We start from the raw sequence: 144,179 nt of genomic DNA, 5'->3' as shown, positions 1-144,179 counted from the left end.
TTCTTCTAGTAATTGTGTTTTACTTACTCAAATAAATCCCCGTGACACACTGGGACCCCTTCCTTTTTCATATGAATTTCAATATGTGGCTGCGCAGTAGTACCACAACCTACTTCTGCTGAGGTGGAACTTGAGCTGGATGTAGGACGCTGCCGGGTCTGTGCAAATGTAAAAATGGAAGCTGGAGGTAGTTTTGGTGTGGCCTGTGTTGGAGGTATGCGTGCTACATCCCTACTAGTCGCAGCCATTCTCGATAGGGTTAAAATGTTGATCTCCATGTTCTCAGGCCCAGGAGTAATGCTTGTGATGACTGGGTCTGACTCTGACTCGTCATCACCATCATTATCCGGCTGTTCAACATTGCACTCCATAAGTGTAAGGCTTCCTGGAACCTTCCTTTTCCCTAGCCTGGTCTTCTTGGGATGTCTCTCCCTCTCATGCTCAGATTGTTGTGGCTTCCAATTGAGATCAAGATCATCAGAAGGGATGCTTGGCGAAGAACTCGATGGACTAACCCTCCTTTTCCTTGGTGGAGATTTGGAAAACAATATATCTCCTACATGAGGTGCTTCCTCTTCTTCTTGCTCTGCATCAGGCTCAATTTCCTGAACTGCCCCGACTTCGGGAGGAACAACAACTACTATTGCGGGTGGTGGTTGTTGAACAACAACTATTGCAGGCGGTGGTTGTGGTTGTTTTCGTTGAACATCTACTATTGCGGGCGGTGGTTGTGGAACAACTACTATTGCTGGCAGTGGTTGTGGTTGTTCTTTTCGTTGAGCATCTACTATTGCGGGCGTGGTTGTTGAACAACTACTATTGTGGGTGGTGGCTCAGGTTGAACATCTACTATTGCGAGCGGTGGTTGTGGATGCTGTTTTGGAACATCTACTATTGCGAGCGGTGGTTGTTGTTCACCACTTTTCTGCTGTGTTCCCTCTTACGTGGAATATGTACTACTTTGAGATAGCGATAAGTTCAGGTCAGGCTCAGTATCACTGCTTTCCACCATTAGGCTGGCTACCTCTTCCCCACTCATCTGCTTGGGCCTGGGTTGGTGGCTTGGGTCCACTGATGCGGAGGTGCTGGCCCCAGCTTGGATCCCAGTCACCGCTACTGCAGGCGTACTTTTTTTTCCCGAAAAAGGTTTTCGGGTCAACACCAGACTTAAGTGTCACTTCCTTCTTCTGTTCTTCCTTCTTCTTCTCAGCAACTTTCTTGGTCTTGGAGGACCTGGTACCTGCTTTCTTTGGGCCCATCTTCTTCAGATGTCAGCAGCAGCACTCAGTTGCACAAGTTGCTGAGAATGATGTCTGGTCAGGTGAGTCACACCACACGTGACGTAGTACAGAAAGACGTCCGTCTGACAGTAGAACAGTCTTTTGTGCACCTACAAGCAAAGAAGGCAGAATAACATCAGTCGGATGTGGTTTTTTTTTAGCTTTAATTTTAATTACTACTAGAAGTATTAGTACACTCAGTAAGAGTAAGAATAGCAAAGAACTAAAATGCAAATGTAGTGGAAGTGGAACTTGTTTATCCTTAATTTGTGCATCATTTCGGATGGATGCAGCATCAGTGACCTGCAGCAGATAGCAATGGTGATGTGAACAGTAGTAAGCCAACAGGAACAAAGGCAAGACACAGGCCAATTTATCAAAAACAAAACAGCACACTACTACTACCACCACAGCTCCCAGCCACATGGGCACTCTCATCACAGGTACATGGGTAAAGGCCAGAAAACAATAAACTCAATCAGGCCTATATCCCTATATGGCCAGAAAAAGGAGGATGCCTGTTAAACATCACAGGTTAATGCAAAAAAGAAAATCCCCATGGCTAAAAGGTTTGAAAGTTACACAACAACGCAAACAACAAAGGCATTTACAGTTTTTACACACACCCAAACAGTTAACTATACCCCAAACACCACATTTGGAAATTCAATGCATTGCCACCCATGCCCTAAATGATGTTAAATAAATTCAACAGACAAAATGGAAACCGCTACATCAAGCATCCCCGCTGACTACCTCTAGGACTCTAGGCCTATTGGCAGAAGAAATAACAAGTTTGTAGGCCTGCGACAAAACTAAAGCACGATGGAAGGTCACATAAAATGGCCACCCCCAAATGGCCTGGCCACCCCCAACAACATGAAAAGAAAGAGAAGACAGACAATACATGCCTATGGCAAAAGGACAATGCTTGGCTTCACAAAATGGCCGCCCCGCCACCCACATAGTCAGGCCACCCTCAAACAACAAAGTACATAGAGGACAGAAACAGTAAGTAGTCCATGCTCCAAAAACTACAACCAAATGACAACCTGAGGAGTTTCTTTAGCAAAATGAACAGCATCAACATTTTTGGGAAGGTTTTATGCAACTCGAGACATATTGCTCGCGAGATTGCAAAATCGGCCTGTTCGGCAGCGCGAATTGTACAAAACGTCATTATCGCGTGCCGTTAGCACGCACATTGAGCGCGCGAAGAAGAAAAAAACTGTAAGGTCGCGTTGTCGCACTGTGCAAAGTTACCAAAACTACGCGAGCTGAATTCTAGGCTTAATTAGTGCGCAGAAAAAGCCATATTATTCAACACAAACCAAAACCTGCAATTCAACACCAAAAACACATTTTGCTAATCAATCCAAAGCCATCCATGACCTACATGATGTTACACTTACAACTTAAACACCACAATAGCCGTTGAACAACTTTCATGCACCCATGATGATGACTCTAGTAGTACCCTTGGGCCTACTGGCAGAGTAGGGCACAAGCTTGAAGGCCTATGGCAAAAACACAGTGGCTACTAGTACTAGAAAATGGCCGCCACGACATGGACAGGCGGTCACAATAAAAATAAGAAAAGGAATCAAAAAAATAAGAAAGGAATAAAAAACAGACAAAGCAGGCCTATGGGGAAAGCAAAATGCTTGGCTTCACCAAATGGAAATGGGCCCCAGCCCCATGGTCAGCCCACCAACAAGAAAGTACATACAATTTAAATAGACTCAAGCAGGTCTATCTATAACCCTATATGGCCCGAAAAAGGAGGATGCCTGTTACACATCACAGCTTAATGCAAAAAAAGAAATTCCCCATTGCCATGTTAACATAACATGCGCGCAAAGCAGGCCTTAGGCCATACTACAGGGTATTTGCCTGCAGTGGTTGCCTGACTGCCAAAGAAAGGAGAGAGGAACTTTGTGTACTTTCATCAACTTGTAAGGATCGCCAAGTGCTTGAGAAAAGAGCTTGTCTCCTGCTGAAGTCTCAGGGAAACAAGACTGCAGACCCCAGCTCCCCAAGAGTTCTTTTGAAGTGCCTGCAGTTGTGTGGGACTTTCTGAGGAACTGCATGTCTCAAGCAGCTGGAAGCGCGACACACGTGCAAGAAGCGTGACGCCGAACTGCGGTTTCACAACACGAGAGCATCTCGCATCGCCGGAGAAGAGGATCGACGTCGCAGCAGATGCCGCCGCATCCCTGGGAAGCGTGTCGCAGGGCATGTGGAGGCCATTAAGAACTACAGAGTCACCGCTGAGTTGCAGGGCCAGCCGCGGATCACATAGTTGTTGAAGCACCGTGCATCACCTGAGAAGAGGATAGACGTCACAGCAGACGGCGCCACATTACCGGAAAGCGTTTTGTAGGGCCTGTTGCAGCTCAATTCATTGTCAATGCCCCTTACATCGTCGGAAAAGAAGATCGACATTGCAGCATTTGCCACCGCATCACCGAGAAGCGTGTTGCAGGACCTGTTGTGGTCCGCATCATGTTGCATCAAAAGGAAGACGCCATCTTTGTTTCATCGCACCAGATTGTCATCGCATCACGGCAGTGCGAGCCGCATTGCCACGGAAGCGCAGTAAGAAACCAACGCATCACCGTCCCCTACGCATCAGTAGGGAACCAACGCATCATCTTCCCTACAACACTTTCGTTGTCTTGCGAACTAAGCTAATTCTACCATTTTAAGTACAGTATTGTAGATTTTTGTTGATGTGGTCTTGTATTAAGTCTATATAAAGAATACTTATTTTTAATATACAAATTGTGTGGTGTCCATCTGTAGTGTTGTCACTGGGTTACTGTATGTTTTCACAAATGCTTTACACACTGCCTCTGAGATAAGCCTGTCTGCTTGTGCCAAGCTACCAAGGGAGTGAGCAGGGGTTAATTTGTGAGTGTACCCCCTTACCCTGAGTAGACACAAGGGTCCCTATTTGTCGCAGGTACCTACCTATGCCAACTAGAGACCCCCAAATCTACCATTGTTGGTCAGTGGAGAGGATTTGGGCTTGCATTTGTGACTCTTATACAGTGATTGGTGAACACTACTAGTGAGTGCAGACCAAAACGGGACAACATACTTTTTGGTAGATTGTTTTCCTGGGATTTTCTATTTTTGCCAAGAACTGCCAAGTTTAACCACCATGAGTAAAGCAGGATCCATAGCATTGGTTGATTGTGATTTTGAAGAGGAGAGACTAGAATTCTACAACTTAAGACTGCTTAAGCATTTCTGCAGAAGATTCAAAGTTTCAATGACCGGTCTCGCCAAGAAGGAGGAGTACCAGAAGGCGCTGAGGGCCTGGGTCGAAGCAAGAAATACTTCTGAGGAAGGGGCTGAGAATGCATATGGGCAGCTAGAGGGGCCATTGGGTCCAGAGGGGAGAGAGTACCCTCCCCAGCAGGTAGCCAAGGGCCTGTCCCCAGAGGAACTGGCAGACAGGAAGGAAAACAGGATGCACAAGAGGGAGCTTGCCAAGCTCAAATTGGGTGAGCAACTGGAGTTAGAAAATAGGAGATTGGCCCTAGAGGAAAAGAAAATACAGTTAGAGCATGAGCTGAGAAGGAGGGAGCTTGAGTTAGAGCTCGAGAGGCTTCAGGCCATGAGTGTCTCAGCCCAGAAAAAAAGAAATGTGTGTAGCTTTGCTGAGTTGGAGGTGGAATCCAGCTCAGATGGTGGCAACAAAATTGAGTTATCTAGTGCTGAGGAAGTAGTACACATACCCAGAGATGTGGCGCCTTACTTGAAGGAGGGGGTTAACATACACCAGGAGGTTCAAGAACATGACCTAGCTCCAGTGGTGAGCAGTGACCCTGAGGAGAATGGAGAAACTGATGCAGGGGTTCATGGTCCTAGTGGTGGGAGGGACACTCTACTGACTCTAGATGAGAGGTGCAGGAAGGAGGGTTCCCCATGGTTGAAGTACGGGTGTGTGAGTGTCAAGACCGCCCAGAACAGTGTGGGTTAAGTGACAGAGACAGTGAGATACTGTCTTGCCAATATCAGGAGAGTGGTGTGCGAGACACTGGATGGTGAGGTGAAGGATAGTTTAGTTATCCCTTGTAGGGGGCTGTGTGATCCAATTGTGGGAGAGCATATTGTAAGTCCCTGTTTTCCAGAGCTAGGCCAACACCTGATGGAGAGTGAGTTCTCTGACCCCAGGGAGCTCACATTGGAGGAAGACCTGTTGGTGGATTCCAAAGGTTCTGGAGAGGCATTGGGGAGTGACCCTGAGGAGAGTGGCTCAGGTATCTTCCAACCCAGAGTGTTAGAAGTGGTTCAGAGTAGCCCAGCTAGTTCCCGTTGTAGTGGGAGGGGTGTAGGGACTCACGTCCTATCTCAGTGGAGAAGGGGTGAGTGTGGGGCTGCATGTACCAAGATGCCCGAAACTCAGTCTCAGAGCCTCAATGGTTCTTTAAGGGAACACCCGGTAGGGAGCTGAGGCTGTCCTGATGGGCTACCCATTGAGGGGGATCCCCTAGTGTCTGGTGAACTGAGAGTGACTGTAAGCAGGCCTCCACCAATTCTGGTGTCTAGCATTACCACTCCTAGGTGGCGGGTGCGGAAGTCCAGACTGAGGGGTGAGAGGGGGTCCCCAGTGGAAGAACTAGTGGGTCAAGGCCCAGACATAAGGGCTGCGTCACCAGTGAATGACCATGGTGACACCACTTCTGTCCTGGGGATCTTCCTGCACTGTCAGATGGAAAGGGGTCGGGAGATCTGCGCCAGGCAGAGTATCACACAACACCTGAGTTATGTGTTACCCTCGGGGGGCATATGTGCTCCCAATTAAGTCCTGGTACTCAGGGCAAGTGTTAAACTGCAGGGATTGGTCCCTGGATTGGGCAGCAAGGTTCAGGTGTTGTCTGACCTGGAGGAAGGGGCAACTGTCATCAGTGTCCTGACCAATGGAGCTTCTAGGAGTACCACTCTAGTTGGGAGGGTGCAGTGCTCTGGAAGGGGGTGCAGAGGGAGGGAGTCCTCACCTCTGACTCCAAGACAGCCCAATGGTTTAGACCCTAGGGCTGACCTGGAAACCAAGTTGCAGGATAGAACCCCTGAACTGGTGGGCGAATTGTGCAGGACACCTGCTACAGGTACCCTGACAAATCTGGAAGGGTGTACCACTCCAGGTGGGAGGGTACAGAGCCCCAAGGAAGAGGACCAGGTAGGGGAGCGGCCATCCCAGTCTCTGGTAGAGCCGCCGGGTACAGGTCTGGGGCTGGTGGGTCAGTGTCAGGATGCCATACCTGATCTGACAGGAGGGACAGTTGGCAAAGTGTGCCAAACACCTGGGGTTACTGCCCCCCACTCTCGGACAACACAGAGGTTGGAGAGCCATGAGAGGCATAAGGTCTGGGTCTCATCACTGACTACTGTCAGTGGCCACTGTGGCTTGCTATCTGTCTGTTGCGACACACCTGTGAGCAAGCTAAGGTTAGGTGCTAAACAGATGGTGTCCACAGAGGAGGAGAAGGGTTCCAAATGGTTTAGCTTGGTGGGCCCTGAGAGTATGGACATAGAGATTCCAATAGGTTCAGATTGGCGTAGAACTGGAGTATGCCCTAGCAGTTGCGGGCAAGGTCCAGGTTCTATCGCCCAAAGAAGGGAAGCCCATCAATGTAGTGATTGGTCTACCCTGTGTTTTGATTTGAAGGGGGTTGTGTTAGACTTGGCCCTTTTTGCAGGGTCATCCCTGAACTTTTTGCCTTCCTCCTGTATTTTGTCTGACCTGTGTTTGTTGGTTTTATGACTCTGGGCACTTTTCCACTCGTGATCAGTGCTAAAGTGCATATGCTCTCCCTATTGTAAAAGTGATGTATGGATTAGTGACTCCATGATTAGCTGACTTGGTTTACTTGTCAGACCCTAGTAGTGTACCAGGGGTGTCGAGGGCTGATAAATCCAAATGCTGCTGGTGGGCTTGCAGCACTGGGTGTGCCACCCACAGAAACAGCCTATAAAAGTGTGTCTAAGGCTTGCCATTGCAGAGCCTGTGTGCAGTCTGGTACTGCCATGATGAATGGGCAAGTGTCAGCCCCTTAACCTTCCCTTTTTTTCATATCAGACAACCCTATGGTAGGCCCAAGGGCAGGGTGCATTGTAAGCATAAGGCAGGACATGCCCTGATGTGGGTGGCATGTCCTAACAGTGAATTACAGTCATTTTCATGTTTCACTATTGCAAGGCTACCTATTCCCCATAGGCCAGAATGGGCAGTTTGATTATTACATCTTATAATTTAACTGACTTAGGGAACTAGGTAGAAATTTGAGTTTAGTTGCCTGAATGATAAAAAACATCTTTTAGTGAACTTGGTTTTAACATTCTGTGTTATAAAATACCACTTTTAGAAAGTAAGTATTTTCTTGTCTAACCATCTAGGCCTGCCTCTGCTAGGTTGTGTATGCCTTGTCTGCAGTTTGAGTGACAGGGCTGGGGGATTCCAGGAGACAGGGTGAGTCAGGCAAGTGCTGAATAGAGAGATCTAGATGAGACGGAGTAGTTGCACCTGGAACCTAAATAGGGTTGTACCTTCCCTCCACAATGCTGGCTCCATCTCCTGTGGTGCGTCTGTTGTTTCTGCCCTGCACTGTGAAAGAAAAGAAGGAGTCATGTAAACCGAGTGCTCCAGGACTGACCATAGCTGGTTTGGACTAGGCAAAGGCCCCTCTGCCTTCAGAGAACAAAGAGAAACTGTGTATAAAAGAGGGGACCCAAACCCCAGAACTTTAGATCACTTTTGAACAACAACAAGAAGAAACCTTTACTGAGGAGTTTAACCAGAGAGACTGAGGAGAGACTATTCCTAAGCTGAAGTGCTGCTTGGGGGATTGGCCTGCAGTGGTTGCCAAAGAAAGGAGAGAGAAACTTTGTGTACTTTCATCAACTTGTAAGGATCTCCAAGGGATTGAGAAAAGAGCTTGCCTCCTGCTGAAGTCCCAGGGACAACAGACTTCACCCCCCCCAGCTCCCCTACAGTTCTTTTGAAGTGCCTGCAGTTGTGTGTGACTTTCTGAGGAACTGCGTGTAACAAGGAGCTGGAAGCTTGACTCACAAGCAAGAAGCATGACCCCAAACTGCCGCTTCACAACATGAGAGCACCTCACATCGCCGGAGAAGAGGATCGACGTTGCAGCAGATGCCACCGCATCCCCGGGAAGAGTGTTGCAGGGCCTGTCGTGGCTCGCATCGTTGTTGAAGCACCACACATAGCCAGAGAAGAGGATTGACATCGGAGCAGACACCGCTGTATCACCGGGAAGCGTGTCGCAGGGTCTGTTGCGGCTCACATCATTGTCAACGAGACTCGCATCGTCGGAGTAGAGGATCGACATCGCAGCAGATGCCGCCGCATCACTGAGAAGCATGTCACATGGCCTGTCGTGGTCTGGATTATGTTGCATCAAAAGGAAGACGCCATCTTTTTTTCATCACACTGGATTGTCATCGCATCACAGTGTTGCGAGCAGCATCACCACAGAACCGCAGTAAGAAACTGATACTTCCCGGTCCCCTATGCAGCAGTAGGGAAGGGACACATCACCTTCCCTGCAACACTTTCATTGCCTTGCGTTACACATCTTAAGGTACATTGACTCAAATTGTTGCATTTTAAGATCTAAAGAGAACTAAGCTATTTGTACCATTTTAAGTACACTATTGTGGATTTTTGTGGTTGTAGTCTTTGCAGAGTTCTTGATGTGTTTGGTCATGTCAAGTTTGGGGTTTAGGGGGATGCCTAGTGATTTTATGGAGTTGGCTAGGGTGAGATTACCCTTGGGAGGATCGATTTTTTAAGCCATTCCATGATTTGGGGGTTCTCGTCTTTGTTAGAGATGAGGAGGATTTCGGTTTTTGCATGGTTGAGTTTGAGATGGTTTATGGTCCAGTGTTGGACTTCTTTGAGAGTATTATTGAGTTTCTGAAATTAAACTGCAAGCTTGAGTGAAGGCAATTAACTCGGCAATGTGTGCAGAGAAATCAGATGGAACACAGGAGACTTCTAACACATCATGTTTGGAGCACACAGCATATGCTTCTCTTAATGTGCCTTTATTTCCTGCCCAGACGTAGGTCCCGCACTCACTTTGCCACTGGATTCAAGCTGTCCTGATTGGTGATGGCTGAAACCAAGAAACAGGTCCTGGGATACTTATTTCTGGACCAGGGATGTCCTGGCTTGGCAGTTCAGGCTGGACTGTTCCCATGAGTAAAAGGGTCAAGACTGATTTGCATATGACCAGATCTAAATTGGGGTGGCATGGTGAGCAAAAGAATGATGGACGTAACCCGGATCTCTTGACTGGGGGTGAATGTTTTGATTTGTTCTGCATTTCATCCATTAATTGTGTTTCTTTTTCTTTTTCGCCCTAAGTGTGACCGGTATGCCCAGACATGGGTCCCGGGCCCCCTGTGCCAGTGGATTCAAGCTATCCTGGCTGTTGAGGGGTGAAACTCTGAAACCGGTCATAGGATGCTTGTTTCCAGTCCAGGAGGACCTGGCTTGGCAGTTCAGGCTGGACTGTTGCCATGAGGCACATGGTCAAGGCTGAATTGCATATGACAGGTCTAAACTGTGATGGCACGGTGAACAAAAGAATGATGGATTTAAACCAGATATCTTCAGTGGGGGTTCATGTTTGGAGTTGCTCTGCATTCCGTCCATCAATTGTGTGTCTTTTGCTTTCTCGCCCTAAGTGCGCCCAGTATGCCCAGACGTGGGTACCAGGCTCACTGTGCCACTGGCTACCAGCTCTCCTGGCTGATGAGGGGTGGAACCCGAAAACCAGTCCTAGGATGCTTATTTCCAGCCCAGGGAGGACCTGGCTTGGCAGTTTGGACTGGACTGATACCATGAGGGTTAAGACTGATTTGCATATGGCCAGGTCTAAACTGAGGTGGCATGGTGAGCAAAAGAATGATGGATTCAACCCACATCTCTTTACTGAGAGAGAATGTTTTGATTTGTTCTGCATCCCGTCCATCAATTGTGTGTCTTCTGCTTTATCGCCCTGGGTGTAACCAGTATGCCCAGACGTGGGTCCTGGGCTCACTGTGACACTGGATTGAAGCTTTCCTAGCTGAGGAGTGGTGAAACCGGTCCTAAGATGCTTGTTTCTGGTCTTGGCAGCTCGGGCTGGGCTGCTCTCATGAGGCAGAGTGTCAGGACAGATATCCATATGGCCAGGTCTAAATTGGGGTAGAATGGTGAGTAAAAGAATGATGGATTTAACCCAGATATCTTGAATGGGTGTGAATGTTTTGATTTGTTCTGCATTTCATCCATCTATTGTGTATCTTTTGTTTTCTCACCCTAAGTGCACCCGGTGGTCCCAGACGTAGGTCCCGGGCTCACAGTGCCACTGGATTCAAGCTATCCTTTCTTAATGAGGTATAAAACATTTCTAGGATGTATGTTTTTGGTCCAGGGAGGACCTGGCTTGGCAGTTCGGGCTGGAATGACCCCCATGAGGCACAGGGTCACGACCGATTTGCATATGGCCAGGTCTAAACTGGGGTTGCATGGTGAGCAAAAGAATGATGGATTAAACCTAGTTCTCTTGACTGGGGGTGAATGTTTTGATTTGTTCTGCATTCTGTCCATCAATTGTTTGTATTTTTCTGTCTCGCTCTAAGTGTGCCCGGTATGCCCAGACGTGGGTCCCGGGCTCGCTGTGCCACTGGATTCAAACTATCCTGGCTGTTGAAGGGTGAAACCTCGAAACTGGTCCTAGGATGCTTCTTTATGGTCCAGGGAGGACCTTGCTTGGCAGTTTGGGCTGGACTGTTCCCATGAATCACATGGTCAAGTCTGATTTGAAGATGACCAGGTCTAACCTTGAGACCCTTAGGGGTGATTAGTTAACTCTTTACAAATACTGGGTTTATATAATATCTTGTAAGCTTTTTAATTGGTCACTGGTCTGGTCTTTACCTACAAGTTATAATTCAGAATATATTCCATCTAGCTCATTGCCAAATTGCACGCCCAAAACATACTATGCAACAAAAAAAACAAGACAAACATCTTTTCACCATATATATTCACAATTCTCATTGGAATATATTCTAAAACACAGACACACCTCGGTCACAGGCCTGCACTCTCCCTGGTAGCTCCACTCACTCTGTCGCCACCGCTGAGCTCCCAGCCTGGGTGTTTGAGGCTGCTGTTTGCCCGCCTGTTATATCGCTGTATTTGTATTTGTTGACCTCTGAGTGTACTGTTTTTCTCTTTTTCCCTTTTTTGTGCATTGTTGTCTCGTTCCCTGTGTTTTCTCTCTGCGCAATTACTCATTACTCATTTCTGCTTATTCACTGTACCCACTGCCCCTCTCTCTTCCCTCGCCGTTCCCTTCTCCCTCATTCCTGCCGCTGATGACCCACGGCCCCTCCCCCCTGCCCTCGTCCATTTCCCACCACCCAGCTGAGCATCCCTCCCCTTACCTTCTTAATACAGACCACTGCTGGGAGCGCTTGTAAGAGCTTTACCTCATCTACAGACCTGCACTGTCCCCAGCAACTCAACTCAATCCGTTGCCACCGCTGAGTCCCCAGCCTTGGTGTTCGAGGCTGCTGTTTACCTGCCTGCCGTATTGCAGTATTTGTATTTGTTGACCTCTGAGTGTGCTGTTTTATCTCTTTTTCCCATTTTGTGCATTGTTTTCCCTCTGCACATTACTCATGACTCCTTTCTGCTCATTCACTGTACCCACTGCCCCTATCTCAATCCTCCGCGTTCCCTTCTCCCTGAATCCTACCACTGCTGACCCGAGGCCCGAGGCCCCTGCCCTCGCCCGTTTCCTGCCACCCAGCTGAGCGTCCCTCCCCTACCCTACATTATGCAAACCGCTGCAGGGTCGTGCCTCACCAAAGGCAAGCCTGTCTGCATCCATCCACGATCCAACTACGGCCAGCGCCAGGAACTCTGGCTCCCCGGAGCCCCACCGATATGACGCCGCCACCCTCCTCACTCTCAACCCTGGAAGACACCTAGACTGCCAGAACTCCTCACCGAACACCACCCACTGATCTTTCTCCTACATACACTTCCAACATTCCTGTACCATCTACAGCGCCACCACGACCGCCACAGGCTCACGGGATGCCCGCACCACCGAAGCCCTGACATGCATCCTCCTCAACATGTGCTCCCTTCACAGACACCCCTTGAGATCTGGGACCTGATCCACACCCTTGCTCCCGAAGTCACCTTCTTCACGGAAACCTGGACCAACGCCACTTCCAGTCCCGACATCGCGACCGCAATCCCTGACGGTTACAAGATCCAGAGGAAGGACTGGCCACACTGCCCAGGAGAAGGACTTGCTATCGCATACAAGACCTCTCTTTGACTTTCCACCTCCAGCAAGAGTGACACCCACTTCAACACAGAACACCTCCACTTCCAGGTCCAGACCTCCCCCAGGACCACGCAATGCGGCACCTTTGCCTACAGACCCCTGGGACCCCACCCCTGACCACTACAGCAATCACCAACCTCGTCGAACCCCATGCCATCACCTCCACAGACTACATCCTACTCAGAGACCTAAATTTCCACCTTGACAACCACAGCGACCCCAACTCCATCACCCTCCTCCACAACCTTTCCAACCTTGTACTGAGGCAGCTTGTCAACACCTCCATGCACAGAGCAGGACGCACCCTTGACCCCATCTTCGCAGGAGGGTCAAACGTACCCTTCAGCCACAACACGCAGCCCCCCTGGATCAACCACCACTGCGTACATTTCACATTCAACACCACCACCGCACCTATACCGGCCCGCGTCTGCCATGAAGGAACTGGAGCAAAATCACAGAGAAACACCTAAACTCCACCCTCCTCCTTGACCCTCCCATCACCACCACCGATGCCAATGCCACAGCCAAAGAACTTCACTGACGAATCTCCAAATGCGTGGACAAGATCGCCCCCTCCGCCACCCCACCAAACAACACCCCTGAAGGCCGCCTGGTTCGCCACCGAACTCCAAGTCGCCAGGCACACCTGCAGATGCCTTGAGAAAAAATGACGAAGCCGTAAAACCCCAGAAGACCTAAACAACTTCAGGGGCACCATGAAGGAATATCACTAGCTCATAAGGAACACCAAACGGTCCTACATCAAGAACAATATCGACACCAACACAACCAACACCAAGAAACTCTTCAACATCATACAGCAATTCACCAAACCCCCCAGCGAGGCCATGGACGTCATACCTTCCCAGGAACTCTGAAAAAAGCTCAGCTCCTACTTTCATCAGAAGATCAAGGCCCTCTACGACCACTTCAGCGACCAGATGCTGCTCACAACACCCTCCACCGACCTCCAACAGACCATCACCACCTGGACTCCCGCCACAGTGGAACTCATCACCACGACCATGATGAAAACCCGGTCCAGAGCCCCCACAGACCCCTGCCCACTGCACATCTACCAGAGGGCCGCCATCGCCCCGAACTAGGACAGACAATCAACGCCTCCCTCCAATCTGGCATCTTCCCTGACGACTGGTAGCAGGCAGGAGTCAAGCCCCTCCTTAGGAATCCCACGGCCGACTCAATGGATGTGAAGAATGACCGGCGCATTTCTCTGCTCCCTTTCACCGCCAAAGTCACCAAAAGACTCGTAAATGCCCAGCTGACCACATTCAACGAAGAGAACACTATCCTAGACGCCTCCCAGTCCGCATTCCTTGGCAATCACAGCACTGTGACTGCCCTCTTTGCCACCACTGATGACATTCTCATGCTACTCGACCATGGACACACCGCAGCTCTCATCCTACTATACCTCTCTGCGGCTTTCGACACATCTCACACCACACCCTGGCAGCCATACTGCACAACACCAGGATACAAGGTACTGCCCTCAACTGGACCCGATCCTTTTTTTTCTGGCAGAACTCAGAGGATCAGACTCCCCCCTTTCATCTCTGAACCTAAAGAGATCAACTTTGGAGTATCCCTGGGATTATCGCTCCGCCCCACGCTCTTCAACATCTACATGGCCCCCCTCGCTGCCATCGTCAGACAACATGGGCTCAACATATACTCTTGCACCGATAACACCCAGCTCATCCTCTCCCTCACAAAGGATCCAGAAGACATCAAGCTCAGCTTCCAGGAAGTAATGAAGCACGTCGCGGCCTGGATGAAGGACAGTTGCCTGACGCTCAACACAGAGAAAACAGAGGTCCTCATCCTGGGACCCTCGACCTCCGCCTGAGACTACAAATGGTGGTCCTCCGCCCTCGGAGGTCCTCCCACCCCGTCAGATCATGCTCGGAACCTCAGCATCATCCGCGACTCCTCCCTCACCATGAACCACCAGATTAACGCCATCGCCTCCACCAGCTTCAACAGCCCCCGCATCCTCCGAAAGACCTTCAATTAGATCCCCCGAACACAGAAAAACTGTCACCCATAACCAGCAGACGGGACTACTGAAAAGCCCTCTATGCCGGTGTCAACAGGACCCTCCTACACAAGCTCCAAACCATCCAGAATGATGCGGCCAGGCTCGCCCTTGGGACCCCTCGGCACAAACACATGACTCAACACCTTCGAGACCTATACTGGCTCCCATCGAGCAGATAATAACCTTCAAGATTCTCACCCACACCTACAAATTCCTCTACAACATCGTACCCAAATACCTCAATGAGAGAGTCTGCTTCCACGCACCCAAAAGAAATCTCTGATCCACCAACCTCGCCCAAGCAGAGACCCCCCACATCTACAGAAGCAGAGCAGGAGGAAGAGCCATCTCCTACATGGCAGCCAAGACCTGGAACAAGCCCCCAGTCAGCATCAGATACTCCACTAACCTGCACGCCTTCAGAAAAGACCTCATGACCTTGCTCTTCTACTGAGCTGGAGCTGCCCACCCCCTTCCCCCGGCGCCTTGAGATCCTCATGGGTAAGTAGCACGCTCTATAAAGCCCCTGATTGATTGACACACACAAACACACATGCACACACACACACACACACACACACACATATATATATATATATATAACTTCAACATCAACAGAAACATATACCGTTTAACAACACATGTATGGGATATCCCTCAACCAATAGGAATCCTCTTTCTTAGAAGACAATTTTTAAAAATATAGCTGCTATTTTTCAATTTTATTGGCAATCCATATTAGAGGTTGTCCTTTGCAGCGACATGCATGAGGAAATGTCTTTGCTTCAAAATTGTTCTTGGATGTCTTTCTTAACAAGAAAACTCAAGTTGTATTTATAACAGACTCCTCTTAGAAAAAAAGGTAACATGACTCAGCCCTTGTATTTGGGCCTCTTCAGGACACTGGAAGTAGATGCACCTGCACTTTTTTGTATGTACTTAACATTTAGTATTTGAGGCTATTCTGCTGTCGGTAAAATAAAAAACAACCCATAGCCCGTCTCAAACATCTCTAAATGTCAGTAACATGTTTCAAAGGTATCACAACATTTTGTATGAATAAGTCACCAAAAGAGGGGAAAACATTTTTGGAAAAATAAATAAGGAGAAAACCAAGTGCCTTGGTAAGTTCTCCATGGTATTGTGCCTTAGTGTCGCACCGATCTTGAGTAAATCATACAAATGCATAAAATGTGCCCCAGTCACACGGTGCCCCTCTTCAGTAAGGGAGTCAAGCTAAAACTCAAAAAACAGTATTCATGTAGATCATAATCAGTGTTTAATTGTTTAGTCAGAAAGTCAATGCCAAGCTCTTGTCTGATTACTCAGCACCAAGTTCATACTAATCCACTGTGCCAGGAAGCGCAGTTTGTTACACACCAATCATGTCTGCGACTGTCCTGCTCATGAAAACCATTCTCATAGGGAATGAGGATCAGCTCTAAAAACACAAACAACAGCACTAGATATCACGGCACCATAGAAACCCAAGGGGTGAGGTATTTTGTGACCGCCCGTATGGAACATTACAAATGAATCTAAGGTGCTTACTCAATGTGAAAAATGTGCAACGTTGCAAGTGTCTATCACGGAGGACTCTGTCTAATCTGTATGAAAAACAAATAAATGCAGCACTTGGAACCATGGCTGCTAAAGAAAAGAAAAACTAATATGCATGGCTACATGAGTAATAAAGTAAGCCAGGCAGCGGAATTTACTTACCATCCACATCAGGTAACTCGAACATCTTTTCGCAGGCAGCCGTTTCACTCAAAGCTAGAACGCTGTGTCAGTGGCCGGTTCTTGTTGTATAAACGCATGCACAATGGTCAGTATGAAACAGAGACTCATGCGTGTGTGATTGGTTTAATTAAGGCCATATATTGGGTCTGAGAAAATAGGTTGTACATCTTAAAAGGGTCGAAGGTCTAAATCTCGTGTCTGTGTGATGGGTCTTAACAGCTCTGCTCCTGGAGTTTGTGGAATTCGGGGATTACGCTCTCTGTGGAGGAATGCGGAATTCCTGAATTCTGCCAGTCAGGCATAAAGCAGTTTTTTTTTTCCATTTGTGTGCTCGAGCTTTCATTTGTCTCTCGTGCCACTTGCAAGCATGTGTGAGACTTCTCATATCCTCTAGCGAGCTCCCGTGAGACTTCCTGCTTACTAATATGGCTTCCGGCCACAACGGCACCAATCTAGCATCCTCAGTGTCAATCACAAATGGAGCGGTCAAGCAACTTTTCTGATGGAGAATGCAGATGAGAGACATTTTTAGTGGATTATCTTATCAGACAGGCCGTTGGAGGTTTTTGTGAGCGAGATGCCATATTTGTAAACTTTTTTTTCCAACCAGAAAGAAGTGCCTAGGGACTCCAACTTCCTGTTCCTGTCCAGCAGTCTCCTCCCAGTAAGTTGAAAAGCTGATATAGAAGGGTGTTGTTTTCTTGATTGGGGACATGCAACTGGATTTATTTATAAGTTTATTACATTTTTTTAATTTATTGTGGTGGATGGCCTGCAGTTTTAATGGGGGGTTTAGTCATTTTTTTGCATTTAATTTTTCTCCATTTGTTAAGGAACATGTTGCACAGTTTACTACATTGTTCTCTCCCTTTTTTTCAATAAATGTGCAATATTTATATAATTCACTTTCTGGCCTAGTGTAGTTCTGAAAATTCTGGACTCGTGAATAAAACTTCTTAGTAGCATGATGATTTTTATATCAAAAGACCGAAAATGGCTAGTACACTATGTACAAGCATTTTCGTCATATTCGAGTGAAGATTTCACCTCGAAATCGTCATTTTCGTCTTGAACCTTTGGCTTCCATTTTGTGTACGGCAGCCATTTCGTGGGTTGCCCTGACATAGGCTTATAATACAGCTAAATTCGATATCAAAGGACACGTACACCTTGATTGACTTTTCTCTGACCTGGGCAAGCTGAAACCTTTGCCTCAGGCCGAACCTGTTTGGTCAGTTCCTCTCCCAGTGGCCGAACAAGATAGCATCAAGGCACAACAGGCCATAAACCCTTTTCATCGCACACACACTCCGCCGAATCTTGCTCACACCTGTCCCTCCTCTTTTCTCTCTCACTTGCTTTATGATGGGGAGGTGCCCGTTTTTATATTGGGGGTCCACCGGTATCTGATGGAAATGCTGGGCCTTGCCGGGTAATTTGTTGTGGGCTGGACAAAGTAAATGAGGGCTTGTCATCATGACTCTGCTTTTTCTTTGTAATGGGAACATGTGAATGGTATACTAAAATTCGAAGAATGTTTGCCTAAAGCACAATATTTTGTATAAAAAGAGAAGCCTGGCTTTGTAAGATGGAGCAGTCTCCTGAGAATATACATCACGTGTGTTGTACTTCTAGGACCTGTTACTTGGTTGCAGCCAATAAAATCGATCCTTGACTTCACCTAGAAGACTCTGAGTTTCTGTGGTCTAAATCAGGAAAGTACTCGAGGTCTTTGGGTGTGTACCCTGACACCACTGGGTTACCGGTTCGGTACCGGTTCTGAAAAACCCAGTACCTCAGTTGGCGCCCAACGTGGGGCGATACCAGCGGTACCGGTCCAGCCAGAGGTTCGTGAGGAGCTTTGTGTGAAAATTCTGGAGGAAGGCCAACCACTTCATCGACCCCTGCATGTCGACGTGGTCCGAAAGTCTTTGCTGCGAGGTTCCCGCTTCCCGACGGCTACAAAGGACTGCTGCCCTGGCTATCGCCCTGATTTGGACCCTTGAAGTTTGGTAGAGCGAAACGATAGACGAGTCTTCTGGTGACGTCATCGATATCTCAGTTAAGTATAAGTGGAGCGTCTCCCAGTCCTTAGTTGGTCTTAGTCTTGGGTATCCCTTTGGGATCACTTTGTTTGGAACTTGCAAGTGCCAAAGCCAAAGGACTCGTGTATTCACGAGAATATCGTAATTGATAATCCTTTGAGGTTTGAAGCTAGACTAGAGAGCGAAGATGCCTGGTCTTAGCAGACTTGGAAATTTGTTTTGTCTTGGTTGTAATAATAGGGATTCCCGATTGGAGGACTCGTGTCCGGTTCCTCCGATTGGAACTCCAACTTATAAATTATATGTGAAACATGGAGTAGGCCCCATCACATATAATGAAGTGTGGATCAAATACACCAGAAAAGATGGTGTTTTAAAATGGCCCCAATATGGTAGCTTTGATACAGAAATCTTAGATAACCTCGAAGTTAAACTTTTTAAGAAGAAAGCCCGGCCGGCGATGTTTGACTCTTTCCGCCTATGGCGGAAGGAAGCCAAACAGAAGGAAATTAAATTAGCGAAGAAAAATAAGAGAGAAAGGGGTATTTCGATAATGCAAGCTGCTATGCAGTTTAAAGACAATGAAGAAGAACAGATGAGTGAACAGTTGCACAGGCAACGTAAAATGGTAATAGATAAATGTTATCCAGTTTTGCCGCCTCTTCAGCAAGATGCAGCAAAAGAGCTTGAAAAAGATCCGTTAATGGCGCATTTGTTAAGTTCGCCACCCCCCTATGCGCAAAATGCTACGGCACCTCCGCAACCTTTAGCTGCGCAACCTGTGGTTGCATTGCCTCCTGCTCCTCCACAGCACCCACCAGCTACTCTTCAGCTGGCTCCTGCTCCTCCGGTGCGGCCTCCTCAAGGGCCACCGACTTTGACATCTGCTCTGCCTTTACCTCCTACAACTTTAACTATATCAACCACCACTCCTGGTACATCTCCTGACACTGCCTCTGCATCTGCCTCGTCTCACCCTGCTTTCCCTCTTTTTTTTATCGACTTCTCCTTCTGTTCGTCAGAGAGTGGCTATTACTGTTGCTAATTTTTTGCATCCTGTCTTTGGTGCAACGAGTGTAACTCCTGACACAGAGCGCAAACAGTTGCGTAGTCAACAGCCTGATTCTAGGGAAAAGGAAACGTTGAATTGTTTGGCACATAAATGGGTTGCTGACCCGGAAAAATATGATTTAGAATGTGTTATGGATGTCTTCAACCAGTGGGAAGCATCAAAGCAGAGATACGTTTTTGAGAAAATGTGTGTTTTTCTATGTGAAGATTTAGAGGAAAATGATTTAGACTCTAATCCTCCCGAGTTGAGCCATGTACGGTTTGAGTTTTCAAAAGGCGCAATTGTGGGTTCAGATGTTAAGAAAGCAGTTGTGACGTTGTTGTCGCTTAGGACTGAAGGTGTTTCTAGGTCGTTGTTTGAGTCTGATTCTTCTGGTAAGAAGAAGGTAAGACAATATCCCATGAGAGAAGTTCCTCCAGTATGGAAGGAAGCAGTAGCAGCTGGTCCTGGTAATGTTCCACCACCTGTGCCAGCACATTCTCAGCGTGTATGGGTACATGTTCCTTGGAAGCGAGCTGAAGTTTTGGCCCTTAAGCAAACATTGCCTGATCCCTGTAAAAATCCTGCAGGGTATTACAAGGAGTTGTCACAGACTGCTGGGTCATGTATCATGAATTTAGCGGATATAGACATGTTGTTTGGGAATGTTGTTCCACAGCCTTTGTGGGGAAAGATTCGTCATGCAGATCATGATCAGGAGTTAGGTGACACATGGGCTAATATTGCTGCTGCAGATGACCAACAAGTTGGTGGTGCTAAACCCGAGCCTTTAGTAGCAGACCTCCCTGGTAGGATTATTAATTACATGAAGACTTTAATGCCTGCCATGCGAGTAAATTGGGATAAATTGTCTGCATGTAAGCAAAAGAAAGATGAAACGGTTTCAGATTTCTTCACCAGGTTTGAAGAGACTTTTGTCGACCACAGTGGTCAAGATATGAGCACAGAAGGTGGTCAGCGACTGTTCGTCGATAAATTCGTGCACAACCTGCTTCCAGAGTTGTGTAAAAAGTTAAAAGACTCAGAGAGTTCTTGGGCAGTTTCCTCTTCAGCACAGATATTGGCTACAGCACAATATTATGAAAATCGAGACAAAGACGAGAAAGATAGAGCAGAGAATTAAACTAAAGAGTTGAAAACGAAGGTTTTGTTACAAAAAGCATATCCGCCAAGTGGTGGTCAAAATAGTGGTGCTCAGAGTAACTATCGGAATAATTATCAGCAGCCTCAACAGTATCAGAGGAACTCGCAAAGAGTCGAGTATACTCAACCACGTGTCCCTGTAGGCCCCAATCAGTATTCATATTGTAAGGAAGAAGGTCATTTCAAGTATAGTTGTCCTATTTTATTACAGCGTGCAAATGGTGCTTCTGGTGTAAGAGGCCGAGGTGTTCAACAAGCATCTAGAGGTAGAGGACGTGGAAATTTCCCCCAGAACACACAGTCTCTTCCACCTCAAAATTCTATGAATAGGTTTGATCAGCAGAATAACACGTCTTGTAGGACAGCTCAGTACTATACTGATGATTACTATGCAGAAGATGAGAATATGGACGGTAATGATTGCTAGGACAGCCATAGACAAAGAGAGGGAGTTGTTTCAGTTCCAGTAGATCAGAGTGGACCATACGTTGAGGTGATTACATCAGGTGTGTCAGAGCCTTTTCTGTTGGATACTGGTGCTACAAAGAGTTCTATTATGCACTCCAAACTCCCTGGCGCACCTTTGTCTGGCGAAATGAATGTTTCTGTAGGTTTTTCTGGCGCCCCAGTTAGAAATCCAATTTCTGACCCTTTGTCCCTTTCTGTTGGACCTTGTGAATTCGAAGCACCCCTTATTCTGACAACGGGTTGTGGTGAAAACTTGCTAGGATTAGATTTGCTGAATAGATTGTATGCGACTTTGTACTGTTCTCCTTCTGGAGTACAACTTACACTGGGTAAGAAAGTGGTTTCTCCAATGTATTTGTCGAGGGATAAACTTCCAACAGAATTGTCATCTCTCCCTAATATTCTTTGGGCTACTGGTCCTAATGATGTGGGTCTTTTGGAAATACCACCATATGTTGTAACATTGAAAGCCAATGTTAAAATGCCACGAATTCCCCAATACAAAATCTCTAGTGAAGGTGAAAAAGCGTTGTTAGCGATCATTTATGATTTGATTGAAAAAGATGTGATTGAAGAAACTAGAGGCAACGTTTGCAATAGCCCTGTTCTGCTTGTTTTAAAATGAACTGATCCCTCTCAGCCACCTGTGTACAGATTTGTGATTGACCTTAGAGAGGTGAATAAAATAGTTGTGCCACAATTTCCAGTTGTCCCCGACATTACTGCCCTATTGACTATGATTCCAGCTTCTGCCACCTGGTTTTCGGTGATTGTCTTGAAGAATGCTTTCTTCAGCATCGAGATTGCTGAGGAGAGTAGGGATATTTTTGGCTTCAGCTTAGGAGGACGGAGCTTCCGCTTTAAACACGCTCCACAGGGCTACTGTGAAAGTCCATCAATATATAGTCAAGCTTTAAAAACACAGCTTGATACGATTGTTTTACCTGATGGCGCTACCCTCATTCAGTATGTAGATGATTTGCTTGTTGCTGCAGATACTGAGGAAATCTGTAAAGAAGCCACGTTGTCATTGTTGCGTCATTTGTGTGATTTGCACCACAAAGTGTCTCTCTCAAAATTGCAATATTGTCGACAAGAAGTGACCTACTTAGGTCATCTCTTATCGAAGGAGGGAAGGAAACTGACCCCAGAAATAATTCAGGCAATAGCGAAATTGAGTGTGCCAAGAACACAGAGAGAAGTACGTGCCTTCTTGGGCATTACATCATATTGCACGCAATGGATACCAAATTTTTCGTTATTAGCCAAACCTTTGGTGGCATTAACGTGTAAAGATACACCCAATCCCGTTCCTTGGTCTGAAGAGTGTCAGAAAAGTTTTTTTTGAATTGCGCACTGCATTATGTTAGGCTCCTGTGTTGGGTACCCCCAACTACAGTAAGCCCTTTACATTGTATGTCCATGAGAAACAAGGTTGTGCATTGTCAGTTTTGACTCAGTTGTTTGGAGACAAGCAGCGTCCATGTGCATATTTTTTCGTCGACTTTGGATCCGGTAGCTAAAGCATTGCCGAGTTGTTTAAGAGCAACAGAGGCAGCAGCTGTTTCTATTCGACAGTCTGCTGGTTTAGTAATGAATAACACGCTAGTTGTGATGGTCCCACATGCAGTGGACACGTTGTTAAACAGAACCAAGACACAGCACTTAACTAGTGCTCGATTGTCAGGTTACGAATTAACCTTGTTAGCAAGTCATGTGCACATAAAAAGATGCAACACTCTCAACCCAGCTACGTTGTTGCCAAGTGTAGAGGAGTTAGATGATTTAGAACAGCATGATTGTTTTCTTAGAACAGAAGAAGAAACAAAAGGTAGAATAGATCTTAGGGACACTCCTCTTGCAAAGTGTGAAGGTACCTTATGGGTGGATGGTTCATGCTTCAAGCTCCCGAATGGTGACACGACTGCAGCATATGCTGTCACGACTTTGCATACAATTGTTGAAGCTGCATGTATTCCACATAATTCAGCTCAAGCAGCAGAATTGATTGCACTTACAAGAGCATGTGTATTGTCAAAAGGAATGAAAGTGACCATCTACACCGATAGTCAGTATGCATTTGGTGTGGCTCATAGTTTTGGATGATTGTGGAAAGAACGTGGGTTCCTGACTTCGCATGTAGCTAAGATTCAGCATGGTCAGTTGGTGAATGAGCTTCTTGAATCACTGACCTTGCCTCTGCAAGTGGCGATTGTGAAATGTAGTGCTCACAAGAAGGTGACTGATGATGTTGGTCGTGGAAATGCATTTGCTGATGAAATCGCGAAAGAAACTGCAAGGAATGTGATGAACCGAATGTATGTTGGAGGCCCTGCAAGATGGGTTGGTGATGTTGGAATGTGTGAAGACACGATAGAGAGTGTGAAGTCGATTCAAGCTGAAGCTACAGAGAAAGAATTGAGCATGTGGAGAGAAAGTACGGGTAGAATGGATGCAAATGGTTGTTGGATTGAATTGTCAGAGCATCAGAGATGGTTGTTACCCGATGCATATGTGCTTGCAGTGGTTACAATGGCTCATGGAATGGCTCATATCAGCGTGAAAGGGATTTGCAAGTTGTTGGCTCCAGTATGGCAAAATTCAGGAATTCCCAAGTGTGCAGAGAATGTCGTCAAGAATTGCATGGTGTGTCTGAAACACAATCCTGGTAGGGGAACCCCAACTCCAGCTGGTCATTTTGCACCTCCTACGTATCCGTTTGAGGTTTTGCAGCTAGATTTCATCCACATGGAGAGGTGCAACAATTTAAAATACGTACTCGTTGTTGTTTGTGCCTTTTCAAGATGGGTGGAAGCCTACCCCCTAAAAGACAACACTGCCTTATCCACAACTAAAGCCCTTGTGAAAGAGTTCTTCCCCAGATTCGGAATGCCTAGAATGGTCTGGAGTGACAATGGGAGTGAATTTGTGGGTCGTGTGATGAAGAGAGTATGTGAAAGGCTAGGCATTCAGCAAAAGTTCCACGCTGCAAATCACCCTCAATCAGCTGGATTATTAGAATGCTACAACGGCACTTTAAAACTTAAACTGGCCAAAATCCAAGCGAGCTCTGGTCTTAAATGGCCTGACGCTCTCCCTTTAGCACTCCTATCCACCAGAATGACTGTGCATTCGCGAGTGGGACTTAGTCCCTATGAGATAGTTTTTGGCCGCCCGGCCAACACATGGGGAGTGCCAAGGCCCACTAAGTTCAGTGAAATAGAACACCCTGTTTTGCTTGATTATTTGTACGAATTGACGGCTAAATTGCGTGTTTTACACCAACAGGTCCATGACACCCTGCCTCCGGTCTCTGAAACTCCAGGTCATCAGATCGACCCTGGATCTTGGATTCTCGTGAAGAATTTCCAGCGAACCAAGAACGACCAGCCAAGGTGGACCGGACCGCACCTCGTTCTTCTTTCCACAAGATCAGCTGTTCGAGTGGAGGGGAAGAAAAACTGGATCCACGGGATCCACTGCAAGCGGATCCCTCTGCCTCTGCCATATGACCGGTGGGTCCAGGAGGGTGTCGCCGACTCAGAGACTGAAACTGCGCCACGTTTTCTGCCTTTCAGTGATGCACGTGTAAAAGGAACACTTACTGAACAAGAGAGTGATAAAATTGTGCAACCAGCTGTATCACCGTCAATTCGATTGGACACTACAGAGCCTGAACTCCTGTTTCAGGACCAGACAGTACCTGGGGAAAAGCGCTATAATTTGAGGCCGAGACCTATGGACAAATACATTCTTTTTTCCCTACTATTTTTGAAAAGTGCAGCTCTCCCATCTGAGAAACTTGCTTATTTTTGTTTTTCGACCGCCATCCAGGTTCCGCTGCTAGGGCCGCGATTGCCCAAAGTCTTTGGGGTGCAGCTGACGACATTAGGTCGACAGTTCTGGTTGGTCCAAGGGAGTTGCCCTAGACTGACAGAAGCATTCCTTAGCAGAAACAACCTCCCATCGCGGGCAGCACTTTAGAGAGGATGGAGTTTTTCAAGATGGAGAGATCTGCCAAAACTGTGAACTTTAAAAAACGAATACGTAAAATAATGACAAAGAAAAGCTTTTTGATATTGTGCATTTTCATGTTATTCAGTTTTTAATAAGTTATGTTTTATTCTCTTTTCGAGTAACATTTGCACCCACTACATCGCCTATACCTCCTCCTTCCACTGTTTCCTCACATTCTTTTCAATCCCTTCCTGAACACGAATCAGCTAGGAGATTAGAGTTTATTAATAACTCCTTTGTTCAGCTTTGCACCAACACCAACTAGTAATGAACACAACTAACTGTTGGGTGTGTGGTCTTATGCCTCACACAGCTGATAAAGGTATCCCTTATCTGGTCCTGCCTTTCAGCCACAATGGTTCTGTGTGGGCATACAGAACAATGTTCATCTATGCACATGAAGTCTACCCCCTACGTTCTGTGGAAGACAATCCTAAGAATAGTGCTCTAGTCAAGGGTATAGTAGACATGATTAAGGAAGATATTTCCTACGAGACTATCCCTAGAGATGAGACACTAGTATACATAGGATGGAACGTAACCGGATCTGGAGCTACTCTGAGTGAGAAACAGCAAGCTAAGAGATCTTCCCCGATTTGGATTGTACCCCATCAGGGTCACCTGTGTCTGCAAGGTACTGGCAAGAATCCCAGAGCTCAGCTAGGGAAAAGCATCTGCACTGAAACATATGTTTTTGCATCTCAGACTTCCCCTCCGTTCTTAGCAGCTAAGGGTACCTATTTCATCTGCCATGATAGAGCCTATACATGGTTGCCCCCTGACTTTTCGGGCACATGCTTTGTTTCGTTCCTGCTGTCACCCACCTACACAGCGGCGGCAGATTACCACAAGACAAGGATAGTTAGAGGTGTCTTCAGCGAAGAAGACACTGCAGGACAAGAATTTGGGGACTTCGTAAAGGGTTTTCTGCCGTTCTGCGGACCCATGGTTAACAGCAGGAACATAAGGCAATTGACAAGGGTGGTTGAGTCCACTGTAATTGAAACTGCTGGTGCCCTTAGTAACTTGACTGCTGAGCTCCAGTCGGATCGTCTTATGACCCTTCAGAACAGGGTCGCATTAGATGTCATACTTGCAGACCGAGGTGGGGTATGTAGATTGATCCAATCGAGTTGCTGTGTTTTCATTCCAGATAACGCTCCAACAGTGTACCAGGCCATCTCTAAACTGCATAAGATTTCCAAATCTATTCATGTGGATAAAGGAGATTGGTCATTAATGGGATGGTTCTGGGAACTGATATCCGCCTGGGGATGGAAAATTCTGATGGTCATTGGGATGGTCTTAGCCATTCTTTTCCTTTTCTGTCTGTGCGTGCAGTGTGCTCCTGCAATATGTGGCCTCTGTGCTACATCATGTGTAAGGAACCCTGTATCAAGAGACGAGCTAAGTACTAGAATGATGTTACAGCAACATCTCAATGACTTTAGGAATATAGACCTGGACTCAGATTAGCATGATATTAGGTTAAATTGCCTAGGGCAAAAGGAGGGTTTGTAGTTCTGAAAATTCTGGACTCATGAATAAAACTTCGTCGTAGCATGACAATTTTTATATCAAAAGACCGAAAATGGCTAGTACACTATGTACAAGCATTTTCGTCATATTCGAGTGACGATTTCACCTCGAAATCTTCATTTTCGTCTTGAACCCATGGCTTCCATTTTGTGTACGGCAGCCATTTTGTGGATTGCCCTGACATAGGCTTATAATACAGCTAAATTCGATATCAAAGGACACGTACACCTTGATTGACTTTTCTCTGACCTGGGCAAGCTGAAACCTTTGCCTCAGGCCGAACCTGTTTGGTCAGTTCCTCTCCCAGTGGCCGAACAAGATAGCATCAAGGCACAACAGGCCATAAACCCTTTTCATCGCACACACACCCCGCCGAATCTTGCTCATACCTGTCCCTGCTCTTTTCTCTCTCACTTGCTTTATGATGGGGAGGTGCCCGTTTTTATTGGGGGTCCACCGGTATCTGATGGAAATGCTGGGCCTTGCCGAGTAATTTGTTGTGGGCTGGACAAACTAAACGTGGGCTTGTCATCATGACTCTCCTTTTTCTTTGTAATTGGAACATGTGAATGGTATACTAAAATTCGAAGAATGTTTGCCTAAAGCACAATATTTTGTATAAAAAGAGAAGCCTGGCTTTGTAAGATGGAGCAGTCTCCTGAGAATATACGTCACAAGTGTTGTACTTCTAGGACCTGTTACTTGGTTGCAGCCAATAAAATCGATCCTTGACTTCACCTAGAAGACTCTGAGTTTCTGTGGTCTAAATCAGGAAAGTACTCGAGGTCTTTGGGTGTGTACCCTGACACCACTGGGTTACCGGTTCGGTACCGGTTCTGAAAAACCCAGTACCTCAGTAGTCTGCCAATGGGCATTCTAGCCAGTAGGCCCTGTACTATTCATGGGTGCATGATACAACTTTTTGCTGTTGTGTCCTTTGAATTGAAACATAATTTAGGCCATGGATTACATTTGATTAAAATTAAGCATGGGCGTAAAATCCGCTCCGATCGCGGATTTTTCGGATTTTCGGCAAATTCGCAATCCGCGAACTCTCGCGAATTTGTCGAAAATCCGTGAATCCGCTCGCGGCGGATTTTTTGCTTGGTTGCGGCGCGCGACGTGGTGCACGGCGTTCACTTTCCGTCATTTAGCGTTTGCCGAGTTGTTTTTCTTTGCGAGTGCCGCGCCATTTTGGATCTTGCTGCGTGATCCCGCGGGAGTTTGGCGCCCGCGAATACGTAATCGCGGCTTGCCACCTTGCACAGCACACCTCGCGAGAGTTCGCAATTGCAAACACGTAGTTGCGGCGGAAAGGAACAATCTCGCACTCGCGAAATAGAGCTTTTGCAATTCTGCACAAGAAAATCACCAGCAAACAGGATAAACCTTCAGAAAATTATGATTTTTATCAGAATCACTCCTCAGGTTGACATTTGCATGACCTTTTTTTTTGCAAGGAGTCCATTTTTGGGGGGGGAGGAAGGAAGTGCCCCACAGTCTCCAACTTCCTGTTCCTGTCCAGCAGGCTCCTCCCAGTGCTTTGTCCATCTCCTGGTCACTTTCATTTGGATCTGGAGCTGGAAGGATTACTTTTTGTGGGTGCTGCTGGATATTTGGATTTGAGGCCTTTTTGACTGTCTTTGGATCACTTTTGGATTAGAAATCAACTTTCACAAGTAAGTTTGTTTGGGGCATTACAGTTGCTGCAAGTACAATTTTGGAACTTTTTCAGAACATTAAATAAATTATATTGTGGGTAGCCACAGTATCCAGTAGGACCAGGGTTGGTTAGGGGTGCATGATACAACTGTTTTGTTGAATTTAAACACCATTGAGGCCATGGATGGGCTGGGATTGTGCTGATTTTTGTCGTTTTTTTGGGCCTGCTGGTGTGGCCCTTTGCCCAGGGGTGGTGAGTGTTGCATGGGCCTAGTCTTTCTGTGGGGTGTCTTCTTGAATTTAAACATAATTGAGGCCATGGATGGGCTGGGATTGTGCTTATTTTATTGTTTTGTGTCGTTTTTTTGGGGCTGCTGGTGGGGCCCTTTGCCCAGGGGTAGTGGTGCATGGACTGAGTGTGCCTGTAGTGTGGTCTCACTCTCTTTAATGTAAACATCATGGATGGCATTGGATTGTGGTGATTTCTGGCTGTTTTTCTGTTTTTTGGGGGTGTACTGTTGATGTGGACTGGCCATGTGGGTGGTGGTGGTGGCCATCTTGAGTGCTGGCTGGTACAGGCAGCAACATGTGCTTGGGGTGTAAGGGGCCATTTTGAGGAGAGGCAGTGTCTGAGGCCTGCACTTATTTTGCCTACTTTTCATCCATTATGCCCAGGGGTAGTGAGTGTTGCATGGGCCTAGTGTTTCTGAGGGGTGTCTTCTTGAATTTAAACACCATTGAGGCCATGGATGGGCTGGGATTGTGCTGATTTAATTGTTTTCTGTCGTTTTTTTGGGCCTGCTGGTGGGGCCCTTTGCCCAGGGTTGGTGGTGAGGTGAGTGTTGCATGGGCCTAGTCTTTCTGAGGGGTGTCTTCTTGAATTTAAACACCATTGAGGCCATGGATGGGCTGGGCTTGTGCTGATTTTATTGTTTTTGGTCGTTTTTTTGGGCCTGCTGGTGGGGCCCTTTGCCCAGGGGTGGTGAGTGTTGCATGGGCCTAGTCTTTCTGTGGGGTGTCTTCTTGAATTTAAACATAATTGAGGCCATGGATGGGCTGGGATTGTGCTTATTTTCTTGTTTTTTGTAGTTTTTTGGGGGCTATTGGTGGGGCCTTTTGCCCAGGGGTGGTGGTGCATGGACTGAGTGTGCCTGTGGTGTGGTCTCACTCTCTTTAATGTAAACATCATGGATGGCATTGGATTGTGGTGATTTCTGGCAGTTTTTCTGTTTTTTGGGGGTGTACTGTTGATGTGGACTGGCCATGTGGGTGGTGGTGGTGGCCATCTTGAGTGCTGGCTGGTACAGGCAGCAACATGTGCTTGGGGTGTAAGGGGCCATTTTGAGGAGAGGCAGTGTCTGAGGCCTGCACTTATTTTGCCTACTTTTCATCCATTATGCCCAGGGGTAGTGAGTGTTGCATGGGCCTAGTGTTTCTGAGGGGTGTCTTCTTGAATTTAAACACCATTGAGGCCATGGATGGGCTGGGATTGTGCTGATTTTATTGTTTTTTGTCGTTTTTTTGGGCCTGCTGGTGGGGCCCTTTGCCAAGGGGTGGTGAGTGTTGCATGGGCCTAGTCTTTCTGTGGGGTGTCTTCTTGAATTTAAACATAATTGAGGCCATGGATGGGCTGGGATTGTGCTTATTTTATTGTTTTTTGTCGTTTTTGGGGGCTGCTGGTGTGGCCTTTTGCCCAGGGGTGGTGGTGCATGGACTGAGTGTGCCTGTGGTGTGGTCTCACTCTCTTTAATGTAAACATCATGGATGGCATTGGATTGTGGTGATTTCTGGCTGTTTTTCTGTTTTTTGGGGGTGTACTGTTGATGTGGACTGGCCATGTGGGTGGTGGTGGTGGCCATCTTGAGTGCTGGCTGGTACAGGCAACATGTGCTTGGGGTGTAAGGGGCCATTTTGAAGAGAGGCAGTGTCTGAGGCATGCACTTATTTTGCCTACTTTTCATCCATTATGCCCAGGGGTAGTGAGTGTTGCATGGGCCTAGTGTTTCTGAGGGGTGTCTTCGTGAATTTAAACACCATTGAGGCCATGGATGGGCTGGGATTGTGCTGTTTTTATTGTTTTTTGTCGTTTTTTTGGGCCTGCTGGTGGGGCCCTTTGCCCAGGGGTGGTGAGTGTTGCATGGGCCTAGTCTTTCTGTGGGGTGTCTTCTTGAATTTAAACATAATTGAGGCCATGGATGGGCTGGGATTGTGCTTATTTTATTGTTTTTTGTCGTTTTTTGGGGGCTGCTGGTGTGGCCTTTTGCCCAGGGGTGGTGGTGCATGGACTGAGTGTGCCTGTGGTGTGGTCTCACTCTCTTTAATGTAAACATCATGGATGGCATTGGATTGTGGTGATTTCTGGCTGTTTTTCTGTTTTTTGGGGGTGTACTGTTGATGTGGACTGGCCATGTGGGTGGTGGTGGTGGCCATCTTGAGTGCTGGCTGGTACAGGCAACATGTGCTTGGGGTGTAAGGGGCCATTTTGAAGAGAGGCAGTGTCTGAGGCATGCACTTATTTTGCCTACTTTTCATCCATTATGCCCAGGGGTAGTGAGTGTTGCATGGGCCTAGTGTTTCTGAGGGGTGTCTTCTTGAATTTAAACACCATTGAGGCCATGGATGGGCTGGGATTGTGCTGTTTTTATTGTCATTTGTCGTTTTTTTGGGCCTGCTGGTGGGGCCCTTTGCCCAGGGGTGGTGAGTATTGCATGGGCCTAGTCTTTCTGTGGGGTGTCTTCTTGAATTTAAACATAATTGAGGCCATGGATGGGCTGGGAGTGTGCTTATTTTATTGTTTTTTGTCGTTTTTTGGGGGCTGCTGGTGTGGCCTTTTGCCCAGGGGTGGTGGTGCATGGACTGAGTGTGCCTGTGGTGTGGTCTCACTCTCTTTAATGTAAACATCATGGATGGCATTGGATTGTGGTGATTTCTGGCTGTTTTTCTGTTTTTGGGGGTGTACTGTTGATGTGGACTGGCCATGTGGGTGGTGGTGGTGGCCATCTTGAGTGCTGGCTGGTACAGGCAACATGTGCTTGGGGTGTAAGGGGCCATTTTGAAGAGAGGCAGTGTCTGAGGCATGCACTTATTTTGCCTACTTTTCATCCATTATGCCCAGGGGTAGTGAGTGTTGCATACTTGCATGTCCTTAGTCTTTCTGTGGGGTGTCTTCAATGTAAACATCATGGATGGCATGGGATTGTGCTCATTTTTCTGTGTTTTGTCGATTTTTTGGGGTGTATAACTGAACTGATGTTCCTCTGTCTTCCATTGCTTTTAGGTGCACAAGAAGACTCAAGAGAACCACCAGTGCCAGGAAGAAGTCCTGCAGCGGTGTGTGTGTGCAGCATAACGTCACGCGACGTCACGTCTGGACACAGAACCCTCTGCAACTCGTGCAACTGCTGCCTGCTGACCTGCTCTGAAGAAGATGGCCCCAAAAAAAGTAACCCGTAGCTCCTCTAGCAAGAAAGGTGCCAGTAAGGAGCAGAAGAAGCAAGTTACCAAGGACACTGGTGTGCCGCCCGCCCCTTTTTTTGGGAATAAAAAAAGAAGTATGCCTGCAGCAGCAGCGGGATCTGCTGGGGACCAAGCTGGCAGCAGCACCCCCGCTCCATTGGGCTCAGTGCCACCACCACCACCAGGCCAACTTAAGTCCAAGGCCTTGAGTGCTGCAGAGGCAGCCAGTATAGTTCTTCAATCACCATCGACCAGTGATGTTGGCTCATCGCAAGAAAGCAGCAGCAATGTCCCTCAATCAACACAGGTTGTTGTAGCTCATCTGACGAGTGTTGAACAACCACAGCCGCAACAACAATCACATGTGCAAGTACAAGCCCAAGTACATGTGGAAGGAGAGGCAGCGCAAGGAGATGCGCAAGCAGAGGTGCATGGAGGGTCACAAGTGCCCACAATAGTTGTTCCTCCCGAAGTAGGGGCACATCAGGAAATCGACAATCAAGGCGAGGTATCATTTGAGGAAGCCACTCCTCCTGATGATCCTTCATTGTCTTCCACACCCCTAGCAAGGAAGAGATCAAGGGTGGTGTCTACATCTTCTTCAAGCACACCTCCTTCTGATGATACGGATCAAACTTGGGAACCAGCACCACAGCCGTCTGAGAGTGAGGCACACCATGATCCGACAAAGGTAGTTAAGCATAAAAGGAAGCTCGTCCAAAGTCTCAGAGTTATGGAGTGTGATGAGGCTCAACAAGAAGTGGCGGATACTGCTGCTGATGAAGACTCTGCCAACGACGACCCAGTCATCATAAAGGTCACTGCAGCCCCAGCGGGCATGCAGCAAACAGACATTTTGACCCTAGCCCGAAGAGCTGCTGAGCGTGATGATGATGATGATGTTGTCGATGAGGAGGCAGTGGAAACACCACAATCATTGGAGTTAAGTAGTACACCAACTCGTCCCGCTTCCATATTTCTTTCTGGCAAGAAGAGACCTCCATCCACCTCGACCTTAATTAGTGGCGGTGAAAGTGCACAACGTACAAAAGTTGGGCAATCCAGATCCTCCACTTCATCTGGCATTAGCTTCATGACCACCACCACCACTATCGCCGCCTCCTCCAGGTCCCACAGACACTTGAAGTCCCCAGTTTGGGACTTCTTTACTGTTTGTCAAAAAAATCCAAAGTTTGCCATTTGTACCCTTTGTAAGGTTGCAGTTAGTCGTGGTAAGCCAGGTACCAACTATGGTACCGGAGGCCAGAGAGGTCATCTTAGGAGACAGCACACTGTCAAATGGTTTGCGCACCTAGATGCGATCAAGAAAGGCCGAATTCAAGGAAACGTTGATGTTTCATCTGATGATGACGAGGAGGAAGAAGACGTGTCAAACACTTCCCTTACACCCAGTACCCCTGTCAGCAGCACACCCAATGTGAGGCACACTAAGAGTGTTGGAGCGAGTGAGACACCAACGCACAAAAGTTCACCAGCGAGCAAAATTGGGTCAACGAAGTCATTATCAGCCCGTAAATGCTTGGTCCAGGGCAACATTAGAACAATGCTTACTTCAGACGTGCCATATGAACGCAACCACCCACTGACGCGTCTGTATAAAACTAAGCTGGCTAAAATGCTAGCTGTGGACCTTCTCCCTTTTTCTTTTGTAGAAGCGGTAGGTTTTCTAGAATTAGTGGCAACGCTCTGCCCTAAATGGAAGGTTCCTAGCCGGTTCTATTTTGCCAGAGTTGCGGTTCCAGCACTACATGAAGATGTGCTGGAGGCGATTGGGGCAGCTTTGCAGAAGAGTGCTGTTCACACAATACATCTGACAACAGACATGTGGACCAGTGGCGCAGGCGCTGATTACATGTGCATCACTGCACACTGGGTCTCTTTTTCAGGTGTTAAAGCAGAGCTAAACGCAGGTGTTGACCCGGACAAAGTTTTCAAAGCTGCTCGGAAACATGCAACACTAGCCATGTTTGGCTTGGAGAAAAGTCACACAGCAGAAAACATTTTGGAAGAGTTTGACAAAAAGGTCTTGAAAATGCTATCCCCCAAAAAACGCAAGAATGGTTATGGTTATGTTTCCACGGATAATGGCGCCAATGTAGTTAAGGCCATGTTGCAGGGTGGCTATTTCAGAGTGCCATGTTTGGCGCACTGTATCAACCTGGTAGTTCAAAAATTCTTGAGTGATAAAGACAGTGCAGCGTTCGCGGTAATGGCCACCTGCCGCAAAATGTGCAACCATTTCAGCCATTCTTTTAAGGCCCGGAAGCATCTGAGGAGGCTGCTACTTCAAAGTCGAATACCAGTGAAAGCACTCATCCAGGAGGTGGCAACACGTTGGAACTCAACCTTCTACATGCTTGAGCGTCTGTATGAGCAGTATACGGTACTCGATCACTATTTCTTCACAGAGGGTACATCTCAGAAGGAGTTCCTGCGGATGAGTGCGGCGCAATGGGACATAGTTAAAAGCCTGACAGACATGCTTCGTCCTTTTGAGTTCTTCACGCGTGCAGTCAGCCAGGAGGACTGTAATTTGGGAAAAGCTATCCCATTGTTGTGCATGCTGGAGCACCAACTGATGGCGGTGTCTTCTGAGTTTGAAAAAGATGTACAAAAAAAAGACCATTTTATTTTGTCTGAGAAATTATTAGAGCGCCTACGTGGTGATGAACTTCTTCAAAAGATCAAGTCAGAACAGCATTACATTTGTGCTACTATTCTGGATCCACGCTACAAAAAGGCGCTGGCAGGCGAAGCATTCTTTCCTTTTGCTGATGAAGATGTTCAAAATTACAAACATTGGCTAGCCTGGTCAGCCAAGAGGTTTGAAAAAGAACGGCAGGTTATTGAAGGAGAAGGCAGTACATCAGCATCAGCATCAGCAGGCCATCCCCAATCACAAGAATCCACTTCTGCACCTGTGGCTGGGGCACAAGTGACCTCTCAGCCGTTAAAGACACCGGCAAGTGGATCATCTGCACCACACACAACACTAACAGTGGCTGCTGTGGAGGATTGGCTAAGTTTGCTTGGGTATGGTTCTCGAAAAAATGTCACAGGCACTGCAAAAAGTAAGCAAAGTGGAGGAACCGTTGATGACCTTGATTCGATGGTGCAGGACTATCTGAATGACTCAACAGAGGTCTTTCTTAATGATGAGCCATTGCAGTATTGGCATGGCAAAAAACAATTGTGGCCACAGCTCTCCAACCTGGCTATAAACTATTTGTCTTGCCCACTCGCAAGTGTGTCTTCAGAACGTGTTTTCAGTGCTGCTGGTGGCATTGTAACTCCCAAACGGAGCCGCCTCTCGCCCAAAGATGAATCAGCACCTCATACCACCAGATTACAAAGTACGAGAAAGCACGCCGCATGAAGACGAGGAGGACGGCAACGTAGATGAGGGGATTTGTTCTCCGTTCGGTGGCACTGACCTCATCCTGCCTGAATTCGCAGAGTATGATGACGAAATCTTCTTCTTATTCCCTGACACCGAGGCCTGAAAATGAGACAATGAATCAATAACTTTCTTTTTCGTCCTTATTCACTTTTATTCCTGTTTGTCTCTCTTTCTTTGTTTTGCACAGTTAATTTAATTCAAACTTTAATCACCTAATCCCAAAAACAAGACCATCAGCAGAACTGTCTTCACTTGTTTGCTCATTGATTTGAAGGTGCCGCAGTCTACATTCCTCAGGTTCACAAGTTCTGAAGAACATGCTCCTCTATCCTCCTCCTCCAGACTGCGATTTCCCTCAAAGCAGAGTGCTGGATTACGCCCAATGAAGAAAAAATCAGCACTTGTGGGGGTGTTGTACTTCTTTGCGGGTGAGTTGACGGATTTGGGCCCATTGCTGTGAAGCTCTAGTAATGGACAAAAGTGTTTTAGACCAAATATGAGGTGGAAATTTCTTGCCGTTTTTGCTGACTTGCTTGCCTTTGGGGTGCTCTTTGGCGGGGTTCCGGGTGTTTGTGGGTGATTTTTGGTGTCTGGGAGCACTGCTGCGACAGTCTAATCTTGATTGCATTTGCTTTTCAGGAAATCCGTGGTGGAAAACAGGAGTTATGTGATTGATGATGATGACCTAGCTGCACAGCGACGCGTTTGGACCGAAGGCCGAGAGATATTGTAAGTATGAGATTTAGCTTTTTCGCTGTTTGGGGGTGTTGTCGGTGGTTTTTTCCAGGTGGGTTTGCGGGTCTTGCCTGGGGCATTCCTGGGAAGGTCTAATACCGGATAGAAGTGTTTTGGACAAAATCCTTAAGGAACAGCCTTTTTTTTGCTATTTCTTCTGTCATCTTGCTCAATGTTGCGTTTTGGGGGGCTTCCTGCTGTTCGTGGGTGGGTTGCGGCCGGGGTCTCTGTCGAAGCACTGCTGCGACAATCTAATCTTGATTGCATTTGCTTTTCAGGAAATCCGTGGTGGAAAACAGGAGTTATGATGATTGATGATGATGACCTAGCTGCACAGCGGCGCGTTTGGACCGAAGGCCGAGAGATATTGTAAGTATGAGATTTAGCTTTTTCGCTGTTTGGGGGTGTTGTCGGGTGGTTTTTTCCGGGTGGGTTTGCGGGTCTTGCCTGGGGCATTCCTGGGAAGGTCTAATACCGGATAGAAGTGTTTTGGACAAAATCCTTAAGGAACAGCCTTTTTTTTGCTATTTCTTCTGTCATCTTGCTCAATGTTGCGTTTTGGGGGGCTTCCTGCTGTTCGTGGGTGGGTTGCGGCCGGGGTCTCTGTCGAAGCACTGCTGCGACAATCTAATCTTGATTGCATTTGCTTTTCAGGAAATCCGTGGTGGAAAACAGGAGTTATGTGATTGATGATGATGACCTAGCTGCACAGCGACGCGTTTGGACCGAAGGCCGAGAGATATTGTAAGTATGAGATTTAGCTTTTTCGCTGTTTGGGGGTGTTGTCGGTGGTTTTTTCCAGGTGGGTTTGCGGGTCTTGCCTGGGGCATTCCTGGGAAGGTCTAATACCGGATAGAAGTGTTTTGGACAAAATCCTTAAGGAACAGCCTTTTTTTTGCTATTTCTTCTGTCATCTTGCTCAATGTTGCGTTTTGGGGGGCTTCCTGCTGTTCGTGGGTGGGTTGCGGCCGGGGTCTCTGTCGAAGCACTGCTGCGACAATCTAATCTTGATTGCATTTGCTTTTCAGGAAATCCGTGGTGGAAAACAGGAGTTATGATGATTGATGATGATGACCTAGCTGCACAGCGGCGCGTTTAGACCGAAGGCCGAGAGATATTGTAAGTATGAGATTTAGCTTTTTCGCTGTTTGGGGGTGTTGTCGGGTGGTTTTTTCCGGGTGGGTTTGCGGGTCTTGCCTGGGGCATTCCTGGGAAGGTCTAATACCGGATAGAAGTGTTTTGGACAAAATCCTTAAGGAACAGCCTTTTTTTTGCTATTTCTTCTGTCATCTTGCTCAATGTTGCGTTTTGGGGGGCTTCCTGCTGTACGTGGGTGGGTTGCGGCCGGGGTCTCTGTCGAAGCACTGCTGCGACAATCTAATCTTGATTGCATTTGCTTTTCAGGAAATCCGTGGTGGAAAACAGGAGTTATGATGATTGATGATGATGACCTAGCTGCACAGCGGCGCGTTTGGACCGAAGGCCGAGAGATATTGTAAGTATGAGATTTAGCTTTTTCGCTGTTTGGGGGTGTTGTCGGGTGGTTTTTTTCGGGTGGGTTGGCGGGTCTTGCCTGGGGCATTCCTGGGAAGGTCTAATACCGGCTAGAAGTGTTTTGGACAAAATCCATAAGGAAACACCAGTTTTGGCACTTTTTGTAAGTTAGGGTTCGTTAGGGTTAGCCCTAGCAGCAGGATTGCATGTGTTTCGGGGGGTTCTATTGCAACGCAGTTCTGGTGTTGTAGAGCACTGTTGGAGCAATGCTGGCTATGGATACTTTTGCTTGCTTGCAAGTGGTTTGAATACAATCCACGGTCTGTATTTGGGCCTACTGTTACTTTCAAAGTACGTTTTGTAACCATTTTTCTGCTAGGCATCGTTTTTGGAGATCTGATTGGGGTTCTTCTACATTTTTGCGACTGGCTTTAGTAAGGGTCTTGGTGGGAGCATTGCTGGGAAGGTCAAATTTTGTTCTAAAACACAGTTTACAGTACACCTACCTTGAGGGGAAAGATCCGCTATAATATTTTGGCCATACTTATTTATCCTTAAAAAGGTGACTCAGACAGAGCACGCAATTTCAAAAATATTGTACTGTCTATTAGGGAAATCAAAGTGTCACTTTTTGAACCACACAGCGTACATACCTTTTATTTATTTATCAGTGGTATTGTAATAGCACTTCCTGTTTTCCGTTCAATAATTACAGGCCGGGTTTCAGTCAACATCCGTCAGGCAGGCAGTGGACAGGGTATCTTCTGTCAGTGGTCACCAACATTGATGGACGAAGCGTCAACTGGAATGGAGGAGTGCCGCCAATAAGAGGAATTGTTTGCTGCATGCAACTTACTTACCAAATTCAACAGGACAACTCCAACAACATACGCAATACAGATACAGTATCCATTGTTTTATTCTATGAGTGTGACTGCATGTGCTTAGCTTTAGTTTGTAACCAAAGATTGTCTTTATCTTCAATTATTGTTTGTCCATGCTCTGCTTTTTTTTCTTCTCTCAACAAAACCTACCCAAAAAGAAACCCCCATTCCCATCCATTTTACAAACCCTAACCCTCTTCCCCCGGGCTGTGTTGTTTTGCTTGATGTCTGACTAAAATGACATCAATAATTTCACACACTTGCTGGGGAGGATAAGGTCATAGCAACAGGCTGGTGAAGGAATACGAGGATATCTTCTAGACTTACTCAGCTTCAGTACTATATCTTCTAGTAGTAGTAGCCAATGTCAAATAAATTCAACGCAAGTACTAGTTATACTTGCAAGCAAATACTTTACCATTTGTTAGGCTACATTATGGCACTGTTCTAGTGTACTGTCACCTGCTATATTCTCGATCGTACCGTAACCGTTGTAATGCTACAGTAAGGACAAACAAGGTTTTGTTTTCTTTTTTTCCATAGGCATGCAACTGCCACTGTGTCACACCACTAGTACCACCGCAATGAGGAAATGTCACCCGCCCAGGATTGACAACGTTAATCCCCATTTCACGTGGAGCCAGCCCTGGGCCTAGCCCTAATTTCTAACACAAATTACAGGTAAGATAAGCGTTTGGTGGGAGGTAGTATAATGGAGTATTATTTTGGAGTAGACAAGAGATTGACGGTTGTACTACTAAAGTCCTACGACTGTTCAGGAAAACAAAGTTACTGTTACACCCCCGTCCCCCACCCACCAGACTGAAAAGCAGTAAAAAACAGGTATGGTCAGATAAAGTTTAAAAATGTATATTTATGTAGCCCTAACAAAATAATCTCCCTCAAGACCCACCCTAACCCCAACAATTGTCTTTGAAACGTCCCAAAACGATCCCAACTCCCAAATCCCACCCCCCAAAAGTCTATAAAAAAAGGGCAAGGGACACTCCACTACTGGAGGGTGCTGGTGCATTTTGCGGCATGGGCATCATACTCCTTGCGGAGGGTGGCAAGCTCGGAGCGGAGGCCCTTCACCAAGTTCTTATACCTCTGGACCTCCTGCTCCAGGTTGGACATTCGGACTCGTAGGCGGCGTTGGCGTTCCTTGCAGCTCCTGTGGGGGGCAGCTGGTTTTTCTGTTGCTTGGCGGTGGCGGTTGGCTTTGTTAGCCCGGCTCGGTCCCGCTGGAGCACTGCGCATGCTGGCGTCCCGTGGGGTCACGGAGGAGGATGCAGCGGTCCCAGCCGAGGATGTTGTTGTTGCACCGCTCGACTGCGTGTCCTCCTCCTCCTCCAGGGCCACCAGCCGCCGATATTCGGCGACAGTGGCATCCAGCCTCCGTTGCCGGGCCATTCTAGCCTGCTCCCTCCGTGTTGTTGATTTGGAAGGAGCAACTATATGAAGAAAGAAAGACATAGTCTGTAACCAATGCTCCTTAGCATTAATAACACAAAGTGATTGAGCCGAAAGTTGGGTCACAGTACAAGTAGCAAATTGAAAGCACAGTACATAACTATTGAGGACAGTATCTATGTAACCTCCCACTTCTGCATCCTTGCTCTAACATTAGTGGTAGTTTAATGAACAAATTCTACGACCACTATGGACTTCCATTACAGTCGACTATGACAGTACACCAGTCTTATTCTTCTTCTTCTCTCTTGTTTAGGAACATTGGTACGTTATCTCATGCAAGCCAGCAGAACGACATGGACAGCACAGTGAACTTGCACCCGAGAAAAAAAGTTGCACACCATGATGAGTGAGACAGACGTGCGTTACTGTACCGGTCCAGTACATGCAGGTGGTGAAGCTATTACTTTTCTTTTACGGGTGGCACTGAGAATACTCTGTTACAAGGGCTACTGCTTAATTAATTTACCTTTCACCCTACAGTGGAAATGAGTACTAGAAAAGGAAAATGAAGAAGCAAACTAATTTGATTATCTATCACTTCACATGGGACGTATTTGATGACATATGGGATGACTTTAGGTGCTTTGCTTAATATTGAGTGAACAGTGATACACCCACACATGAATGACGTACTACAAGTAAACTAAAGTTATTAAGAGAGGTACGGAGTGTCCCTAATAGCCAGATATATGCTGGGATTGCAGACGCAATACAAAGTACTGCTACTATTCATGGTAGTATTGGACACATTTACAATTTCTTTTCCTTGCCTTCCCTGCACTGGAACGGACGTGTGGGTGCGGTGGTACATGCTCTTCAAGGTAACACTTAGTTCATCCAGCGACCATCTACTCTCTCTAGATACACATGTGCTATCTAAGAGTCAGAGAATACCATGCTCCAGGCATCCATTCAGTCAAAGTATACGCACACATACAGTTTCTGTTTCACCCACCCAGGCTGCTGTCCTTCCACCCATCCTTGCTTCATCATTGACCCAGCCATGCACCATACCATATTCTTTCCTTCCCAGCCACCTCGGGGGCCAAGCAAACACATATCGTTCTTCTTTGCCAGCCATCATACAATTTCGCGTCCCACTTACTTACACCCTTCTTTTGCTTTTCGTTCATCCCATCCATCACGTTCGTCTAAGAACTTATTGGGATTCTTCTCACCAAAAACTTCACAGCTAAGTCAAAGTACATTTCGAGGAGGCTACTACCTGGTTGATTTGTAATACACCCGTGCAGAAAGCACACTATGCAGTCTTCAATCTCAATAAGTAAGGAATATATAGCTTACCTGTTTCCGCCACCACCGTTTGAACCCCCACAGGACCGTCCGCCCGCTCTTGCACCGCCTCCTCCCCAGAGTCCTCCGAGTCCTCGCCCAACACAGCCACCTCCGCGCTGGCCCCATCACCAGATGTTACACCTACAAAGTACATTTAAGAATGTTAGAATACACCACTCACTACTATATAATATTTGGTCTAGGAGAAATGTTAAAAAAACAGAATACAATGTAATAATTTGTGACTGTCTACTCCAAAGTAAAAATGTCCCTTTTTCCAGGGAAGGCTGTTGTCTTGCTGCACTTTTATGCACAACTGATGAATGCTTGCTTTTTATTCTTAACACGCACCACTTTTTCTCCTAACAGACAGAAGCTTGACTCCTAAGAACACGACCAGGATCAAGTTCAAACCAGGTGAGAGCTCGGCTCGACCACAAGAAATGTGTCCAATTAATCGTCAGCACTAACCACTTTTCCGTTTTCAGTTAAATAGTTTTATGACAAAGTAGATTTTAATAAATGTGTTTACTTTTAATAAAGCTTTTAAACTTAAATAGACTCTGTGGTTTTTGGTCCTCCAGACTAGAGTGGATGAGCTAAAGGTTTTGGAATTTTTGCAAGCATGAGTGCCTCTGACACTTCTTGACTGTGCTGTGACTCCGTACTCTCTTGTCCTGCGTACGATAATCTAGAGATCATTGGGGATCAATCATCGGTGACTTCGGGAGCTGAATGACTCTGCCACACTATCTAGTCAGTAAGGAGACAGTGCATAGAGCTATTGCTGAATAGAATGGGAGTCCAATGGAATTGCCAAATGTCCAATCTTAGTTAGCTACACAGACAGACTAATAAGAATAATCTAGTAATACCACAGGGAGTCATATTAGAGCCAGGATAAGAATTTATATCCAGTCTACAAGAAGATCAAAGACGATTTAGAAAAAATCGAATGAGGAACGCTAGGAAAAAATAGGTACTCTTTATTACAATTAAAACTTACTGGGGCCAGCAAAGGAGCCCTCGCCTGCCCGATCCTGGCCTGCATCCTGAACAGCACCCTCCTCCTCCTGTGTCCTCTTGCCCTTGGGGGGAGCTGATGTACAACATGAAAGAAAGAAAGACCAGAAAACATGGATGAGATTTGTCAACCAAATCAACAATTTCAAAAGAACAATAACAACATTTTTTGGAGAAATAGCAAATAGATAGACAACTATTCCACGGGATCTATCTCATGTGGTATACTACGTTATTCGTATTGCCTGATTTGCGGACCGTTGACTTAGAAAGTTCCTATGTAACTCAATAAACAGACTACTAAAGAGGTTTGCCTAGGCCTGGCACTGCAGGCAGCAGTCCGCAGCACGCGAAGTGGCAGACAAAGTCCATCCTGCTTGCAGATCAGTGAATACTCAAACTATCAATCCACCCACCACCACCACTATTTCTTCTTTTTTTTTTTTTTTTTTTGTCCTCATCTTGCGATTACTGTATGATTACAGAGTGTCAGGTGTCTGCCTCTTTGCTCTTTTCCGGCACTGCCCCTTGATCTCTCTTGGCTGGGGAGTATTGACCTCTTGTTTGTTTGAGGAGTTTCCTTCACTCGTTACATATCAAATCTTCTGGCTTTGATCGAGGGGGGGTAGCCACCTTGACAAGTACCATACTTGTCCACCAGAAGATATATCGCATTAATCATAGGACTCAAGTTTGATATTTAATTGGGGTTTAAGAAGGTTTCAAAACTATCCCAAAACTTAAATCTTTTGCTTACATTTCTAAACTTATCAAGTTTGTTGATTCTTATTGCCGAGTTTAGCCATTCTGCGTGAGTTGGGCAAGAGGGTCCTATCCACTTGATACAAATCTCTCTCCTTGCAAGAACTATTAACACAAAGAGGAGATTCTCCTGTTCCTTAGTAAGCCCCCCTTCATTACCTGAGTCTAATATCCCAAAAAGAATAAGAGTAATACTCACAGTTAGTTGTTTGGACAGGATAATGCTCAGGGTCTTACCGACTTGATCCCAAAAATCTTTCAATTGAGGGCAGTTTTTAAACATGTGGATGTCGTCTGATTTTTCCTCTCCACATTTCGGGCATTTCTTTATTCCAGCATTTTTAAATTTCGAGAGTTTTTTTGGTGTCCAGTACGCCCTATGGATTGTATAAAAATGATTTCTCTTCAGAGCCGCGGATTTCAGGTTGGACCAGCATTTATCTACTGATTTTTCCCAAATTAGGTCCAAATCACAAATTGCAATGTCTTTCCCCCATATTTGGGTTTCCATGTTGGCGTTGACATCATTGGGCGTTATCAGAGCCCAGTACCACTTTGCTACTTCTTTTGGTAATCGCATTGTTTTGATCATGTCATCTTCCAGTTTTTCATTACCGTTTATATTGGGCAATGTTCTGGACCAGCTTAGCATCTGATAATATTTAAATTTAGATAGAGCATTGTTAGTCATTTCTTGCAGTTCTGACCATGTTTTTAAGTTTGGACCATTTAGTATTTGACCCCAATATTTGATGTCTGCTCTTTTTAATGCCAGTGCAAGAGTGTCTTTTAAGCATTCTGGGGTTCCCGGAGATTCCCAGATAGGAGCCCATTTGCTATGGTACGATATTTGTAGAATGCCTCTAATTTGTGTCACCACTATTTCTTCTTATAGCCATGTGTCTAAAGGAAGGAGTGGACTTCAGTCTGTTGGGGCTGATTTAGAAGTCCCTTGCGGCTCATTTTCCTCCATTGTTGCGTGACTTTTGTGACGCTGCGGCAGAACAAAAGACTCGCCATGGTGTTGGTGCGGCGTATATATTAAAAAAAAAGAAATTATGGGCGATGCATCACGTTGTAAAGCCCTGCGCCATCAGGGGGCGTTCCGGCGCAAGGGAGGGCGTACCTGCGCAGGGACGAATCCTAAAAGTGGCTGAGGGAAACCTACAAGATGTCAATCAGTCACTTTTAAGACAATGATGCATGAGTCAAACCCTGCGCGCTTGAAGCCGACGTACGGCTTGATGCAGCATTGGGGAGATAGGGTACCCCAGAGCATTGCTGGAGCTGCGCCATCGTTGGCACGCAACTCCAGCAATGCGCCGCCTTTACGGCACAGATGCGTAAGGCTTCTGTGACGTGTTGGGCCAATGGGTGGTGGTGGCATGGCACACAATTACTGCCGCATCCCTGCTACTTTGCAGGGATGCGCCGCTAATTGAAAATATGACCCTTAGTGTCTAGCATTACGCAGTTCTTATCTTTACACTACACTCATACATAATTTCTCAGGCCAATGAAATGAACACAATGTACAAAACAAATAAGCATAGTAGCAAGCAAGGCTCCTGAGAAGGAGAGCAGTGCACCTGAAATGCATAGAAGATTTTGAAATATAATTTACCTACAATGTAATCGGCAGCATTATTGCTCTTGGTAAAGAACAAAGATTTGCAAATAACAGAGCCGGATAAAACAGAGTAGTGATGAATAGCTACTACTACTAGTACTCACCAATCCCGGGGACCTCTACGCCGAGCGCGTCCAGCAAGTCCCGTTCCCGGTCCATGACATCGGTCCAGCGGTGGGTGGCCTGGTTATATGTGCGCCGGACCCCAGAGAGCTTATACATGGCCCGGCACACCTTCTCCCACCGCTTCCGGCGCTCCCGGATGCCATAGCCAGTCGCGATCTTGCCGCCTCCCAGGATCGTCTTGGGGAGGCGGCGCTGGACGTGGAAGATGAGTGCCGCCACTTCCTCCGCGCTGAAGATCTCCCGCGGCACCACTTGCTCCCCCCTCAAACGCCGCACGGGAGACGGGCACGGGGTGCGGGACCCTTCCCCTTCTCAGGGTGCTTCCCGGCTCCCTTTACCATGGTCTGGGCAGAAATAAACTTAAATGATAAAGAAGAAATAGAATAGTGAAGAAGAAAAGAAAAGAGTTTAAAAAAGTAGTTTAAAAGTAACTAAAAGTAGCAGAAAACACAAAAATATACAGCTAGAAAAATAGAGGGATAGATAATAAGTAAAATAGATTAAATAAACTTCAAACAAGCAAAGGATGGCAGAGATTCAGAGAGGATACAGAAAGCAAGCCCAGAACCATAGCAATGAATGAGAAACAAGATGGCCGCGCCCGTTCCCGACCGCGTGGGTAAGTTCGCGCGAGATTTTCCTCGCGAGCACGCGCGAAATTGTACTAGCGAGCAGCACAGTTTGCGAGATTACACATAGCGGCCGGAAACGGAATTACGTCACGCAAACAAGATGGCCGCGCCCGTGTACGACCGCTAGGGTAACTTGGCAAACGTATAGCTACAAGCGCCTCGTGAACACGCGCAAAAGCACGCGAACTTACACGTCGCAAAAAAAAAATACGTGTATTCGCAAGCATTCGCGGCTCCCGAAATCGATCTCGCACGGATTCGCGCCCCAAAAAACGCGCGAAATTGCAGAAAAAACGTTTTTTGCTAAACTGAAAGCAATGAGCAGGTGCAAAAGTTCAAACTTAACATTTGTAACATTCACTGTAGTGCTTCCTGAGGGGCCCCTCCAGAGTTTGCAACTATTCTATGACCCTGCTATGACCCAAACAGCAGGCTCATAGAATAGCTACAAGTAGACCATAAAGGTCCTGAGAAAAAAAAATTTAACTGCAACAGAAAGCAAATTACAGATAAGGAAGGAAGCAGGTGCCAGCCAGACTGGAACTTTCTAAATAACTGACACATTAATCAACCCCCAATTAATTCATGGCAGTTGAAGTAGGGGAGGTGTGCTTGCTTTTTTCACCCCCCATAAACTACAGTGATAAACAAACCTAATGGGTGGCAGTGAGGATGTACCAGAGGGTGGCATGGGTGTCCCAGAGGGTGGCAGTGGTGAAACAGAGGGTGCTGTGAACCTGTGATGATAAACCAGACGTAGAAACAACATAGTCGCGGCCGTTGCGTGCCGAAAAGTAAGTTCGCAATTGCGAAATTGTCCCAAAATCGTCGCGAACGCGCGCCAACACAAAAAACGGGAAAATCCGCAAATCCGCTAGAGTTCGCGTATCTTCGCGGATTGCGAATCCGTAAATCCGCAATTTCGCGTACGCGAGATCCGCTAGATCCGCCCATGCTTAATTAAAATACAAAATGTATTTTTTGTGGTATTTCACTTTTTTACCTGCAAACAGTATATAGGTGGGGTAATGGCTTTGGAGCTTGTGTAAACATTTTAGCCCTGTTAATTGTCATTTCTGTTGCTGAATTAATGCTATGTTCTCTGTGTTACCATGCCTCTTTTGTCTGGCCAGTGTGTGTTGGCCATAGGCCACCTTTTGCCTTTGTTGTTTATTATGCCATATGTTCAGGGGCCATTTTGTATAGTCAATGTCGACCTTAGGCCTGCATGTGCCCTTTGTTTTCCAGACCTCCTGCTTGTTGTTGTGCCTTTGTGGCTGGTGGCCATTTTGTGTAGCCAGCCAGTGTGCGTTTGCCATAGGCCTGCACATCTTCTCTGATTGTGGCCATGCCTCCTTGCTGGTTGTTGTTGTGACCATGTGGTTGTTGGCCATTTTGTGTAGCCAGCCGGTGTGCTTTTGCCATAGGCCTGCATGTCTTCTTTGTTTGTGGCCATGCCTCCTTGCTTGTTGTTGTTGTTGTGACCATGTGGCTGGCGACCATTTTGTGTTCTTTTGCCATAGGCCTGCATGTCTTCTCTGTTTGTGACCATGCCTCCACGTCGGTTGTTGTTGTGACCATGTGTCTGGTGGCCATTTTGTGTAGCCAGCCAGTGTCTAACAAAGACCAAAGTCTAACTTTATTACTTTTCGGTATTCACAAAGTTACTTGAAGACTTTTTGTCTAATTTTATCTCTGTGAATACCAAAAAAGTAGAGATGTTAGACATTTGATCTAAGTTAGCCTTTTGGTCAGACTTTGCCTTTGTGAGTACCTGAAAAGTAGGAAAGTTAGACTTTGGGTTTGTTAGAATTTTGGTCTAACTTTACCTTTGTGAATCAGGCCCCCTATCTATTATTACAGTAACTTTTTTCACAACACTGACTTCAATGACAATTTAGTACATTTAATGCAAACATTGGTACAGTTTGATTATTGAACAAATGTTTTGCTTGTTGTGATGTTTTTCTGACTTCCTTTGGAAGAAGATCAAACTTTGCTTGTAGATCTGATCTCTCACCCCCTTAATCATATTCTCTAGAGTCCAAAAAGTTTGATTATGTAACTAGACGGGGCACTGGAAAGGCCCTGATTTTTAAAGCATAATTAATTTGTTACTGGTATTAGTGGTGTGCATATAACGAACAGGTATGACTTAGGCACAGATTTGCAAAAGATTCTTACAACAAGGGCAGCAACTAATGCACTGTAGCGTGCTCTACCAGTCATTAAAGCCTCACTCCAGCATTAAAGGCACACACAGAAGGCAAGGGCTTTTAACAAGAGAGCAGGTCTTTAATGGCTGCTAGAGCCCGCCAGGAAGGGCACTAAGGCCATTAGAAGATTCCCTTCCAATAGGGCAGAATGTTCTAACTTGAAAAACAAATGCCTCATGGAGCCTGAGGGTATTGAAATACCCTCGGGCTCCATGAGGCCTCTATTCACAGCAACAGCTGGGAACAGACATTGGAATGTTGGACCTCTGGACTTCTACCGGCCATTAGAAGCCCAGAGCACTCTGTTGTTTTCAATGGATCTCCCAACATTCCACTATTCTAAAAAGATGGTGCTGTTTTCCTCTCTGCCTGCACTAGTACACTTTAGGCTGCAATGCGGAAATGCACACACCATTACGCCATAGTGCAAGGAGTTGAGTTTTCTAAAATGGACCATTTCAGTACAAGCACCATTCTTAAATCATTTTCCTGCTTTATGTGTGCGATATGTAATACACTGCAAAGGAGGAAAAACAATGAGAAATTAATAATTTCTACTTGTTACACGTGGCTCGATGAAGCATTATATTGTGTCACTAATCTATGTCTACAAATGTTTGCAGATATAAATTTGCTTCACAACTGATAGGTGGCTGCATGGGGATGCCCAGGTACCCCTCAAGGAATTCATCTTTGACGGAAAATAACACCAAGCAGCGCACAGCTCAACCTTGCATTGTTGTGGAAAGCTATCACATACTAATCTTGGTTTGAGTGTGGATAGTAAATCCCAGCTAACACTTTGCATTGGGTTTGGGTAGCAGACCTAGTGTAAACTTGGTGCAAAGCATTAATGAGTTTCAGGACTTAATGTGTGTGCCTTATCAGTAGATTAGTATTTATCTTAAAAAACAATCAAACATTTTTCCTCCTGAATTAGTTATAATTATGCTGCTGAAAATGCTCATATATGATGTTTAAATTTAGGAAACAATGAATGCTGTTTTTCTAAATGAATTGCTATTCCACATTTTCATTTGCCTCCGTTGAATGTATTTCATAAATGGAGAAAATGGCATCTACCGACCGAAGTAAACTATGCGCTCAATGGCAGTCTATTTGCAATGCCCTTGACAGCCAATACGATTCAGTACGACCATGACTGTTTGCTCAATTGAAAACTTAGCTGGTAAGAGGCCTTTCATATTATGCATTATTGATTAAACAGTACATAAAACTAGTCTAGTAATATGTGGATAATGCATGTCCCTGGTTATTGTGTGAATAAATCTCAGGTACATACATAATTTATATAGAACATTTGCTGACTGGTTTAATAGGAACATTGACTTTCAGTAGAATTATGATAATTGCCATTTGTAACCTGCTATCTTGCATCATTGCAATGAAAATCAAATTGTGAAACATATCTGTGATACTTTTTCTGTTCGTCATGAATCCAGACGCAAAATTGGATTGGAAGAAATGTAAAATAACCACGACATTTGCAGAAAAGTACAACATGTTCATGTGAATTAACAAAAAAACATTCATATTATACAGTGGCATCTGTGTGTGTGGGCGTGTGTGTACGTCTATTTATTTCCAGAAATACTTTGGATGTGGTGTAGTTAAGGGTAAAGGCAGGTGAATGTGCCAGACGCCCTAGGTAGGGGTGGTTGAAGGGGCCATTCAAATTGTATCAGGGTTAAGCAGGTCTGGCCCCAAGAAAAATAGGCCTCCTGCTTCCCCAGTCATTACTATGAAAAAGAGCAAGAGCAGGCCCAAAGCCCTATAGGCCTGTCAATTGCTGAGCCATGAGCCAATTGGGAAACATTGTAGTGCACATAGAAAGGAACAATGAAAGACTTAGAGGCAGGCATATTCAGCATAGTACCTACACCATTTAAGCTCAATGAGAGGCAAGCAGTCATATAGTGCAACGCCCTAAGAACCAAGTGCATGGTGGGAAGGTAGCAAAATATGATGTAAAATAGGGAGGCAAACAACAGAATAGACAAGAATCAGAGAGAGGGGTCCACTGATGATCGACAGGATGTCAGGGCCAGTGCTCATGTTAAACTGGAGGCAGCAATGGTTAAAATTATACCCAGACAGGGGTCTGGCAGCGAGGTTGTAAGAACCATTTACTGGAGTCTTTTGGGGACCATGACTGAGACGCTGGGCAGACAATCTGAAGTCATTGAGAGGACTGTCAGACATGGTGCAAAATGTATTCATGAGAGTGGATTATGTCTGGAGGATTGAGGGTCCCTGTGGGGGGATGACTATCACCTCTAGAAACTGTCTCCAAAAATAACAAAACGAATTTAAATTGATCCATTGTCTGTTTTGACCATAGGAAGGGGTCAGTGATTGACTACATTGTCAAAATGTAATCTTGGGTGATAGACTTCAGTACTGATGAAGAGACTGATGTAGTGACGAAATGAGGGATGTAAACTGACATGGGAAAGTAAGATATATAATTAACTTTTAGATTGCTGCTTGTGAGCCCAGATAATTTTACTCTTCTTTAAATAACCTAAAAATCAACCTTAGGAAAACAAGAACAATGACCCTTAACAACAAGAGGAAACAGAAGAGGAGTTGGCATCTTGGAGGCACATGCATAGAACCAGCCAGCGACTACAAATATCTTGGCGTCGTTATCGATAAAGAAGGGTTCTTCGTCCACCAGAAGTAAGAAATCAAAAGGTCTGGCTATAGCGATTACAATGAAAAATCTTGCATCAAAACTGATGGGGCCCACATTAATCCCTCTCCTGAAGGTAGTACAGGCCAAACTTTTCCCTACAATAGCCTACAGCAGCTAACTATGCAGCGCAGAGATACCAAACAACTGCACAGCACTTTAGTCAAAACGTACAGAATAATGTTCAGTCTCCCAAGTTACAGCTCACCTGCTCAAATAAGGTTGGAGTTTGGCTTAATAAAACAATCTCTGTCCAGGCACAGCGCCTAAATCATCTGCTGGAAAAAGATCAGATCCTCCACCTCAAATCCTTTACACCAACTTTTATGGCAAGAACTCCAGCAGAAGGACTATACACCCTGACTGAGAAATTACCTACAGGTATCTTTGGAAACTTCTGGGCTCTCTGATCTCTGGAGGACACAGGTCCATCACGCAACCTTCAATAAACTGGTTTGGAAGTCCATTAAACGACTCTCATTGGTGGAGAACAAGGACATCTTTTCAGCTAGATCCCACTTCTGGTTGAACCTAAACAATTATAAAACGCCTGCACCTCAAATATATTTTATTCAAGGTTATCCCAAATAATTAAAAATCTAATTTCTCAGGTACCGTCTAGGTCTACTTCCATGTGCCCAGAACCTCCCGACCTGGCAGAGGGCGCTTACCCAAATTTCCTGTTGCCTGTGCGACATGGGAACAGAACATATTGTGCACTTGATCTGCACATGCAAAGAGCTATTGCAGGAAAGGAAAAAACTGCTAAGGGCCCCCTTCATGCTTCGATCCAGGGGCTTCACAACTGAACTCCAGATTGGTAGGATTCCTGATGTTAGCAGAGCAAAAGATGCCACAAGACTCGGATTGTAGAACTAGCCAGGCTACCAGCTGAAGATACACAAGGAACTCACTGTGCAGTAGGTACAAGCAAAGATCCCGGCATCAGGCTATCATGCAAAGAACCTGAGTGTTAAATTACAATACTATGCCTGTACTTTCACCAAAGCAAAGAACTTGACTCCATGAGACTTTTTAACAAAAGGTTTCATGTTTTTTAATTTCATCTAAGTGACACATTTTTAAGTGGACCCATTTTTATACAAGTGCGCTTATCTGCCTTTTGACAACTTAGCAGAGCCCTCTCTAGAGAATACAGGTTCAGCTATTCTGTGAACAACTGAAAAATAAACATATAGCTGAAGTCTGATTGACCTCATGGAGGCAGAGTATACCATGCTGGGGATGCAACTTTCTTTTTTTTCTCTCTACCTTTATGTTTTTTTGCACGAGTGGCTGGTAATTGACCTGGAATCAAACCGAACGCAAAGAGGGCTGCGTTTTTTTTTTACATACAATCAAAAGGCAATTTATGGTGTGACATACTCCTGCCTCCCTGCACCCGCATGGTGTTAGTTTCAGACAGGTATGCGCTGTAATATTACACATGTGTGCGCTGCACTGCACTTTATTGTATGTACTAATGGTTTTATTGGAGTGTATTAATAGTTTTATTGGCTGTCCTACTTTTAGCAATGGTTCTTAGTAACTATGTAAAACAAAAATAAACTTGAAACCTTTTTAACACAGCTTAAAGGATATATATATATATATACAGAAGTAAAGAAATGCTTGTAGGATGGTCCATGTCATGAGACATTTTTGAGATGTTCAGTTTTATCTTTGAATGGGCAACAAAGAAGTACGTGGGGTCAGAGCAAGTGCTGCAATATCTCAACAATGTTTTTATTGATCGGTTGGAAGAGAAGGAAAGATGACTACGAATGACTGCTGAAACAATTGAAACAGGTGGCCTCGGAATTTGAGATGCATTTGTACCCAGACATTGAGCTGGATTCAGTGGCCCTGGTAGCCAGATCACTGGTGGAAATATCAGAGGAACTGTGTTTGGGGCTCTGAGAAGTAGTGATGTAATGTTGCTGTTTCTCAAGGTATACTGGAAGAAAACGAATCATCAAGGTATTTTTAGTAATTTGAGGTGGTTGGTCAGGAATTTGCAGATTTTCATATGTATAGACTGACAAATGATACAATAGATGTTTGAAGGACACACCAGGCCACTCGATGACATTGTGATTATGAGAAGCTCCTCTGGGCTTGACATATATTGAAGAAACACTATAGCTGAGTAGAGTTTAAGGGCATACAACACTACAATGAGTCCACCACTTCAAATATCTGAGTCAGTTCTGTTACATCATTAAAACGGGAACATCAGTAGCCAATACATAGCCAACCACTACATAAACAAATTTGACTAAATTGGTGTAAAAGTTATTGCAAATGTAATTAATCAGTCAAAGTAAGAAAGTGGCTCTGTATATACTGGACCAAACTAAGGTTCAGTGTCCACGGTCCCCAGAGGTATGGTAGAGGCTAAAGTTAGATATACCTTTACTCTCTAAAGGGGTAGCTTGGTCGAGCAGTAAGGCAGTTTCAGAGGACAGTGTAAAGCATTTGTTGTACACACTCAGTTAGCAAATGGTCTCACACACTCAAGAACTGAACTCTAGACCAATGGTTTTGTATATAAAAATGTAGTTACTTTATTTTAGAACCACAGTATGTATCATAAATACTTTCTCAGAATGAGATGTTGAAAATGAATACTTTCAAATAGCAGTTGACTTTTAAATGCAATAGTTACAGTTGTTGCAATATGCAACACAAGTTAAACACAAAATAACATGGAGCTCAATAGGAAGTTTTAAGTAAATGCAATAAAGTCACTTTACAAATGTTCTTCTTACTCAGGGCTGGATCCTGGATATAGCCCTGGTGCATTTCCTGTAAACAGTTGAAATGAATCGTTTTTGTTACACAGGCGATTTTTAAGGAATATTTGTAAGTTCTGAAAATCAACACTTAGAAGAAATTCTGGCAAAAACCAGGCAATGTGTTCCTATGGGGGAAAATTGAGTTATCGGTCTTTGGGTAAGTACTCAACTGTTAGAGTTAAGGATTCTGGGGGTAGACTCAGGGTTCCCCCAGGGTCAGGTAAGTACAGTTGTCACACCCTCAGTGGCACAGGGGCAGCCGGGTGCAGAGTGAGTAGGCCCAATGTTATCCTATGGAGGAAGGAGCCTTCGGTTGGTGGCTGCCAGCTGGCAGGCCACGTGGCTGTGGGAGCTGAGCTCCTGGTCACTTACAGAGGGAAAGTGGGGAAATAGAGTAGAATAAATGCTGCACTCTCAGTGGCACTCGGGCAGCTGGGTGCAGGGTGCTTTTGGGCCTTCGGGCGCCCAATGTTATTCAATGCGAAAGCTGGAAGTTGAACAAAGGCTGCAGGCTCGGGGAGATTCTTCAGGTGCGACCACCACTTCGAGAGGTAAGTTGGGATCTTGGAGGATAGGTAGACACCCAGGGGTTGGGGACAGGGGGTGTGGGGCTCCGGGTGCAGGGGTGTCTTATGACGTCAGGAAATCTTACCCTCAGCTGGTCGCGGTTGGAGAGGTCCCTTGTTGTGAGGCTGCAGGCGTCATCAGGATCATCGAGGAGGGTCCTTGGGCACTGGATTTCAGATCACAATCACCGGGGGGACATCTTCGTGGTCTTAATCCACTCAGGCACAGGCCGGGCCCGGCAGGTGCAGAATGTGCTGGATTTGCGGTTCCTGGCTAGCACCACCACTGCTCGTGGGAGTCCCAGTCTTTAGATGAGCAAGGCAGGCAGGTCCTCCGGGCTTTTTGAGGTTGCTGGCGGCGGAGACGCCGGGGTTAAGTAGGAGCAGGTTCAAGGATCAACAGGCCGGTAGGGCTGGGGCCAAGTCAGTTGGTGTCGTTAGAAGCTGCACAGCAGGTCTTCTACTTCTTGGACTTCTTTCTTGTTTCGGAATCGGGATCTGAGGAAGGAAGGTTCAGGGTGCCCCTAAATACTAGATTTAGGGCTGTTACAAGTAGGGTGAGGTCAGGGACCAATGGGTCCCTGTCCTAGGGTGAGTACACCCCCTATCCTGCTCCTCTCCTGTGGGAGAAGGGCAGGAGCCTATCTCTGATTGGGCAGGGCTCCCCATCCTCAAGGTGGGGGGAGCAGGGAGTTGTGCTTTACCTCACCTCTCCCACCTGAGGGGTGGCGTTGGCAGAGTCTGGCACATCCCCTTTCCTCAATTAGGGCTTCCCGCATGTCTTCCTGCCAGAGTGGGGGTCAGAACTGGTGGGAGCCAGTTCTGAGTACAGCAATTTGCCTGGGGAAGCCCATCCTGGGGGAGGAGACTTGGCACCTCGTCCCAGGATGTGCATTGTTTCAGGTACCCGAGAGCAGCAAGCTCTCGACCCAGGGGTCCAGAAACATGTCTGGTGGTGGCAGCCTTAGTAGCCACGCAGTCAGGACACTGGGAGTTGGTTAGGTTTCCGGGGTCATCTCTAAGTTGTCCTCTGTAGTGTATTTTACATTAAATACCACACTGGCATCATTGTGGGTTTAATGTTCTGAGAAGTTTGATAACAAACTTCACAGTCTTCAGTGTAGCCATTATGGTGATGTGGAGTTCGTAATGAGAACCTCCCAGCACCATATACTCTTAATGGCATCACTGCACTTACAGTGCCCAGGAATGGCCCTGGGTACTGTAGGGGCACTGGGCTCATGCACCTGTGCCCACACCACTGGCATAGTGCACCCAGCTGGAGTGGTGACTGAAGTATGCCAGGGCAGTGTGGTTGTGGGTATGGCACACAGGGATGTGCACCATGTCGACTCACTGTTTAGTTCTGCACCAAGACCCTCAGACTGCAAAGGCAGTGTGTGTATGTGTCAGGGTATAGGGTCCCTAAGGGTGGCACTATAAGTGCTGCAGCCCTTAGGGGTCTTCTCTGGTCACAGTGCCCTGGGTACCTAGGGTACCATTTACCAGAGACTTACCTCTGGCCAGAGATGCCAATTGGGTTTAGGTTTCAATACAGTTTTAGGGAAGGAACACAGGCCCTGGGTACCTGATTGGCAGGAGCCCAGGGCACACTCAGTCATAGTACGTCAGCAATTCAGCAATTCAGCAAAAAGTGGGGGCATACCATGCAGCTCCTTTGGGGTCAATCAAAGAGCCAGGTCCTGAGGTTTTTCCTGAAGTGGTGCAGTGTTGTGCTTTGCTGGAGGTGAAGGGCAATTTGTTCCAGGTCTTGGCTGCGTGGTAGGGAAGGACCTTCTGCTCTCTCTAATCCTGTAGAAGCATGGATTGGTGGCTAGGGAGAGGTCAGCTGAGTGGGGGTTTATCTTGGGGGTATTAAAGGAGAGGCAGTGTTGAGTTATTGAGGTCGATGCTGTGGAGGGCCTTGTAGGCATGCATGAGGAGCTTTAGATGGAGAGAAAGTGGAGGTCCCAGATTTGTTGGGGATGAGGTTATGTAGTGGGATATTGAGGATAATTCTGGGTGCTGCGTTCTGCACTATCTGGAGTTAGCAGAGGAGTTTTTGGTTGATTCCAGCATAGAGGTCATTGCTGTAATCAAGTCTGCCGGTGATCCACTTGAATGTCTTACGTAGTATGCGGAGGGTGTTGAAACATGTGGAGGAGATGGTGTTGATCTGGCGATTCATAGTGAGCTATGAGTCCAGTGTGATGCTGGGGTTATGTGAATAGTCCATCGGGTGGGTGGATTTCAGAGGACTGGGGAGGTCACCAGGTGTTTTCCCAAGTGGAGGGGGTGGAGCCAAGTTTGAGGACTTCTGTTTTCTCCAAGTTGAGCTTCAGACAGCTGTCTGCATCCAGGTTGCGACGGCTTTCATCCCTTCCTGGAAGTTGTGGCTGGTGATGTCGGGTTCCTTGGTGAGGGAGAGGATGAGCTGGGTGTCATGGGCGTACCAGACGATGTTTAGCCCATGGTGTCTGACAATGGTTGCAAGGGGGGCCATGTAGACCTTGAAGGGTGGCGCTGAAGGAGAAACTTTGGGGTACTCCACATCTGATCTTGGTCGGTTCTGAGAGGAAGGGCAGGAGACCTATTCTCTGTATTCTGCCTGTGAGGAATGAGCACAACCAGTCTAAGGCCTTTTCCTGGATATCGGATTTGTAGAGTCTGGTGGCTAGTGTGTGGTGGGTCATGAGACCAGGGTCACTGGTGCTACTCACGGACAGGCGCAGGCTCTCCATCTCCAGAGTCTCATAAATGGATGCACTACAACAGAATTTTACTTTGTAACTGTTTATTGTGCCTCAGTCATCACCCCTCCATTATGGCCTAACTTTGGACCTTTGTACACCATATTATGTATTATATGTATTTATATTGTCTTACAAAACTAGTATATATTGACTAGGAAGATGATGACCTATTGACCAATCTTTATGTCAACTTGTTTTGTATGTGTAACAACCATAGGAATGGACTGGAAGCATGTGAATAAAGATATGTTCATCTATAACAGCATACCAAAATGTACATTAATACAGTTCATTATTGTCTAACACACTATGGATCCGATTACAAACTCGGTTGTAAAGCCTCCGACCTTAGTTTGAAGGCTTTCTGACCGAGATCATCGGTTTCACTTCCTACTGCCTAATTACACAGGCGGTTGGAAGTGAAACCGGCTGGTCATTGTGATAGTATTCCGATGGGCTCAAGGAGCCAGTTGGCCAGTAAGAGACCAGCCCGTAATCCATATGGATGGCATTTTATGCCGTCTGGATTTCTATGCTCCAGGGACTTATTTACAAGCCCCTTGCACCGTCGGTGCACCACTTTTTATGATGCTCTGGCGGCACAAGGTAAAAACCGATATCGATGAGTCCACACACTTTGGATGGCTTTTTATGGTCTCATAGATATGGTGCACGGCAACACAGTACTGCAGCACACATAGGAAGAAGAAAAAGCCTCAATGAATTGTTTTTGTGCAGAAAGGTTTCCCTTCTTGCACAAAAACAATCCTTACAACAATGTAAACATCCTTGCACCATGGTGAAAGGGTGCCTTCATTGGCTCAAAGCACCAAACTGCGCAGGCAGAAAAGAATGCATCTTATATTGGAAATAAGGTGTTTCCCTGCCCTTTCAAACTGACATAGGGAAGCGCTGCAAAAAGACTTTTGGTGCTGCCCTATGCCAATTCATTGTAAGTGAGGCCCCAAATCTTTAAAGAATGTGTTAGTACTCAATTACATCCACAATGTGTATATCATTAGACCTATCTGACTAAAACTGGCTGTTGGTTTCAGAAAATGTTAACCCCTTACCAGCGGGGCTGTGCTGGGGAGAGGGGGGAGCGCGTAGCGCCACGGTGCTCGTGACGAGTTCGGCTCGACATGCAGAACGGTGGCGCTGTGTCCACGCCCGTTCCAATGGAACGCCTAGCACAGCAGGGGAATTATTCCTGCAGGGGCACGGTCATGACAAGCTCAGCTCATCAGGAGCACAGCGCGACCGTGCATCATGACGAGCTGAGCTCATCATGAGCACGGAACGGGTTAACACCTGAAAGCACGTGAGAATGCTCCTTTAGCCTTATGGTCCTTGACTGACTGTAAAAGGTGTTACTATTGCACAGATTTATTGGTGAAGGCAAAATGTGCTTTATACATTCCTTCAGAACTGTCAGAGATTTTTCTAGGTGTGGCCTTACCACCAAGAAGTTAAGCGTATTGAAAACTAACTATAAACGTTACATGTCCTGTTTGAAGTAATGGAAATCTACTTAGATTTGTATTGCCGCAGCATGAGCCAAATGCCTAGACACATAAGCTGGGCCAGTTCAGCCAGGCATTTTACTCTACATTTGTGTCCGCCCTATCCTTACCATAGGCCTACACTCACATGGCCCACCACCTACAACGGCCAACATCACAGTGTCGTTGTCAGGCTTGTGGACATGCGCAGACAGGCATGACAATGATGTGTCTTAGGAGTGCAAGCGATGCAGCCATGCAGCGTGCACAAGTAAATAGGCTCGGGGGAGTGAGGAGCAGCTGTGAGGCAATATAACACACAGTGATGCCGCTCATATGCCACATGCAAGACATGTCAAATATGAATCCAAAAGTCGCACACATACCAAACCCCAGCAGATGACTACCTGGCAGATACCATAGCAGCTGATACAGACTCCCACACTACGCACAGACTGACAACAACATATACACACCCCACAGACAGAAGTCCTTGCTCAAAGTTATCTTGCATGGAATGGCCTTCACAATTACTCCCACACCATCCCAGGCCTACAAACGTTGCACACTAAAACAACTAATTGATCTGAGATGTGGCATTTCATCCACAGAACTGGCACAGGTCAGAACTGTGCCTCTTCAACCAGAACCACTGACACAATGGCAGAACATCCTGGACACATGCACAACCCCTGTCACATGGAACTGTATCGTGCACAAATGCTGCATTTATTGGAGGCACTGCCATCAGCAGTGACGCAGATCAGTTACCGGCTAAACTTCCGCCTTACCAACATCACCTGGGTTCAGCCTCTGTTGCATTCTTGATCGTACATATTCGAGTGGTGCATGGATGTCTGCCAATCCAACACTATAGTAGATTAATTGGATTTTGACATGTGTGTGCGCCCCCTGTTGGTACACGACAAGGAATGTCACTGTGATACCCATTTATGGGATGCTCTGACACTTGGCATACATGCTGGCAGCTGTACCTGGGAGATAGTACAAATCCTAATGTTCAGTGACCACATTGAACCGCTCCCATATTGGGCTGTAGTGCAAGTTGATGAAAGGGGGTGGACGCAGCACATCTGTCCGGAGCTGCTAATGGATGGACTCACCATCCTGTTTGATGAAGTCGACAATGACCTCATGTTGAAAATGTTAGCCTACAAATCTGAAATCGCTTTCATTGACGAGTAACTACATACCTGCAGCCACAACAGAATGGAACACATTGCACATGTCCTGACACTTTGTTGCATCTAAGTGATCTGGTCACATATCCCACAACAAAGGTGGACATGGCTGCATTTGCCTGGACTCCGAACACATGAGCGGACAACAACGTGGGTCAACACACACCTGTGAAAGGTGAGGCACTCCCCCCGAGTGGACATCAGCGCTTGGCAACGTTCCTCATTCTAAACATACTGCTGCATTGGTCTGCATGTTGTGGCACCTATCTTGCCTGTACTGACATGCAAATGCTAATAAAGTCTATGCACCTTCACTTGTATTCAACTGTGACGAGTGATGATTTGAATGACAATGTGTGTCTCAATGCCTATCTGGGTCATGGCCATACATGCGCATTGATAGCATTACCCAGGGAGTACCTTTTTGTGGAATCACTGTTCCTACATACATCCATACTTTCATTCTTGATTGATAATGGCCATGACACATCTGTGTGAATTGTAATGTTTATTCACAGTTTATCAGTGAAGTGTTGAATCTGGACCAGTACAGGGACATGCAAAACACACTTTACGTTGTTGGCCTGTGGTGGGCCAGCCAATGTCCTTTCAGGATTGACAAGTTCATAAGGAGTCGAAGACTACAGTCTGCAGTGTGATTGCTGTGTCATTGGTAACCAAACCAACTATGGCAGTCCACGTCGAGGTCAAAGGTGAGCGTCGCTCAGTGTATAGGGGGATAGTGGGAGGTGTTATTCCAGGGCATGATGCAGAGGGCAGAACCAAGCTGAACAGGCCATATGGCGGAGATGAATGCTACCACTTCATTCATACCACACAGACAGATTCATCATCATCTTCGTCCTCTGATGTGTCAGGCGCCTCATATGCGGGTGGTGGTTTTTTGTCTGCATCACTGTGTGGCAGTGTCACATCAGGAGGAGGAGATATGGATTGAGTGGTAGCACTAGCATCCATCAGCGCCAGGCTTTATGGTGGCAATGCCATGATGAGGATCTGCAGGGCATGGATGATCACAGTTACATCACGCTGGTATGCAGCCATGGCAGCCATTTGTGAAACTTGCATCTGTTCCATGTTCTCCATGATCATTCGCATGTGGTGCAACTCCTTGCTGAAATTGCTAGGGTCACTCTGACTAGACAGTTGTTCTTGGCATGGAGTCATGAGTGCAGCAATGTCAGCCATGGCTTTTGGAGCAAGGAGCGGACAGTGGGTGTCCATTGGGGACTGTGATTGGTCCCTGATGGGACTTAGACACCCATGTATGGCATCTAGTTTGGGTGCCATGAGGTCGTACCCAAGCTGCAGCTGGTCTGACATCTCCTCCTGGCACCCTAACACACGGCGTTGGAAGGCCATGTGTTGATCGTGGTGGTCCTGGAAGACAGCCATGGTGGTGGGTGCTACCTGCTGCGTGGTTTGTGCAGGAGGTGGGTCTCACAGATGCAGCTGGGCAGCCCTGCTCCGAGAGGTGGGGTGCTGGAGCTGTCCCTGAGCTGTTGCAGTGAATCAGTGTAGATGTTGGGGAGGTACTCTTTATCATCAGTGCTGAGTTGTTGGGTCTGCTCTGCAGGAGGTGTTGATTCTCCCTCTGCAATGTGAAGGGGAAATGCAGATTGGCATTGTGTTCCCACGTATTCTCGCGCATTGTACAAGTTTACTGTCGGACTGTATGGCAATGTACATTGTGGCTGTTTATGAGGAGATGCCTATTTGAAGTGGGACACTTGGCATTTTTACGCCATCAAGGTTTTGAGGTTGTAGTTGTTCATTGTCATCTCACAGTTTCCTGCTATGCCACATGCAAATGGCCACGTGCTAATCATAAGCAGCAGCAGTTGTGTCCTCTGTTCTGTTGTGTTGCAGTTCGTACCACATTGTTGTCAATGTTGGGGTGCTCTGCATCTTAGGTCTGTATGCTGCATTGTGGGTGTGTTGCCCCTTCGGCTCTGATATGTCTGGCCCTTATCCCTTTCAGGTGGTGTGCCTTTCACTTCTGTGCTGAGATGTTACGGACTTGCGTAAATTGGGATTTTTTTTCAGAGTTGTGACTCTTGGGCATGGTTTGTCCGCAGATGTGCTATACTTACTTGTGCAAATGTGCCATTGTACACATCTCCCCCGTCCACCCAGTCCCAGGTCGTTACTCACCCTGTTGCTATTGGCTCAGGTCATGTTGTACAGTGTCCGGTCTCCCAGCTCCTGCCACCGTCTCCCCAATGATGATCCCAAGCTGGTATCCGTGGGGGTTGTGTGGTTCTGCTTGTCCTCTGTACTTGCTCCGGCTAACTCCATGGTGCTTCGCAGGTGTATGTGTTTTTTGTTGCTGCTTTTATAGTGATTTTTCCCACCTGACTAGTGGGACTTGCAGGCGTGGTACTGCTTATCGCTGCATTTTTTCTCGCTGTTGGTCCCATCGCATATTTTTCACGTTCGGATTCAGATTTTTATGTCTGTCCCAGTGATTTTATCGCGGACATTTGACACGTTATCCGGTGACTATCGCATGTTACTGCCGTGTTGTAAATAGGACGTTGACACAGAGTTATTTTCTCATGATATGAGAGATTGCGTTGACCAATTTTGATGATGATTATCACACATTCTTGAGAATATCCCCCATTGTGTAATACATGTCTTAGATGCAGATCAAAGGAAAAAGAAACACATTGTGCAAGACATGACATTGAATATAAAGTGTCTATAAAATAAAACAAAACTTCAGTGGTTAAATTTCCCATGTGATAATTTGGGCATACACATTTCTCAAAATTATACTGGTGTTTTTGTACCAAATACAAATATTTCTTCAGTATTCAGGTAATAATGCTGATTATACATGGGTCTAATACCAAAAGGCTTACATTAATGATGTGCACTGCCCATGGCAAGTAAAAAAACAAGCAAAACACTATACTTGTGACCTATGTTCCCTTTAGGCTGCTCGTGCGCACAGCCTCACCTCTTCTTGCGCCCATATTGCCCCTGAAGGTGCCCAGGCCACTTCCAGGACAATAAATGGACATTTTGCCATCGCCACGGGGCAAGTGTTTGTACACCGGCTGCGTGGCCATGACAAAATGTCCTTTTATTGTCTCTTTAGACATGTGTGAAAACTCCTCTTTCTTCTTTGGCAGGCTGTGCTGCAGGAGGCCCAGTACATGCCCCAAAGACAAAGTGGCTGCTGCTTCATAAGTTTAAGAATGGAGCACTTCAGGAGGCAGTGTGAAATAAACGTGTTACTCTTGATTATTTTGTTTAAAAACTTGGCTAATACTTTTTTACTGGGCCTCTTTTTTATTCATTATCGCATATGAGAGTTTGTTCAAGAATGTGATTTCAGGTTGTTTTAGAGTTGTGCTGTGCAATCAGCAGTTTTCAGACAACAATAACATTTCAAGATAACACATGATCAATGTTCCTGCTGGAGAGAGATGAATCTTTGTCTAGTGGCAGTTTTGACTTATCATAAATTAGTGTAGAGGGTTAATATGCCTGCTGCAAAGAACATGTACCCTGCAAATAACAGAATTGTATTTGTGTAGATAGCTCAAGTGGTTACGGTTTTTGTCACAGAGATCCTTTTGTTACTTGCAAATCATAAGCTACAATCCGAATACAGCACAGTGACCTATGAATTGTTATCAAAGAGCTGCTTGCAAACTGCATAGTAAAGGTTTGACATTTTTGCCTTTTTCCAGAGCTTTCATTATGTTGCTAAAAAGAGTTTGTTTGGGCAGAAATAGGAGTATATTTACAAGGGAATGGAGGATCGGGTGTGAAGCACAAAATACTAATGCCACGCTCTGCCGTTAAGAAAATGCAGGGATGCACCGTATTTTCAAAGACACAGTGCACACCTGCATTTCCGCTGGCACTAAAGTAATCTGCCTAGTGCCAATGCAGGCACATTTCGCACCATAGTACAAGGGTGCCCGTGTTGACGGAATGATTGTGTGCATCAAGGTGTCCTTTCCTGCACATAAACAATCACAAATGGCGATTGGTAACTTCTATGTGTGCCGCATTGTGCTGCCTTGTAAAAAAGGCGAAGCCCCTATCGCCACAGGAACATCGTTAAAAGTGACATTCCTGTGGTGACAGGGACTTGTAAATATGTACCACTGAGTCTTATTAGTAATACTAACCCCAACCACTGGGATCAGTCCCAACCACTGGGGTAAGTTTTAAATCCTGAGGTTGTGCTTCTCTAGACCGAACACTCAAATATAGGGCCTACTAGTATCGATGACATGTGATTCCAATATCCTTTGATTCTCATTGTCTTTTGTAACATTTTCTATAGATTGAATTGCACACATATGATTCATTGTCTCTGTAGAATGTATGTGTGTGATGTAAAATGTTATTACATCCTATACTGGTATGAGTAATGCTGTAAAACAGATTATTGGTGTGTGAGAGCGGATCATTTGAGATAGGAAATATACTGTTGGAGGGTGATAGTGAGGAAATCCGTGGAGAAGAAGGACATTAGAGGGCCACTAAAAAAGATTCTCGCACGTTTTCCACTATAGGTGCGATGGAAGCAGTGTGTTGCTCGTCGTGGAGACATACCATATATACCAAGACCTCAATGTTCGATAGTGCTGCTTTTTAAAGATTTGTACTTGTCTCATTCCCATTAATAAATGAGTTGGCATTTTTATTTTTATTTTGAAAGTGACAAAATGGCATTTCAAGATTGTTTATGTGCAGGAAGGGACACCTTCCTACATATAAACAATACTCCCCTGCACGCAGACACTGCTGTGCAGCACCGTCACAGGGGTAAATGAAAGGCTGCAACATATCGTTGTAAATATGGTGCAGCCTTGCGTTTCAGAAGTGGAGGAAAGAGGTATTAAGCCAGGAAGGCTAACGCCTCTCTTCACCACTTCCTAATGAATCTCCCCCTCAGGGGCAAGAAAATGGCAGAGGGCAGCTCTGCAGGCAAATTTAGCAGTGCCGCTCTCTGCCATTTACAAAACGCAGGGAGGCAATGTATTTATAACACTACTGTGCACCCCTGTGTTTTCCCCAAGAGCTGGTACTAGAAATAGCTGCCTACAACCAACACAGACGCTGTTGTGCCATAGTGCAAGGGTTCCTGCATTGCAGGGAATGATTGTTTATGTGCAGGAGGGGGTCACATTATGTGCAGGAAGGTGTACTGGTGATTTGCTACTTCTATGTGTGCTGCATTGTGCCACACACATAGAAGTAGCAAATTGTCATTATTTAATGATTGTTTATGTGCAGGAAGGGACACCTTCCTGCACACAAACAATAATTACTAGCATTTTGCTCTTTCTATATGTGCTACAGAATACAGAGCAAACAATAGGAGATAATGGACAGAGTGCTGAAACTTTTCAGACACTCACCCTCAAGTCACAGATCTGGGTTGAATATATTGTCCTTCTTTAGCTCACTTCTTCACCTCAGTTCAAACCTAGCTGTGTGCAAATCAGTCTTTACCCTGTACCTCATGGGAACAGCCCACCCTGAACTGCCAAGCCAGGTCTTCCCTGAACCGGAAACAAACATCCTGAGACCGGTTTCGGGGTAACACACCGCATCAACCAGTCTAGCTTGAATCCAGTGGCAAAGTGAGCAAAGGAGCTACGTCTCGGCATACCCTGCCTACTTAGGGCAAACAAAGCAAACACAAGGAGATAATGGACAGAGCACTGAAACCTTTCAGACACTCACCCACAGTCACAGATCTCAGTTGAACCCAATGTCATTCTTTAGCTCACTTCGCCACCCCAGTTCAGACACAGCCATATGCAAATCAGTCTTGATCCTGTACCTCATGGGAACATTCCAGGACGAATTGCCAAGCCAGGTCTTCCCTGAACCGGAAATAATCATCCAGGACTGGTTTCAGGGTAACACCCCTCATCAATCAGGCTGGCTTGAATCCAGTGACAAAGGGAGGAAGGGACCCATGTCTGGCCATACCCTGCCAACTTAGGGCAAACAAAGAAATAACAAGGAAATGATGGACGGAGCGCTGAAACTTTTCAGACACACACTCCCTGTTACAGATCTGAGTTGAATCCATCATCATTCTTTAGCTCAATTCACCAACTCGGTAGAGACCCAGCTGTATGCAAATCAGTCTCAATTTTACAGATCTGTGTAATCTGGGGCAGCATCAAATAACAATGTGTGTTGCACCCACAGCAACACCCATTGCATGCCCCTTTTAATGCAGGTAACTATATAGGTAACCATCTCTACAAAGCGATGTTAAGCCACAAAAAGTTGTGTAATGACACTGTGTAAATATGGTGCATGGCTTTGCATCACCAGAATGGCGGTAAAAGTGATGTTCCAGTGGTGCAGTCCACTTGTAAATATGCCCCTCAGTCTGCCTTTGGCATGTTACGATTTGCTGAAGCATGGTTGTTACACAAACTTTGTTGTCAATCATGAAGAGGTTGTGGAGTTCATTTGTGTTTTTGCCGAGGTCACATTCTGTGTTTGCTATACAGGTAATTTCCAATTCCAGTTTTTTTGTTGGAATCTGTGCTGGTTTTGAATGAATATGGAATGGACTGCTGTTGATACTCAGACCTATTCTGAACATATTTGTTTTTCTTCGTGATTGGAATTCAATTTCAGTGTAATCTAGGTACTGATGTAGGAAGCTATACCTTCTCCATTCCAGCTGAGAGTTAGGGGGATGAGACAATGTTTGGTAAAGCTTGGAGAGCCACCAGTCTAACAAGGACCATGTTAGACTAGTTTCTTCATTTTTTGGGACATTACTTAGCTCTTGTGTAATCGTTATGTGTGTATCAATAATGGTGCTTTCAGGGTCCAAGGACCCTGATAGGAGCAAAGATCTGGAGTTAGAGTTTTTGTTGGGGCTCTGAGCAGTGAGATTTGTGACATTTGCAAAGATAGGGTGAGTTGAAGTTTGTGATATGAGTACTTTAGCCTTGTGACCTTCCCTCTCTTTTGTTTCCAAATACAAGTTCATGAATTTGTTAAAGATGGAAGAATTCCTTCACTCTTGGCCCTTGGTTCTGCTTTTCTAAAATGCTTGATGACTTTTGCTTCTGGTAAACTGCTTAGTCTCCTCTGTAGTGGGTGGATGTGGTCAATGGGGATGGCTGCTTGTGAGACACACCTTTGCTTTCCCAATTCTCTTTTCCACCGGCAGAGTCTTTGCAGAAACCTGAAAACCACAAAAGCGCAGACCAACCACAGGAGCACCCTGGAGGAATACCTCCGCGCATAAGGGACACCAAACGAACCTTCATTAGAGACAAAGTCCAGACCAACGCAACCATAACCAAGGAACTATTCAATGTAAATCAGCAGTTCACTAAACCCCCCCAGCGAAGACACAGACATCACACCATCCCAGGAACTCTACGGCAAACTCAGCTCATACTTCTATCTGAAGATCAAGGCCCTCTATGACTACTTCAGTGAAAAGACGCTGGACATCACCTCTCCACCTTACGCCGCCGATAAAACAACAATCATGACCCGGAATCCCACCACCGTCGAACAAATCACTGCGACCATGAAGAAAACTCACTTGTGTGCCCCTACGGACCCTGCCCACCACACATATTCCACAGGGCTGCTGCTGCCATCGCACCCGAACTCAGACTGATCATCAAGGCATCCTTCATGTCTGGCATCTTCTGAGAAGACTGGAAATGAGCAGAGGTGAAACCACTCCTCAAGAAATCCACCGCCGACCCTACTGACCTGAAAAACTACCAGCCCATCTCCCTCTTCCCTTTCACGGCCAACGTCACAGAGAGACTAGTGAACGCCCAGCTGATCACCTTCATCGAAGAACAATACATCCTTGATGCCTCCCAATCTGGTTTCCACAGCAACCACAGCACCGGGACCGCCCTTCTCACCGCCACCAATGACATCTACATGCTACTCGACCAGGGACACACCGTGGCCCTCATCCTGCTAGACCTCTCCGCAGCTTTCGACACCTTCTCCCACCGTACACTCGCAGCCAGACTTCACGATGCAGGGATACAAGGAGCACCCCTCAACTGGATCCAATCCTTTCTCACCGGGAGAACCCAGAGGATCACACTCCCTCCCTTCATCTCCAAAGCCACTGATATTGACTGCGGAGTACCCCAGGGCTCTTAGCTCAGTCCCACGCTCTTCAACATCTACTTAGCCCCACTCACCGCTATCGTAAGACAGCATTGGCTTAGCATTGTATACTTTGCTGATGACACCCAGCTCATCCTCTCCCTCACGAAGAATCCGGAAGACACCAGACTCCGCTTCCAGGAAGGAGTGAAGAATGTGGCAGCCTGGATGAAGGACAGCTGTCTGAAGCACAACTCAGGGAAGACCGAGGTCCTCATCCTCGGACCATGCTCATCTGCCTGGGACACCACCTGGTAGCCTCAACCCTCAGGAATCTATCCATCCCTATGGACCACGCATGAAACCTCAGCATCATCCTTGACTCCTCCCTCTCCATGAATCGCCAAACCAAAGCCGTCGCATCCACCAGTTTCAACTGCCTGCGCATCCTCCACAAGATCCTCAAATGGATTTTCCCTGACTGCAGAAGGACCGTCACACAAACACTCATAACCAGCAGATTGGACAACGGCAATGCCTCATACCCCGGAATCAACAGAGGTCTGCCACACAGACTCCAGTCAATCCAGAACACCGCCGCCAGACTCATATTTTTGACTCCACACCACAAACACATAACCCAACACCTGTGAGAGCTCCACTGGCTCCCCATCGAGAAGAGGGTAACCTTCAAACTCCTCACCCACTCTACAAATCCCTCAACAACATTGGACTCAAATACCCCAATGAGAGAGTCTCCTTCCATGTACCAAAAAGGAAACTCCGCTCCGCTGACCTCGCCCTGGCAGAAGTCCCCTGCATCTGTAGAACCAGAATCAGCAGGAGAGCCTTCTCCTACATCACAGCCAAGACCAGGAACAAACTCCCCTTGCACATCAGATGCTCCCCAACCCTGGGAACCTTGAGGAAGGACCTTAAGACCTGGCTCTTCAAATAACCTGATGCTGTGTCTGATCCGGAACTGTCCCTATCCCCCCCCAGCACCTTGAGACCCTCACGGGTGAGTAGTGCACTTTACAAATACTTAATTGGTTGTTTGATTGATTGGCCTTGTCTGATATACATTTTCTACTGTCCACTGTGTAGAATAAATTTAGCTTATGATGACAGTTTTTCTAGAGTATAGAGGATCCAGATGGAGATCTTTGTGGGTTGCAATAGTGGACTCTGTTCTTCTCTGATGTATTTTCTTTTTTTTCTTCTTTGTGTTTGTTTTCCCCTGTCTATTTCTGTCTCTATTTACTACTTACTTCCAGCTTCTTTCAGTATTAATGTTTATCCTGACTATATGTTATCCACACACCAATTTACTATGTGTCTGGTCAGTTTGCATATATTGCAGGTAAATGTTGTTTACAACTATACCCAGTCAAGCAGTAAGCTTGGAAGTCAGAAACAAATGACTTTAGGCAGGCCCAGTTCCAGGCTCAACTGTTAGGAACTATGCCTGTGGGAAGGCTGGAAAGTTGTAAACACAACTGCATTTGCCTGCTCAATTCCACTGTGCCAGGGGCAGCAACCCCACTCAGCTTTGGCTTCAAGCCAGTGGCAGCTACTATGTCTTGTCACACAATTAGATGATCTAAATGGGTGACAAATCTCATACAAGGCATGCAAAACTTATGAGAGTTAAAATTAAATGGTCAGTCTGGCAGTCTGGCTGACTAACTGTTCCCATATTCCTGTTCCCTTCCTCTTCCCACCATGGTGACTAATGGCACCTTGAAAAATGCAAATATGTAACAGACAAATAACTAGCAGGTCAGTGTTTAAGAACGTAATGACTGCCAAAGGCTCACTGTTGCAGAAAGCTAGGTTATGTTATGTTATGTTATGTTATGTGATGGAAGGGTGAATCATGGGTTGTAGCAACCTCCCTCACTTGCTATATGGGGTAAGTATCCCACCTACATTAACATCCAGGCATATGGCAATGACTGAACTGGGCTGGTGGAATGAGCTAAAGAATGATGATGGATTAAACCCAGATCAGTTGACTGGGGGGGAGTGTTTGAGTTGCTCAAGCGCTCGGTCCATCATCCCCTTTGGTATCGCTTTGTTCGCCCTAAGTTGGCAGGGTATGCCCAGACGCGGGTCCCTTGCTGACTTTGCCGCTGGATTCAAGATAGCCTGGCTGATGAGGGTTATGAACCCGAAACTGGTCCCAGGATGCTTGTTTCTGGTCCAGGGAAGACATGGCTTGGCTGTTCGGGCTGGGCTGTTTCCATGAGGCAGAGGGTCAGACTGATTTGGAAATGGCCATGTCTGAACTGGGGTGGCGGAGTGAGCTAAAGAAAGATGATGGATTAAACCCAGATCAGTTGACTGGGCGTGAGTGTTTGATTTGTTCAAGCGCTCGGTCCATCATCACCTTTGGAATCACTTTGTTTGCCCTAAGTTGGCAGGGTATGCCCAGACGTGAGTCGCTTGCTCCTTTGCCACTGGATTCAAAATAGCCTGGCTGATGAGGAATATGAACCCGAATCCGGTCCCGGGATGTTTGTTTCCGGTCCAGGGAAGACATGGCTTGGCAGTTTGAGTTAGGCTGTCCACAGGAGGCAGAGGGTCAAACTGATTTGCATATGGACATGTCTGAACTGGGGTGGTGGATTGAGCATAGAAGGATGATGGATTAAGCCCAGATCAGTTGACTGGGGGTGAGCGTTTGATTTGCTCAAGCGCTCCGTCCATCATCCCCTTTGGTATCGCTTTGTTCGCCCTAAGTTGGCAGGGTATGCCCAAACGTGGGTCCCTTGCTCACTTTGCTACTGGATCGAAGATAGCCTGGCTTATGAGGGTTATGAACCCGAAACCGGTCTCAGGATGCTTGTTTCCAGTCCAGCGAATACATGGCTTGTCAGTTCGGGCTGGACTGTTCCCTAGAGGCACAGGGTCAGACTAATTTGCATATGGCCATGTCTGAACTGCGTTGATGGAGTGAGCTAAAGAATGATGATGGATTAAACCCAGATCAGTTGACTGGGCGTGAGTGTTTGATTTGTTCAAGCGCTCGGTCCATAATCACCTTTGGAATCACTTTGTTTGCCCTAAGTTGTCAGGGTGTGCCCAGACGTGAGTCGCTTGCTCCTTTGCCACTGGATTCAAAATAGCCTGGCTGATGAAGGATATGAACCCGAATCCGGTCCCGGGATGTTTGTTTCCGGTCCAGGGAAGACATGGCTTGGCAGTTTGGGCTAGGCTGTCCACAGGAGGCACAGGGTCAAACTGATTTGCATATGGACATGTCTGAACTGGGGTGGTGTATTGAGCATAGAATGATGATGGATTAAGCCCAGATCAGTTGACTGGGGGTGAGCGTTTGATTTGCTCAAGCGCTCCGTCCATCATCCCCTTTGGTATCGCTTTGTTCGCCCTAAGTTGGCTGGGTATGCCCAAACGTGGGTCCCTTGCTCACTTTGCTACTGGATCGAAGATAGCCTGGCTTATGAGGGTTATGAACCCTAAACCGGTCTCAGGATGCTTGTTTCCAGTCCAGCGAAGACATGGCTTGTCAGTTCGGGCTAGACTGTTCCTTAGAGGCACAGGGTCAGACTAATTTGCATATGGCCATGTCTGAACTGCGTTGATGGAGTGAGCTAAAGAATGATGATGGATTAAACCCAGATAAGTTGACTGGGGGTGAGTGTTTGATTTGCTCAAGCGCTCGGTCCATCATTCCCATTGGTATTGCTTTGTTCGCACTAAGTTGGCAGGATATGCCCAGACGTGGGTCCCTTGCTCAATTTGCCACTGGATTCAAGATAGCCTGGCTGATGAGGATTATGAATACGAAACTGGTCTCAGGATGCTTGTTTCCAGACCAGGGAAGACATGGCTTGGCAGTTAGGACTGGGCTGTTCCCATGAGGCACAGGATCAGACTGATTTGCATATGGCCATGTCTGAACTGGGGTGGTGGAATGAGCTAAAGAATGATGATGGATTAAACCCAGATCAGTTGACTGGGCGTGAGTGTTTGATTTGTTCAAGCGCTCGGTCCATCATCAACTTTGGTATCACTTTGTTTGCCCTAAGTTGGCAGGGTATGCCCAGACGTGAGTCGCTTGCTCCTTTGCCACTGGATTCAAAATAGCCTGGCTGATGAGGGTTATGAACGCAAAACCGGTCCCAGGATGCTTGTTTCCGCTCCGGGTGGCTTGGCAGTTTGGGCTAGGCTGTCCACAGGAGGCACAGGGTCAAACTGATTTGCATATGGACATGTCTGAACTGGGGTGGTGGATTGAGCTAAAGAATGATGATGGATTAAGCCCAGATCAGTTGACTGGGGGTGAGTGTTTGATTTGCTCAAGCGCTCCGTCCATCATCCCCTTTGGTATCGCTTTGTTCGCCCTATGTTGGCAGGGTATGCTCAAACGTGGGTCCCTTGCTCACTTTGCTACTGGATTGAAGATAGCCTGGCTTATGAGGGTTATGAACCCGAAACCGGTCTCAGGATGCTTGTTTCCAGTCCAGTGAAGACATGGCTTGTCAGTTCGGGCTGGACTGTTCCCATGAGGCACAGGGTCAGACTGATTTGCATATGGCCATGTCTGAACTGCGTTGATGGAGTGAGCTAAAGAATGATGATGGATTAAACCCAGATAAGTTGACTGGGGGTGAGTGTTTGATTTGCTCAAGTGCTCGGTCCATCATCCCCATTGGTATTGCTTTGTTCGCACTAAGTTGGCAGGATATGCCCAGACGTGGGTCCCTTGCTCAATTTGCCACTGGATTCAAGATAGCCTGGCTGATGAGGATTATGAATACGAAACCGGTCTCAGGATGCTTGTTTCCAGACCAGGGAAGACATGGCTTGGCAGTTAGGGCTGGGCTGTTCCCATGAGGCACAGGATCAGACTTATTTGCATATGGCCATGTCTGAACTGGGGTGGTGGAGTGAGCTAAAGAATGATGATGGATTAAACCCAGATCAGTTGACTGGGCGTTAGTGTTTGATTTGTTCAAGCGCTCGGTCCATCATCAACTTTGGTATCACTGTTTGCCCTAAGTTGGCAGGGTATGCCCAGATGTGAGTCGCTTGCTCCTTTGCCACTGGATTCAAAATAGCCTGGCTGATGAGGGTTATGAACCCGAAACCGGTCCCAGGATGCTTGTTTCCGGTCCAGGTAAGACATGGCTTGGCAGTTTGGGCTAGGCTGTCCACAGGAAGTACTGGGTCAAACTGATTTGCATATGGACATGTCTGAACTGGGGTGGTGGATTGAGCTAAAGAATGATGATGGATTAAGCCCTGATCAGTTGACTGGGGGTGAGTGTTTGATTTGCTCAAGCGCTCCGTCCATCATCCCCTTTGGTATCGCTTTGTTCGCCCTAAGTTGGCAGGGTATGCCCAAACGTGGGTCCATTGCTCACTTTGCTACTGGATTGAAGATAGCCTGGCTTATGAGGGTTATGAACCCGAAACCGCTCTCAGGATGCTTGTTTCCAGTCCAGCGAAGACATGGCTTGTCAGTTCGGGCTGAACTGTTCCCATGAGGCACAGGGTCAGACTGATTTGCATATGGCCATGTCTGAACTGCGTTGATGGAGTGAGCTAAAGAATGATGATGGATTAAACCCAGATAAGTTGACAGGGGGTGAGTGTTTGATTTGCTCAAGCGCTCGGTCCACCATCCCCATTGGTATTGCTTTGTTCGCACTAAGTTGGCAGGATATGCCCAGACGTGGGTCCCTTGCTCACTTTGCCACTGGATTCAAGATAGCCTGGCTGATGAGGATTATGAATACGAAACCGGTCTCAGGATGCTTGTTTCCAGACCAGGGAAGACATGGCTTGGTAGTTAGGGCCGGGCTGTTCCCATGAGGCACAGGATCAGACTGATTTGCATATGGCCATGTCTGAACTGGGGTGGTGGAGTGAGCTAAAGATTGATGATGGATTAAACCCAGATCAGTTGACTTGGGGATGAGTGTTTGATGTGCTCAAGCGCTCGGTCTATCATCCCCTTTGTTATTGCTTTGTTCGCCCTAAGTTGGCAGGGTATGTCCAGACGTGGGTCCCTTGCTCTCTTTGCCACTGGATTCAAGATAGCCTGGCTGATAAGGGTTTTGAACCCAAAACCGGTCCCAGTATGCTTGTTTCTGGTCCAGGGAAGACATGGCTTGGCAGTTCGGACTGGACTGTTCCCATGAGGCACAGGGTCAGACTAATTTGCATATGGCCATTTCTGAACTGGGGTGGTGGAGTGAGCTAAAGAATGATGATGGATTAAATCCAGATCAGTTGACTGGGGGTGAGCGTTTAATTGGCTGAAGCACTCTGTCCAACATCCCCTTTGGTATCGCTATGACTAAACCCCCAGCAGGAACTAGCAACATCATATCCTCCAATATGCAATGTGAATCTTTGGCACGCTACTTCATCTGTAAAGTTGAGAGCATTTATAACACACTCACCTCCATAAAGGTCGCTGCTAAATCGTGGCCTCCCAACTCCTCTCCTGATCTCCCCTACTCTCTACAAGACTTACCATCTATGTCTTTCCACGACCTGGAGATTATGGCAGCAAAGTTTAAATCAGGCTCACCTGACGATCCAATAAAACCAGACACCGTCAGGAAATTCCAGGACTGTATCATGACTGTGGGCAGGGAACTGATCAATAGAGCGCTCCAGACGCCAGCAATTCCTAAATCCTGGAAACACACCAAGGTGGTACCTTTACTAAAAAAGCCAGCGCTGGATGCATCCCTGCCGGAAAATTTCCGGCTGATCTCTCTACTTCCTTACTTGGCCAACATCATGGAATCCCATGTCAATGACATCCTGACCAAGTACTTGGAAGTCAATGAGATTTTGGACAGGTCACAAATGCGTTCCGGCCTAAGCATCGCACGGAATCCCCCATGCTGGCAGTTACAGAGCAGCTAAGGACATCATGGGGCATGGGCAACACTTCAGCACTGATCTTACTGGATCTGAGTGCAGCCTTCAACACGGTCTTCCATGAGTGTCTGCTCCAATGACTCGGGGAGATCGGGGTCAGCGGTAAGGCTTGGGCCTGGTTTGAGCCCTTCCTATCTGATCGCTCCTTTCAGATACACGCCCCTCCTTAGCTGTCCAATACTTATCCTCTCAGCTGCTGTGTCCCTCAGGGCTCTGCACTGAGCCCCACAATTTTTAATGTGTATGTCTGTCCCCTAGCCCTTTTATCCAAAGCCCAGCAGATATATATGATATCATAGGTGGATGATACGCAATTGATATTTACTTTCACCAGCAACCCAGCTGAAGATCAACTGAAATTCCATGTTCTGGCCATCTCCAACTGGATGGCAGATATTTATCTTCAACTTGACTCCTTAAAAATGGAGGTGCTCCTGGTAGGCTGTTAAGAATCTAGGGGTCCTGATGGACAACTCCCTCGCCTTCGAACTTCACGCAAAAAAGTGGCTGGTACATGCTTTGGTCACCACGGTGTGAAATTCACTGAAAAAACCATAGGTTTCAAGCAGGTTACAGTTAGGAATTATGATTAAAAAAACCTTAGAAATTCACTGAAAAAAACCATAGGTTTCAGGGGTGTTTTAGTTAGCTGGACATTTCACTCATACAAAACCACTGAAATTCCTCCGTTATAGTTAGTTCTGCTAACTATAACTTGTGCGCCCGCAATGCACTGCTGATGATGTCACATATTACATCATTCATGACATGGTCAGTGACATCACTGATGACATAACTGATGACATCTCAAATGACATCACTGATGACATCACTGATGGCATCATCCAGTGAATGTGGTTTAGTTTGACATTTAAATATGTATTATATTGATACCAATCTGTATTGAAGAGTGAGTAGATATATAACTGTCTGGATGTAAGATTTACTAGCTGTCTGACTGTCTGTTTAAGTGAGTAATTAAAAGTGTCTCACTTAATACAAGGATTAGTAACTAAACTATGTGAATGTGTGCATCCCTGTCTCTGTTGTTGTATAACATGCTGCATCAGTTGGTCACTAACTACATGATTGTGTATATTAGTGATTGATTAGTTAGGTGAGTATTTGTATGGGACACTGAGTTTGTGTATGTGGTTGGACGGGTTGTGTGTAACTCTATGAATGGTTGATTGACTAGGTGTATAGGTTTAAGAGTGCAAGTGGAAACAGTTGTGTGCGTGACTGAGTGTATTTATTTATGTGTTGGTGACCGAATATATCTTTTAGTTGTACATCTTCAACAAAGTAAAAAAATAAAAAGCGTTGTATGTGAGACTTGGTGTATATAAATAAGTATATGTAAGAGTCAGTGATTGTGAGAGTAACTATATGAATGAGTGTATAATTGTAATGGGGATTTTTTAACATATTAACTATGAGCTACTATGTGTTTGAATAAATTAGGTGTTGTGTGTATAATTGTGTAAGTGAGTAAATGTAAGTATGATTATTTTTTTCATGAGTGAGTAGACTGACTGCATAACCTAATAAGATGACTGCTGATGTGTCAATGTCTATATGTGTATAAGTGCATTTCATAGTGTTCTAATAATTAGTGAATGTATGTATAAGTGATTCTGATGTGGGTATGTAGTAACTGGTATTGGTGTGTCAATGGTTTCAAATATGGTACTCTGTATTTTACAGTGAGTGATAAAAGGTTATACCAGTGTATGACGAGGTGTATTAGATTGTCACGTGGATGATGTCATCAGTGATGTCATCTGTGATGTCCTTTGAGATGTCATCAGTGATGTCATCAGTGATGTCACTGACCATTTCATGAATGATGTAATATGTGACATCATCAGCAGTGCATTGTGGGCGCACAATTTCTAGTTAGCAGAACTAACTATAACGGAGGAATATCAATAGTTTTGTATGAGTGAAATTTCCAGCTAACTATAACATCCCTGAAACCTATGGTTTTTTCAGTGAATTTCAAAGGTTTTTTAAATGATAACTCCTAAATATAACCTGCCTGAAACCTATGGTTTTTATTGAATTTCAAAGGGTTTTTAAATGACAATTCCAAATTATAATGTTGACTACTTCCCTATATTTTCAACAAGAAACCAAATCTACAATGCTACCTAAAAAAACAAGCAATGGTTTAACTTACCACTAACAAATTAACATCAACATTTAACTAGTGTGAGGACGTCGACTATGAACTGCGTGAATTACATCCAACTCATACCCATATTTAAAGAGCAAAAAGTGATAGAGGTACTAATTATACACTTCCGACACCAAACAAAATCACAATACCCAGCGTCACCACCACTACAACCACCCCTCCTCACCCCTCTCCCTCTTCTACCTCAGAGGCAGCACAAAACAGGACAACAGACCTTCCCAAGATAATATATCCCCTCAACAGCACACTCGCTCAATGTTCAGAGATATGGTAACCAACTATGTATAAGGGAAGGAAATCGCACATCATTAATAATTTACTCAATGCCAAGACTACCGGTGGAATGCTATAAACAACTCACTATAGAAACTAAAAACTTTTTCATGTGTAGATAAACCATTCATACGTGTGTACTGCATAGTCAACGCAAAGTTATTATCTCAGACTCTGGGGATTATCTTGGTCATGTTGCTATGTTGTCTCCCCCCCTTGAAGCAGAAGTGGAGTAGGCTGATCCAACGTACGCAACTCCAGCATAAGAGTATAAATAATTAGCCTACGCCTTGGGCATTGTTCACTTCTTCCCAGAGAAAAGACTCTGCCACAGCGAAGGTTCTCACCCTGCCACATGGCTGCCGCCATGACCACGTGCCTCCTGGATACATGCCAATTGCTAACTCAGCGCAATTTCACCCCAGACTTATGTCTGTATCGACTACTGCCCTCGATCTACACTGTGGACAGCAGGCTTCACAACTTCAATTCAGCTTTCCATCTACACTATGGACAGCATTCAAGTTAACCTTCATTTATCTAGGGCAGAAGCAATTTTGTTAAATGATGCGACAAAAAACATTCCTCAATATCTGTACTGAGTACTGATTTCAAATGTACACTGCGATCAACAGAGTTTACTACTTGATACCAGTTCATCAGTTCTGTATGCAACTGTCAATGTATGGAGTACATTACAGATAATGGTGGGTAGCCTAAGATCTACACTGCGAACAGCAGGGTTTACAACTTCAATTCTGCTTTCCATCTACACTACGGACAGCATTCAAGTTATCCTTGATTTATGTAAGGCAGAAACAATTTTGTTAAAGGATGCCCCATAAAACATTGCTCAATAGCTATACTAACTACTGCCTTCAAATGTGCACTGCGATCAACAGAGTTTACCACTGGATACCTGTGGCACATCAGCACTACATATGACATTAAAATAATTCTCGATTTATTTAAGGCAGAGACAATTGTACTGTGTCCTAAGATTTTGTTAACTGTGACAAAAAAGCATTCATCGATGTTTATGTCGAGTACTGCCTTCGATCTACACTACGGACAGCAGGGTTCACAACTTGAATTCAACTTTGCATCTACACTATGGACAGTAGGGAATTCACCCTTGATTTATTTAAGGCAGAGACAATTGTACTGTATGTGTTCAGCGTTTGTTAAAATAAGAGACAAAAATCATTCGATCTACAGTGCGGACAGCAGGGTTCACAACTTTAATTCAGCTTTGAATCTATACTACGAACATCATGAAATTTAGCCTTGATTTATTTACGGTAGAGATAATTGCACTTTATGTCCTCAGATTTTGTTAAAGGATATGACAAAAATCATTTCTTGATGTTTGTGATGACTACTGCTTTCGATCTACATTGTGAGGTCTCACAATTCAGGTGGAATGGCGATTGCACATGACGCATTCCAGTAGGCAAGATACATTGTACCAATGCGACCCGCCCAAACCACGAATCATCGCAGGGTGCGCACCCGCTGAGTTCCATAAGTACCACTAATTCACTGCATCACAAGTCATCTCCCCGTGGCCTTATTAAGACAGAATTCACTAGGCAAAAAACATTGCTCCCAGTAATGCTGGCCCACACCACACATCTTAGCTGGCTGCATAGATGCTGAGAGCCACACCTACCACTATCTCTATACAGCTCAAGTCAATGCCACATGGCTGTGGGCCCTTCCTGACAACTGCCTCCGGTTTATACTGCGAACAGTAGGGCTCACAATTCAAGATTAGTACCAATGCAAATTGTGTAAGAGACTATAATCGTTAAGAAAACCAAACGCTCCCAATCTGCAACATCGCCACCAGCCATACGTCCCCATTTTGAGAAAGTTAGAATACACTGCGTGAAGTGCAATTGTTTGATTTATTATGGGGAGCAATCAGTTGACCTAGTTTGAAGAACAATTGATAACCATCAATGGTAGTTTTTTTCCCCCTCAAAGTACATGCAGTCCAGTATGTAACATTCAATGCTTTGAGTGCAACCCGTTCAGACCACGCATCATCGCAGTGTGAGCACACGCTAAACATCAGACGTACCACTAACTCAGTGCACCATAAATAATTGCCCAAGGCTTTTTTTAAAGAAAATTCAGTTGTCAAAAAACATTACCCCCAGTGTGGCCTGTCCAGACCACGCATCATCGTAGGTTATGTACACGCTCAGTCACAAAGGTACTACTAACTCAGTGCACCATAATTCATTGCCACATGGCCGTATTCAGGCAGAATTCAACTGACTCTTCATTCATTATTTGCAGAGTGCATTACCAAACTAAATAAAACGTCTATGAAACCCTATACAATATCCCTTTTGTAGCCTTCCTCCAAAAACTTCTTTTACATCAGTTCTAGATTTAGTTGAAAAACAAAATTCACGCTGCAAGTGCAAAGGCACACGCAATGGCAGTCTACACTGAGGACAACACAGGTCACAACTTGAACTATAATGTCCCTGAAACATACACATTTCAACAATGTATTCCATACATGTTTCATCTTTTATTTCAATCGTGATTACAGATTATGCAGCCCAGTAGGCAACACGCTGACTACCAGACGTACCACTAACTCAGTGCACCACAAATAATCGCCATGTGGCATTATTAAGGCAAAATCCAGTAGCCAAAAGACATTCTTAGCAGTGCGGTCTGCCTGAAACACACATCATCACAGGTTCCACACAAACCAACCCTAACTTAGTGCACCACAACTCATGAACCCTTTACAATAGAATCTTCTGTGTATTATTTCAATTGTTGTGCTACTACCTTTGTACAGCAGAAGTCATAAACCATTTACGATTGAATATCTATGTATGATATCATGATTACTATTCTACTTGTCACCAACAATAAGGTAATAAAATGGAGTCGAGCACATGTGCCCGTACACACTTCACCTATCTATTTGCGTCTGTGTATTTATTATGTTTGTAAAATGCTGCTCCTACGCCCTACCATATTATATTGTGATATAAATAGCGTATACTACCATCTTACCTCTGACAGTAGGTGTGGGCTATTCCTCCTTTTTTTAGCATATTTATATCACACACACCCACAGACTCCCTCATGCCTGGTATACACCCACACCATACTCATCCAGCACATGCATCACTACACATGTGACCCTACCAATAAAAAAGACGAGGCGCACGTGCTCTACGCCTTTTTGGGTTGCTCCCATCGTACGCGCTGTGATGGCCCGTCCTAGTGGTTTGGACGTCTCATGTAGGCCCAAACCACCGAGTAGGGGGGCCCACCACTACGTGCATGGCCTCTTTGGTCACTGAGTTAGTGGTACCGCAAGGACTGAGTGGGTAAGGAACCTGCGATGAAGTTAGGTGCAGGAGTATGTCCTTTCCCTTAACGATATATAGACTCGGCACCATATGTCAGACTTCTTGGTGGCAGAGTGGGACTGCATGATGTAGAAGGTTTTCTGTCCACGAAAAGGTGAGCAATGAGGCCTGGGTGTGCATCAGAGGGAGTGGATGGGGTGCAGCAGACTAGATCCAAAAAGGTGACACAGCGATTTGGGCGTACGCAGTCCTACATAACGTATCTTATTACATTCATATTTTTTTTTCAATTGCAGGAAAGTTTTTATAATTGGTGAAAAGTCCGACGCTCGACATGATTGAAACCACGTGTATCACTTTGCACCACTTGCTTTCACAACCGGATAAAAACATTACTACTACAGTAGTTTTTCAAAAATCGAAGCCTATTAACCAAGTTGGAACTGTACAAATAGTTTTTTAAATGCGGGAGGTAAGGTGTGTGAAAGGGCAATGTAATTCTACTCCACATTAGGATAGTAACAATTACCAATAATAACATCTTTCTTTTATTATCTTTTAGATGTAGAGCTTCAGGGTGCATTATGTCCCTGCACGTGGTGAAAAACACACCGGTGACAGAAAGGTGAGCTGCGAATATTCTTTTCAGTCACTCTCTCACTTCCTCTGTCCTTTGATGAAGAAATTACACACAATGTTAACTTCCTTTTTATCTTGCAGGTTGTGTTTCACAAATTGGCGTTCCCCCCAGACACCTTCAAAGCTCAACGTTTGTGCATTCTGCGATGATGCATGGCCATCGTAACAACGTCTGAGAAGGCTGCTTCGACACTGCTGTCTCGGTTTTAGCGCTGGGATGCTTCCGGGTTACTATGCGCTCTATAAAACCCACATTCATTCATTCATTCATTCATTCACCTGGTGCACCCCCTTTGAATCACACCAATTACACAAGGTGAGCAAAGAAGCTTGTTTCCGAAACAACGACAAGTCATCTGTGGACGGAGAGAGTGGTTAGTGTGCAGCAGCTTCACTTTGTAGGAATGTACAATTACCTCCTTGCAGTGAGAATAGATAGGTTACAACAGTCTGAGGGGCAGATTTACAAGCCCCTTACACCACTTTTGTGTCACTTTTAACATGGGAAAAGTAGCGCAAGGAGCTTGTAAATCTGCCCCTGAGTGCGCAACAAAAAGCACTCACCCCCGAACTCTGGGATTCAATGAGGTGCAACAGTCTGGGTACGCAGTATTGAGAACTCACTGCTATGCAGTGGGAGTGCATGTGATATAGTACTTTGGAAGAAAAACAGTGCACAGACACCTCCTTACAGTGGAAGTTGATGAATACAGTATCCTGTCTTTACAAAAACATGAAGTAAAAATATACTTGTGCAGTTGTATATACTCTGATATTACTAACTCTATACTATCTTTCAGATCATTAAACTAGAGGGTGCACTATGAACCGGCATGTGCTTGGACACACAATGGAGGCAAAAAGGTGAGCTACGAAGATTTTCTCCAGTGTTAACTGCTCCATCTATAACTTTCTATCTCTCACACTTTTAATGTTGTTTTCTCTCTCTTTCTTTCTCTCACTCTCTCTCACATCGTTTCTCTTTCTCTTTTAAAGTTATGGACGCTGCTGTCTACTCTGCCGATAAATAAATCAAGTACTGAGAAAAGGGGGATCCCAGCAAACGAAAGTACAATATAAATACACAATGTTAAAGAATAATAACACAATTAATTCGCATACATTGTTATTTAATCACAATGTAGGTATATCTTAAATAGCACAAATTTGCATTATACAAAATATTTACAAGTGCCCCTGGGAGGGAGGGAAGTGGTAACATGATGGGAAGTGTGGGTAAAAATTTGTGACATAAAACACGGCTAGACAGCCTTACTGTATTGTATGATTGTAGTCAAACACAGACAAAACAGGCAATAAATCCAATAAATCAATTGTGAACACATCATGCTCCACTTAGTACATTAAATGTCAAGTATTTTGGGGGTGGAGCTGAAAGGAAACCAAAGCTGTCGACGTTTCGACCCCTTTCGGGAGTGGCAGGTACTAATTATTCCCTTGCGGCGGGGTCTTCATCAGGACGGGGGATGGGGCAGGACACCTGATTAATAAATAACGAGTGCGTGTTTTAATGTATTGCAACAATCAAATCGAATTCACTAAAAATGGAACACATAATGGAAAAAAGACATACCCAATCAGTCGTATGTCTTAGATGGGCATGGAAGAGAGGTGCTCTCAAAACGAGGAAACTAAAGGTCCTATAAAATCAGAAAAATACAAATGACGATCCCGCTTACAGAAACAGTCATACAAATACTGGATACCTAGTGGTTATAGAGTGGGCACTTACTCGATAAATGAGAAAATAGACCATCAATGTGGAGTTCTGGTCTTGTGGGCGTTATTGGTCCGCCCGTGGGTCGGACATCATGCGATAAAAGCCACTGCAGAGTAGATCGTCGTTATTCAAAACACCATCTGTAAAAGGCGGATTGGGGTTAGGTTTGAGAATAACATAGCGAGACAGATCGAGAGCGTCGAAGCCCAAGGGGGTAACCAGAGCACGTGACATTGGTCAATGCGCTCTCTCAATGAAAGGAGGAACTATTGGCGTGTGGAATAGACCTACGAGAAATGAATTACGAGTTTGTTCAGGATGGGTTATTCTAGTTCGTATGGCATTGCGTTCATATTAAGATCATCCAATCTAAAAATACATTGAAAATGTTTCAAAGGATATGTGAAACAATCCCATAACCCCAACCATATGAGAACAGTATTGAGGACGGGATATGTGTATTCAATAATAATAAAGATAATAAAAAACACATTTCAATTGAGAATTACAGTCAAAAACCAGTGCAAAGGAACATACATGGCAAATCAAAGATAGTTGTATACAGAGTGATAATCCCACTACTTAAGCCTGGCTGGTAATGAGAAAAGGCTGAATGTAATACAGTTTGCAGTGTACAACCAAAGCTGAGTTCAAGTTGTGAACTCTGTTCGTCACAGTGTTTACAGAAGGTAAGCAGAGCAGCCTAGATACACAATACCTCTGATTAAATGTGTTAGAAATAAAGGGGCTTATTTACATGCCCCTTGCGCCACTTTTAACATGGGAAAAGTAACGTAAAAGTGGCGCAAGGAGCTTATAAATATGCCCCAAAGAATATTGTCCTGCATAATGACTTGATCTCTCACCTAATTCTATCTCATCTCTGAATCATTTTAAAGACCTTTTGGTCCATACTGTAAATCTGACGCAGTAGGCTCTCCCGTAAAGATACCTCTTGAACGTGGGCCTATAAGAGAGGTGGAATGTATCAGGCACACTGCAGATGTGTAAATTAATAAAGATTGCCAAGTATAACCTTAACTTGTAATCTTTGACCTCCTTCAGTCACATCGATCTAATTTTAAACACTTATTGTCATTTTTGTTTTGCAGATTACCTACCCTATTTCTATTGGAGTCCATATCACATTTTGTTTATTATATTGTTTTATTAAAGCTATGTTTCTAGTTATTTATTATATTGTTATCTTAAAGTTATGTTTCTTGTTATTTATTGTTGTTTTAATAAAAGTTAATTTTAAAAAAGTATATACGTCTCCTTTTTCTGACAACATTTCCTTATTATTTAGTGTTATAATCATATAGTTAGAAAACATTTAAAAATAGAAATGATATTTATAACTAGAAATATAATACTGAGGCTAACTCTTTATCAGCTCTTTAGCAGAGTCTATAGCTACGACTAACGGTTCCTATGGACAACTTTTAAATCTCCAGCACAGTAACTGTTTTGATTAGCAACATTGTGTGGTGAACTTCTAACCTCTGTGCTCACTTAAATGTTCCATGAAGTGCTACTATGATAACAGGCAGTAAGCAGTTTGGGGGTAGGGTTGAAATGTACTGACTGTACAGAAACCGTTATATTTACCTAGGATCCTCTACATGACAGAAAGGAAAGCAAAGTAAGACTGAACACTGTGCAGCAGATTTACAAGCCTATTGCGCCACTTTCACGTCACTTTTCCCATTTTAAAAGTGATGCAATAGTAACGCAATCAACTTGTAAATCTCCCCCTATGCACATTACGAGCAAAAGAAAAGGCCTCAACAACCCTCCAAGCCACGGGGACCACCACCCCTCTGGGCTTTCCTTATTGTGGGAGGGGGGCTGCGTGGCCCCCTCCTTGAGCCCTCAAGGGCCCTGTGGACCGCCACCCCGCAGGGCTGGCTCATGCATTCGCTGGTTGTATGGATTCAAAAGTGCATCTGGGAAGGCCTGTAGGGGTGAGTTAGTATGTGTATGGGTGTGCTGGTGATTGAATGAATGTCTCAGTGGTATATGTGTGAGTAACTACACATGTTTTAAGGCAGTATATGAGAGTGTTGGAATATATAAATGACTATACGTGAGAGTAAGTTATTTGAAGAGTGTGTGTATAAATGAGTGTGCTTGTATCAGTGATTGTATAAGACAGTAAGTATGTGTTTGTATCTGAATAAATACATGATGTGGTGTGTGCATAAATAACAGAGTTGGTGTGTGTAACTGTATACATGAGTAAATTGGTATGTGATTGATTCTTTGCATGACTGACTAGGTGTGCGAGTAACTCTATGGATGAGTGGCGGAGTGTTGCTGTATGTACAGGTATATGAGTGCATATTACAGTACTGTATTGATGAGTAACCACATGTATAAGTTACTGGATGTGTGTATAGACGTAGGAAATAGGGGGCGGTATGTAGTATCTGGCATTCTTGTGTGTGTGGTTTCAAAGATAGTAGTCTGTATTTTAGAGTGCATGTATCAAAGTTTATATTAGGGCATCAGTACATGCACCAGATTTCCCCGTGGATGATGCCATCAGTGATGTCATCTGTGATGTCATCAGTGATGTCACTGACAATGTCATGAGTGATGTAATATGTGATGTCATCGGTACAAAAGGGGGTGGTGATGGACAGAGCATCTGAACCAATCAAACACTCACACCCAGTCAACAGATCTGGGTTTAATCCATCACCGTTCTTTAGCCCACTCTGCCACCCCATTTCAGACATGGCCAAATGCAAATCAGTCTGACCCTGTGCCTCATGGGAACAGTCCAGCCCGAACTGCCAAGCTACTCCTTCCCTGGACCGGAAACAAGCTTCCTAGGACCGGTTTCTGGCATTACAGCCGTCTTCAGCCAGGCTTGCTTGAATCAAGTGGCATAGTGAGCATGGGACTCACGTCTGAGCATACCCTGCCAACTTATGGCGAGCAAATCGGTACAAAAGGGGGTGGTGATGGACGGAGAATCTGAACCAAACAAACACTCACATCCAGTCAACAGATCTGGGTTATATAAGCTATCCTGGCTGAAGAAGGCTGATAGCCAGAAACCGGTCCTAGGATGCTTTATTCCGGTCCAGGGAACACATGGCTTGGCAGTTCGGGATGGACTGTTCCTATGAGGCACATGGTCAAGGCTGATTTGCATATGGCAATGTCTGAACTGGGGTGGTGTGGTGAGCCAAAAAACGATGGATTTAGTCCCAGATCTCTGTACTGGGGTGAATGTATGACATTGTTCTGCATTCTGTCCATTAACTGTTGTTTTTTCATATGTGATGTCATCACCAGTGCATTGCGGGCGCACAAGTTATAGTTAGCTCAACTAACTATAACAGGCAAATTTATCTGGTTTAATATGAGTCAAATGTTCAACTAACTAAAACGTCCCTGAAACCTACGTTTTTTAAATGCTTATTTCTAATTATAATGTCTGTAAGAACCTATGGTTTTTCAGTGAATTTGAAAGGTTTTTTTAAATGTTAATTTCATATTTTAATGTTTATAAAAACCTATATTTTTTATATTATGTTTTTAAATATTTTGGAACGCTATTATACTTATTTTTTTAACTTTAAAAAAGATGTAATGTTTTATATCTTACCCCAAAAAAATGTATCTCTTTTTTTGTTGTTGAGAAAACCTGGCTCCCATACCCGTAGCGTACCAAGCTCACCACTCAAATCTCATCCACCATACTGCTAAACTCGTAAATGATGCACATTTCGTGTCCGACGGGTTTGTGGCACCGAGTCACGCGTAACACCATGTATGCATGAAGTCGCCCTAGGTGCTACTTTGGTATCTGATGGGTACGTAGTACCAAGCCATGTGTTACCTCATGTACGTATGGGGTCGCGCCTGCTGCGCGTTGGGTATGCAACGAATGCACGCCGCCAGGCCCTGTGTTACGTCACAGATGTATGGTGACGCGCCAGCCATGCCATTCCCTCCTTTTTTTTGTCTCAAAATTATATCTAAATAACTTTAAACAGTACATGAGAGCAAGTGATAATCTAAAATATTTTAAACATTTACATTTTCTAACTGTAATAAACTTTTATTGTGATAAATATATTTTCTCAAAATCCTGTCGTGTGCGGCCTTCTTATACGCTCGGTGAGCGATTGCCATGTGACCTTAAAATAAGCATTTGATTGCTTCATAACATTTCCCATTGTAACAGTTGGAAGACCCCACCCATTTTCGTCATTCTCTATACAGAATTTAATGAGACACACCCCTTCTGATTAGAAATCTTTTTTTGAAAAGTGTTTTGCTGTATACACATATCTTATAATACACACAACATGCAACAATCATCTTGATCAATCACATCCTAGATCACATGTGACAAACAGTAAACAGTAATGTGTAGATTTGTATTGCTATATGCTCTGTTGTCAGGCTTTACCAATATTGTAGTGTGTTATATGTGAGACTTTCAGATTCACGTTTGACATACATTGCTTGACTCTAATGAGCGTTATCACTGTGTATGACGTACCCTCACTGCTGATCCTCCCTCCATCAGATCACATTTAAATGTGTGCGCTTCGCAATAGCAACACTTTCAATAATACCGCACACCCCATTGACATGCGTGTCTGTGCATATCCACAAGCTTGACAACGACATGTGATGTTGCCCATTCAATGTTTTCGAACAGCATCTCATTAGAGATTGTTGTCAATGTCAAAACTGCAAAAGAAACACACCTAAGTACATTTTCTTGCCAGGCAGGAATTGTAAAATGCCCAGATCCCCGGAAAAATTATTCACACCCCTATGCTGGCATGATGTACACAAGCCCAGCCCACTGTGCGTGCACATAAAAAGGATAATGACATTGCCACATGTCCCGGTTCTTCCACACTGCCTCAGGTGATATGGTGGCATCCACCTTGCATATCACAATGTGCAAAAAAACAAGGGTCCAATGAGGTGTACACCATCCTGGCAATCAACTCTGGCTCTAAATTGTGGACCCTACTGCAAGTCGTGTTTGGAAAGGGATCCATGAGGTGTACACCATCCTCCAATCAACACTGCAACTGAAATGTGAACACTGCTATCCATAGTGTTTGCACATACAACTATGGCCGCAGGTGAGCAGTGGGGCCTGGGTGCACAGCAGCTCCAATTGAGTGCAGAGCTACGGGAGGGATGGGCTGCATCAGCCTGAGTGTGCAGGTGCGAACAATCGAAGTTGCCCTGCGTAATGATGTGATCTCTGATCTCATTCAGTCACATCTCTGTCTCATTTTAAAGACCTGCTAGACTGTACTGTAGGCCTGAGCCAGCGGGCAGCGCTGCCCTACAGATAAGTGTTGAGTGCAGTGCTACGGGAGGGGTGGGCTGCATCAGCCTGAGTGCGCAGGTGCGAACAAGCGATGATGCTGTGCGTAATGATGTGATCTCAGACCTCATTCAGTCACATGTCTGTCTCATTTTAAGGACCTGCTGGACTGTACTGTAGTCTTCAGCCAGCAGGTAAAGCTGCCCTACAGACACATGGCGTTGCCTTTTAGGGCAATGTAGTGAGTTCATTACTAAGTGTACATGCACACAGGCGTCCGCCACAGCATTACACGCGCACATTATGCTTCTAGCATGCGCTCTGTTCCTTTGTCTGTGAACCTTGGTCTAACATAATATTATTTAACCTTGTGTATTCTCATGCATTCCAACTCTTCTTTGAACCAAGATTACAACTAACAGTGGTTAGATCATACTTCAGAAAAGAAGGATGCACTCAACTGGAGTTTTCTATTAAGCTTGAAATAAACCTTCATTTACCTCCACACGGTTCCACCATTGAAATATTTCTCCCTTTTTAGACACTGAATTCATTGACCCAAAATGGGCAGAGCTGGTGCTCACCCCATAATGATGCCCTGGGCATTCTGACACCTCCCTTCGTGGTATCAAGACACTGTCACCACTGGAGACCTGCTCTCCCACCCTACAAAGGTACCCCGGACTCGGAGCTTGCAACAGCACGTCGTTGGACACACCGATAGTGGCAGGTGAGCAGTGAAGGCTGGGTGTGCAGGACATACCATGGAGCACAGTTCAGGGGAAGATATTGGGGTGCAGCACCCTGGGTGCACAGGTGCAGGCAAGCAATGTTTCAGTAGCTAATAATGTAATCTCTGGCCTCATTCATATGTTTCATTTTAAGGACTTGCTGGACCACACTCTTTCTGGCGGACCCCAGTGTCCTAGACAAACGGGTGACGGGAGGTAAACACTGAGGGCTGGGTGTAGTAGGCCGAGCCTTGTCTCCTCCTCCCTCTGTTCTTTTGATTCTCCCTCCCCTTCTCCCTTCCACCCACTCCCTCTCCCCCCCATTCTCACTGTCTTCCTTTCATTAGAACTACATTTATTTTCCTCTTCCACATGGCACACATACTTATGTTTCATTTTTGTCTTGCAGGTTTTGTATGCTGTTTCCGGAGGAGTCCCACCCACGTATTTCATGTTATACTGTTGTTTGTTCTAATAAACTTGTGTTTCTATTTATTTGTGTTGTTCTAATAAACGTTTTTTCCCAATAGATAAAAGAGTGTATAGGTCTTTTTCTGAAAACACTTGTCTGTAGTTTATTATGAAAATCCCCTGATATAGAAGGTTATGATGGAAAACATTTGTAATTTTGCTGTGCACCTACCAAATATAAACCAACAGACTATTACATAAATGAAGCCTTCGTAATTCTACAACTGCAAGGGTTCTATGCGTGCATCACTTTATAACACCATGAGTACTGCTCTTGTGATTACAGAACCAATAAGACACTGCCTAGGATGACCAATGCTTCAGGGACTGCCTAGGCCCACCCTGGATATTGAAGTAAAGCCCCGGAGGGTGGTGATCCCCGGACTTCAGTTGGCCTAGAAGTCCCCCAAAAACTTAGTAAACAATACCCGGGAAGGTGGTGATCCCCTAGGCAGAAAAACGTCTTGGTGCCCTCCCGCACCTAATTTAAATGTGACATTAAGATCCCCAGTCCTACAGAGACCCCGCAATATAATATTAGGGTTGGCCACGGAACATTACCCACCAGGGGCCTCATTTAAATGAATGGGTGAGACCCTGCTTCTTTTTTTTTCTCCATGTTTACCATCTGGATCCGCTCTATTAAGGCGATACAAAGTTTTCCACCCCCACTTCAACTAGTCAGACAAGGATTTGCTATCACAGGGTGGGAGCCATGCACCCACCCTTTAAAAGCAAACATAAATGTCCCTCGGATGCACACCCCAGGACATTGTATGAGCTGCGCCTGGAAGGTCGCGCTCCCTAGGAGCATAATGCATTGGTTAATATAAAAGCATACCAACACTACTCACACACGTGTAGTATAGCAACCAGAGTGTAGTGAAGAGGCAGAGGAAGCACAAAATCTAAAAATATTAATCCTACCAGAGGTCGGATGAAATAGATCAATGAGCCGACAACCCTGGGATGAGTAGAAACAGCTACACGAAGAAAATAGGTCTTCAGCACAACGCTAGCAACTTTGAAATCTTGGTAAGTGCTGCCTTCTTTTTACCTTCTCCCGCTCTTTGCCAAATTTATGTAGTAAAGAGGCAGACAGCAGTGGATCCAATAAGTAGATTTATTGCAGGAAAACAAGACGCCTTAAACTGCCACCAACAGGAGCGGACAGCAAGGCAACCGTCTTCTCCAGCCCCGTGTACAAACTCCCCAAGGTTCCCCTCATGACAGCCCTACATTCTAACATTACATACTTACATTCTAGTAGAATTACATACTAACATTCTACTATGACTAACATTTTAATACTACTCAGAGCACATGACTTTACAGCAATGAGCTCATGCTTTCATCCAAAAGTCTTGAGACCGGTACGGGTGAGTAGTTCGCTTCCCACTCCCTGTATTGTATTAACGCAAACTTACACTACTTCCACAGGTATACTACAGCACCTAGAGCACATCACTTTACAGCAATGAGCTCACGATTTAGGCTCACGGTTTAATCCCCAAGTCTTCAGACCATTAGGAGAAAGTAGTTGGCAACCCACTCCCTATATACTGTATACCCATACTAACACTACTTACAAAGTTATACTACAGCGGCTAGTATTCTACAGCACCCAGAGCCCATCACTTGACAGCAATCAGATCATTTTGATGCCCAAGTCTTCACACCGGTAAGCGTGAGGACTTCGCTTTACGCATCTGATATAGTATAAACACACAGTAGCGGTCAGTAGTTTGCTTCCCACTCCCTGTATGGTATAAACGTCTGCTAACACTACTTGCACATGTATACTACAGTTCCCAGTGCATATCCCTTTACAGCAATCACCTCAGTTTGATCCCCCAGTCTTCACACCAATAGGCGTGAGTACTTCGATTCCAGCTTCCGGTATAGTATAAACACTTGATAGCGGTCAGTAGTTCGCCTCCCACTTACTGTATGGTATAAACGCGTACTAACAATACTTGCACACATATGCTGCAAAGACCAGAGCACATCACTTTACAGCAATGAGCTCATGGCTTAGGCTCTAGGTTTCAAACCCGAGTGTAGCAGCATATCATCTCAGACCGGTAAGAGTGACTACTTTGCTTCACACTCCCCCACAGAGGTCACAGTGCTCCTACCCTCCTTTCCTACTTTTTTTGCCCTTTTTTCCCCTTACTCGCATCAACGGCCAACACTAACTAGTTGAAACCGCTCGCAGCGCTCACAACCAATAAGCAGCAAGCTCGTGCTCGTAACGCCTTAGCCAATCAGATGGCAGAATTCCCAAATACCGATTTCTGTAAATTTCGATATTTCTCCAAAACTACTGAACGGATTTACACCAAATAAACAAAAGCATGCTTTCTAGACCAAGACTCTTCTCCTTGCCAAATTTGTGGTAATTCCGTTCCCCCGTTCGACCTGTAGCCTTGTCTAAAGTTTCCTATAGAAATTAACATGGAGAAAACATGTCTTAGGACCCCCTTGAGCAATCACCTTCAAACTATCAGCATAGGAGCTGTATGAACAAAACATTAGTTTTGAAAATTTCATGAAGATTCATCAAACAACGCCAAAGTTATAAGAAAAACAAAAAATGCTCTTCCTATGGAAACTTTGTCATAACTATAACTACCTACTGGCATCGCCAGTAGGTTATTTATATATATATATATATATATTCACTGAAAAAACCATAGGTTATAGACCATATATAGTTAGGAATTAGCATTTGAAAAACCTTATTTTACTCACACAAAACCATTGAAATTCCATATATAGTTAGTTGCACTAACTATATATCGCGCACCCGCAATCCACTGCTGATCATGTCACATATTACATCATTCATGACATGGTCAGTGACATCACTGATGACATCACTGATGACATCTCAAATGACATCACTGATGACATCACTGATGACATCATCCAGTGACTGTGTGTTTCTGTAAAGTTTAAATATGTTTTAGATATTGAAGAATGAGTAGATGTATAACTGTCTGGACGAAGGATTTAGTAGGTGCATGACTGAATGTATGAGTGAGTGATTAAATGTGTCTCACTGAGTGCATGGGTTAGTGACTAAACTGTCTTAATTTGTGCATCATTATGTCTGTTGTTCTGTAAACTACTGCATGTGTTGATCAGTAGCTATATGATTAACTATATGGGTTATTGATTGATTGTCCAAGTATTTGTATGGGAGACTGAGTGTGTGTGTGGCTGGCTGGGAGGTGTGTGACTCTGTTCAGATCAATGTGTACTTGTATCAATGATTGTATAAGAAAGTAAGTATGTGTTACTATATGTTTGAAAATGTAAGGTGCTCTATGTTTAACTGTATAGACAAGAAAATGGAAGTGTGATTGATTCTTTACAGGACTGACTAGGTGTGTGAGTAACTCCATGGATGAGTGGCAGAGTGTGAGTGTCTGTATAGGTGTATGAGTGCATATGATAGTGTTGTAAAGATGAGTGATTGTATGTATGAATGATTGTATGGGTGAATGAGTGAATGTGTGTGTAGACGTAGGAATCAGTGAGTACGTATGTAGTAACTAGTATTGGTGTGTCAATGGTTTCAAAAATTATACTCTGTATTTAACACTGGGTGAAACAGAGGTTATATTAAAATGTGAGGAGATGCATTGTATTGTCACATGAATGATATCATCAGTGATGTGGTCATTGATGTCAAATGAGATGTCATCAGTGATGTCATCAGTGATGTCATTTGAGATGTCATCAGTGATGTCATCAGTGATGTCACTGACCATGTCATGAATGATGTAATATGTGACATGATCAGCAGTGGATTGCGGGTGCGCGATATATAGTTAGTGCAACTAACTATATATGGAATTTCAATGGTTTTGTGTGAGTAAAATAAGGTTTTTCAAATGCTAATTCCTAACTATATATGGTCTATAACCTATGGTTTTTTCAGTGAATTTTCAAGGTTTTGTAAATGCTAATTCCTAACTATATATGGTCTATAACCTATGGTTTTTTCAGTGAATTTCAATGGTTTTTTAATACCAAATATCATAAGCTGTCGAATGTCAAGTACGTGGTAAGTGAAAACATTTTCGTGTTTATGCACACTGATCTGCTTTGAATGGTGCCCCCCCCCTCATTTCTATTAGGAGTACTCTCTCTTTGCAGATAGTGAAAGGTAGTTAACGCAGGCCTTTGCCCCCGTTGTAATCCGTCGTGCCTGCTTCTCTCTCCATTTGATTGATTGTTATCCAAGTATTTACTGTTTTAGAATTAGTTCTCTTTGGTTCATTCTCTATTTACAAACAAACACAGAGTCTCAATACTCTGTTTAGTCTTTGCAGATAACGAAAAATCGTGTAAAAAAAAAGAAAAAGAATCGAGCAAAATCAGTAGGCCACTAATGGGATCTCTTTTTGACCTCGCTAAAATAGAAACATTAGGAACAACCCCTCATGACAAATACAAAACTAGTGAGATGAACTGAACTCCACACAATGATGGCTGCAAAACAGCTCGGCTCCGCCACCCACCCCGCCCAAAATAACGATAAAGAGCGGCTGCCATGATTGGTTGCGGAATGGCCACAACGGAGCTACGAAATGGTGCTGCTCTCATGCTAACCCCAGCTTCGGTCTGAAACATCCAGAAACACTGTAGACTACCAATTCGATCAGTTCCGGTAGCGCCCCAATGTAACCCGGTAGAGAAGAACTAGCCCTCCCCTCTTTGACTGATGGTTCTTGTTGCCTGTCCCTTCTGTTGTCATTTAACAGAACTATTTAGCCTGCTGAAAGGGGTTGTGTTCCGACCGCTGGTTGGTGGAGACATTTTGACTATATTCTGGACCTGCGTTGTCGCGTAATGCGTCATATGACGCGCCGCGTTAGCGCATCCGGAAGTCATCCGGGGCGCGCAGCTCGTAACGTAAGCATAACAAGTCATGTGACTTGTTAATAAAACTTTTCATTGGTTCATTTTACTTTTCTTATTCTAATGATGAAAGGCTTGGTCATATGACCTAAAAATTACGCTTTTAATTACTTCCGAACATTATTTTCTCTTAAATAGATGTTATAATGTTCCAGGCTAATGTACTTTCCCGGAAATTTTACAACTGTCCTGCAAGTAAAATATATTCTTTTTTCGAGAAAAAGAGCGTTTCTTCGTCCCATGACGGAGCCGTTGAGCAAAAGAGGGTCGACCTGCTGTCTTAGTCGCCGATACGCCTGAATATGAGATTCTTATCGATCACTTTATGTTGCAGGAATAGAAAACACAACAGCCCTTGACCATTTATCTTTACTGCGTTCCTTCGTATTATACCTTTTACCCTTCATGTAATTGGTCTGCTTTATTTCACTTGCCTTTTAATGATTCTAAAACAGTGACTATTATTAAAAACTTTACCAATGTATACACTACTACCATGTTTTCTTTTAAAAACCTTTATTGTGAAAATTTCATTATACAAATACGAGCCTATAACCACGTGGGCCTGCCACGGAGCAAACTGTAATCGTATATGATGAATAGACATTTACACTGTAGAGGAACGTAACGGGCGGGCCATTAGGTTGCAAAAACTAAGGTGTCTAACAGTTACGGAATCGGTGGACGTACATTTTATAATTAAAATACGACAGGGCCAGTTACAATAAAATTATCTAGATATACATTTGCGGGCAAGTACCATGGGTGACGTTAATTCGAATTTTCAACAGTACAGTAATCAATAACACATCAGAACTTAATATCAATAGGGATGTCGAAATATTCAATCAATTCTCGTCCCCGCCCGCCATGTGCTTCAAAACTGCATACGTATCTCGTGATTTCAAGGTTCTGCAACCAGTACACAACAAGGAGTTACGAGTCCCATTCATTCCGGCGCCATTTTGGGCGAGGACGGGCAGGTCCAGGATATAGTCAAAATGTCTCTACCAACCATCGACTAGGATGATGTTCATATGCTGTATTTATTAGAGTAACACTCATCTGCCCACATGAAATTAATTTACCACAATCTAAACATGTCATTTTAATCTTTCCAAAGTTCTTCTAAATATTTGGGACCGTTTCCCTTGCCTCTGAAGCTCTCAGTGCCACTTCTTTGATGAATGTACTAGCAGGTCAGGGGTTCTCCTCCAAATCTCTCTTTTATGCAGCACTATAATTAATTGGTGCCACCTCTCCATATGACGATGCATGGTATAGTTACCACAACTATATTTTTTTTCGGTTCCTCTGGAGAGTTCATCGTGGCAGATGAAGCGTGTAACATACCGGGCATTTACCTTTTTTTGCATGTACAGGAAAGGAAAAGAAAATCGAGCGTCCGAGTTCTAAGGTGTCCCAGGACAATTTTAGTGGACCAGGCCCAAATCCAAAGAACAGGCCGCCATTTTGAGAGTCCTCTTGCAGCCGCCTGTCGCTGTAGCATCAAGAGCAGCCGAAACTCAGCTGAATGGCAACTGAAACGGTAAATGGGCGCCCCACTACATTTCAGCATTGTAGGATGACCACACCAGTACAGCAACTTGCTAGACATCACCTCGGTGCCATCCGGATCTCGGCGCCCCACTGCAGATGAAGTGCCTCTCAACTATGAAACCACCACGGTGACATCCGGATCTTGGCGCGTTGTGCTGCCTTAGGCCTATTCGCACATCGGTCCGCTACTGACGCCATCTCACAGGCTAATGGGGTGACCCACGCCGAGTTTCAGCATTGTAGGATGACCACACCAACTTGCTAGACATCACCTCGGTGCCATCCGAATCTTGGCATCTCAACGCCTAGTGGTATCTTCCATACAGAAAATATTGTTACGCTGCCTTTGGCCCCATTCGCACATCAGTCCGCAACTTAGACATCATCTCGATGCCATCCGGATCTTGGCATCTCAGCGCCTTGTGGTGTCAGTCAGAAAATATTGTTGCGCTGCCTTTGGCCCCATTCGCACATCAGTCCGCTACTGACACCATCTCACAGGCCAATAGGGCGCCCCACGCCGACTTTTACCATTGTACGATGGCCACACCAGTGGCACAACTTGCTAGACATCACCTCGGTGCCATCCGAATCTTGGCATCTCAACGCCTAGTGGTATCTTCCATACAGAAAATCTTGTTACGCTACCTTTGGCCCCATTCGCACATCGGTCCGCAACTTAGACATCACCTCGGTGCCATCCGGATCTTGGCATCTCAGCGCCTTGTGGTGTCTTCTACTCCGAAAATATAGTAGAAAATATTGTTGCGCTGCCTTTGGCCCCATTCACACATCAGTCCGCTACTGACACCATCTCACAGGCCAACAGGGCGCCCCACGCCGACTTTTACCATTGTACGATGACCACACCAGTGCCACAACTTGCTAGACACCACCTCGGTGCCATCCGGATCTTGGCATCTCAGCGCCTTGTGGTGTCTTCAAATCAGAAAATATTGTTGCGCTGCCTTTGGCCCCATTCGCACATCGGTCCGCTACTGACGCCATCTCACAGGCCAACGAGGCGCCCCACGCCGACTTTCAGCATTGTAGGATGGCCACACCAGTGCGGCAACTTACTAGACACCACCTCGGTGCCATCCGGATCTTGGCGCGTTGTGCTGCCTTCGGCCTATTCGCACATCGGTCCGCTACTGACGCAAACTCACAGGCCAACGGGGCGCCCCACGCCGACTTTCAGCATTGTTGGATGGCCACACCAGTGCGGCAACTTACTAGACACCACCTCGGTGCCATCCGGATCTTGGCGCGTTGAGCTGCCTTCGGCCTATTCGCACATCGGTCCGCTACTGACGCCATCTCACAGGCCAACGGGGCGCCCCACGCCAACTTTCAGCATTGTAGGATGGCCACACCAGTGCGGCAACTTACTAGACACCACCTCGGTGCCATCCGGATCTTGGCGCGTTGTGCTGCCTTCGGCCTATTCGCACATCGGTCCGCTACTGACGCAAACTCACAGGCCAACGGGGCGCCCCACGCCGACTTTCAGCATTGTTGGATGGCCACACCAGTGCGGCAACTTACTAGACACCACCTCGGTGCCATCCGGATCTTGGCGCGTTGTGCTGCCTTCGGCCTATTCGCACATCGGTCCGCTACTGACGCAAACTCACAGGCCAACGGGGCGCCCCACGCCGACTTTCAGCATTGTTAGATAGCCACACCAGTGCGGCAACTTACTAGACACCACCTCGGTGCCATCCGGATCTTGGCGCGTTGTGCTGCCTTCGGCCTATTCGCACATCGGTCCGCTACTGACGCAAACTCACAGGCCAACGGGGCGCCCCACGCCGACTTTCAGCATTGTAGGATGGCCACACCAGTGCTGCAACTTGCTGGACACCACCTCGGTGCCATCCGGATCTTGGCGCGTTGTGTTGCCTTCGGCCTATTCGCACATCGGTCCGCTACTGACGCCGCCTCACGTGCCAACGTATTTTCTCCGCATTTTACACCCTATGCCGCATAACAGGTCATGTGACTTGTTTATAAAACTTTTCATTGGATCATTTTACTTTTGGTTTCCTAATGATGGAAGGCTTGATCATGTGACCTAAAAACAACACTTTTCATAGGATGAAAACTTTTTTTTTTTCCCAAACGATGAAAGCCCCACCTTGTTTCTGGATGTTTCAGACTGAAGCTGGCGTCAGCATGAAAGCACCACCATCTCGTAGCTCAGTCGTGGTCATTCCGCGAGCAATCATGGCAGCCGCTCCCCACCAGAAGCCTGCAGGAGTCGGAGCCCCCAAAACTTTTGATTAATTCTCAAGGCGGAGGGGACGCTTTCGAGAATGGGGTCCAAGACCTAGCAGACAAGCGTCCGATTTCCAAGGTGTCCCAGGGCCATTTCAGTGGACCAGGCCCAAAAAGGAAACAGCCTGCCGCCATTTTGAGAGTCCTGTGACAGCCGCCTATCGCTGCACCGCAAGAGTGGGCGCAACTCAGCTGAATTGCGGCTTTTGACACAGTGGACCAAAAACGGACGGAATGGCAACTGAAACGGTAAAGGGGCGCCCCACTACAACAGATGACACTCCACCTGGAGAGGCCCGTTCACGCCGCCTCCCCCGGGGCGCTCCACGCCGTTATTCGGAGCAGCATTGTAGGATACCAAAACCAGTGCGGCAACTTACTGGACATCACCTTGGTGCCATCGTTCTGCTGCCTTGGAACTATTCGCGCAACAGTTTGCTACTGATGACCCACCCCCCGCGACGCCCCATGCCGTTATTTGCTGGGTGGCAACTTACTAGACATCCCTTTCGTGTCATCTAGATTTCGGCGCGTTCTGCTGCCTTGGAACTATTCGCACAACAGTTTGCTACTGATGACCCACCCCCCGCGACGCCCCACGCCGGAAATCTGGACGTTGTGCTGCGTTGGGACTATTCGCACAGCCGACCGCTACTTCGTTGTTTTTCCCTAAAAATGTTTATATGTTATTACTATTTTTGTTTTCTTGTATATATTTATAAATTATTAAAGTTTTATAATCTTACTACTTTGTCGGAGTGCTATATATTTTTAATGTGACACATAATTGTAAAAACTTTGATGTACAAACAGTCATCCCTGGAATCTTCCGCTTCAGGCTCGGTCCCCTCCCCAATCACAATACAGGATGGTTTTCAGATAATAGCAACGCTTCTGCTGTGACGGATCTCATCGAGTGTGGGCCTTGATCTACTATAACTCCTTTGAAGAGGGGTGATTCTTTACAGCTGTGGCCATAAACTACATCTGCAGGGCTAGCTGATACCCTAGGACCAGCCTGGACAATCGGACACAGAGGAAAAGGAGTGTCAGAGGGTGCGGTAGTGAATAGGGCGAAAGGGAGGTGTCGGGCGGGCACAGGGTGTGATTCTCAGGGAACAGCAGCGCAGATGGGGGAGGTTTATTACCCATGCATAAGACAGAGAGCGGGGGTGACCACTGCCTGGGGGAGATGCTTGCGAGGGTGGGGAGCCATGCTAAGGATCGACAGCGTGCACAGAGTGGGTCTGGTCAAGGCATCTAAAATGGCTGCCGTGCACGACAAAAGTGTGGCATTTGAAAAAAGACAAGATGGCGCAGACAATGTTTTTCAACACTTCCTGATTTCCTTCGAATCGAACGTTAACAGACGTTGGGGCATATTACCAAAGTTAAGCGATATTTATCCCTAACGATGCTTAGCAACGATTTTTTTACCGTCAGAAATTATCGCAGATAAACCTTGCTATTATCAAGGTTTATCGGAAATACGATAAAAAACTACCGCAATGCATTAATATCGCTGAAAACTCAGCGATATTCATGCATTACCGAGCTAATGCTCTTAGCCATGTTATCCACCTCCCATTGGATAACATGGCTAAGAACTGCTCAGGGCAGGTGGTAGCTTTTGGAGATATTCGCCCTTATCTCGAATATTTCCAAAAGTTGATAATAGGAGATAGCGATGTTAGCGACTGCTTCCAGTCGCTAACATCTTGGCATGCCCACTTTGCATGTCATTAGTGATAAATATCACTCACATGCAAAGTGGGGCCCAAGATGGTCGCTATCTTCTACTAGCCGTCGCTAACTGGTGTTAGCAACAGCTAGGTAATACACATATAATTTTATCTCCGCGAAGCGGAGCGCTGTTACAGATATATATCTTGTTTCTGAACGTTAATTTCTCAAAATGCACTGAAGCACATATATTGAGACCTAGCAAAGGCACATCGGGCTACCAGTCCCTACAATTTTGCCAAGTTTCGTGCAAATCCATTCAGCTGTTCGATCCTACCGAGAGACAAGATGGCGGCCGCTACGGACTGTTTGGAATGTTTACAGACACCGGAGAGCCAATCAGCTTCGCTTCGCAAAGCTCCGTAACGCGAAAAGTACGCGAAGCGGTGCGCTGTTACAGATATATACCTTTTTTTGAACGTTAATTTCTCAAAATCCACTGGAGCACATATATTGCGATCTAGCAAAGGCACATCGGGCTACCAGTCCCTACAATTTTGCCAAGTTTCGTGCAAATCCATTCAGCTGTTCGATTATTATTATTTTTATTTTCTTTTGCCCCGCGGGGCCCTTTTAAAACCTCCACATCAAACCTAGGGGGTGAGTGACAATGTACTATGCCCCCTTATGGTCATTTGCCCCTTCGCTTTGGCCTCCTCTTGTCTCTCGATCCTACCGAGAGACAAGATGGCGGTCGCTACGGACTGTTTGGAATGTTGACAGACGCCGGAGAACCAATCAGCTTCGCTTCACAAAGCTACGTTGCGCGAAAAGTACGCGTAGCGGAGCGCTGCCCGGTCCGCTGTTACAGATATATATCTTTTTTTAAACGTTAATTTCTCAAAATCCACTGTAGCACATATATTGAGACCTACAAAAGGCACATCGGGCTACCAGTCCCTACAATTTTGCCAAGTTTCGTGCAAATCCATTCAGCCGTACGGGCTAAAAGCGAGGCCAACCGCCCTATGGAAAACTCAATGTTAAAAACACGTTTTGGGACCCCCCTTTTTTCTCGGCCCCCCCTTGACGAACCCCCCCCAAATTTTCAAGGGCTACTCAGAAACAAAATGTGCCATTTTCCTGAAAATTTCAGCCAATTCCGTCCACAAACGCCAAAGTTATTAGACATAGAATTTTCAAAAATCCCATAGAGAAAAAATCCTAACTATATATACCTACTGGCGACCGCCAGTAGGTAATATATATATATATATATATATATATATATATATATATATATATATATATATATATATATATATATATATATATATATGTATATATATATATATATATATATTCATTGAAAAAACCATAGGTTTCACACCAGTTATAGTTAGCTAAACATTTTACTCATACAAAACCATTGAAATTCCCACGTTATAGTTAGTTGGACTCACTATAACTCGCGCGCCCGCAATCCACTGCTGATGATGTCACATATTACATCATTCATGACATGGTCAGTGACATCACTGATGACATCACTGATGACATCTCAAATGACATCACTGATGACATCACTGATCGTATCTCAAATGACATCACTGATGACATCACTGATGACATCATCCAGTGTCTGTGTGTTTCTGTAAAGTTTAAATATGTTTTACATATTGAAGAATGAGTGAATGTATAAGTGTCTGGATGAAGGATTTAGTAGGTGCCTGACTGACTGTATGAGTGACTGATTAAATGTGTCTTACTGAATGCATGGGTTAGTGACTAAACTGTCTGAATGTGTGCATCATTATGTCTGTTGTTGTGCAAGTTGCTGCATGTGTTGATCAGTAGCTATATGAGTGGCTATATGAGTTATTGATTGGTTGCCCAAGTATTTGTATGGGAGACTGAGTGTGTGTGTGGGTGGCTGGGAGGTGTATGACTCTGTGCATAGATGTGTGAGCAGTTGATTCACTAGATGTATGGGTTCAAAAGTGCATGTGGAAACAGCTGTATGGGCGGTTGACTGTGTGCATGGGTGTGTTGGTGAGTGAATGGATATCTCAGTGCTACATGTCCAAGTAAGTACATATGTAAAACACAGTGCATGTGAGAGTTGGCATATATATATGACTATACATGAGAGCCTGTGATTGCGTTAGTGACTGTATGATTAATGTGTACTTGTATCAGTGATTGTAAAAGAGAGTAAGTATGTGTTAGTATATGTTTGAATAAGTAATGTTTTGTGTGTATAACTGTATAGATGAGGCAATGGGAGTGTGATTGATTCTTTGCATGACTGACTAGGTGTGTGAGTAACTCCATGAATGAGTGGCAGTGTGTGAGTGTCTGTATAGGTGTATGAGTGCATATAATAGTGTTGTATTGATGAGTGACTGTATGTATGAGTGATTGTATGGGTGAATGAGTGGATGTGTGTGTAGACTGAGGAATCAGTGAGTGCGTATGTAGTAACTGGTATTGGTGTGTTAATGGTTTCTGGAATGGTAGTCTGTATTTAACACTGGATGTATCAAAGGTTAGATTAGAGTGTGAGGCGGTGCATGGTATTATCACATGAATGATATCAACAGTGATGTCATTTGAGATGTCATCAGTGATGTCATCAGTGATGTCATTTGAGATGTCATCAGTGATGTCACTGACCATGTCATGAATGATGTAATATGTGACATCATCAGCAGTGGATTGCGGGCGCGCGAGTTATAGTGAGTCCAACTAACTATAACGTGGGAATTTCAATGGTTTTGTATGAGTAAAATGGTTAGCTAACTATAACTGGTGTGAAACCTATGGTTATTTCAGTGAATTTCAAAGGTTTTTTAAATGCTAATTCCTAACTATAACAAATGTGAAACCTATGTTTTTTTCAGTGAACTTCAAAGGTTTTTTAAATGCTAATTCCTAACTATAACAATTGTGAAACCTATGGTTTTTTCAGTGAATTTCAAAGGTTTTTTAAAGGCTAATTCCTTTGTATATCGAGTTTGTAACCTACGATATTTAAAAATATTTTTTTCACTGTATTTTTCATGTCGTTTTTTTTTAATCATTTTGTCTTGGAGCGCTCAGGGTGCGCGCACCGGTAAGCTCACCCGAGAGCGCAGTGAGAGCGCTATTTCCGCATGCGGAAAAAAAAGTATGTATTTAAACTAAATAATAATGCAAGGCATTCAGTAGTATAGTTATAAAAGTAGTATTTTGGATTTTAAATAACCGTATTTTAACTTTAAATGCATATCTGAAAAGCTAGCAAAACGTCATTTAGGCGCGCCGCGTAAGCGCCCCCGGAAGCGCCTACGTTCGTGCTGCGTAAGCGCCCCCGGAAGCGCCTTTAAATAACTCTTTCATTGGTTGTTAACAGTTTTTTTTACAACTAATGGAAACCCCACCAATTTCCTTCACTTCACCTTTCACTTTGGAGACAGCAAGACCTGTTCCTTTCTGTTCTTCTATTTAGTGAAAAGAATGGCTGCCAGACCACCCAGCAGCAGTGAGGACTCTGATGAGTTCATCCAGGAGGAGCATCCTCAACCCAAGGTGAAGGAGCACTTCATATGGAAAAAAATGTCCATACCACCAGGAGAGAAAAGGGTTAATGCTCCAAAGGTGGAGTGTAAAATTTGCAAAACTGTTCTTTCAAGGGGTGACCCTAGAAGAAAGTACAGTTTTGGCAACTCCACAATGATTCGGCATGTTCAACGGAGGCACCCCCAGAACTATGCCCGGGAGGGTGTCAGAGACCTGGCACGTAATCCCCCAAGGGATGGTGCCTCAACATCCACCGGAGGAGCACCAGCATCGGGGAGAGGAAGAGGAGTGGAGCTGATCCCTAACATTCAGCATGTTTTCACTGATATCACTATCAAGTGTAAGCAGTGTGATGAACTGCTTTGCTACGAAGAGCAGAGTATCATGCTCATTGTACGCAGAAGAGAAGAACACCGCTGCCCTCCCCAGCCCTAATTTTTCCCCCTTTTTTTTGCTCCTGTTGAGCAGTTTGGCATTCCCTGTTTTTGTTTTTGTTCAGAAAAAAACCCTAAAAAAGAAGAAAAAACCCAGTTCTTTTTAGAACTACCTCCAATTCTCCAAAAAGAGCTGTATTCTTTACAAATTCAAAAGGAGTGAGTGAAGTGGAGTGAAGTGAGAGAGGAAAGGAAAATGAGTGAGGGAGCAAAAGAAAGGGACGAGAGGGGAAGGGAAGTGAAGTAGGGGGATTGAAAGAAGGTGATTGTGAGAGGTGAATGAGGGGAAGGGGAGTGAAGATGGGGAATGAGGATAAGTGAGGAAAGCGGAGTAAGGGTACGGGGGTGAGGAAGGGTAAGAGAAGAGCAGTGATGTTGAGGAAAGAATGGTGATAGAAAGTGCATAAAGGCAAGTTAGTGTGAGACAAGGGGAGTAAGGGAGTGAGGAGACAGAGGAAGTGAAGGAAAAAGTGAGCTTAGAGGACTGAGTGAGGGAGGAAAGAAAGATAAGTGAGGGAGTGTGGCTGAGTTATAGGGAGTAAGTGTAACAGAAGAGGAGTAAGAGACTAAGGGGACGGAGAGAATGAGGCTAACAGAGAGAGAATGAGGGAAGGGGAGTGTAGAACTAAGAGGACAGAGGGAGTAAGAGAAGGAGTTAGTGAAGTGAAGTAAGGAGAGTAAGGGAAGGAAAAAGAGTGAAGGAATGAAGGTAGGGAAGAGAGAGGAAGGAAAGTAAAGGAGAAGGTCTGAAAGAAGGTGAGTGTGGGAGTATGGCTGAGTTATAGGGAGTGAGTGTGACAGAAGAAGAGTGAGAGACTAAGGGGACGGAGAGAATAAGGCTAACAGAGAGAGAATGAAGGAATGGGAGTGTAGAACTAAGAGGACAGAGAGAGTAAGAGAAGGAGTTAGTGTATAGGAGTAAGGAGAGTAAGGGAAGGGAAAAGACTGAAGGAGCGAAAGAAGAGAAGAGAGAGGAAGGAAAGTAAAGGAGAAGGTCTGAAAGAAGGTGAGTGTGGGAGTATGGCTGCGTTATAGGGAGTGAGCGTGATAGGAGAGGAGTGAAAGACTAAGGAGATGGAGAGAATGAGGCTAACAGAGAGCCAATGAGGGAAGGGGAGTGTAGAACTAAGAGGACAGAGGGAGTAAGAGAAGGAGTTAGTTTAGTGGAGTAAGGAGAGTAAGGTAAGGGAAAAGACTGAAGGAGCGAAAGAAGGGAAGAGAGAGGAAGGAAAGTAAAGGAGAAGGTCTGAAAGAAGGTGAGTGCGGGAGTATGGCTGAGTTATAGAGAGTGAGCGTGACAGAAGAGGAGTGAAAGACTAAGGGGACGGAGAGAATGAGGCTAACAGAGAGACGATGAGGGAAGGGGAGTGTAGAACTAAGAGGACAGAGGGAGTAAGAGAAGGAGTTAGTGAAGTGGAGTAAGGAGAGTAAGGGAAGGAAAAAGAGTGAAGGAGTGAAAGAAAGGTAGAGAGAGGAAGGAAAGTAAAGGAGAAGGTCTGAAAGAAGGTGAGTGCAGGAGTATGGCTGAGTTATAGAGAGTGAGCATGGCAGAAGAGGAGTGAAAGACTAAGGGGACGGAGAGAATGAGGCTAACAGAGAGACAATGAGGGAAGGGGAGTGTAGAACTAAGAGGACAGAGGGAGTAAGAGAAGGAGTTAGTGAAGTGGAGTAAGGAGAGTAAGGGAAGGAAAAAGAGTGAAGGAGTGAAAGAAAGGAAGAGAGAGTAAGGAAAGTAAAGGAGAAGGTCTGAAAGAAGGTGAGTGTGGGAGTATGGCTGAGTTATAGGGAGTGAGCATGATAGAAGAGGAGTGAGAGACTAAGGGGACGGAGAGAATGAGGATAACAGAGAGAGAATGAGGGAAGGGGAGTATAGAAGTAAGAGGACAGAGGGAGTAAAAGAAGGAGTTAGTGAAGTGGAGTAAGGAGAGTAAGGGAAGGGAAAAGAGTGAAGGAACAAAGGAAGGGAAGAGAGAGGAAGGAAAGTAAAGGAGAAGGTCTGAAAGAAGGTGAGTGTGGGAGTATGGCTGAGGTATAGGAAGTGGGCGTAACAAAAGAGGAGTGAGAGACTAAGAGGACAGAGAGAATGAGGCTAACAGAGAGAGAATGAGGGAAGGGAAGTGTAGAAGTAAGAGGACAGAGGAAGTAAGAGAAGGAGTTAGTGAAGTGGAGTAAGGAGAGTAAGAGAAGGGAAAAGAGTAAAGGAGTGAAGAAAGGGAAGAGAGAGGAAGGAAAGTAAAGGAGAAGGTCTAAAAGAAGGTGAGTGTGAGAGAGGAGTGAGGAAAAGGGGAGCAAACGTGGGGATTCAGAATAAGTGAGGCAAGCGCAATAAGGGAACAGGGGTGTGGGAGCATGAGAGAAGAGTTGTGAGGTTAAGGAAAAGAGTTTTGAGAAACTAAATTTTGTTTGTCAAACTCACCTTATAAGTAATGTAAACTTACTTACATATTTTCAGTAAATTTAATATTTGTGGAGGAGAAAAAAAAGTATGTTATAATATTTATAATATATATTTCACAATACAAGAGAGAAAGCAGGAGATTAAAAGTCATAAAATGGTAGTAAGAGATAAAGTAGGAGTGAAGAACTCAGAAAGGAATGGTGAAGGTCAGAGACAGTGAAAAAGAAATAGAGGGAGAGCAAATTACTAAGAAGGTAATGACATGGATACATTCAATGACAGAGAACAAGAGAAGGAGAGAGTAATAAAGTGAAAGTGAGTAAGATATTAAAGGAATGTGCATTAGGAAAACTAAAGAAAGAAAGGGGAGTGAAGAAAGGAGAGCGAGTGACAGGGAAGCAGGAGTGAGTGATAGTGGATTCATGTCATTGAGGGATGGAAGGTGAGTGAGGGTGAATGTAGGGTCGTAAGACAGTGAGGGGACAATGGGAATGAGGGTAACAGAGAAGGAGTGAGGGAAGACAAGTGAGAATATGAGAGAATAGAGGCAGTGAGAAAAAGAGTGAGTAAAGGGGACTTAGGTGAGTGAAGGAAGGGGAATGACTGAGGGAGCAAAGGAAGGAAAGAAAGAGAAGAGAAGTGAAGCAAAGGGACTAGGAAAAGGTGAGTGCTTGAGGAGAGAAAGAGGAAGGGGAATTAAGGATGATGAATGAGAATAACTGAGGGAACCGGAGTTAGGGAACAAGGATGAGAGAGGGTGAGTGAAGAGCAGTGAGGTTGAGGAAAGAGGGAAGATAGTGGGAGGATAAAGGCAAGTGAGCATGAGACAAGGGGAGTGAAGAGTGAGGACACAGAGGTAGTGAAAGAAAGAGAGACAGAAATGTACTGAGTGAGAGAACAAAGAAGAAAAGTGAGAAAGTGTGGATGAGTTATAGGGAGTAAGCGTGACGGAAGAGGAGTGAGAGAGTGAGGGGATGGAGGTAGTGAAGCTAAAAGAGAGGGATTGAAGGATGGAGAATGAGGATGTGACAGAACAGAGGTAGTGAGAGAAAGAGTGAGTGAAGTGGAGTAAGGTGAGTGAGGTAAGGAGAACGAGTGAGTAAGCGAATGAAGGGAATAGAGGGGAAGAGAACTGAAGCATAGGTACTGAGAGAGGGTGAGTGGGAGATGAAAGTAAAGGAAAAGGAGAAAAAGATAGGGAATGAGGGGTAGTGAGGGAACTAGACTAAACGAATGGGAGTGAAAGAACGGCAGAGAGCATGAGTAAAAAAGGGATGAAAGAGGGTGGATAAAAGTGAGTGAGGGTAAGACAAAGGGAGTGAGGAAGAGAAGGGATAGAGGTACTGAAGGAAACAGTGACAGTAAAGGACTGAGTGAGGGAGCAAAGAAAGATATGTGAGGGAGTGTAGCTGAGTTATAGGGAGTGAGCGTGACAGAAGATGAGTGAAAGACTAAGAGGACAGAGAGAATGGGGGTAAGAGAGAGAGAGTGAGGGAAGGGGAGTGAGGAAGTAAGAGGACAAAGGGAGTGAGAGAAGGAGTTAGTGAAGTGGACTAAGGAGAGTAACGGAAGGGAAAAGAGTGAAAGAGCAAAGGAAGGGAAGAGAGAGGAAGGTAAGTAAAACAGGAGAGCTGAAATAAAGTGAGTGTGGGAGTGTGGCTGAGTTATAGGGAGTGAGCGTGACAGAAGAGGAGTGAGAAACTAAGAGGACGGAGAAAATGACACTAACAGAGAGAGAATGAGGGAAGGGGAGTGTAGAAGTAAGAGGACAGAGGAGTAAGAGAAGGAGTTAGTGAAGTGGAGTAAGGAGAATAAATGAAGGGAAAAGAGTGAAGGAGCGAAGGAAAGGACGAGAAAGGAAGAGAAATGAAGGAGAAGGTCTGAAAGAAGGTGAGTGTGGGAGTGGAGTGAGGAAAAGGGGAGTAAACATGGGGATTGAGAATAAGTGAGGGAAGCGCAGTAAGGGAACGGGGGTGTGGGTGGGTAAGAGAACAGTAGTTAGGTTAAGGAAAAGAGTGTTTAAAAACTAAATTTTGTATGTCAAACTTACCTTATAAGTAATGTAAACTTACTTACATATTTTCAGTAAATGTATTATCTGTGGAAGAGAAAAAAAGTAAGTTATAATATTTATAATATATATTTTACAATACAAGAGAGAAAGCAGGACATTAAAAGTCATAAAAGGGTAGTAAGAGATAAAGTAGGAGTGAAGGACTCAGAAAGGAAAACAAAGGAATGGTGAAAGTTAGAGAGAGTGAAAAAGAAATAGAGGGCAAGCAAATTACTAAGAGAAACATGTAATGGATACATTCAGTGACAGAGAACAAGAGAAAGAGAGAGAAATGAAGTGAAAGTGAGTAAGATTGTAAAGGAATGTGCATTAGGAAAACTAAAGAAAGAAAGGAGAGTAAAGAAAGGGGAGTGAGTGACAGGAAAGCAGGAGTGATTGATGGTGGATTCATGACATTGAAGGATGGAATGTGAGTGAGGGTGAATGTAGGGTCGTAAGACAGTGAGGGGACAATGGAAATGACGGTAACAGAGAGGGAGTGAGGAAAGACAAGTGAGAATATGAGAGAATAGAGGGAGTGAGAAAAAGAGTGAATAAAGGGGAGTTAGGTGAGTGAGGGAAGGGGAATGACTGAGGGAGCAAATGAAGGAAAGAAGGGGAAGAGAAGTGAAGCAAAGGGACTTGGAAAAGATGAGTGCTTGAGGAGAGAAAGGGGAAGGGAAGTTAAGGATGATGAATGAGGATAACTGAAGGAACCGGAGTAAGGGAACAAGGGTAAGGGAGGGTGAGTGAAGAGCAGTGAGGTTGAGGAAAGAGGGAAGATAGAAGGAGGATAAAGGCAAGTGAGAATGAGACAAGGGGAGTGAAGGAGTGAGGACATAGAGGTATTGAAAGAAAGAGAGACAGAAAGAGACTTAGTGAGAGAGCAAAGAAAGGTAAGTGAGAGAGTGCGAGTGAGTTATTTGGAGTGAGCGAGACAAAAGAGAAGTGAGAGACTCAAGGGATGGGGAAAGTAAGGCTAAAAGAGAGGGACTGAGGGAAGGGGACTGAGGAAGTGGGAGGACAGAGAGAGTGACTTAAGGAGTGAGAGAATTTGAGTAAGGTGAGCAAAGGAAGAAGAATGAGTGAGGGAGCAAATGAAAGAAAGAGAGGGGAAGGGAAGTGAAGAAGGGAGACTGAAAGAAGTTGAGTGTGGGAGGGGAGTTAGGGAAAGGGCAGTAAACATGAGGAATGAAAATAACTGAGGGAAGTGGAGTAAGGGAACGGGGGTGATGTAGACTGACCATGTTTTCGAGCTGGATCAGTGATGCCGTTTTGGGCCTCTCTGTCTTTGTGCCCTGTAAGTTGGGGAGAGAAACCCCCTCCAAGCCTTGGTTCACCGCAGAGTTGAGGGATCTCAAACACTCTTGTAAGGTTTTGGAGAGAATATGGAGGGCCAGTGGCTATTGCCCTTTGGCCAAACAGGACTTAGGGATAAACAGAAAGTGTACTACACTGCCATCTCCTCAACAAAAAGTTCCCATTTTGTCGACCGCATTGATAGGGCAAACAATAATGCGAAGGAAATCTTTGCCATTGTGCAGAGTTTTGTGGCTCCTTGTGCACAGGAGGTTGTTGCTACTCCCTCAGTCATTTGGGCGAACACCTTGTCCAATCACTTTAGGGAGAAAATCAGGGATATTCAAGATTCCTACCCTAAAAATGTGACGCCTTCTTTGCCCTTGGGGGGTCTTGTGTGGCAAAGGACCTGTATTATTCCCTCTCGGCCTTTAGCCCCATCGACCTCCTGGCCTCTCGCAAAATCCTTGGGGCTCTGAAATCTGATTCCCCCAAGAACCTTGCGCGGCTCGGTTGCTGGCTGATTTAGCTGACTCAATTAACCTGGAAGTTAATAATCTGATTAACCAGTCGCTTCGCGAGGCACATGTTCCGCTCGCTTGGAAGCAGGCCCTTTTATCTTTTGCCTAGTTTGGCCAAGGTCTGCGAAAAGGTGGTCACTTCGCAGCTACCCAACTATGTGGCGAAGTCGGGCGCGCTACATCCTGCGCAATCAGGGTTTCGGGTTGCCCACAGCACTGAGTCGGCTTTGCTGGAGGTGGTTGAGTCTATCAGGGACTGTTTGGATGCCGGCGGGAGAGCAGCCTTGGTGATGCTGGATCTCTCGGCGGCTTTCGACATGGTTCCTCACTCTCTCCTTCTTAACCGACTTGCCGATATCGGCATTATGGGACGGCGTGGAGCTGGTTGCAATCCTTTCTGGACGACAGGTAACAGCTAGTCTGGCTGCCTCCGTTTTCCTCGTCATCCTCCCCTCTCTCCACTGGTGTCCCGCAGGGCTCTTCCCTTAGCCCTCTTTTGTTTAACATCTTTATGACTCCCCTGGTTTACCTCGCGGAGTCATTGGGGGCTAAGGTGATGGCATACGTGGATGACACGCAGTTATTGTTCACCTGGAGAAGGGGTGAGGACTCGGTCATCACGGCTCAGCGTTGTCTTTCTGTGGTGTTTCGCTGGCTGGCCAATGCACAACTTAAGTGCAACGAGGAGAAGTCGGAGGTGCTCCTGTTTGGAGCATTTCCTGCTGGCTTTAGAACTAGACTGTGGCCTCAGGACTTTCCGTCCCCTCAATCAGACAAGGGCCTTGCAAAAAACTTGGGAGTGTGGTTTGAGGAAAATCTGAATTTTGCGACACATGTCAAAAAACTCACAGGGACTTGTTTTGGTATACTTAAAACCCTGCAAAAATTCCTCCCCTTTCTGACTGTGGAGGCCAAAGAAACAGTAGTCCGGGCTTTGATCCTTTCGCGGTTGGATTATTCCAACGCGCTTTTAGTTGGTTTAACAGGCTATTTGATAAAAAAGTTACAGGTAGTCCAAAACGCGGCTGCTTGGCTCCTACTGGGCGTCTCTTCCAGGCAGAGCGTGCGGGTCTATCTCCGCCACCTTCATTGGCTCCCAGTTGAGGCCCGTTTGAAATTTAAAATGTTGGTCATTGTCCAACGGGCCTTGTATGGATTGGGCCCACTCTATCTGCAGAAGCGTTTTGCTTTTTATTCCCCTAGCAGGACTCTGCGGTCTTCGGACCAACTCCTTATCCAGAATCCGCATTTTTTGCGCCATAGGTTAGGTGGCTGCTCTTTCACCCGTAAAGCCGGCCCAGCTTGGAATGAGCTTCCTCTTGCTCTCAGGAAGGTTGCTGATCCGGCTGTCTTTAAAAAGAGCCTAAAAACACTATTGTTCTGAGCCCATTCTTTTAGAGGCTTTTCCTGCGGTGTTGGTGGGCGGGGGTTCAGGGTAGCAGCGCCGGGATACTCTGAGTAGCTGTGCGCTTTAGAAATGCAGGATAACATAACATAACATAACATAACTGAAAGAAGGGTAGTGAGGTTGAGGAAAGAGGGAGTGAGGACATAGAGGTAGTGAAGGAAAGAGTGAGAGAAAAGAACTGAGTAAGGGAACAAAGAAAGGTAAGTGAGGGAGTCTGGGTGAGTTATAGGGAGTGACCGTCATGGAAGAGGAGCGAGAGAGTGAGGGGACCGAGAGAGTGAGGCTAAGAGAGAGGGAGTGAAGTAAGGGGAGTGACAATGTGAGAGGACAAAGGGAGTGAAAGATGGAGTGAGTGAAGTGGAGTGAGGTTAGTGAGACAACGGGAATTATTGAGGAAGCAAAGAAAGAAAAGAAGGGAAGGGGGAGTGAAGTAGAGTGATTGAGAGCTGGAAAGTGGTGGATGAGAGAGAGGGAAAGGGAAGTGAAGAAATAGAGAATGAGGATAAGTGAGGAAAGTGGAATAAGGAAAGGGAGGTCAGGGAGAGTGAGAGAAGGCTAGTGAGGGTGAATTAAGAAGAGTGATAAAAAATGGAAAAAGGTGCGTGAGCATAAGACAAGGGGAGCATAATATATATTTGAGAATACAAAATACAAAATAATTTGTACAACTGTTATATGGTTTATTTTTGCTGTTCTCAGAATATATTGAGTTTCACTTATAACAGTGACTTCAATACTACTCATCATATGACAGCGGGCAAAAAAAACACAATCAATTGATTGTGTTTAAAAAACCCATAGAACGTTTTAATAAATAATGTAAGATTTAGAAAAAACGTATCTTAAGTCACTTTTGATCCACATACTTTTCCATGAGGCCAAATAGGAATTGGAAAGTCCTTTTCTTTGGAAATTACTCAAGACTATTCTTAATCTCCCATTTACCCGAGTTTCTGAAAGAAAAGCTCCAACATCTTTTACATTATGAAACAATAGTTTTATTTCCAACTCCTCGCTTACTTTTCATTAATAGTTCCTACAATCCTCACATCACACACTACGTGATACACTTATACTACCTCTATGACAACTACAAGTGTTTTATTATCTTCAGCACTCTCACTCGGAAAGTAATTTTGAACATCAAACTAAATTTTATTAACTGCTCCAATCTTCATAGGCCAATTACCTTCCCTGAAATTTCGGTTGTAAGAACACTAGGTAAGAATTTTGAAAGTCAGAAGGCAAACGTTGTTTGAAAGTCAATTGAGTATCATCACAGTTACTCCAGCCTTTTTTACATTTTAAATAAGCTGTGTAATGTCCTGATGTTGTAGAAGGACCATCATGGTAAATAATTGCTGCAGTTGACAATTGAGAAGCCACAAAATTTTTTATTAAAGTTGTCAATTTAGTTCCATCAGGTGTACATCGTTGGAACATTAAAATTACATACTGTCCATAACTTTGTATAAATAATGGTGATAGCATTGCAGATTTACATCGAGTACAGACCATGTTTTGATTTGCTTCTCTAACTAGATTATTAAAAGACACTGATTTGCTGTCTGGTAAAGTCAAATATATAAATCTTTCAGCGTCTATTGTAAAGGAGCAATTGTCGCAGTCATGTTGCCATTCATAAGAAAGGCCAAAAAGATTTTCTACATCTACACCTTCATCTTGCAATACAACAAGCATATACATTAGAAATTCCTGGCAATCTTGCTGAATATTCTGTGGAAATTGATTTAGACCAGAACATATGTCTAAAACATTTCGAATTTCAGAAACACTTTGTATTTTTGTTCTATCACTGCTACATTTGTCAAATACAGAATTCAACAAACAACAAAATCTTTGATCTCGATTTTCAGCAATCTGCTCTTGTACAGTTTGGAGAAAAAAACATTAACCACTACATTAGCATAGCAGATGACACCACAACTGTTTTCAAACTGAAATCCAACAACATCTTTAACTGAATCCTTTTCCTTTCTGCTTACAACTACTGGTTCATCTACTTTTTTTCTTTTTGCTACAACTTCACTACAATGTTTCTCATTTCTTCTTTTTCGGCCTACTACACGCTTTTCAAATAGAGGATATTGAGGTAAATTTGGAGCATACTCTCTTCTTAACCTATTATATTCTTTTACACAATTTAGATCTGCACTAATCTTTGTGTCATCAAAATCAATCAAGTACAATCCAGATAAAGTTCTAACTCGAGATAAAGCAACATATGCCATACCCTCCTTGAACACAGAACTTCCAATATTCACCAAGGCACTATCTACACTTAAACCTTGATATTTATGAATAGTCACTGCATATGCCAAAGAAACAGGAAACTGTTTTCTGCGGACATATAAATCTTTCACAAGCAAAAATCGGGCACAACAACGACTGATTTGTTGTACTTCTTCAATACCATCAAATTTAATTTTTATAATTTCAATTTCATCTCTATTTTGGTAATTCACAAAATCCACAACATGCCCAATTGCTCCATTTACTAGACCTCTTTCCAAATGTAAATTACGTCGTAAAATTATACGACAATTTAAAGATGCATACAGAGTCTTTTCCATACCAGCAGTTTTAGATATTGTCTTCTCTAAAGAATCCAATTTTGATTTCAACTTTTCTGACAAAATAATAGTTGCTCCTTCATGTTCGATTTTATCAATAGCTCCCAGTTTCACAATCTCTTGATTTTCCAACTTTAAAATATTGTTGTTGAAGATTGAACATTCTTGCAGAGTTGGCATCAAGCATATGACAGATTTGTTTTCAGGAATTTTCATAAAAATATTCTCTGGGAGAATATTTTCATTTGGACACAAATTTGAAATTAATCGTCCATGTAAAGCTTCTTTGCCATGGTCAGTTAGTTTTCCAATTCTTACATCTTGTAGAATATTTTTATATTCGTCATCCTTTGCCTGTCGCATATTTTGAAGCAGTGCTGCATATTTGAAATTTAATCATATGTTAACATGTTAACATTTCCAATGCTTCCTAAGCACTCCTGGTATCTTCATGCGTGAGCATTTTAAACACTGGCTGTCCTTTCACTGGAGTTAGTTGCTCTAGATCTCCAAAAACAATGATGTGTTTGCCTCCAAATAACACATCATAGTCTGTTTTAAGAAATATTTGATACCATTCTTACTTCATCAATGATAAGAAGTTTCATTTTCTTTAGGACTCTTGAAACTTCACAACAAGCTTCTCCAGATTGCTTGTGGTAGTGTAATTTGTTATCATGCTCTACTGGCAGCATCAATAAGCGATGTAAAGTAATCCCTTTAATGTTGTGTGCTGCCAACCCAGTTGGAGCAGTAACAACACAAGAGAGCGATGACTCCGTACTTTTCTGCAGATATATTGCTTTATTCAGGAAACTTTTTCCAGTTCCTGCTTCTCCACTCACGTACAGTCGGACAGGTATAAATGATGTACAAGAGCACTCTTTTTTTCTCATGAGATAAACCATGCTCAATGTGTACTGTGACTTCGTCATAAATTTGTCTCTGCTCAACGTTTAGTTCTTTTTCCAAATCGTCTAAGTTAACTCCATCCTCCTGAGCTTATTCCATGGCTCTTTCAACTTCATCCATGGCAGTGGCAGCTTCATTTTGTATAATTGGTCCTCCTAGTGGATCCTGACTCAATGAAGCAGAACTCTGACTATCTTAGGAACTGTCTCTAGCAATCTCTGCTGCAATTGTAGCTTCTTGCTGTATTTCCTTGTTCAACATTTGCAGATAATTTGAAAAAACAGGACATTCTATGGTATCCTTGGTTGCATTGAACGAATCTTCAAAAGAAAGAAAATCTCCAAGTAGTTCCTCTTCTGTACGCCAAGGCTTAACCTGTACCATGCTCATGACAAGGTCAGCTCGTCATGCAGTGCACTGATCCTGTGCTAATGACGAGCTGACCTTGTCATGAACAATGGGGTTCTCCATAAATAAGCACAGGAGGGGAAAAGCCTTAGCAGCCAAGGTGTTAAAGAGTTGCAAAAGAGCTAAGTAATACAATTCCCTTTTGTCTGTAGATTGATAACTCAATTTTCGATGAATAATAAAATCGCCTTTTCTTTGTTTCACTAGACAGCCTTCACATCCAATTACAGCATATACACCTTTATTGATGTCTTCTGTGACGTTCTTTTTAAAAGTATAGGTTTGCAGAACTTCATAGAGACAAACGTTCTCAAGAAGAGTACTTCTATTTGGATAGTATGTATCCAACATGTTTGTCTTCAAAATATCTGTACTGTTTGGTTCTTTCTCCGCCAAATACTCTATTTCTTGTACAGATTTCAAAACTCGGTTTCATGTTGCAGCAAGACTTAGACTCACCCAAATGATGGTTCTAGATTTGGCATATAGACTTGCTGATGATGACCGATCAGAACATTCATATGCACCAATTTCTCGATGCGACAACATCTTCAGACTGTAACTGTATAATTTTTTGCTTAGACTCTTTTCATGTGACATTTCCTCCCACATTTCCTTCAGTTCCGTCTTTTCAGATTTTGTGATGTAAGACGTCACATATCGAGCCACAGCAATAGAGTTGTCAGCCACATATTGAATATCCATGTTAGCATTCCACATGGATAAAATGACTGGGTTGTAGTCATTTATATAATTGGACTCCTCATTTCTTCTTAGGTTGTATGTATTTTTAGGTGATTTTCTTGTCACAGTATGTCGCAGAGAAGACATAAAATCGTTCTCTCTTCCTTTCGATGTTACTGGACGTGGAAATGCAAAACGACATTTCGAGTAGAACTTGCCCTTGGATTTGTATTTTCGACGACAGTATTTTCCACAACGATGGGTTTGAAAGCGTAAAACTTGATGTCTCAAATTGTTTTCTTCTGTACTTTTCGGAACAGCACATGTAGAATACTGCTCAATGAAACTCATCACTTTCTCATCTGAATCTGTTCCAAATGTTGGTGCATCTTTAATGCATAGCAGCATATGTATGTGAGGACCACCTCTTGCTTGACACTCCTTTCTCCAAAAGAAATCCAACACCTCTCCAAGCGGAGGATTTTTTTTGTTTGTAATAAAAGACATCATAGCTTCAAACCTATGATTGAAATACCTGCATACATTAACTGGATCCAAAGAGCACAGTTCTCCAGGTGTCTTGTATTCAATATTTTCAATCTTTTTATTTGCCTCTCGTAGAAATTCAAGTAAGTCTTCCCAAGCATACTCAGCACAGCTAAGAGTGAGGAACCATGTAGGAGTTCATAAGTTTCTTAGCATACATTTCAATTCCCCATGACGACGGTACCAATACTCGTTTGTACCACGCTGAAATGCCGTGAGATTAATTAGCTGAGATTCCAAAACACAGTCTTGCAGTTTCACTTTATCCATAAAATCCTTTGCCGAAATATTTTGTAGATGTGCTCCACTTTTCAGTATGCATAAGAAAGTCCAGACAAGTCACTCTCAAAAAGTAAATGGAACAAATATGGAATGCATTGACCAAACCTTGGATCTTCTGCATATAATCTTGAAGTCCGGTATTCAGATGCAGGAATTTGAACAGGTCGGTTGTCATATCGTCCACCTTCACCAGTTGGAAATAACTGTGGAAAACAACGAGCTTCCAAACTTTCTTCCCATACACTAATGGGACTTCCTTTGGCTTCTTTCATTTGAAACAAGTCAAAAGCATTCCCCATTACTTCTTTGGAATGCAATGGATGAACACTATAATGTTCATAAATTTCTTCACTTCTAGAGACATCAACTTTTTCTATTTGCCCAGCGGAGAAATAAGACATCAACTAAGGATATTATTCACCCAGATCCATTTAAAATCAAGCTTGACTCACAGTGTGATCTTAGGCACATGACTAGGATGTTACATGTAATCTACCATGTCTGTCTCTGCATGCAATATATGTGTGTGTCTCCTCATACTATTTTACTGTCTCTACTGGCAAAAAACAGACCACATATATATAAGCAAGACATAACATTCCTTTTTCATTTCAAAGGCACACCCTGGATCTTGATTGCACAGCTTAGAGCCTATTTCAGAAGGAAGAGGCCTAACACACACACTGCCTAAGATTTATATACTAAAGCCCAACTGTCTTTAAAGAAACATGTACTTCCATATTTTTAAAGACATCAACTAAGCATATTATTCTCCCAGATCCATTTAAAATCAAGCTTGACTCACAGTGTGATCTTAGGCAAATGACCAGGATGTTACATGTAATCTACCATGTCTGTCTCTGCATGCAATATATGTGTGTATTTCCTCATACTATTTCACTGCCTCTACTGGTAAAAAACAGACCACATATATATAAGGAAGACATAACATTCCTTTTTCATTTCAAAGGCACACCCTGGATCTTGATTGCACAGCTTAGAGCCTATTTCTGAAGTAAGAGGCCTAACACACACGCTGCCTAAGATTCATATACTAAAGCCCACCTGTCTTTAAAGCTTCATGTACTTCCATATTTTTAAAGACATCAACTAAGCATATAATTCACCCAGATCCATTTAACCCCTTCGGGGCTAATGACGAGCTGGGCTCGTCATCGCGCTTACCTGTCCTGCGCTGATGACAAGGCCAGCTCGTCATCAGCCCCACCCTCGGGGGAAGCGCTGGCGCTCCCCCCGAGGCTCTCTGATGTTCGTTTCTTTAATGGGGGCGGCAGCGGAAGAGCTTCCGCTGCCGCCCCCGCCCCCCCCATGGTAATCCCTGATGACGTCAGCGCGCACTGCGCGCGCTGACATCATCAGGGATTCCCAGCGCTCGGGAAGCCATTTGCTTCCTGCGCGCCGAGGGATAAGGTGAGTTTCTCATGGCTGGCGGGGGTTTGGGGCAGCGAAGAGGCATCAGGGGATTTTCCTTTCCCCTGATGTCTCTTTGCAGGGCATTTCTGCCTCACGATCGCGCACAGCGTCGCGATTGTGCGGCGGAAATGCCACCAGGGATATAATTATTATATAATTATAATATTATAATTATAATTAAGTTATATATAATATAATTTTAGTTTTTAGGAAGCGACCCCTTGGGCAAGGGTCGCTTCCAGGCGGGCTGGCAATATGTTTTCGTTTTTCTGCCCCCCCCTGGGGGGAAATCGGCCCGTTTTTTTGGCCGTTTTGCTCCCAGGGGGGCAGAAATTCCCCACTAGCACCAGGGATATTGATTATAGCCAAGATGGCGGCCATTGCTTTTGTTTACGTTTTTCTGTCCCCCCTGGGGGCAAATCGGCCCGTTTTTTTTTTGCCGTTTTGCCCCCAGGGGGGACAGAAAATGCCCACTAGACACCAGGGATGTAATTTTAGTTTTTAGGAAGTGACCCCTTGGGCAAGGGTCGCTTCCAGGCGGGGTCTGAGTATGGTTTCGTTTTTCTGCCCCCCCTGGGGGGAAATCGGCTCGTTTTTCGGCCGTTTTGCCCCCAGGGGGGGCAGAAATTACCCACTAGAACCAGGGATTTTTGTTGGGGCAATGTGTTTGTTTTGGGAAGCGACCCCTTGGGTAAGGGTCGCTTCCAAGTGGACATGATTGTGTTTTTGTTTTTCTGTCCACCCTGGGGGCAAATCGGCCTGGTTTTTTTGCCGTTTTGCCCCCAGGGGGGGGCGGAAAATGCCCACTAACACAAAGTTTTTAGGAAGCGACCCCTTGGGCATGTTTGCTGGTGGTGTGTGTGGGGAGTGGTACTTGGCTGGATGGTGTGCGTGGAGCGGTGCTTGGCTGGCGGTGTGCGCTGAGTGGTGTTTGGCTGGCGGTGTGCGTGGAGGGGTACTTGGCTATCTATGCACGGAGTGGTGCTTGGCTGGCGGTGTGTGTGGAGTGGCGCTTGGCTGGTGGTGTGTGTAGAGTGGTACTTGGCTGTCTGTGCACGGAGTGGTGCTTAGCTGGCGGTGTGTGTGGAGTGGCGCTTGGCTGGTGGTGTGCGTGGAGTGCTACTTTGCTGTCTGTGCACGGAGTGCTGCTTGGCTGGCGGAGTGTGTGGAGTGGCGCTTGGCTGGTGGTGTGCGTGGAGTGCTACTTTGCTGTCTGTGCACGGAGTGCTGCTTGGCTGGCGGTGTGTGTGGAGTGGCGCTTGGCTGGTGGTGTGCGTGGAGTGCTACTTTGCTGTCTGTGCACGGAGTGCTGCTTGGCTGGCGGTGTGTGTGGAGTGGCGCTTGGCTGGTGGGGTGCGTGGAGTGCTACTTTGCTGTCTGTGCACGGAGTGCTGCTTGGCTGGCGGTGTGTGTGGAGTGGCGCTTGGCTGGTGGTGTGCGTGGAGTGCTACTTTGCTGTCTGTGCACGGAGTGCTGCTTGGCTGGCGGTGTGTGTGGAGTGGCGCTTGGCTGGTGGTGTGCGTGGAGTGCTACTTTGCTGTCTGTGCACGGAGTGCTGCTTGGCTGGCGGTGTGTGTGGAGTGGCGCTTGGCTGGTGGTGTGCGTGGAGTGCTACTTTGCTGTCTGTGCACGGAGTGCTGCTTGGCTGGCGGTGTGTGTGGAGTGGTGTTTGGCTGGCGGTGTGTGGGGAGTGGTACTTGGCTGGATGGTGCTTGGCTGGCGGTGAGTGGTGCTTGGCTGGTGGTGCTTGTGGAGTGGCGCTTGGCAGGTGGTGTGCGTGGAGTGCTACTTTGCTGTCTGTGCACGGAGTGGTGCTTGGCTGGCGGTGTGTGTGGAGTGGCGCTTGGCTGTTAGTGTGCGTGGAGTGCTACTTTGCTGTCTGTGCACGGAGTGCTGCTTGGCTGGCGGTGTGTGTGGAGTGGCGCTTGGCTGGTGGTGTGCGTGGAGTGCTACTTTGCTGCCTGTGCACGGAGTGCTGCTTGGCTGGCGGTGTGTGTGGAGTGGCGCTTGGCTGGTGGTGTGCGTGGAGTGCTACTTTGCTGTCTGTGCATGGAGTGCTGCTTGGCTGGCGGTGTGTGTGGAGTGGTGTTTGGCTGGCGGTGTGTGGGGAGTGGTACTTGGCTGGATGGTGCTTGGCTGGCGGTGAGTGGTGCTTGGCTGGTGGTGCTTGTGGAGTGGCGCTTGGCAGGTGGTGTGCGTGGAGTGCTACTTTGCTGTCTGTGCACGGAGTGGTGCTTGGCTGGCGGTGTGTGTGGAGTGGCGCTTGGCTGTTAGTGTGCGTGGAGTGCTACTTTGCTGTCTGTGCACGGAGTGCTGCTTGGCTGGCGGTGTGTGTGGAGTGGCGCTTGGCTGGTGGTGTGCGTGGAGTGCTACTTTGCTGTCTGTGCACGGAGTGCTGCTTGGCTGGCGGTGTGTGTGGAGTGGCGCTTGGCTGGTGGTGTGCGTGGAGTGCTACTTTGCTGTCTGTGCACGGAGTGCTGCTTGGCTGGCGGTGTGTGTGGAGTGGCGCTTGGCTGGTGGTGTGCGTGGAGTGCTACTTTGCTGTCTGTGCACGGAGTGCTGCTTGGCTGGCGGTGTGTGTGGAGTGGCGCTTGGCTGGTGGTGTGCGTGGAGTGCTACTTTGCTGTCTGTGCATGGAGTGCTGCTTGGCTGGCGGTGTGTGTGGAGTGGCGCTTGGCTGGTGGTGTGCGTGGAGTGCTACTTTGCTGTCTGTGCACGGAGTGCTGCTTGGCTGGCGGTGTGTGTGGAGTGGTGTTTGGCTGGCGGTGTGTGGGGAGTGGTACTTGGCTGGATGGTGCTTGGCTGGCGGTGAGTGGTGCTTGGCTGGTGGTGCTTGTGGAGTGACGCTTGGCAGGTGGTGTGCGTGGAGTGCTACTTTGCTGTCTGTGCACGGAGTGCTGCTTGGCTGGCGGTGTGTGTGGTGTGGCGCTTGGCTGGTGGTGCGTGGAGTGCTACTTTGCTGTCTGTGCACGGAGTGCTGCTTGGCTGGCGGTGTGTGTGGAGTGGCGCTTGGCTGGTGGTGTGCATGGAGTGCTACTTTGCTGTCTGTGCACGGAGTGCTGCTTGGCTGGCGGTGTGTGTGGAGTGGCGCTTGGCTGGTGGTGTGCGTGGAGTGCTACTTTGCTGTCTGTGCACGGAGTGCTGCTTGGCTGGCGGTGTGTGTGGAGTGGTGCTTGGCTGGCGGTGTGTGTGGAGTGGCGCTTGGCTGGATGGTGCTTGGCTGGCGGTGAGTGGTGCTTGGCTGGTGGTGCTTGTGGAGTGGCTCTTGGCAGGTGGTGTGCGTGGAGTGCTACTTTGCTGTCTGTGCACGGAGTGGTGCTTGGCTGGCGGTGTGTGTGGAGTGGCGCTTGGCTGTTAGTGTGCGTGGAGTGCTACTTTGCTGTCTGTGCACGGAGTGCTGCTTGGCTGGCGGTGTGTGTGGAGTTGCGCTTGGCTGGTGGTGTGCGTGGAGTGCTACTTTGCTGCCTGTGCACGGAGTGCTGCTTGGCTGGCGGTGTGTGTGGAGTGGCGCTTGGCTGGTGGTGTGCGTGGAGTGCTACTTTGCTGTCTGTGCACGGAGTGCTGCTTGGCTGGCGGTGTGTGTGGAGTGGCGCTTGGCTGTTAGTGTGCGTGGAGTGCTACTTTGCTGTCTGTGCACGGAGTGCTGCTTGGCTGGCGGTGTGTGTGGAGTTGCGTTTGGCTGGTGGTGTGCGTGGAGTGCTACTTTTCTGCCTGTGCACGGAGTGCTGCTTGGCTGGCGGTGTGTGTGGAGTGGCGCTTGGCTGGTGGTGTGCGTGGAGTGCTACTTTGCTGTCTGTGCACGGAGTGCTGCTTGGCTGGCGGTGTGTGTGGAGTGGTGTTTGGCTGGCGGTGTGTGGGGAGTGGTACTTGGCTGGATGGTGCTTGGCTGGCGGTGAGTGGTGCTTGGCTGGTGGTGCTTGTGGAGTGGCGCTTGGCAGGTGGTGTGCGTGGAGTGCTACTTTGCTGTCCGTGCACGGAGTGGTGCTTGGCTGGCGGTGTGTGTGGAGTGGCGCTTGGCTGTTAGTGTGCGTGGAGTGCTACTTTGCTGTTTGTGCACGGAGTGCTGCTTGGCTGGCGGTGTGTGTGGTGTGGCGCTTGGCTGGTGGTGTGCGTGGAGTGCTACTTTGCTGTCTGTGCACGGAGTGCTGCTTGGCTGGCGGTGTGTGTGGAGTGGCGCTTGGCTGGTGGTGTGCGTGGAGTGCTACTTTGCTGTCTGTGCACGGAGTGCTGCTTGGCTGGCGGTGTGTGTGGAGTGGCGCTTGGCTGGTGGTGTGCGTGGAGTGCTACTTTGCTGTCTGTGCACGGAGTGCTGCTTGGCTGGCGGTGTGTGTGGAGTGGCGCTTGGCTGGCGGTGTGTGTGGAGTGGCGCTTGGCTGGATGGTGCTTGGCTGGCGGTGAGTGGTGCTTGGCTGGTGGTGCTTGTGGAGTGGCGCTTGGCAGGTGGTGTGCGTGGAGTGCTACTTTGCTGTCTGTGCACGGAGTGGTGCTTGGCTGGCGGTGTGTGTGGAGTGGCGCTTGGCTGTTAGTGTGCGTGGAGTGCTACTTTGCTGTCTGTGCACGGAGTGCTGCTTGGCTGGCGGTGTGTGTGGAGTTGCGCTTGGCTGGTGGTGTGCGTGGAGTGCTACTTTGCTGCCTGTGCACGGAGTGCTGCTTGGCTGGCGGTGTGTGTGGAGTGGCGCTTGGCTGGTGGTGTGCGTGGAGTGCTACTTTGCTGTCTGTGCACGGAGTGCTGCTTGGCTGGCGGTGTGTGTGGAGTGGCGCTTGGCTGGTGGTGTGCGTGGAGTGCTACTTTGCTGTCTGTGCACGGAGTGCTGCTTGGCTGGCGGTGTGTGTGGACTAGCGCATGGCTGGTGGTGTGCGTGGAGTGCTGCTTGGTTGTCTGTGCACGGAGTGGTGTTTGGCTGGTGGTGTGTGTGGAGTGGTGTTTGGCTGGCGGTGTGTGGGGAGTGGTGTTTGGCTGGCGGTGTGTGGGGAGTGGTACTTGGCTGGATGGTGTGCGTGGAGTGGTACTTGGCTGTCGGTGTGCGCTGAGTGGGGTTTGGCTGGCGGTGTGCATGGTCTGGTGCTTGGATGGTGGTGTGGGTGGACTGGAACTCTGCTGGCGGTGTGTGAGTAGACTGCTAGTTGAGTGACACTCTACGCAGTCCATCATTTTCTGTAGTTGCTGTGTCAGATATGTGGGCGTGTGAAAGTGATGGGCGGCTGGCGGTGTGAATGTTTTGTATGTGTCACACCTACAAAAGGTGTATGATTGTCCTTACTGCCCCTGTGTGATGTGGGTACTGGTAGTAGCAAAAGACTGACTGGCACCAAAGTGGTCAGGCAGTTTAAAAAAATTCAAAAAATTATCCAGTGTCTTGATGTTAAACCTCATCTAATCTCATTTGGTCTAAGCCCTATTTGATGGCCCATCTGGCCGAATTTTAATTTGGGGGGCAAATTTGTGTGTTGTTTTTTTAATTGTTATATTGTTTGTGAAATGTGGTAGTAATTTTTTTTTCTTCTCTATTTTTGTCTTGTTCCAGGCTTTTGCTGTTTGGATTGTTGTAGGTTGTGTGTCTGTTTGCAGCTTGTGTAGTTGCTTGTGCTTGGTAAGTGAATGTATTTTGTACTACTTCCCCTTGATGTTTGTCTTTTTGAAAAAGGTTGTTCTTCTAGCAGTTTGTGTGGCTCTGTGGTTTTTTTTTTCAGCATTAGTGTTTGATGTGCACTTTGTTTTCTAATCTGTCATTTCTTTTTTTCTTTCTAGTGGGATTTCATTTCTTTTCGCTGTGTCTCAACAGAGTAGGTGCTGCTGAGTGTAGCTATATTTTGTAAGAGTGAAATTGTTTTGGATTGTATTTATCTTTTAGTGAAAGCCTTACCTTGTTTACTTCTTACTTTGCACAGTGTAGGTTGTTGTTCACTTGTGTGTGCAGTCTTCTTGCTTTGTAAGGATAATGGCTAGTCGCAGGATTACTGCTCAGCAGGTTCTTGGTTTGCTTTTTGAGTCTTCCTCGGACCATGGTTCAGAGTCTGAGTCCGATTCGGACTCCCAGGAAGCGGCAGAAGATTCAGGCAGTGAGTTTTCTCTTCGCATGGAATCATCATCATCGGATGATGACTCTTCTTCTAGTGCTGATGAAGGGCCTATGGTACAGGAGGACATTGTGTTGCCGGTAGTGGGCCAAGAGGCACCTGTGCTGCTGCCTAGGGCCGCAAGGTTTCCTTTCTTTTTACGTCGGCAAGAGGCATGTGGGCTGGAGCCTGCACCCAAAAGGCTTCACATTGCTGTGGTGCGCAAAGGGGCATCTGGTGCTTTTCGTCTTCCTACTGGTGTAGTGCAGCAAGAGGCATCTGGGGCTGTTAGGCTTCCCATTGGTGTAGAGCGGCAAGAGGCATCTGGGCCTGCTTGGTTTCCCGGTGGTGTAGTGCAGCAAGAAGCATCTCAGGCTGCTGGGCTTCCCGTTGGTGTAGTGCAGGAAGAGCCCTCTGGGGATGCTATGTCTTCTGTTGGTGTTGTGCAGCCAGAAGTATCTGTGGCTGGTAGGTTTCCCATTGGTGAAGAGGGACAAGAGGCATCTGGGCCTGCTTGGTTTCCCGGTGGTGTAGTGCAGCAGGAAGCATCTCAGGCTACTGGGCTTCCCGTTGGTGTAGTGCAGGAAGAGCCCTCTGGGGATGCTATGTCTTCTGTTGGTGTTGTGCAGCCAGAAGTATCTGTGGCTGTTAGGCTTCCCGTTGGAGAACAGCAGCAAGATGTTTCGGTGCTGCAGGCTGGGGTGGCTGCTCCCCCCGTTGATAGGGATGGCCTCTGGGTTCCCCCTGGCTTGGTGCAGCCGGCATTGCCAGAGTTCACTGGTGTTCCTGGGTGTAGAGTGAATACAGAGAATTTTCTGCCAATTAATTTTTTTCAGTTGTTTTTTGACGATGTGTTTTTGCAAGAGATTGTTGAGCAAACCAATTTGTATGCAGAACAATATTTGAGGGCCAACAGTGCCAGCCTTAAGCCCTATTCTAGAGCCATCCGGTGGACTCCCACAAATGTTGAAGAGATGAAGAAGTTTCTGGGATTAACTTTTTTGATGGGCTTGCTAAGGAAGTCATCAATTACTTCATATTGGTCCACTAGTCCCTTGATGGCAACAGCTATATTTCCAGCAGTCATAAGTCGTGATCGGTATACGCTTCTTCTTCGGATGATGCATTTTGCTGATAATAGTTTAGCGTTGTCACGCGATCACCCTGATTGTGACCGTTTGTTTAAAATTCGGCCTGTCCTTGATCACTTAGTTGATCGTTTTTCTGAGATTTTTGTCCCTGGTAAAGAAATTGCAGTGGATGAGTCTTTGGTGTTGTTCAAGGGCCGCTTGGTTTTTAGGCAATACATTCCTAGTAAGAGGTCACACTATGGAATCAAACTGTATATGCTGTGTGACAGTGAGACTGGATATGTCTACAATTTCAGGGTGTACACTGGTAAGGAGTCCCGCATTAACCCTCCTGGTTGTCCTTCTACTTTTGGAGTAACTGAGAAAATTGTGTGGGAACTAGGTAGAGGATTATTTAACAAAGGCCATCATTTATATGTAGATAACTTCTACACTGGTGTGCAGTTGTTCAAGGAGTTGGCCAAAGTGGGCACTGTTGCTTGTGGCACAATGCGCAGTAACCGTAAAGGTTTCCCAAAGGTACTTGTTTGCAAAAGGCTTGTGCGGGGACAGTCTACGGCATTGCGATGTGGGGAGCTTTTAGCTGTGAAGTATTCAGACAAGAGAGATGTGTACATGCTGACTACTATCCACGATAAAAGTACTGAACCTGTGCCTGTTTGGGGTCAGGGTGCTGAAGTGCGCAAACCTGTGTGCATTCTAGCTTACAATAAGTTCATGGGTGGTGTTGACAGAGTAGATCAGAGGTTGGAACCTTATGCTGCTCTTCGAAAGGCTTACGTTTGGTACAAGAAGTTGGCTATCCATCTGTTCCACTTGGCATCATTTAATGCTTTCGTTGTGTACCAGAAGTCATGTCCTGAGAAGAAGATGCCTTTTCTTAAGTTTCAGGAGTCTATAATAGGCAGCCTTGTACTTGTGCAGCAGGCAAGTGTTCCTAGATTTGGAGTGGTGGAGGAAGTGGCTAGATTGCAAGATCGCCACTTTCCTGAATCTATTCCTTCCACTACTGGAAGAGACTTTCCGACTAGAAGATGCAGAGTCTGTTGGCGAAGAGGCGTGCGGAAGGAGTCTCGTATATACTGTCCTGACTGTCCTTCTAAGCCTGCATTGTGTCTGTCAGCTTGTTTTAAATCGTACCACACGCAAAAGAACTATTGGGAGTTTTAATGAGCTGTAAAGTGAATTGCCTGGTCTGCATTCTGTAAAACATTTTTAGTTTGTTTCAAGGATTGGCATTAGTGCAAAGTTTTTATTTTAAGAATTTGTGTTACCTGATTTGTAGGTATTTCCATTTGTTTAGTGTTATTTTCAAAAAAAGAATTCTAAATGTGTTTGTGGTGTGTGCCGGCTGGTGCTTGGCTGGCGGTGTGTGTGGAGTTGCGCTTGGCTGGTGGTGTGCGTGGAGTGGTACTTGGCTGTCTGTGCACGGAGTGGTGTTTGGCTGATGGTGTGTGTGGAGTGGTGCTTGGCTGGCGGTGTGTGTGGAGTGGTGCTTGGCTGGCGGTGTGTGTGGAGTGGTGCTTGGCTGGCGGTGTGTGTGGAGTGGTGCTTGGCTGGCGGTGTGTGTGGAGTGGTGCTTGGCTGGCGGTGTGTGTGGAGTGGTGCTTGGCTGGCGGAGTGTGTGGAGTTGCGCTTGGCTGGTGGTGTTTGTGGAGTAGTACTTGGCTGTCTGTGCACGGAGTGGTGCTTGGCTGGCAGTGTGTGTGGAGTGGCGCTTGGCTGGTGGTGTTTGTGGAGTGGTACTTGGCTGTCTGTGCATGGAGTGGTGTTTGGCTGTTGGTGTGTGTGGAGTGGTGTTTGGCTGGCGGTTTGTGCGGAGTGGTACTTGGCTGGAGGGTGTGCGTGGAGCGGTGTTTAGCTGTCTGTGCACGGAGTGGTGCTTGGCTGGCGGTGTGCATGGAGAGGCGCTTGGCTGGTGGTGTGCGCTGAGTGTTTGGCTGGCGGTGTGCATGGTCTGGTGCTTGGCTGGTGGTGTGGGTGGACTGGCGCTCGGCTGGCGGTGTGTGAGTAGTTACTTTCTGTTGGTCACTACACACACTGCTTGTTGAGTGACACTCCACGCAGTCCATCAATTTGTGTAGTTGCAGTGTCAGAAATGTGGGCGTGTGAAAGTGATGGGCCCTTGAATGGCGCTGTTTGCTGGTGTGAGTGTTGAAATGTGATGGGTCCGCGGCTGGCGGTGTGAATGTTTTGAATGTGTCACACGTACGAAAGGTGTATGAATGGCCTGTAAAGAGGTTGGTGCCTTGACGTGGCTTTACAGCTCACGAGCTGTGAGTCAGTGGTTCAGTTTATCATACTTTCAATTATACACAGTGTATTTCATTTTTGTGAAATTACTTGCGTATACAATTGTATGTACTGAATCATCACTCACCCTCGTGCCAAATCCAACCAGTATGTGTGTGTGCTTGCGGATTAGATGGGTGTGCAGTAATAATTGTTTTTTTTCTCTTTCTGCATTAGGGTGTACCTTGTCCCTTATTGTGATTGTTGTAATGTGTTGCTTTTATTCCAGATGGTGTCAGTGGTCTTGTTTGTATCAGGTATGAAAGGTGCGTGAATGGCCTGTAAAACGGTTGGTGCCTTGTCGTGGCTTTACAGCTCACGAGTTGCGAGTCACTGGTTCGGTTTTTATGCATTTATTTATTGACAGAGCATTTCATTTTTTTGAAATATCTTGTTAATAAAATTTTATATACTGAACCATCACTCGCCCTCGTGCCAAATCCAACCTGTATGTGTGTGTCTTTGAGGAATAGATAGCCGTGCTTGAATGTTTGACTTTTGAGTAACTCTGTTAAGGTGAGGTACCCTTTTACTCGGGAGAACAAGGGGAACGCTGGGTGGTAGGACATTTTTGCCGGCACGGCGATCCCACGCCAACATTTTTGGAAAAGTGCTATTTTTACCTAATTTTAAGGTTTGCAAGGAGTTCTGGGTAGGAAAACATTGAGGGACCCACGCATGCCATACCTCCCTGGACTCCCCCAGGTGTCTAGTTTTCAGAACTGTTTGGGTTTGGTAGTTTCCAAAGATGCCCGCCAAGCCCCGGGCCAAAAGCTCAGGTGACCCCCCTCAAAAAATAAGATTATTTGGATAAAGGTAATATTTTGGTCTCCACAGTATGAATTGGGCCTTTTCCTAAAGCAGCCACTATGCCTACCCACGCAAGTGAGGTACCATTTTTATCGGGAGACCTTGGGGAACGCTGGGTGGGAGGTAATTTGTGTGAGCCCAGTGATGCCACGCTTTCCCAAACTAAAACGTGTGAAAAAACTGATTTTTTCCAAGCAAAAAATGAGGTTTGCAAGGGATTCTGGGTAAAGGACCGTTGGAGGATCCACGCAAGCCATACCTCCTTGGAAGCCCCCGGGTGTCTACTTTTCAGAAATGTGTGGGTTTGGTAGGTTTCCCTAGATGGCTGTCTCGCACGGGGCCAGAAACCCAGGTAACCCCTCTTGCAAAAGCTGGAGAATTCATGTCCACCAGCTTTTGCAAGAGGGGTTACCTGGGTTTTTGACCCCGTGCGAGACAGCCATCTAGGGAAACCTACCAAACCCACACATTTCTGAAAAGTAGACACCCGGGGGCTTCCAAGGAGGTATGGCTTGCGTGGATCCTCCAACGTTCCTTTACCCAGAATCCCTTGCAAACCTCATTTTTTGCTTGGAAAAAATCAATTTTTTCACACGTTTTAGTGTGGGAAAGCGTGGCATCACTGGGCTCCCACAAATTACCTCCCACCCAGCATTCCCCAAGGTCTCCTGATAAAAATGGTACCTCACTTGCGTGGGTAGCCATAGCGGCTGCTTTAGGAAAAGGCCCAATTCATACTGTGGCGACCAAAACATTACCTTTAGCCAAATAATCTTATTTTTTGAGGGGGTCACCTGAGCTTTTGGCCCGGGGCTTGGCAGGCATCTTTGGAAACTACCAAACCCAAACAGTTCTGAGAACTATACAATAATAATAATAATAAAAGAGCTTGTAGAGCGCTCAGTAACGCCATCACGGCATGTCCCCGCGCTGAGCTATCAATGAAACAGCATGATAAGAGAACCTATGATCTATGCAGTGTATAGATGTGTTTTGAGCAAGGCCCTAAACCGCGCTTCACTGCTCTCCAGTCTCATAGCAAGGGGAAGTTTATTCCATTGTTGAGCTGCTTGGAGCGCAAATGATCGTCCACCTAATCTGGCCTTCCTTATCCTGGGGACTGTCAACAGTCCGGCACCCTCCGAGCGGAGGGTCCTAGTTGGTTCATATCGGCTGACTAAATCCTTTAAGTATGCGGGCGACCTGTCCCAGACAATTCGATGACAGAAGAGGAGGCACTTGAACCGCACCCGTTTCTTCACAGGCAGCCAATGAAGCGCATCCAGCGCCTTTTGCGAGTTAGCTCTCCTAGGTCTTCTCAACACCAGCCTGGCGGCGGAGTTCTGGATGACTTGTAGGCGACCCAAGCTGCCCTCGGTTGCCCCTAGGAACAGAATGTTTCCATAGTCCAACCGCGAGGTCACCAATGCCTGTGTTAGTGTCCTTCTGGCCGCTAGGGGTAGTAGGTCTAAGGTTTTATTTAGGGTCTTTAGTATACCAAAACATTTGCCCACAAGACGCCTTATGTGGCCATCATACGAGAGGGAGGGATTCATCCAGATTCCCAAGTTCTTAGCCTCCTCACAGGGAGTAGGAGTAGGACCCAGGCATGAAGGCCACCACTCAGCTGACCAACTTTCGCTTTTTCCCCCCACCACCAGCACCTCTGTTTTAGAGCCATTGAGTTTTAAGCAATGGGAGTCCATCCACTCTCCCAGTGCCTGCATGCAGGATTTAAAGTTGGTAGGGGTGTTGGAGGTGTTCTGCGATAGGGAAATCAGCAGCTGGGTGTCGTCGGCGTACGACACCAATTCCACCCCGAATGATTGTACAACTTTCGCCAGAGAGGCCATATAAAGATTAAAAAGAGTGGGGCTCAAGGCAGAGCCCTGAGGCACTCCCTGATCTAAAGGCATCTCAGCTGAGCGACATGTCCCTTGCTGTACCTGGAAACATCTCTCCGTGAGGAACGACTGTAGCCAGCACAGCGCGTGACCAACGACCCCGGCTTCGTTCAGACACCGTAGCAGGATGGAATGTGCTACGGTGTCAAAAGCTGCACTTAGGTCGAGCATGATCAGGGCCATTGTTTGACCTGCATCAGCCCCAGCTCTTAAAGTCTCAGTGACTCGAAGGAGAGCTGTCTCCGTGGAATAGCCCGCCCTAAACCCTGACTGAGAGGGATGAAGTAAATTCCATCTCTCCAGGTGTTCCGTAAGCTGAGCATTGACCACTTTCTCAGCCACCTTCACCACGTACGGCAATAAGGAAATAGGCCTGAGGTTTTCCAGCACCTCCAAGCTGACATTGGGTTTTTTCCTTATTGGCAGTACTATGGCCTTCTTCCACTCCATGGGGACTTGTTGAGTGCGAAAGGAGGTTTGTAGGACATGTCTAATGTGGGGTTCCAGGGCTGACAAGCCCTCTGAGATGACCCAGGCCGGAGCCGGATCGTTGGGGGAACCGGACTTCACACTTCGACATATCTTTATTAGCTTGTCAGCTACGGGAACCTCGAAAGTTTGTAGTAAGGACTCAGTGGCTGCCTGCGAGCTGCCTGCTTTAAAATCTATGCCCTTATCTGGAGATTGAGAGAAGGAGGCATAGATCGCTTTCACTTTATTGGAAAAAAAGTCCGCGACTTTATTACATCCCTCCTTAGAGACCTTTGTGGGGGTATTAGAGCAAGAGACTGAGGATATTTCTTTATATATTTTGAACAATTCACGCGAGGAGCTCTCGGCCGCCTCAATGCGTGTATGAAAGTATTTGGCTTTGGCTCTACGTACCGCATACTGATAGCTTCGGTGAGATGACCTGTAGCTGTTCTTAGCGTGTTCAGTCGGGTTCTTTCTCCAGCTCCTTTCAAGTTTTTTGCAGTTGGACTTGATTAGCTGGAGTTCAGGAGTGAACCACGGGGCAGTACGTTGTCTTCCTTCTCTAGCTTTACCCTTACTCATAGGAGCTATCTCATCCAAGGTGGCAGTCACAAGTAGGTTAAATTCCTTGTTCGCCTGATCACTATCCGTAGCACACAGTAGTTGTGCTTTCCGGATGGCGCCTATGAATTTTTCCTGAGAGTACTGTCTCCATTTACGTCTCATAATATTTCCCTTCCCCTTCTCAATAGCCCTACCAGGCTGATAAAAACATTGGAAAGGGACCAAGAAGTGGTCGGTCCAAGGGAGCTGACAAGGGGTAAGTGCTTTTATCATGTCCCAGCTAGCAAAAATCGGGTCCAGACAATGACCCCTTTGATGTGTAGCTGCAACACTTAGCAGGCTGAGCTGTAGTTCTTGTAGGACAAGGCTAACATCCTCTGCCTCCTTCTGTAGGGGATCGTCTAGGTGGAGGTTCAGATCACCCAACACTAAAACTTTGTTGTGTTTAATCGCAGTCTGAGCAACCCCTTCTAGTAGACTACTACGGAAGTTGCCCAGAGAGCCAGGAGGTCGATATATTAGGATGCCCGAGATTGCCTCATGTTGAGTCAGTTTGATAGTAAATTCACCTGCTTTGCAGTCTTCAATTTTGACTGGTTTTAGAACACACTCAAAAGGGTGTTTAACAATGATGGCAATGCCACCTCCCCTTCCTTTTCCTCTATCAAGTCTGTGAAGTGTGTATCCTGGCGGAATAGTCGCCACTATATCTGGGTCCGAGTGTTCTCCTAACCAAGTTTCGGTTAGGAATAATATATGCATGTCCTCATCCTGTAGGAGATCCCACAGCTGGAGGGCATGTTTGCTGATGGATCTACAGTTTAAAAGACCCCCTTTAGCAGTAATCGCTTCCGGGTCAGGGACGTCTGGCACTACACATCTTCCTCTAAATGAACAGTGAGGACACGGACCTAGATCCAGTGGCTCCATCGTGTGGTGACATAAGGTGAATGAAACGGGGCAGAGGTCTCTCAGCCTCTTACTTGTGTAGGACTGATTGCGGCTCGCACGAGATGTAGGGGTCTGGGCCCCTGGCCCCGTTCGGTCGCGGACGGGCGCAGACGGGCTTGGCTTAGGCGCGGCTTCGGCGCGCATCCGGCGCACCCGCTGCGCCAGCCCGCTGCGCCGTCTGAACCCAACGCACATTTTATAGGATGCTGAGGAGGGTGGGAGGCCGGCGCGACTAGAGCGCAGCCCCTGCCCACACCCAAGATGGCGCCCGCCGCCGCCTCAACCGGGATTAAAACGGCTGGGCGAGGCTGACAGCGATGATAGTAGCGTGTGTAGGGGTGTCAGAGTGCCTCAGAAAACAATTCCCACGTTATTCTAGGAATAAAAAGCCCCCCTCAGATTAAAAATTGTAGCAATCACAAAACGATCTAAAAATCACAGTACTATCGCTGATACAGCACAGGGTCTATGCTGCTCGTCTGGTAGCTCGCAGCCCTAGTCCTCCCTCTAGGGAGAGCTCTAACAGGCAGCGAGCAGCTGAGGAAAACCTGTAGAAATAGACTGGGAGGGCGGGAGGCCGGCATGACTAGAGCGCAGCCCCTGCCCACACCCAAGATGGCGCCCGCCGCCGCCTCAACCGGGATTAAAACGGCTGGGCGAGGCTGACAGCGATGATAGTAGCGTGTGTAGGGGTGTCAGAGTGCCTCAGAAAACAATTCCCACGTTATTCTAGGAATAAAAAGCCCCCCACAGATTAAAAATTGTAGCAATCACAAAACGATCTAAAAATCACAGTACTATCGCTGATACAGCACAGGGTCTATGCTGCTCGTCTGGTAGCTCGCAGCCCTAGTCCTCCCTCTAGGGAGAGCTCTAACAGGCAGCGAGCAGCTGAGGAAACCCTGTAGAAATAGACTGGGAGGGCGGGAGGCCAGCGCGACTAGAGCGCAGCCCCTGCCCACACCCAAGATGGCGCCCGCCGCCGCCTCAACCGGGATTAAAACGGCTGGGCGAGGCTGATAGCGATGATAGTAGCGTGTGTAGGGGTGTCAGAGTGCCTCAGAAAACAATTCCCACGTTATTCTAGGAATAAAAAGCCCCCCTCAGATTAAAAATTGTAGCAATCACAAAACGATCTAAAAATCACAGTACTATCGCTGATACAGCACAGGGTCTATGCTGCTCGTCTGGTAGCTCGCAGCCCTAGTCCTCCCTCTAGGGAGAGCTCTAACAGGCAGCGAGCAGCTGAGGAAACCCTGTAGAAATAGACTGGGAGGGCGGGAGGCCGGCGCGACTAGAGCGCAGCCCCTGCCCACACCCAAGATGGCGCCCGCCGCCGCCTCAACCGGGATTAAAACGGCTGGGCGAGGCTGACAGCGATGATAGTAGCGTGTGTAGGGGTGTCAGAGTGCCTCAGAAAACAATTCCCACGTTATTCTAGGAATAAAAAGCCCCCCACAGATTAAAAATTGTAGCAATCACAAAACGATCTAAAAATCACAGTACTATCGCTGATACAGCACAGGGTCTATGCTGCTCGTCTGGTAGCTCGCAGCCCTAGTCCTCCCTCTAGGGAGAGCTCTAACAGGCAGCGAGCAGCTGAGGAAACCCTGTAGAAATAGACTGGGAGGGCGGGAGGCCGGCGCGACTAGAGCGCAGCCCCTGCCCACACCCAAGATGGCGCCCGCCGCCGCCTCAACCGGGATTAAAACGGCTGGGCGAGGCTGACAGCGATGATAGTAGCGTGTGTAGGGGTGTCAGAGTGCCTCAGAAAACAATTCCCACGTTATTCTAGGAATAAAAAGCCCCCCTCAGATTAAAAATTGTAGCAATCACAAAACGATCTAAAAATCACAGTACTATCGCTGATACAGCACAGGGTCTATGCTGCTCGTCTGGTAGCTCGCAGCCCTAGTCCTCCCTCTAGGGAGAGCTCTAACAGGCAGCGAGCAGCTGAGGAAACCCTGTAGAAATAGACTGGGAGGGCGGGAGGCCGGCGCGACTAGAGCGCAGCCCCTGCCCACACCCAAAAGATGGCGCCCGCCGCCGCCTCAACCGGGATTAAAACGGCTGGGCGAGGCTGACAGCGATGATAGTAGCGTGTGTAGGGGTGTCAGAGTGCCTCAGAAAACAATTCCCACGTTATTCTAGGAATAAAAAGCCCCCCTCAGATTAAAAATTGTAGCAATCACAAAACGATCTAAAAATCACAGTACTATCGCTGATACAGCACAGGGTCTATACACCCGGGGGAGTCCAGGGAGGTATGGCATGCGTGGGTCCCCCAATGTTTTCCTACCCAGAAACCCCTGCAAACCTGAAATTTTGGTCCAAAAACCCACTTTTCCATACTTTTTTGGGTGGGATCTCGCTGCCGGAACAAATGTCCTACCACCCAGCGTTTCCCTTGTTCTCCCGAGTAAAATGATACCTCACTTGTGTGGGTGGGCCAAAGGCATGTGACTCAGGCTGGGGTGCTTAATTTGTAAAACTTAAATATGACTAAAAACTACTTTTTTCAAAATTCATTTTTGGCGTGTTCTGCTTTGGGGCACCCACACAAGTGAGGTATCCTTTTACTCGGGAGAACAAGGGGAACGCAGGGTGGTAGGACTTTTTTGCCGGCACGGCGATCCCACGCCAAAATGTTTGAAAACGTGCTATTTTTACCTATTTTTAAGGTTTGCAAAGAGTTCTGGGTAGGAAAACATTGGGGGACCCACACATGCCTTACCTCCCTGGACTCTCCTGGGTGTCTAGTTTTCAGAACTGTTTGGGTTTGCTACTTTGCAAAGAATACCACCGAGCCCCGGGCCACAAACTCAGATGCCCCCCCCAAAATCAAGGTAGTTTTGCAATAAGGTAATGTAAATTCACCACCGTACGATTTGAACCGTTTCCTGTTGCAGCCACTATGTCTATCCACGCAAGTGAGGTACCATTTTTTTCGGGAGACCTGGGGGCACGCTGGGTCGGTGGAAATTTGTTGAGCCACGCAGATTCTAGAACTTTCCACCACAGAAATGTGAGGAAAATGTGTTTTTTTTGGTCAAATTTTTATGTTTGCAAGGGATTATGGGTAACAAAACCTGGGGGTAGGCAGACGAGTCACCCTATCCTGAATTGCCCTGGGTGTCTAGTTTTCAAAAATGTATAGGTTTGCTAGGTTTCCCTAGGTGCTGGCAGAGCTACGGCGCAAAAACAAAAGGTAGTCTTTTTGTCCGAATCGTGCTAAATTTCACTGGGAAATTGAGGTACGACCATGCTGCGTTTTGCGCTGTTTCATGTCGCAGCCACTATGCCTACCCACGCAAGTGAGGTACCATTTTTTTTGGGAGACCTGGGGGCACGCTGGGTGGGTGGAAGTTTGTTGATCCACGCAGATTCCAGAACTTTCCACCACAGAAATATGAGGAAAATGTGTTTTTTTGGTCAAATGTTTATGTTTACAAGGGATTCTGGGTAACAAAACCTGGGGGTAGGCAGACGAGTCTCCCCATCCTGAATTGCCCTGGGTGTCTTGTTTTCAAAAATGTATAGGTTTGCTAGGTTTCCCTAGGTGCTGGCTGAGCTACGGCATAAAAACAAAAGGTAGTCTTTTTGTCCGAATCGTGCTAAATTTCACTGGGAAATTGAGGTGCGACCATGCTGTGTTTTGCGCTGTTTCATGTCGCAGCCACTATGCCTACCCACGCAAGTGAGGTACCATTCTTTTTGGGAGACCTGGGGGCACGCTGGGTGGGTGGAAATTTGTTGATCCACGCAGATTCCAGAACTTTCCACCACAGAAATGTGAGGAAAATGTGTTTTTTTGGTCAAATGTTTATGTTTGCAAGGGATTCTGGGTAGCAAAACCTGGGGGTAGGCAGATGAGTCACCCCATACTGAATTGCCCTGGGTGTCTAGTTTTCAAAAATGTATAGGTTTGCTAGGTTTCCCTAGATGCTGGCAGAGCTACGGCGCAAAAACAAAAGGTAGTCTTTTTGTCCGAATCGTGCTAAATTTCACTGGGAAATTGAGGTGCGACCATGCTGCGTTTTGCGCTGTTTCATGTCGCAGCCACTATGCCTACCCACGCAAGTGAGGTACCATTTTTTTCGGGAGACCTGGGGGCACGCTGGGTGGGTGGAAATTTGTTGATCCACGCAGTTTCCAGAACTTTCCACCACAGAAATGTGAGGAAAATGTGTTTTTTTGGTCAAATTTGTTTGTTTGAAAGGGATTCTGGGTAACAAAACCTGGGGGTAGGCAGACGAGTCACCCCATCCTGAATTGCCCTGGGTGTCTAGTTTTCAAAAATGTATAGGTTTGCTAGGTTTCCCTAGGTGCTGGCAGAGCTACGGCGCAAAAACAAAAGGTAGTCTTTTTGTCCGAATCGTGCTAAATTTCACTGGGAAATTGATGTGCGACCATGCTGCGTTTTGCGCTGTTTCATGTCGCAGCCACTATGCCTACCCACGCAAGTGAGGTACCATTTTTTTGGGAGACCTGGGGGCACGCTGGGTGGGTGGAAGTTTGTTGATCCACGCAGATTCCAGAACTTTCCACCACAGAAATGTGAGGAAAATGTGTTTTTTTGGTCAGATTTTTATGTTTGCAAGGGATTCTGGGTAACAAAACCTGGGGGTAGGCAGACGAGTCACCCCATCCTGAATTTCCCTGGGTGTCTAGTTTTCAAAAATGTATAGGTTTGCTAGGTTTCCCTAGGCGCTGGCTGAGCTACGGCGCAAAAACAAAAGGTAGTCTTTTTGTCCGAATCGTGCTAAATTTCACTGGGAAATTGAGGTGCGACCATGCTGCGTTTTGCGCTGTTTCATGTCGCAGCCACTATGCCTACCCACGCAAGTGAGGTACCATTTTTTTCGGGAGACCTGGGGGCACGCTGGGTGGGTGGAAATTTGTTGATCCACGCAGTTTCCAGAACTTTCCACCACAGAAATGTGAGGAAAATGTGTTTTTGTGGTCAAATTTTTATGTTTGGAAGGGATTCTGGGTAACAAAACCTGGGGGTAGGCAGACGAGTCACCCCATCCTGAATTGCCCTGGGTGTCTAGTTTTCAAAAATGTATAGGTTTGCTAGGTTTCCCTAGGTGCTGGCTGAGCTACGGCGCAAAAACAAAAGGTAGTCTTTTTGTCCGAATCGTGCTAAATTTCACTGGGAAATTGAGGTGCGACCATGCGGCGTTTTGCGCTGTTTCATGTCGCAGCCACTATGCCTACCCACGCAAGTGAGGTACCATTTTTTTCGGGAGACCTGGGGGCACGCTGGGTGGGTGGAAATTTGTTGATCCACGCAGATTCCAGAACTTTCCACCACAGAAATGTGAGGAAAATGTGTTTTTTTGGTCAAATTTTTATGTTTGCAAGGGATTCTGGGTAACAAAACCTGGGGGTAGGCAGACGAGTCACCCCATCCTGAATTTCCCTGGGTGTCTAGTTTTCAAAAATTTATAGGTTTGCTAGGTTTCCCTAGGTGCTGGCAGAGCTACGGCGCAAAAACAAAAGGTAGTCTTTTTGTCCGAATCGTGCTAAATTTCACTGGGAAATTGAGGTGCGACCATGCTGCGTTTTGCGCTGTTTCATGTCGCAGCCACTATGCCTACCTACGCAAGTGAGGTACCATTTTTTTCGGGAGACCTGGGGGCACACTGGGTGCATGGAAATTTGTTGATCCACGCAGATTTCAGAACTTTCCACCACAGAAATGTGAGGAAAATGTGTTTTTTTGGTCAAATTGTTTTGTTTGAAAGGGATTCTGGGTAACAAAACCTGGGGGTAGGCAGACGAGTCACCCCATCCTGAATTGCCCTGGGTATCTAGTTTTCAAAAATGTATAGGTTTGCTAGGTTTCCCTAGGTGCTGGCAGAGCTACGGCGCAAAAACAAAAGGTAGTCTTTTTGTCCGAATCGTGCTAAATTTCACTGGGAAATTGAGGTGCGACCATGCTGCGTTTTGCGCTGTTTCATGTCGCAGCCACTATGCCTACCCACGCAAGTGAGGTACCATTTTTTTCGGGAGACCTGGGGGCACGCTGGGTGGGTGGAAGTTTGTTGATCCACGCAGATTCCAGAACTTTCCACCACAGAAATGTGAGGTAAATGGGTTTTTTTCTGGTCAAATTTTTATGTTTGAAAGGGATTCTGGGTAACAAAACCCGGGGGTAGGCAGATGTGTCACCCCATCCTGAATTGCCCTGGGTGTCTTGTTTTCAAAAATGTATAGGTTTGCTAGGTTTCCCTAGGTGCTGGCTGAGCTACGGCGTAAAAACAAAAGGTAGTCTTTTTGTCCGAATTGTGCTAAATTTCATTGGGAAATTGAGGTGCGACCATGCTGCGTTTTGCGATGTTTCATGTCGCAGCCACTATGCCTATCCACGCAAGTGAGGTACCATTTTTTTTGGGAGACCTGGGGGCACGCTGGGTGGGTGGAAATTTGTTGATCCACGCAGATTCCAGAACTTTCCACCACAGAAATGTGAGGAAAATGTGTTTTTTTAGTCATATTTTTATGTTTACAAGGGATTCTGGGTAACAAAACCTGGGGGTAGGCAGACGAGTCACCCCATCCTGAATTGCCCTGGGTGTCTAGTTTTCAAAAATGTATAGGTTTGCTAGGTTTCCCTAGGTGCTGGCAGAGCTACGGCGCAAAAACAAAAGGTAGTCTTTTTATCCGAATCGTGCTAAATTTCACTGGGAAATTGAGGTGCGACCATGCTGCGTTTTGCGCTGTTTCATGTCGCAGCCACTATGCCTACCCACGCAAGTGAGGTACCATTTTTTTCGGGAGACCTGGGGGCACACTGGGTGCATGGAAATTTGTTGATCCACGCAGATTTCAGAACTTTCCACCACAGAAATGTGAGGAAAATGTGTTTTTTTGGTCAAATTGTTTTGTTTGAAAGGGATTCTGGGTAACAAAACCTGGGGGTAGGCAGACAAGTCACCCCATCCTGAATTGCCCTGGGTATCTAGTTTTCAAAAATGTATAGGTTTGCTAGGTTTCCCTAGGTGCTGGCAGAGCTACGGCGCAAAAACTAAAGGTAGTCTTTTTGTCCGAATCGTACTAAATTTCACTGGGAAATTGAGGTGCGACCATGCTGCGTTTTGCGCTGTTTCATGTCGCAGCCACTATGCCTACCCACGCAAGTGAGGTACCATTTTTTTCGGGAGACCTGGGGGCACGCTGGGTGGGTGGAAGTTTGTTGATCCACGCAGATTCCAGAACTTTCCACCACAGAAATGTGAGGTAAATGGGTTTTTTTCTGGTCAAATTTTTATGTTTGAAAGGGATTCTGGGTAACAAAACCCGGGGGTAGGCAGATGTGTCACCCCATCCTGAATTGCCCTGGGTGTCTTGTTTTCAAAAATGTATAGGTTTGCTAGGTTTCCCTAGGTGCTGGCTGAGCTACGGCGTAAAAACAAAAGGTAGTCTTTTTGTCCGAATTGTGCTAAATTTCATTGGGAAATTGAGGTGCGACCATGCTGCGTTTTGCGATGTTTCATGTCGCAGCCACTATGCCTATCCACGCAAGTGAGGTACCATTTTTTTTGGGAGACCTGGGGGCACGCTGGGTGGGTGGAAATTTGTTGATCCACGCAGATTCCAGAACTTTCCACCACAGAAATGTGAGGAAAATGTGTTTTTTTAGTCATATTTTTATGTTTACAAGGGATTCTGGGTAACAAAACCTGGGGGTAGGCAGACGAGTCACCCCATCCTGAATTGCCCTGGGTGTCTAGTTTTCAAAAATGTATAGGTTTGCTAGGTTTCCCTAGGTGCTGGCAGAGCTACGGCGCAAAAACAAAAGGTAGTCTTTTTATCCGAATCGTGCTAAATTTCACTGGGAAATTGAGGTGCGACCATGCTGCGTTTTGCGCTGTTTCATGTCGCAGCCACTATGCCTACCCACGCAAGTGAGGTACCATTTTTTTTGGGAGACCTGGGGGCACGCTGGGTTGTTGGAAATTTGTTGATCCACGCAGATTCCAGAACTTTCCACCACAGAAATCTGAGGAAAATGTGTTTTTTTGGTCAAATTTTTATGTTTGAAAGGGATTCTGGGTAACAAAACCTGGGGGTAGGCAGACGAGTCACCCCATCCTGAATTGCCCTGGGTGTCTAGTTTTCTAAAATGTATAGGGTTGCTAGGTTTCCCTAGGTGCTGGCAGAGCTACGGCGCAAAAACAAAAGGTAGTCTTTTTGTCCGAATCGTGCTAAATTTCACTGGGAAATTGAGGTGCGACCATGCTGCGCTTTGCGCTGTTTCATGTCGCAGCCACTATGCCTACCCACGCAAGTGAGGTACCATTTTTTTGGGGAGACCTTGGGGCACGCTGGGTGGGTGGAAATTTGTTGATCCACGCAGATTCCAGAACTTTCCACCACAGAAATGTGAGGAAAATGTGTTTTTTTGGTCAGATTTATTTGTTTGAAAGGGATTCTGGGTAACAAAACCTGGGGGTAGGCAGACGAGTCACCCCATCCTGAACTGCCCTGGTTGTCTAGTTTTCAAATATGTATAGGGTTGCTAGGTTTCCCTAGGTGCTGGCAGAGCTACGGCGCAAAAACAAAAGGTAGTCTTTTTGTCCGAATCGTGCTAAATTTCACTGGGAAATTGAGGTGCGACCATGCTGCGTTTTGCGCGGTTTCATGTCGCAGCCACTATGCCTACCCACGCAAGTGAGGTACCATTTTTTTCGGGAGACCTGGGGGCACGCTGGGTGGGTGGAAATTTGTTGATCCACGCAGATTCCAGAACTTTCCACCACAGAAATGTGAGGAAAATGTGTTTTTTTGGTCAAGTTTTTATGTTTGAAAGGGATTCTGGGTAACAAAACCTGGGGGTAGGCAGACGAGTTACCCCATCCTGAATTGCCCTGGGTATCTAGTTTTCTAAAATGTATAGGGTTGCTAGGTTTCCCTAGGTGCTGGCAGAGCTACGGCGCAAAAACAAAAGGTAGTCTTTTTGTCCGAATCGTGCTAAATTTCACTGGGAAATTGAGGTGCGACCATGCTGCGTTTTGCGCTGTTTCATGTCGCAGCCACTATGCCTACCCATGCAAGTGAGGTACCATTTTTTTTCGGGAGACCTGGGGGCACGCTGGGTGGGTGGAAATTTGTTGATCCACGCAGATTCCAGAACTTTCCACCACAGAAATGTGAGCAAAATGTCTTTTTTTGGTCAAATTTTTATGTTTGAAAGGGATTCTGGGTAACAAAACCTGGGGGTAGGCAGACGAGTCACCCCATCCTGAATTTCCCTGGGTGTCTAGTTTTCTAAAATGTATAGGGTTGCTAGGTTTCCCTAGGTGCTGGCAGAGCTACGGTGCAAAAACAAAAGGTAGTCTTTTTGTCCGAATCGTGCCAAATTTCACTGGGAAATTGAGGTGCGACCATGCTGCGTTTTGCGCTGTTTCATGTCGCAGCCACTATGCCTACCCACGCAAGTGAGGTACCATTTTTTTCGGGAGACCTGGGGGCACGCTGGGTGGGTGGAAATTTGTTGATCCATGCAGATTCCAGAACTTTCCACCACAGAAATGTGAGGAAAATTTGTTTTTTTGGTCAAATCTTTAGGTAAGCAAGGGATTCTGGGTAAAAAAACCTGGGGGTAGGCAGACAAGTCACCCCATCCTGAATTCCCCTGGGTGTCTAGTTTTCAAAAATGTATAGGTTTGCTAAGTTTCCCTAGGTGCTGGTTGAGCTACGGCTCAAAAACAAAAGGTAGTCTCTTTGTCCAAAGAGCTTAAGATTTCACTGGGAAATTGAGGTGCGACCACGTTGCATTTTGTGCCGTTTCCCGTCGTAGGCACAAGGCCGACCCACACAAGTGAGGTACCATTTTTTTTGGGAGACCTGGGGGCACGCTGGGTGGGTGGAAATTTGTTGATCCACGCAGATTCCAGAACTTTCCACCACAGAAATGTGAGGAAAATGTGTTTTTTTTGTCAAAATCTTAGCTTTGCAAGGGATTCTGGGTAACAAAACCTGGTGGTAGGCAGTCGAGTCATCCCATCCTGAATTTCCCTTGGTGTCTACTTTTCAAAAATGTATAGGTTTGCTAGGTTTCCCTAGGTGCCGGAAGAACTAGGGTGCAAAAACTACAGGTAGGCACTTTGCCAAAAAGGGTCAATTTGTAACTGCAAAATTTAAGTGTGACCACGTTGCATTTTGCGCCGTTTCCTGTCGCAGGCACAAGGCCGACCCACACAAGTGAGGTACCGTTTTTATTGGGACACTTGGGGTAATTCAGATTTGTAAATCAACTGTTATTACCAATTGAGCTTTCTTGCATTTCTCCCTTTGAATGAAAGACATTGTGTAGAAAAAAAAACTTTATGAAAAATGACCAATAATTCTCATGCTAGTATGAGTATTCCCAACTTTGAAAATGTGCAATTATATACTGTTTCTGAACTCTATAATTTGTACCCAATTCATAAATACATAGGTGTCTTTCATACAGATTATTCCATGTATACATTTTCCAAGACAAAGTACACTATACCCAGTAAATGAAAAAATACCATTGCAAGTTGCTGCTCAGTTTTTGGATCTGGATTCGTCGGGTTCTTGGTGAAACTACAAGTCCTATATATCCCCACAACCAGGAACCTCTAACGGATGTAACGGTATATTGCTTTCCAAGAGTTGTCAAAAATAGCAAAAGTTATAGGTGAAAACGTTGAGACAAAAGGCTGTTTTTTTCAACAAATTTCCAAATATTCAAATATCTAACTGTTAGTTTCTATAACGAAACCTTCATGGATTTAAACAAATGACCGCTTTCTGAATTCAGAATGTTGTCTACTTTTCGAAAATGTAAAGCTTTCCAGGATCCATTATTTCTTTCAAACTCATTTCTACCATTAACTGGAAGGAGGTGGAAAGCTCTAAAAATAGCAAAAATAGGCTATGTCCCAGAAAAATGCCAAAACTGAGTGAAAAATTTCGGTTCTCTGACAAAACACTGTAATTCCCTAAAAGCTGAGAAAATGGAGAATTCAGCCCCACAAACCCTTTTTTGATACCATTTTCAGGGAAAAAGCCAGAGGCTTTCATTTGCAGCCCATTTTTCTGAAAAAAACAAAAAAATCACTATATTTTGGTTATTTCTGGGACCCCTCCAAGGGAATCCACAAACCCTGGGTGCCTTTAGAATCCACATGATGTTGGAAGAAAAGGACGCAAATGTGGCGTGGATACCTTATGTGGTCAAAAAGTTACAAGGGCCTAAGCGCGCACTACCCCAAAACACCAAAAAAAGCCTTAGCACAGGAGGGGGAAAAGGCCTAGCAGCGAAGGGGTTAAAATCAAGCTTGACTCACAGTGTGATCTTAGACACATGACCAGGATGTTACATGTAATCTACCATGTCTGTCTCTGCATGCAATATATGTGTGTGTCTCCTCATACTATTTCACTGTCTCTACTGGCAAAAAAACAGACCACATATATATAAGCAACACATAACATTCGTCGTTCATTTCAAAGGCTCACCCTGGATCTTGATTGCACAGCTTAGAGCCTATTTCTAAAGTAAGAGACCTAACACAGACGCTGCCTAAGATTCTCTACTAGAACATATACTAAAGCCCAGCTGACTTTAAAAAAACATGTACTTCCATATTTTTAAAGACATCAAATAAGCATATTATTCACCCAGATCCATTTAAAATCAAGCTTGACTCACAGTGTGATCTTAGGCACATGAACAGGATGTTACATGTAATCTACCATGTCTGTCTCTGCATGCAATATGTGTGTGTCTGCTCATACTATCTCAGTGTGTCTACTGGAAAAAACAGACCACATATATATAGGCAAGACATAACATTCCTCGTTCATTTCAAAGGCACACCCCGGATCTTGATTTCACAGCTTAGAGCCTATTTCTGAAGTAAGAGGCCTAACACACACGCTGCCTAAGATTCATATACTAAAGCACAACTGTCTTTAAAGAAACATGTACTACCATATTTTTAAAGACATCAACTAAGGATATTATTCACCCTGATCCATTTAAAATCAAGCGTGACTCACAGTGGGATCTTAGGCACATGACCAGGATGTTACATGTAATCTACCATGTCTGTCTCTGCATGCAATATATGTGTGTGTCTCCTCATACTATTTCCCTGTCTCTACTGGCAAAAAACAGACCACATA

This window comes from Lissotriton helveticus, chromosome 4_1 (genome assembly GCF_964261635.1).
Source record: "Lissotriton helveticus chromosome 4_1, aLisHel1.1, whole genome shotgun sequence".
Classification (NCBI taxonomy): domain Eukaryota; kingdom Metazoa; phylum Chordata; class Amphibia; order Caudata; family Salamandridae; genus Lissotriton; species Lissotriton helveticus.
Note: the sequence above shows the minus strand (reverse complement) of the source record.